Genomic DNA, 144,179 nt, shown 5'->3' on the forward strand with positions numbered 1-144,179 from the left:
GCTATGATGGGGAAAAGGCACAGTAAAGATGTTCAAGTACACACCAGGTGAGAGTACCTATGACAGTACATCTCTAGGTTAGTATTCCCATGATGGGGAAAAGGCACAGTAAAGATGTTCAAGTACACACCAGGTAAGAGTACCTATGACAGTACATCACTAGGTTAGTATTCCCATGCTATGATGGGGAAAAGGCACAGTAAAAATATTCAAGTACACACCTGGTGAGGGTACCTATGACAGTACATGACTAGGTTAGTATTCCCATGATGGGGAAAAGGCATAGTAAAGATATTCAAGTACTCACCAGGTGAGGGTACCTATGACAGTACATCTCTAGGTTAGTATTCCCATGCTATTATGGAGCAAAGGCACAGTAATGATATTCAAGTACTCACCAGGTGAGGGTACCTATGACAGTACATCACTAGGTGAGTATTCCCATGCTATGATGGGGAAAAGGCACAGTAATGATGTTTAAGTACACACCAGGTGAGGGTACCTATGAGAGTACATCATCTAGGTTAGTATTCCCATGCTATGATGGGGAAAGGCACAGTAAAGATGTTTAAGTACACACCAGGTCAGAGTACCTATGACAGTACAACATTACGATAGTATTCCCATGATGGGGAAAAGGCACAGTAAAGATATTCAAGTACACACCAGGTGAGAGGACCTAAGATAGTACATCACTGGGTTAGTATTCCCATGCTATGATGGGGAAAAGGCACAGTAAAGATGTTCAAATACACACCAGGTGAGGGTACCTATGACAGTACATCACTAGGGTAGTATTCCCATGATGGGGAAAAGGCACAGTAAAGATGTTCAAGTACACACCAGGTGAGGGTACCTATGACAGTACATCATCTAGGTTAGTATTCCCATGCTATGATGGGGAAACGGCACAGTAAAGATGTTCAAGTACACACGTGGTGAGGGTACCTATGACAGTACATCACCAGGTTAGTATTCCCATGATGGGGAAAAGGCACAGTAAAGATATTCAAGTACTCACCAGGTGAGGGTAACTATGACAGTACATCACTAGGTTAGTATTCCCATGCTATGATGAGGAAAAGGCACAGTAAAGATGTTCAAGTTCACACCAGGTGAGGGTACCTATGACAGTACATCATTTAGGTTAGTATTCCCATGATGGGGAAAAGGCACAGTAAAGATGTTCAAGTACACACCAGGTGAGAGTACCTATGACAGTACATTACTAGTTAGTATTCCCATGATGAGGAAAAGGCACAGTAAAGATATTCAAGTACTCACTAGGTGAGGGTACCTATTACAATATATCACTAGGTTAGATTTCCAAGGTATGATGGGGAAAAGGAACAGTAAAGATGTTCATGTACACACCAAGTGAGAGTACCTATGACAATACATCATCTAGGTTAGTATTCCCATGCTATGATGGAGAAAGGCACAGTAAAGATGTTCAATTACACACCAGGTGAGGGTACCTATGACAGTACATCACTGGGTTAGTATTCCCATGCTATGATGGGGAAAAGGCACACTAAAGATATTCAAATACACACCACGTGAGAGTACCTCTGACAGTACATCATCTAGGTTAGTATTCCCATGCTATGATGGTAAAGGCACAGTAAAGATGTTCAAGTACACACCAGGTGAGAGTACCTATGACAGTACATCTCTAGGTTAGTATTCCCATGATGGGGAAACGGCACAGTAAAGATGTTCAAGTACACACCAGGTGAGGGTACCTATGACAGTACATCACTAGGTTAGTATTCCCATGATGGGGAAAAGGCACAGTAAAGATGTTCAAGTACACACCAGGTGAGGATACCTATGACAGTACATCATCTAGGTTAGTATTCCCATGATGGGGAAAAGGCACAGTAAAGACGATCTAGTACACACCAGGTGAGGGTACGTATGACAGTACATCACTAGGTTAGTATTCCCATGCTATGATGGGTAAAAGGCACAGTAAAGATGTTCAAGTACTCGCCAGGTGAGAGTACCTATGACAGTACATCACTAGGTTAGTATTCCCATCCTATGATGGGGAAAAGGCACAGTAAAGATGTTCAAGTACACACCGGATGAGGGTACCTATGACAGTACATCATTTAGGTTAGTATTCCCATGCTATGATGGGAAAAGACACAGTAAAGATGTTCAAGTACACACCAGGTGAGAGTACCTATGACAGTACATTACTAGGTTAGTATTCCCATGCTATGATAGGGAAAAGGCACAGTAAAGATGTTCAAGTACACACCACATGAGAGTACCTATGAAGTACATCACTAGGTTAGTATTCTTATGCTATGATGGGGAAAAGGCACAGTAAAGATGTTCAAGTACACACCAGGTGAGGGTACCTATAACAATACATCACTAGGTATGTATTCCCATGATGGGGAAAAGGCACAGTAAAGATATTCAAGTACTAAGTGAGGGTACCTATGACAATACATCACTAGGTTAGTATTCCCATGCTATGATGGGGAAAAGGCACAGTAAAGATGTTCAAGTACACACCAGGTGAGAGTACCTATGACAGTACATCTCTAGGTTAGTATTCCCATGATGGGGAAAAGGCACAGTAAAGATGTTCAAGTACACACCAGGTAAGAGTACCTATGACAGTACATCACTAGGTTAGTATTCCCATGCTATGATGGGGAAAAGGCACAGTAAAAATATTCAAGTACACACCTGGTGAGGGTACCTATGACAGTACATGACTAGGTTAGTATTCCCATGATGGGGAAAAGGCATAGTAAAGATATTCAAGTACTCACCAGGTGAGGGTACCTATGACAGTACATCTCTAGGTTAGTATTCCCATGCTATTATGGAGCAAAGGCACAGTAATGATATTCAAGTACTCACCAGGTGAGGGTACCTATGACAGTACATCACTAGGTGAGTATTCCCATGCTATGATGGGGAAAAGGCACAGTAATGATGTTTAAGTACACACCAGGTGAGGGTACCTATGAGAGTACATCATCTAGGTTAGTATTCCCATGCTATGATGGGGAAAGGCACAGTAAAGATGTTTAAGTACACACCAGGTCAGAGTACCTATGACAGTACAACATTACGATAGTATTCCCATGATGGGGAAAAGGCACAGTAAAGATATTCAAGTACACACCAGGTGAGAGTACCTATGATAGTACATCATCTAGGTTAGTATTCCCATGCTATGATGAGGAAAAGGCACACTAAAGATGTTCAAGTACACACCAGGTGAGGGTACCTATGACAGTACATCATCAAGGTTAGTATTACCATGCTATGATGGGGAAAGGCACAGTAAAGATGTTCAAGTACACACCAGGTGAGAGTACCTATGACAGTACATTACTAGGTTAGTATTCCCATGCTATGATGGGGTAAAGGCACAGTTAAGATGTTCAAGTACACACCAGGTGAGAGTACCTATGAAGTACATCACTAGGTTAGTATTCCTATGCTATGATGGGGAATAGGCACAGTAAAGATGTTCAAGTACACACCAGGTAAGAGTACCTATGACAGTACATCACTAGGTTAGTATTCCCATGCTATGATGGGGAAAAGGCACAGTAAAGATATTCAAGTACACACCTGGTGAGGGTACCTATGACAGTACATCACTAGGTTAGTATTCCCATGATGGGGAAAAGGCACAGTAAAGATATTCAAGTACTCACCAGGTGAGAGTACCTATGAAGTACATCACTAGGTTCGTATTCCCATGCTATGATGGGGAAAAGGCACAGTAAAGATGTTCAAGTCACACCAGGTAAGAGTACCTATGACAGTACATCACTAGGTTAGTATTCCCATGCTATGGTAGGGAAAAGGCACAGTAAAGATATTCAAGTACTCACCAGGTGAGGGTACCTATGACAGTACATCACTAGGTTAGTATTCCCATGCTATGATAAGGAAAAGGCACAGTAAAGATATTCAAGTACTCACCAGGTGAGGGTACCTATGAGAGTACATCACTAGGTTAGTATTCCATGCTATGATGGGGAAAAGGCACAGTAATGATGTTCAAGTACACACCAGTTGAGGGTACGTATGACAGTATATCATCTAGGTTAGTATTCCCATGATGGGGAAAAGGCACAGTAAAGATGTTCAAGTACACACCAGGTGAGAGTACCTATGACAGTACATTACTAGGTTAGTATTCCCATGATGGGGAAAAGGCACTGTAAAGATATTCAAGTACTCACTAGGTGAGGGTACCTATGACAATACATCAATAGCCCTAGCCCTAGCCCTAGCCCTAGCCCTAGCCCTAACCATAACCCTAACCCTAACCCCTAAACCCTAAACCCTAAACCCTAAACTCTAAACCCTAAACCCTAAACCTTAACCCTAAACCCTGAACCCTAAACCCTAATCCTAACCCTAACCCTAAACCTAACCCTAAACCTAATCCTACCCCTAACCCTAACTAATTCTAACCCTAACCCCAACCCTAACCCTAACTAACCCTAACCCTAACCCTAACCCCAACCCTAAACCCTAAACCTAAACTCTACACCTTAACCCTAAACTGTAAATTCTAACTTCTTACTCCTAACCTCTAACCCCTAACCTCTTACTCCTAAATTTTAACCCTAACCTTTACTCTTACCTTAACCCTATTTCCAACCCTTATTCCTGGCCTGCCTGCTCTTAGAGGACCCAGCAAGTTGGAAGCCTGCACTCACCTTGGTGGAGGTGCTCATGATGGTCAGAAGGCAGATCTCGGCATCCTCTTGAGCTAATGTTGTGCACAGGAAGAGCAGATGAAGAATAGCAAGAATAGTGGTGTGGCAGAGGGTGGGGAGCGTCTACTATTGTGCATGTGTGCCCGTCCTCTCACCCCCCCTGAGCCTCAAGGGCAGGGTGTCTTTCCTGGTGGCACTTTGGAGTCCCTCATTCCGAGCTGGGGTTCCCTGGAAAGCACCTCCCGGTCTCTGTTGCTGGCCCAAGTTGTATTAGATATCATACTAAAGATGTTACATGGGGCTGGGGATGTGGCTTAAGAGGTAGTGCGCTCGCCTGGCATGCGTGCGGCCCGAGTTCGATCCTCAGCACCACATACCAACAAAGATGTTGTGTCCGCCGAGAACTAAAAAATAAATATTAAAATTCTCTCTCTCTCTCTCTCTCTCTGTCTCTCTCTCTAAAAAAATAAATTAAAAAATAAATAATAAAAAATTCTCTCTCTCTTTAAAAAATAAAGGCATGTGTGTCCATCTACACCTAAAAAAATAAATATTTAAAAAAAAATTAAAAAAAATAAAGATGTTACATTAGTATAAAAGTCACAAGGCATATATCAGTTTTGCATGCTACTATATGGTATCACATTATTATTAAATGTCACAAGCCACTTATTATATCCGGTTTAGAAACTATGACTATTATATCAAAATGAAAGACCACAGAGCAGCTATTATATTATATTTCAGATGCTGGAATTAAAAGCCAAGGATATTTTGTAATTTCCAATGTTAACATTAAAGACCACAGGGTAGTTAATATATTAGTATCAGAAGCTACACTATCCTAAAGGCCAAAGTGCACCAATTATTATTTAGTTTTATATACTCTAGTAGGATGTCACAGTAATAGTAAAGAAAACACAGTAGCTATTAAATTAATTTTAGATAGCATACAATGAATATCATATTTATATTACTTGCCACAGAGCAAGTAATATTGATTGTAGGGCAAATAGTTAATTGATGATGCCACAGTATTGATATTACATGAGTATTCAAGGCCTCAGTGCAGCTATGTATTAATTTTAGATACTATATTGTGTGTATTATGCAAGCAAGAAATGAATTTATTACATTATTTCTAAAGGCAACACTATGGCTACTATATTAATGTTAAATGACATAGAATAGGAATTAAATTACTTTTTGAGGTCACAGTACAGGTACTATATTAATAAAAAAGGAAACAGGTCAGTTATTAAATTAATTAGTTCCTATAGTATCTATATCATATTAATATTAGAGGCCATGGGGCAACTATCATATGAGCATTAAATGCTATATTAAAGGTGTTAGGTTAATATTAAAAGCTACAGAACATTAATATATCAGTTTCAATGCTGTTGTATTGATATCATGTTAGTACTAATGGTCACAGGTCAGTCATTATATGAATTTTAGATGCTATAGTATGGATATTAAAAGTAAAGTCAAAGAGCACCTGTTACATTAGTTTTAAAATGTATAATACCTATATTGTATAAATTATAATTGCCACCGGAAAGCTATATACTTTAGTATGGATATTATATTAATATAAAAAGCCACATTGTTGCAATTATATTAGTTTTAGATTGTACAGAATAGATATCATATTAGTACAAAGTTCCAGAGGTCAGCAATTGTATTACTTTTGGAATCTATAATACATGTAATATATTTATTATAATCACTATAGGCCAGCTATTTTGTTAGTTTTGAATACTATGTTATAGATATCATATTTGTCCTAGAGGTCACAGGACAGCCATTATATTATAAAATAGGCCACAGTATATGTATTATATTAATATTAGAGACCACAGGGCAGCTAATATCTTAGTTTTAGAGGCCAAATTATGCATATTATGTTAATATTAAAGACCACAGGGCAGTTATTATTTCAGTCTTGTGACCAAAGTATGGATATTATATTAATATTAAAAGCCAAAGGATGTTTATCACATTGGCTTTAGAGGCTGTAATATGTATATTATATAAGCATTAAGGGCCACAAGGAAGATAATATATTAGCTTTAGAAGCTATAGTGTGGATATCATAATAGTCTTTAAGGCTACAGGGAAGCTATTTTATTAGCTTTAGATGCCACATGTGGATAACATGCTACTAATAAGGACAAATGAACAGCTGGTATGCTAGTGTTATATGTTACACTATGGATATCATATTAGTATAAAAGACCACAGAACAGCTCTTACATCCATTTTTGATGCTACAATATGAATATGATGTTAGTATTAAATGCCACAGGGCAGCTACTATATTGATTTTAAATGATATATATCACATTAAATTAAAAGCTAGAGGATAGTTATGGTATCGGTTTTCAATGCAAGAGTATGATTATCACATTAATATGAAAGACCATAGAGCAACTATAATATCAGTTCTGATGCTATAGTATGAATAAAATATTATTAAAAGACAGGACAGCTCCTAAATTTGTTGCAGATGCACTAGTATGAATGTTATATTAATACCAAAGGCAACTGGAAAACTGTTACATCTGTTTTAGATGCTACAGTACACAGTACACAGGGCAGTTTTAGATGCAATAGTATGGATATTATAGTAATACTGAAGTTTCAGGGTAGCTATTTTTCAAGTTTTGATGTAGGAAATATGTTACATTAATACTAAAGGACTTAGGGCTGCTATTACATCAGTTTTAGAAGCCAGATTATGGATATAGTAGTAAAGGCAACAGGATGGCTCTCATAGTAGTTTAAGATACTATAGTATACATATTATGTTAGTATTGAAGCCCAAAAGTCAACTTTTTTTAAACTTTTGATGCTGTAGCATGGATATCATATTAATATTAATGGCCATAGTGCAACTAATATATCAGATGTCAGATGCTGCACTGTGGATATTAGTAATAAGGACTCAGAGAATATATTACATTTGTTTCAGAGACTGAAAAAAAAAATATATATATATATATATATATATATTTCACATTAAAAGGTTAATGTTATATTAACCTTTAATTAATATATAAAATATATTAACATATTAATAAATACATCAATATATTACTATATTATTATATGTTAATATATAATATATACATATATATTTCACAAAAAGTTCATCTATCTTATTAGCCTTAGATTCTGTAATATGGATATTACATTAATATTAAAGGCCACAGAGCAGCTGTTTGAACACTTTGACATGCTAAAGTGTACATGTTTTTACAAGTATTAAAGGCCAGAGACTCACCATTATATTAGTTTAAGAGACTTTAGTATGGACAGCATGGCTATGGCATAATTATTCAACATCACAGGGCATATATTATATCAGCTTTAGTTGCTACAGTATGAATATATAACTATTAAAATCACAGTACACTTAATGTATAATATTTGATTCTATAATATGGGATACCATATTGGTGTTAAAGTACACAGGACAGCAAGTAGTTTTAGGTGCTACAGTTTGCACGTTGTTTTAATCTTAAATTCTTCAGAGCAGCAATTATATTAATTTTAGATACTATAGTATGGAAATCATATTAGTTATAAAGGCCACAAAGCAGCTATTATTTCTTATATCAATTTTACATACTACAGTATGGATTCTGTGTTTGTATTAAAAGAACAAAGGACAGCTATTATTTTAGTTTCATAAGCCAAGTATGGATGTTATATCAATATTAAAGGCCATGGTGCAGCTATTATCGATTTTAGATACTAATATCCTCACATCATATTATTATGAAAGGCTGAAGGGTAGCCATTATTTTATTGGGTATAGCATGAATATTGTATTAGTATTCAAGGCACAAGGCAGTGGTTATGTCGGTTTTAGATGATATGATGTGAATATCATGTTAGTATTGGAAAACACTGAGCAGCTATTACATTACCTTTAAATGATATAGCGTGAATATCATATTAATGCTAAAGGCACAGGGTAGTCATTATATCAGTTTTAGATACTCTGATATGTACATTATATTAGTATTAAAGGCCATAGGGAAACTATTATGTCTGTTTCCAATGCTATATTTTGGATTTTATGTAAGTATTAGAGGTCATAAATATTAGTATATACACACCCACCCAGTCACATTTAATACCAATAGAATAGCTGAACTGTGGCCTTCAATATTAATATAACATACATAATGTGATCTTTAATACCAATGGAAATACAGTATTAGTATTAAAGGTATATTAGTTCTAGATGTTCTGTTATGGATATACTATTAATATTAAATGCCAAAGGGCAACAATTATGTAAGCTTCTAATGATATACTTTGGATATCATCTTAAAGACCACAAAGCAGCTATGATATTAGTTTTATATGCTATAGTAGAGTTTATATATTAATATTGAAGATCACAGGGCAGCTAGTATATTTTTTTTGAGTTCATAATATGGATATTATATTAATATTCAAGGCTACCTATCATATTAGTACTAGAAGCCACAGGATACTTCTTTTATAAATATTAATGGCCACAACAAGCTATTAGTTTAAGGAGTTATAGAATGGAGTTTGAGTTAATAATAAAAGCCACTTTGCAGCTATTACATTGCAGTTATACACTATTTTATAGATATTATATTAGTAGTAATTAGATATTATTATATATTATATTAGTAATAAAGGCCACAAGACAATTATTATATCAGATTTAGATGCTAAAGGACGAGTATTATATTAGTAATAAAGGAGGCAGTGCAGCTATTCATTTCACATACTATAATATGAATATCTTATTATTAAAAGCTTCATGGCATCCATTATCTTAGGTTTTGATCCAATAATATGCATATCATATTAGAATTAAAAAACACAGGCAGTTACTATATTCAATTTTGATGCTATAATATGAATATCATATCAGTATTTAAGGCCACAGGACACTTATAATGTTAATTTTAGGTTCTATTGTATACATATCTTATTAGTATTAAAGATCACAAGGCAGATATTGCATTAGATTTAGATTCTATATAATTAATATTATATTAGTACTAAAATCCACAGGAAACCTATTAAATTAGTTTTAGATGCCATAGTAAGGATAAAATATTAACACTAAATCCACAGGCAGGTGATATATCAATTTTCAAAGCTATCATATGGATAAAGTTAGTAGTAAAGGTCACAGGACAGCTGTTGTATCAGTTTTACATGCCATTATGTGGCTAACATGTTTGTGTTAAAGATTCACAGTGCAGCTATTTTGTCAGTATTCTCTAATAATATAAATCAGATAGTATGTAAGGCCATAAGATAGTAGCTATTCTATTTGTTTTAGATGCTGTAGTACTATATTACATTATTATTAAAGACTCCAGGGAAGCTATTTTGTTATATTTAGATGGTAGTGTATGGATATCATGTTGGTATACTATTAAAAGCTGCAAGAAAACTATTATGCCACTTTTAATAGCTATAGTATGGATGTTTTATTAGTATTAAAGGCCATAGAAGAGCTATTCAGTTTTAGATACTATAGGAAGGATGTTATATTGATATAATAAATAATAATAATATAATGATAATATAATGATTATATTAATATAATACACAGGGAATTTACAATATTAGTTTTATGGGTTATATTATTATTAAAAGTTATGGATGTTATATTATTATTAAAAGTCACAGGGTAGTTGGTCTGGGGTTGTGGCTCATTTGTAGAGAGCCTGCCTAGCACATGTGAGGCACTGAGTTCAATCCTCAGCACCACATTAAGAATCATAAATAAAGTAAACGTATTGTGTCCATCAACAACTAAAACAATATTTTTAAAAATTCACAGGATAGCTATTATATTAGTTTTTTATGTCACAGTATGAATATTATATTAATATTTAAGGCCATAGGCAAGTTCATGTATTGCTTTTGATGGTATATGTGAATATCATATTAGTATTAAAGGTCACAGGCAAATATTTTATTAGTTTTAGATGCTAGTTTATCAATATCATATTAATATTAACGATCCTTGGCAAATGTTATAATTTGGATATCATATTAGTTCTAAAAGCTACAGGGCAGCTATTATATTAGTTTTAGACGCTATAATATGGATATTGTATTAATATGAAAGACCACAGAAAAGGTATGTGATTAGTTTTAGGTCCACAGTATGGATATAATATTAACACTAAATTACACATTTCAGCTACTATGTCAATTTTTGATGCCTTAATACGGATACCATATTAGTTATAAAGTTCACAGGGGAGCTATTATATCCATTACAATTTCATAGTATGGATGACATGTTTGTATTAAAAGGTCACAGGCAGCTCTTCAGTTTTAAAACTAATATTATATCCACATTATAGCATGTAAAACTGATATAACAGCTTTCCTTTGGCCTTAAAGCTTCCCTTTGGCCCACAAGGGTTCTGTGTTTGGGACTGGGGTCTCTGATGGCTTCATAAATGTGGCATGCTTGGTGGCTAGGAAGTTTCTGTGCCAAGTCGAGAAATGCCTGGATGCTAGGAAAACTTCTGTGCAAAGACACGGGATGCCTACCTGCTATAGCAATGTCCTGCATTAGAAGGCTTTGTGCTGGAGTCTTATCAGCTTTGGCCTTGATCTCAGGCACACAGCTCCTGGGAATAAAGAAACACTCTTGTTATACAATAAAAATGTTTCACCAAGCTTCCATGCTCCTGGACCTGTCCACCTAACAGTAACTGTAAACAACAAACTTTATTGATAGCTACACAAAGCTTCTAACATTGCATATTGTAATTGTAGAATGTAATTGAGGAATAAGCTGCATAACGATGCTAACTCTATAACCTTCCAAATGACACAATAAACAATAGTATATTACTGATGCCAATGACCTAATGCAACCTATTGATATAAATAAAGCTGGCAGCTTGACCATTCTGCCATTCTGTCATTCTGACTCTACATCTTCTATGTCTCTTTTTTCCTTACATTTAATATTAATATCCATACAGTGATCTATAAAAGTAATACGATACCTACCCTGTGACCACATTATTGATATTACATTAATATCAGAGGACACAGAGAAGCTATAATATTAGTTTTACTTGCAATATTATGGATATCATAGTAGTATTAAAGGCCATTGCAGGTATTATCTTAGTTTCGGATGCTATAGTATTTATATCATAATGATTAAATGCCACAGGGTAACTATTAATTTTAGATGCTATATTACTGACATAAGAGGACAAAGGGCCACTATTATATTATTTATAGACAGTATAGTATTGTTTTAGTAAGCTTTTTGCCATTGTGCCTAAAATTCCTGACAAGAACAATTTTTAGAGAATTAAAATTTTATTTGATACTTATATTTTCCAGGTCTCAGTCCATAGAAGACCAACTCCACAGCTCTTGCCCAAATGGTATAGAGGTAAAAAGCAAATCAGAACATGGCAAAGAGGAAGCAGATAGAGAGTTCTGCTCACCAGAGACAAATATATACTCCAAAGAAATGCCCCCAGTGACCCACCTTCTCCAGCTACACACTACCTTCCTACAGTTAACATCCAGTTAAACACTATCAGTGGATTAATGCACTCACTAGGTTAAGGCTCTAATAACTAAATAATTTCACCCTTAAATCTTTCTTACCTTTTCTCACACATGAGTTTTAGAGTAATACTTCATATCTAAACCATAATATTCTGCCCTTGGCCCCCAAAAGTTCATGTCCATCTCAGGATGCAAAATACATTGAGTTCATATCCAGGAGTCCACATGTTCTTAACAGTTCCAGTATTCCCCAAAAGTCTAAGTCCAAAACCTCTTCTGAAACTTAAGGAAAAATCAGCATGAGACCCCATAAGAATCAAAGCAAGCTATATAATCCAATATATAATGGCATGGATTAGACATTTCCATTCTACAAGTGATAAATAGGGGCATAGAAAGAAGAGATGGGACCAAAACAAGACCAAAATCCAGCTGGGCAAACAAGATCTGTAGTTCCACATCAAGCATATTGGGCAAATAACATTGTGATGTTCTCTCCAAAGGACTTGTGCATCTCCATTCCTATGGCTTTGTTAATAGCGGTCCACATGGCCTAGCTTGACTTGTGTCTGTTCAATTCATATGGGTTTCCTTGGAAAATGATCCATATTACTAGCATCTCTTAATCTCAGGAGTACCCACTATAGTTTTCTTCATCCTCTCAGGAACTGCCTGCTGGTATTGCAACTCTAATACATTTTTCCTGACCTTCCAGGTTTTCCTTTAAAATCCCAGTGGGAGCGTCCATGAACCCCTAATGCCAATGTCTTGCAAACCTAAAAAAACAGCACCATGTAGTTGATACCAAGATCTGCCGACATCTCGAGCAGTAGACAAACCTCCTAAGACCATGGCTATAGCAACTGCTGAGTGCCTGGGCAGCTAAGCATGGTGAAATAACCTCTTAGACCCCTCTCTTCATTCATGGTGCCTCACTGGTCTCTTCTCAAAGGAATTTTTATTTTTAAAACTTTGAGCAAGGCAAGATGGTGCCTGGATATAATCCCAGCAGCTTAGTAGGCTGAGGCAAGAGGATTGCAAGTTCAAAGTCAGCGTCAGCAATTTAGCAAGGCCCTGAGCAACTCAGTGAGATCCTGTATCTAAATAAAATATTTTAAAAGGCTGAGGATGTGACTCAGTGGTTAAGTACCTCTGTGTTCAATTCCTGGTACAAAAAAAGAAAGAAAAATTAAATCATTGAGCCTGAAACTGGGGTGGTTTTGCCAATTCCTGAGATGCACTCAAGTATTCTTTCCTATTGTCTCTGGGCAAAGTATTTAGCAACTCTTTAGTGGTCATGATGTTTTAACAATCACACCTTCCTAAGCTCCAGTTTGACTCACACATTTGATTTGACTCTGAACAAATTAAAAGGTGTTCTTTTTTTTAAGATGGACACAATATCTTTTTTTTATTTTATTATCTTATGTGGTGCTGAAAATCAAACCCAGTGCCTCACATGTGCAAGGCAAATGCTCTACCACTGAGGTATAAATCCAGCTCCTACAGATATCATATTACTATTAAATGCCATGTGGCAGCTACTACATTTGTAATAGATGCAAAATATGGTTATCACATTAGTATTAAAGGCCATAGGACATATGTTATATATATTAATATGGTATAGTATGAGTACTTCATTTATATTAAAGACCACAGGGCATCTATCATATGAGTTTTAGAATCTATAATATCGACAGTATATTAAGGACAAAATAGCTATTAAATTTGTTTTACATGCTATAGTATGGATATCACATTATTATTAATTTTAATATTTTTAGGTTTTGATGCACAGTAATATTAAAGGCCATGGTATAGCTATTATATTAGCTGTAGATGCTATAGTATGGGTATTATAATAGTATTAAAGACCACAAGGATGCAATTGCTTTAGCTTTAGATTAAATAATGTGAATAATATATTAATTTTAATCAACAATGGACTGCCAGTATATTAGTTTTGAATGCCATAGTATGATATCATATTAGCATCAAAGGCCACAGAATAGATATTACTTCCAGATCAATAGTATGAATATCATAGAAATATTAAAAGTGACAGTGCAGCTATTAAATCAATTTCAGAAGGCATACTATGAATATAATAAGTATTAGAGGCTATAAGGCACCTATTGTTTTAGTAAGGATTCTACACTAGGGATATCATATTAGCATAAAACACCACTGTGTAGTTTTTTAAATTATTTTCAGATGCTACAATACGGATATTATATTCGTATTAAAGGCAATAAGACAGCTCTTGTATCAGTTTTAGATGCCACATGTATATCACGATAGAATTAAAAGACACAGGGCTGCTATTATATCAGTTTTCAATACAATGCTATGGTTACATTAATACAAAAGGCCACAGAGAAGCTATAATATTCATTTTCAATACTATAGTATAGATATAATAATAGTATTAAATACCATTATGCAGCTATTATATTTATTTACTTATTTATTTATTTGTCAGGGATTGAACTCAGGGGCACTTGACCTCTGAGCAACATCATCAGCCCTATTTTTTAGTTTGTTTAGAAACAAGGTCTCACTGAGTTGCTTAAAGACTCACAGTGGCTGAGGCTGGCTTTGAACTCACAATTCTCCTGTCTCAGCCTCCCAAACCACTTGGATTACAGGCATGTGCCACTGCGCCTGACTTATAATGTTTTTAAATGCTTTAGTAAGAATGTCATATTAGCTATGAAATGCACATTGCAGATATTATATCAGCTTTGGACACTATATTATGGATATCATATTAATATTAAAGGCAGCTATCAATTTTAGATGCTGTAATAAGAATGTCATATTACTAATAAAGCCACAGGGAAGCTACTCTATCAGTTTTTAATGATCTAACATGAATATAATATCAGTATTAAAGACCACATGATAGCTATTATATCACTTTTAGATGTAATTGTAAGAATATTACATTAGTATTAAAAGCTACAGAGATGTTATACTACATTTAGATGCTATGGTAAAAATATAGGAATTAAAGGTCATAAGAGAACAATTGTATTAGTTTAGATGCTATAATATGAATATCATAACAGTACAAAGGTAATCTGTTAATAATCTTCTTTTAGATCATTAACAGATGCTATTATATGGATATCATATTAGTACTAAAGGCCATAGGGTAGGAATTATATTCATATAATTGCTATAATGAATATTATGTAATATTAAAAGGCCACAGGAGAATTATTATTTTACTATTAGGGGTCACAGTATTGATACTGAATTAGTATTAAAGGCCATAGGGCATCTATTATATTAGCATTAGATGCTATTGAATGGATATTAATATGAACAGCCACAAAGAGCTATAATATTCCATTAACAGGTCACAGTATGGATAAAATATAAATGGCAAATGCACAGGATGCACAGGGATGCTCTTTCAGTACTTTGAGATGTTGTAGTATACATATTACATTAATATTAAAGCTCCAAAGTTCAGTTATTATATTAGTTTTATATGCTATGCAATGACTATCCTATTAGTAAAAGGAATTATATTAGTTTAGGTACTATACTTTGGATAACAGATTACTATTTTTTTAAAGAGAGAGAGAGAGAGAGAGAGAGAGAGAGAGAGAGAGAGAAAGAGAGAGAGGAGAGAATTTTTTAATATTTATTTTTCAGTTTTCAGTGGACACAACATCATTATTTTATTTTATGTCGTGCTGAGAATCAAGCCCAGCACCCTGTGCATGCCAGGTCAGCGCATTACTGCTTCAGCCACATCCCCAGCCCAACAGATTACTATTAAATGCCAGAGGTCAGCTATTATGTTAACTTTATATGCTATCATATGGATATGCTATATCATAAGGTTTATTGCTATCATATGGATATTTTACTTAAAATGACAAGAGGGCTATTTATTACTTTTAGAGGGCATAATATGGGTACAATATTAATGTTAAATGCCACAATCTGGCTATTATATTGGTTTTAGGAGATATAGTTTGGGTATCATGTTACCTATAAGGGCCGCAGGGCTAATATTTTAACAGTTTTGAATGCTATTATGGGTATCATATAAATATTAAGGCCAAAGAGCAAATATTATATCAAGTTAAGATACTATAATAAGGATGTCTATTGATATTAAAGGATACAGAGCAGCTATTATATCAATTTTAGATGCAATAGTATGTATTACATTAGCTGTAAGGGCCACAGGGAAGATATTATATTAGCTTGAAATGCTCTAATATGGATATTACTTTATTCTAAAAGTCTATAGGGAGGCTATAATGTTAGTTTTGGATGTTATGGAATGAATATTATATTAACATTAAATGTCACAGGGAAACTATTATATATCAGTTTTAGATGTTACACTCTTAATATCATATTAGTATTAAAGGCATCAAGGCAACTATTGTATTTATTTTAGATCTATGACATGTATATTATTATTTCTGTCATCTTTTTCGCTGCTTTGACCAAAGGACCTGACAAGAACAATTTTAAAGGAGGAAAAGTTCATTTAGGGGCTCACAGTTTCAGAGACCTCAGCCAATAGATGGCCAACTCTATTCCTTGGGGCTTAAGGTGGGGCAGAAGAGAGTGGTGAAGGAAAGTGGTGATCAGGAAGCAGAGAACCTAAGCTCAGCTCACCAAATATGTACCCCAAAGGCACAGCCTCAATGACCCACCTCCTCCAGCTACACACTATCAGCCTGCAGTTACCACTCAGTTAATTCCTGTCAGAGGATTACTAATTTGGGTTAAGGCTCTCGTAACCCATCATTTCACCTTTAAACTTCCTTACATTGTCTCACACATGAGCATATCCAAACCGATTATTTGGTATTAAGGCCACAGTGTATCTATTATTTTAAATGCTGCAGTATGGATATTATATTAATATTAAAGGCCACAGGTAGCTAATATATTTTATTAGCTTTGGATCCTATAGGATGGATATCATAGAAATATCAAAGGCCACAGGACAACTATTGCATCAGTTTCAGATGTTCCAATATGAATATCATTTTAGAATTAAACACTCCAGGTCAATAATTATGTACTATTAGATACTCAAGTATGGATATCATGTTAGCATTAAAGTCAACATGGCAGTATATTGATTTTAATACTATCCTGTACATATCATATTAGTTTAAAGGCCACAAAGCGGATATTATATTAGTTTAAGGTGATACAATATCATATTAATATTATAGGACCTATTTACCAGTTTTATATGAAGCACATATTTATCAGTTTTAGATTTATAATATGGATATTAAATGAATATTAAATTTCATAAGAAACTTATTAAATTAGCTTCACAGGTTATAGGAATGATATAACATTAATATTAAAGGCCACAGGACATGTATTACACCAGTTTTGGAGGCTATAATATTAGTATCAAAAGCTACAGGGGAGCTATTAGTTTAACATGCTTTAGCATGAATGTCACTTGGTATTAAATTCTATTGCACAGCTACTTACATGTTTTAGATATTATAGTTTGCATCTATTAGTAATAAAGACCTCTGATATCATTTTTGCTATAATATGAAATCCTATTCATATTAAAGGCCACAGAACAGTTATTTAATCAGGTTTCCATGCTATAGTATGAATAACAAACCAGTAATAAAGGCCACAAGACAGCTATTATATTAAATTTAGAGGTCACAGTATGAATATTATGATATTAAAGTCTAGAGGACAGCTATCATATTAGTTTTGAATGCTATACTATCAATATTAAAGGACACAAGGAAGTTATTACATTAGTTTTTCATGGTATATTATATCAGCATTAAAGGCCACAGAACAGTTACTACTTTAGTTTTAAAGAGCACAATATGTTTATCATATTACATATCATATTAAAGGGCCCAGGCAGCTACTATATTAAGTTTAGGAGCTACAGTATGGATATCATATTAGTATTAAAGTCCACAAGGTATCTATTATACTAGTTTTAAAACAATTAAAGGCAAAAAGGTAGTTGTATTTAGTTTTAGATGCTATACTAGGACATCACAGTAATATTAAAGGCCACAGTAGAGCTATTATATTAGCATTAGATGCTATAATATGGGTATTATAATAGTATTAAAAACCACAGGGCAACAATATGATATGAATATCATAACAGTACAAAGGTAAGTACAATTGCTTTAGCTTCAGATAATACAATGTGAATAATATATTAATTTTAATCAACAATGGACTGCCAGTATATTAGTTTCGAATGCCATAGTGTGATATCATATTAGCATCAAAGGCCACAGAATAGATATTACTTTCAGATCAATAGTATGAATATCATAGAAATATTAAAAGTGACAGTGCAGCTATTAAATCAATTTCTGAAGGCATACTATGAATATAATAATAGTATTAGAGGCTATAAGGCACCTATTGTTTTAGTAAGGATTCTACACTAGGGATATCATATTAGCATAAAACACCACTGTGTAGATTTTTAAATTATTTTCAGATGCTACAATATGGATATTATATTAGTATTAAAGGCAATAAGACAGCTCTTGTATCAGTTTTGGATGCCACATGTATATCACGATAGAATTAAAAGACACAGGGCTGCTATTATATCAGTTTTCAATACAATGCTATGGTTACATTAATACAAAAGGCCACAGAGAAGCTATAATATTCATTTTCAATACTATAGTATAGATATAATAATAGTATTAAATACCATTATGCAGCTATTATATTTTATTTATTTATTTATTTATTTATTTGTCAGGGATTGAACTCAGGGGCACTTGACCTCTGAGCAACATCATCAGCCCTATTTTTTAGTTTGTTTAGAGACAGGGTCTCAGTGAGTTGCTTAAAGACTCACAGTGGCTGAGGCTGGCTTTGTGAGTTGCTTAAAGACTCACAGTGGCTGAGGCTGGCTTTGAACTCACAATTCTCCTGTCTCAGCCTCCCAAACCACTGGGATTAGAGGCATGTGCCACTGTGCCTGGCTTATAATGTTTTTAAATGCTTTAGTAAGAATGTCATATTAGCTATGAAATGCACATTGCAGATATTATATCAGCTTTGGACACTATATTATGGATATCATATTAATATTAAAGGCAGCTATCAATTTTAGATGCTGTAATAAGAATGTCATATTACTAATAAAGCCACAGGGAAGCTACTCTATCAGTTTTTAATGATCTAACATGAATATAACATCAGTATTAAAGACCACATGATAGCTATTATATCACTTTTAGATGTAATTGTAAGAATATTACATTAGTATTAAAAGCTACAGAGATGTTATACTACATTTAGATGCTATGGTAAAAATATAGGAATTAAAGGTCATAAGAGAACAATTGTATTAGTTTAGATGCTATAAAATGAATATCATAACAGTACAAAGGTAAGAGGACTTTTTTTGTTCATTAACAGATGCTATTATATGGATATCATATTAGTACTAAAGGCCATAGGGTAGGAATTATATTCATATAATTGCTATAATGAATATTATGTAATATTAAAAGGCCACAGGAGAATTACTATTTTAGTATTAGGGGTCACAGTATTGATACTGAATTAGTATTAAAGGCCATAGGGCATCTCTTATATTAGCATTAGATGCTATTGAATGGATATTAATATGAACAGCCAAAAAGAGCTATAATATTCCATTAACAGGCCCCAGTATGGATAAAATATTAATGGCAAATGCACAGGATGCACAGAGATGCTCTTTCAGTACTTTGAGATGTTGTAGTATACATATTACATTAATATTAAACCTCCAAAGTTCAGTTATTATATTAGTTGTATATGCTATGCAATGACTAGCCTATTAGTAAAAGGAATTATATTAGTTTAGGTACTATACTTTGGATAACAGATTACTATTTTTTTTAAAGAGAGAGAGAGAGAGAGAGAGAGAGAGAGAGAGAGAGAGAGAGAGAGAGAGAGAAGAGAGAGAGAGAATTTTTTAATATTTATTTTTCAATTTTCAGTGGACACAACATCATTATTTTATTTTATGTCGTGCTGAGAATCAAGCCCAGCACCCTGTACATGCCAGGTCAACACATTACTGCTTGAGCCACATCCCCAGCTCAACAGATTACTATTAAATGCCAGAGGTCAGCTATTATGTTAACTTTATATGCTATCATATGGATATGCTATATCATAAGGTTTATTGCTATCATATGGATATTTTACTTAAAATGACAAGAGGGCTATTTATTACTTTTAGAGGGCATAATATGGGTACAATATTAATGTTAAATGCCACAATCTAGCTATTATATTGGTTTTAGGAGATATAGTTTGGGTATCATATTACCTATAAGGGCCACAGGGCTAATATTTTATCAGTTTTGGATGCTATTATGGGTATCATATAAATATTAAGGCCAAAGAGCAACTATTATATCAAGTTAAGATGCTATAATAAGGATGTCTATTGATATTAAAGGATACAGAGCAGCTATTATATCAATTTTAGATGCAATAGTATGTATTACATTAGCTGTAAGGGCCACAGGGAAGATATTATATTAGCTTGAAATGCTCTAATATGGATATTGCTTTATTCTAAAAGTCTATAGGGAGGCTATAATGTTAGTTTTGGATGTTATGGAATGAATATTATATTAACATTAAATGTCACAGGGAAACTATTATATGTCAGTTTTAGATGTTACACTCTTAATATCATATTAGTATTAAAGGCATCAAGGCAACTATTGTATTTACTTTAGACCTATGACATGTATGTTATTATTTCAGTCATCTTTTTTGCTGCTTTGACCAAAGGACCTGACAAGAACAATTTTAAAGGAGGAAAAGTTCATTTAGGGGCTCACAGTTTCAGAGACCTCAGCCAATAGATGGCCAACTCTATTCCTTGGGGCTTAAGGTGGGGCAGAAGAATGTGATGAAGGAAAGTGGTGATCAGGAGGCAGAGAACCTAAGCTCAGCTCACCAAATATGTACCCCAAAGGCACAGCCTCAATGACCCACCTCCTCCAGCTACACACTATCCGTCTGCAGTTTCCACTCAGTTAATTCCTGTCAGAGGATTACTAATTTGGGTTAAGGCTCTCGTAACCCATCATTTCACCTTTAAACTTCCTTACATTGTCTCACACATGAGCATATCCAAACCAATTATTTGGTATTAAGGCCACAGTGTATCTATTATTTTAAAAGCTGCAGTATGGGTATTATATTAATATTAAAGGCCACAAGGTAGCTAATATATTTCATTAGCTTTGGATACTATAGGATGGATATCATAGAAATATCAAAGGCCACAGGACAACTATTGCATCAGTTTCAGATGTTCCAATATGAATATCATATTAGAATTAAACACTCCAGATCAATAATTATGTACTATTAGATACTCAAGTATGGATATCATGTTAGCATTAAAGTCAACATGGCAGTATATTGATTTTAATACTATCCTGTACATATCATATTAGTTTAATGGCCACAAAGCTGATATTATATTAGTTTAAGGTGATACAATATCATATTAATACTATAGGACCTATTTACCAGTTTTATATGAAGCACATATTTATCACGTATTTATATTTATCAGTTTTAGATTTATAATATGGATATTAAATGAATATTAAATTTCATAAGAAACTTATTAAATTGACTTCACAGGTTATAGGAATGATGTAACATTAATATTAAAGGCCACAGGACATCTATTACATCAGTTTTAGAGGTTATAATATTAGTATGAAAAGCTACAGGGGAGCTATTAGTTTAACATGCTTTAGCATGGATGTCACTTAGTATTAAATTCTATTGCACAGCTACTAACATGTTTTAGATATTATAGTTTGCATCTATTAGTAATAAAGACCTCCGATATCATTTTTTGCTATAATATGGAAATCATATTAATATTAAAGGTCACAGAACAGTTATTTAATCAGTTTTCCATGTTATAGTATGAATAACAAACCAGTAATGAAGGCCACAAGACAGCTATTGTATTAAATTTAGAGGTCACAGTATGAATATTATGATATTAAAGTCTAGAGGACAGCTATCATATTAGTTTTGGATGTTATACTATCAATATTAAAGGACACAAGGAAGTTATTACATTAGTTTTTCATAGTATATTATATTAGCACTAAAGGCCATAGAGCAGTTATTACTTTAGTTTTAAAGAGCAAAATGTGTTTATCATATTACATATCATATTAAAGGGCCCAGGCAGCTACTATATTAAGTTTAGGAGCTAAAGTATGGATAGCATAGTATTAAAGTCCACAAGGTATCTATTATACTAGTTTTAAATCCAACAGTATGGATATAATATTTGTCATAAGGACACAGGACATATGTAATATTAATTTAAGATGCTATATTATAGATATAATATTAATATTTAAAGCCAGAAATCATCTATTATGTAATATATGCTATTATATAGATATTATAGTAAGATTAAAAGACATAAATCATCTATTATGTTAGCTTGAGTTGCAGTAGCATGGATATCATATTGGTATTTAAAGCCACAGTGCCACTATTTTATTAGTATTGGGTATACTGTAGCACAGATATCATATGAATATAAAAGCCACTGGGAAGCTATTATATTAATTTTGATGCTATACTATAAAAATCATAATAGTTTTAAAATTACAGGGCAGCTACTATATTACTTTTAGATGATAAATTAGCTATTATATCAGTTTCAGACGCTACAGTACAAATATCATGTTAGTATTAAAGTGAACAGGTTAGATATTATATTGGCCTATAAATGTCATAGGGAAGCTACTAAATTAGTTCAATATGCTATAATATTGACATTGTATTGATATGGAAGACCATAATTCAGCTATTGTATCAGCTTTAAATACTGTAGTATGAATACCTATTAGCATTAAAGGCCACAGGGCACTATTATTCTAGTTTTAGAAGCTTTGGTGTGGATATTATATGGCTATTATAGATTACAGGCAGCCATTTCATCAGATTTAGATCAACAGTATATTTTATTAATATTAAAGTTTTATATTCTGTTATAATTATTGTATTACTATGAAATTCTACAGGGCTGCTTTATTATCAGTTTTGGTGCTATAGTATGTATGCACTCTCAGTATTAAAACATCACTTGACAACTATTACATTAATTTCAGAGGCCACAGTTTTTATCTCAATATTAAAGGCTACCAGGTAGCTATTATGTTAGTTTTAGATGCTACAGTATGGATATTATGTTTATATTACAGGTCACAGAGCAGCTATTATATTAGTTTTTGGAAGGTATAATATGGACATCTTTAATATTAAACACAACAGGCACCTATTAGTCTTAGGTACTATAGCATGGATATCATTAGTATTAAAGACCACAGGGAAGGTATTATAATATTTTCTAGACACCATAGTGCATATCATATTACTCTTGAAGGCCAAAAGGAAGCTGTTTTATTCATTTTACAGTCTCACCTATGCCCACTGGGCCCAACTGGCCCTTTGACAAAGTGAGCATAGAACAAGCTTGGAGTAATCCAAGAGAAAGTCAGATAGGTGGAAGGGAAGGGGGGCTGGCGGTCAGTATACTGAGAGTAGACACCTTTCCCCATAGGGCTGAGCACAGAAAATAAGGAGGGGCTTCCTGCCTCCATCCAGATGACCTCTGGACACTGAGCAGGTACCCCTTCCCAGGAGGTCCTGTCCTAGTCAAGGGTGAGCTGCAGGGTAGTGCCTGATTCTAATCCCAGCAGCTTAGGACGCTGAGATTGCAAGTTCAAAGTCAGCCTCAGCAATTTAGCAAGGCCCTGAGCAACTCAGTGAGATCCTGTCTCTAAATAAAATATTTTAAAAGGCTGAGGATATGACTCAGTGGTTAAGTACCTCTGGGTTCAATTTCTGGCACAAAAAAGAAAGAAAATTTAAATCTTTGAGCCTGAAACTGGGGTGGTTTTGCCAATTACTGAGATGCATTCAAGTCTTCTTTCCTATTGTCTCTGGGCAAAGTATTTAGCATCTCTTTAGTGGTCATGATGTTTTAACAATCACACCTTCCTAAGCTCCAGTTTGACTCACACATTTGATTTGACTCTGAACAAATTAAAAGGTGTTCTTTTTTTAAGATGGACACAATATCTTTTTTTTATTTTATTATCTTATGTGGTGCTGAGAATCAAACCCAGTGCCTCACATGTGCAAGGCAAATGCTCTACCACTGAGGTATAAATCCAGCTCCTACAGATATCATATTACTATTAAAGGCCATGTGGCAGCTACTACATTTGTAATAGAGGCAAAATATGGTTATCACATTAGTATTAAAGGCCATAGGACATATATTATATATATATATATATACATATATTAATATGGTATAGTATGAATAGTTCATTTATATTAAAGACCACAGGGCATCCATCGTATTAGTTTTAGAATCTATAATACAGAGAGTATATTAAGGACAAGACAGCTATTACATTTGTTTTACATGCTATAGTATGGATATCACATTATTTTTTTTTCGGTGGTGCTGGGAATCGATGGATATCACATTATTATTTTTTTAATATTTTTAGGTTTTAATGAACTTTATTTATTTATTTATTTATTTATTTATATGTGGTGTTGAGGAATGAATCCAGCACCTCACACATGCTAGGCAAACACTCTACTACTGAGCTACAACCCCAGTCCCTGAATATCACATTATTATTAAAGACCATAGGGAAGCTATTATGTCATTTTTACATGGTATAATATCAACATCATATTAATATAAAGGGCACTAGGACATGTATTTGATTAATTTTATTATTTTTAGATGCAATAGTACATATATTAGCATTAAAGGCCTCGGGGAAGCTATTAATTTTTTATGTTAAATATGAATATTACATTAATATAAAAAAACATGATGCTACAATATTAATGTTAAAACAATTAAAGGCAAAAAGGTAGTTGTATTTAGTTTTAGATGCTATACTAGGATATCACAGTAATATTAAAGGCCACAGTAGAGCTATTATATTAGCTGTAGATGCTATAGTATGGGTATTATAATAGTATTAAAGACCACAGAGCAGCAATATGATATGAATATCATAACAGTACAAAGGTAAGTACAATTGCTTTAGCTTCAGATTATATAATGTGAATAATTTATTAATTTTAATCAACAATGGACTGCCAGTATATTAGTTTTGAATGCCATAGTATGATATCATATTAGCATCAAAGGCCACAGAATAGATATTACTTTCAGATCAATAGTATGAATATCATAGAAATATTAAAAGTGACAGTGCAGCTATTAAATCAATTTCAGAAGGCATACTATGAATATAATAATAGTATTAGAGGCTATAAGGCACCTATTGTTTTAGTAAGGATTCTACACTAGGGATATCATATTAGCATAAAACACCACTGTGTAGTTTTTTAAATTATTTTCAGATGCTACAATACGGATATTATATTAGTATTAAAGGCAATAAGACAGCTCTTGTATCAGTTTTAGATGCCACATGTATATCACGAAAGAATTAAAAGACACAGGGCTGCTATTATATCAGTTTTCAATACAATGCTATGGTTACATTAATACAAAAGGCCACAGAGAAGCTATAATGTTTATTTTCAATACTATAGTATAGATATAATAATAGTATTAAATACCATTATGCAGCTATAATGTTTTATTTATTTACTTACTTACTTACTTACTTATTTATTTGTCAGGGATTGAACTCAGGGGCAATTGACCTCTGAGCAACATCATCAGCCCTATTTTTTAGTTTGTTTAGAAACAAGGTCTCACTGAGTTGCTTAAAGACTCACAGTGGCTGAGGCTGGCTTTGAACTCACAATTCTCCTGTCTCAGCCTCCCAAACCGCTGGGACTACAGGCATGTGCCACTGCGCCTGGCTTATAATGTTTTTAAATGCTTTAGTAAGAATGTCATATTAGCTATGAAATGCACATTGCAGATATTATATCAGCTTTGGACACTATATTATGGATATCATATTAATATTAAAGGCAGCTATCAATTTTAGATGCTGTAATAAGAATGTCATATTACTAATAAAGCCACAGGGAAGCTACTCTATCAGTTTTTAATGATCTAACATGAATATAATATCAGTATTAAAGACCACATGATAGCTATTATATCACTTTTAGATGTAATTGTAAGAATATTACATTAGCATGAAAAGCTACAGAGATGTTGTACTAGATTGAGATGCTATGGTAAAAAAATATAGGAATTAAAATTCTTAAGAGAACAATTATATTAGTTCAGATTCTATAATATGAATATCATAACAGTACAAAGGTAAGAGAACTGCTTTTAGATCATTAACAGATGCTATGATATGGATATCATATTAGTACTAAAGGCCATAGGGCAGGAATTATATCCATATAATTGCTATAACTGAATATTATGTAATATTAAAAGGCCACAGGAGAATTACTATTTTAGTATTAGGGGTCACAGTATTGATACTGAATTAGTATTAAAGGCCATAGGGCATCTCTTATATTAGCATTAGATGCTATTGAATGGATATTAATATGAACAGCCACAAAGAGCTATAATATTCCATTAACAGGCCACAGTATGGATAAAATATTAATGGAAAATACACAGGATGCACAGAGATGCTCTTTCATTACTTTGAGATGTTTAGAATACATATGACATTAATATTAAAGCTCCAAAGTTCAGTTATTTTATTAGTTTTATATGGTATGCGATGACTATCCTATTAGTATAAGGAATTATATTAGTTTAGGTACTATACTTTGGATAAGAGATTACTATTTTTTTTTCAGAGAGAGAGAGAGAGAGAGAGAGAGAGAGAGAGAGAGAGAGAAGAGAGAACAGAGAGAGAGAATTTTTTTAATATTTCTTTTTCAGTTTTCAGTGGACACAAGATCTTTATTTTATTTTATGTGGTGCTGAGGATCAAACCCAGTGCATGCCAGCTCAGCGCATTACCACTTGAGCCACATCCCCAGCCAAACAGATTACTATTAAATGCCAGAGGTCAGCTATTATGTTAACTTTCTATGCTATCATATGGATATGCTATATTATAGGGTTTGTTGATATCATATGGATATTTTACTTAAAAATGACGAGAGGGCTATTTCATTAGTTTTAGAGGGCATAATATGGATAAAATAATAATGTTAAATGCCACAGTCTAGCAATTATATTAGTTTTAGGAGATATAGTTTGGGTATATTACCTATAAGGGCCACAGGGCTAATATTTTATCAGTTTTAGATTCTATAATGGGTATCATATAAATATTAAGGCCAAAGAGCAACTATTATATCAAGTTAAGATGCTATAATAAGGATGTCTATTGATATTAAAGGATACAGAGCAGCTATTATATCAATTTTAGATGCAATGGTATGTATTACGTTAGCTTTAAGGGCAACAGGGAATATATTATATTAGCTTGAAATGCTATAATATGGATGTTGCTTTAATATAAAGGGCTATAAGGAGGCTATAATGTTACTTTTGGATATTATGGCATGAATATTATATTAACATTAAATGTCACAGGGAAACTATTATATATCAGTTTTAGATATTAGACTTTTAAAATCATATTAGCATTAAAGGCATCAGGGCAACTATTGTATTTATTTTAGATCTATGACATGTATATTATTATTTCTGTCATCTTTTTTGCTGCTTTGACCAAAGGACCTGACAAGAACAATTTTAAAGGAGGAAAAGTTCATTTAGGGGCTCACAGTTTCAGAGATCTCAGCCAATAGATGGCCAACTCTATTCCTTGGGGCTTAAGGTGGGGCAGAAGAGTGTGGTGAAGGAAAGTGGTGATCAGGAAGCAGAGAACATAAGCTCAGCTCACCAAATATGTACCCCAAAGGCACAGCCTCAATGACCCACCTCCTCCAGCTACACACTATCAGCCTGCAGTTACCACTCAGTTAATTCCTGTCAGAGGATTACTAATTTGGGTTAAGGCTCTCATAACCCATCATTTCACCTTTAAATTTCCTTACATTGTCTCACACATGAGCATATCCAAACCGATTATTTGGTATTAAGGCCACAGTGCATCTATTATTTTAAATGCTGCAGTATGGATATTATATTAATATTAAAGACCACAGGTAGCTAATATATTTTATTAGCTTTGGATTCTATAGGATGGATATCATAGAAATATCAAAGGCCACAGGACAACTATTGCATCAGTTTCAGATGTTCCAATATGAATATCATATTAGAATTAAACACTCCAGGTCAATAATTATGTACTATTAGATACTCAAGTATGGATATCATGTTAACATTAAAGTCAACATGGCAGTATATTGATTTTAATACTATCCTATAAGTATCATATTAGTTTTATGGCCACAAAGCTGATATTATATTAGTTTAAGGTGATACAATATCAAATTAATACTATAGGGCCTCTTTACCATTTTTATATGAAGCACATATTTATCAGTTTTAGATTTATAATATGGATATTAAATGAATATTAAATTTCATAAGAAACTTATTAAATTAGCTTCACAGGTTATAGGAATGATATAACATTAATATTAAAGGCCACAGGACATGTATTACATCAGTGTTGGAGGCTATAATATTAGTATCAAAAGCTACAGGGGAGCTATTAGTTTAACATGCTTTAGCATGGATGTCACTTAGTATTAAATTCTATTGCACAGCTACTTACTTGTTTTATATATTATAGTTTGCATCTATTAGTAATAAAGACCTCTGATATCATTTTTTGCTATGATATGAAATCCTATTAATATTAAAGGCCACAGAACAGTTATTTAATCAGGTTTCCATGCTATAGTATGAATAACAAACCAGTAATAAAGGCCACAAGACAGCTATTATATTAAATTTTGAGGTCACAGTATGAATATTATGATATTAAAGTCTAGAGGACAGCTATCATATTAGTTTTGGATGCTATACTATCAGTATTAAAGGACACAAGGAAGTTATTACATTATTTTTTCATGATATATTATATCAGGACTAAAGGCCACAGAACAGTTATTACTTTAGTTTTAAAGAGCACAATATGTTTATCATATTACATATCATATTAAAGGGCCCAGGCAGCTACTATATTAAGTTAAGGAGCTACAGTATGGATATCATATTAGTATTAAAGTCCACAAGGTATCTATTATACTAGTTTTAAATCCAACACTATGGATATACTATGTGTCCTAAGGACACAGGACATATGTAATATTAATTGAAGATGCTATATTATGGATATAATATTAATATTTAAAGCCAGAAATCATCTATTATGTAATATATGCTATTATAGGGATATTATAGTAAGATTAAAAGACATAAATCATCTATTATGTTAGCTTGAGTTGCAGTACCATGGATGTCATATTGGTATTTAAAGCCACAGTGCCACTATTTTATTAGTATTGGATATACTGTAGCACAGATATCATATTAATATAAAAGCCACTGGCAAGCTATTATATCAATTTTTATGTTATACTATAAAAATTGTAATAGTTTTAAAGTTACAGGACAGCTACTATATTACATTTAGATGATAAATTAGCTATTATATCAGTTTCAGAGGCTACAATACAAATATGTTAGTATTAAAGTGAACAAGTTAGATATTATATTGGCTTATAAATGTCATAGGGAAGCTACTAAATTAGTTCAATATGCTATAATATTGACATTGCATTGATATGGAAGACCACAATTCAGCTATTGTATCAGCTTTAAATACTGTAGTATGAATACCTATTAGCATTAAAGGCAACAGGGCACTATTATTCTAGTTTTAGAAGCTTTGGTGTGGATATTATATGGCTATTGTAGATTACAGGCAGCCATTTCATCAGAATTAGATCAACAGTATAGATATTTTATTAATATTAAAGTTTTATATTCTGTTATAATTATTATATTACTATGAAATTCTACAGGGCTGCTATATTATCAGTTTTTGGTGCTATAGTATGTATGCACTATCAGTATTAAAACATCACTTGAAGCTATTACTTTAATTTCAGAGGGCACAGATTTTATCTCAATATTAAAGGCTACCAGGTAGCTATTATGTCAGTTTTAGATGCTACAGTATGGATATTATGTTAATATTACAGGTCACACTGCAGCTATTATATTAGTTTTTGGAAGGTATAATATGGACATCTTTAATATTAAACACAACAGGCACCTATTAGTCTTAGGTACTATAGCATGGATATTATTAGTATTCAAGACCACAGGAAAGCTATTATAATATTTTCTAGGTACCATAGTGCATATCATATTACTCTTGAAGGCAAAAAGGAAGCTATTTTATTCATTTTAGAGTCTACAGTATGAATATAATATCAGAATAAAAGGCTACATGGAGATTATAATGATGCTACATATGGATAAAATTAGTATTAAAAGGCTACAGGATAGCTATTTTGTTAGTTTCAGAGGACAAAGTTTTGATATTATACTAAAGTCAAAGGCTACAGGGCAGCCATTATATTAGTATTAGATGCTTTGATATGGCTATCATATGACATTTATAGCCCATAGGGCACATATTTTATTACTTTTAGATGCTATAATATAAATATTAGTAGTAAGGACCAAAATTCAGATATTATATTGTATTTATGTGCTATAATATGGACATTATAAAAGTATTAAAGACCACAGGACAGCTGCTATAGTACTTTAGGATGCTATAGTATGCATATTACATTAATATTAAAAACCAAAGTCAGATACTGTTACTTTTAGATTGCATATTATAGATATCATATGATCATGAAAAGACACAAAACAGCTCTTATATTAAGTTTATGTGCTTCTCTGTGGAGATTTTACTATTACTGGAATTCACTGGGCTGATAGTATATTAGTCTTAGATGCTATAATCTGGATATTACATTATAATATCAATAGTATGAGTAAATATTAAAGGTCACAGGGAAGATATTATTATATTAGCATTAGATGCTACAATATGGATATCATGTTGGCATGAAGTTCACGGGACAGCTAATATATTAGTATAAAATACTATAGAATGGATATAAGATCAGTATTAAAAGCTGCAGTAGAGCTATCATATTTATTTTACATAGTGTATTAGGATATTATATTAGTATTAAATTCCACAGGGAATCTATTACACTAGTTTGTCATGTTATAGTACTGATGTTAAATGTCACTTTCCTGCTTTTCTTTAGCTTTAGATTCTAGAATAAGGATATTACATTAGTATGAATTGCCACAGGGAAGCTATTTTATCAATTTTATAATAGTTGGATATCATGTAAGTATTTAAAGTCACAAGGTAGCATTTATATCACTTAAATTTTATAATATTGATTTTATACTAGTATTAAAGTCCACAGGGCAGTTATTATATCACTTTTTGATGCAATAGTATGGATAAATATTAATATTAAAGGCCAAAGGATTAGGGTTAGCACCCATGGATTCAATACCCAGTACCCTCCCCCAAAAAAGATTAAACTACTCTAAAGTAAAACCTTAGGACATGGTTATATTTTCTCAAACACCTACTTGTTTAATTATTCATACAATTATTACTAGTAACTGACACTCTTAGCTAGTTCTGTATTTTATTATGAACATTTATAACACAAAAATCTAATAGTTCAAAGTAATATAAAATTTAAAGTATGTGGGCTGGGGTTGTAGCTCAGTGATAGAGAACTCACCTAGCATGTGTGAGGTGTTAGGTTTGAGCCTCAGCACCACATAAAAATAAATAAATGAAAATGAAGGCATTTTGTCCAACTACAATTAAAAATTTTTTTTAATTCGAAGTATATGCCTCTTTTACATATTTCATGTTGAAGTAATAACATATGTTAACTTATTATATTTTTATGCTATCACTAGGTTCTAGGTTTTCCTTCTTAAAATGTGATCACTACAGAGGAAAAAAAATGACATTTTGGAGATTTTATTTCAACTCATGGTTTAACTTTCCTGAAACAGTGACTTTATATAAAAAATGTTCTAATTGCAAACTGACTCACTGTGACTGAATCACTTATCCCAAAGAATCCTTATCTCTATTTTATTTCTATGCATAGATTTTAGCAGCAATATAATCAAATATTTGTCACTGGGACAAACAGTCAAAGAACATCCATTTCCTCCAAGACCTCTACAGGAAGTGGTGAGCCAAGAGAAGCAGAGGTGTCAGATCAGTCCAGGAGTGATATTAGATGCTGCTGTGTTGTGGGAAACTCTACTTTTTAGAAATCAAAAGGAGCTATGGATGCCCAAACTCTTGCATGAGTCTAAATCTAGTTGAAATTCTAAGTAATTTTATTGTAACTAGCTCATCATGAAGCTAATGACAACTAAGGGATCTATGGGGCTGGGGATGTAGCTCAGTGGTAGAAAGATTTCCTAGCATGCAGGAGTCCCTAGGACCAACCCCCAGAACCACAAAAGGAAAAAAAAAAGAATTTGTATCTTATTTGTGTAATCAAATAGAAAATGAATAATCATTCCTCTTAAGGAAACATGTTGGACTTAAAACACTTGAGACTCTCAGAATCAAAATACTATCCTTATGGTGTATTGCATACCTAGACCATCAAGAACAGTGGTGTCACATCATAAAGCATGTTCACATTAAGCATACCATCAAAACAACAAAAAAGGCTTTATTGACTGTTGATAAGAAAAATGAACATAACCTAGCTTAGGAAATTATTAACACAACATTAGGATAACATTAGGATAAAATGTAATCATGGCATTTCCCACATGTAATAACTCTAAATACTAATAAATACATAATTTCAAAAGAAAGTCAAATTTCTGAAATCAAAAGCAAACTGATACATTTTTAAATAATATTTTGAACAGAGGCAAAACAAAGAGTTCTCTCACAAGAATTCCTGACAACATAAAGTATCATGCTCATTAGAAGGCCCATCACTTTGTATGCAAGGAATAAGAGAACTTTCTGATGAATGTAGAACTTTAATAGGACATATGGAAATGCTTTCTGAATTTTAAAGAAGAAAAAATATCTTTTTTTAAAAAAAAGCTATTTTTAGTAAATGTATCTGAATTGCAAAAAAAAAGCAGCTACTGACTTGTCTCTTACATTTTGTAATGATTTGTATCTCAGGAAATTTCATTTATAGTGGTTTGAAATATCATGAAATATCAATAGTTGACATTAAAAATATCATCCCTCTTCTCTTTTAAAACTGATTTGAAATTTTCTTAGAATAATTTCATATGAATTTGGAAGAGGCACTGTGGCATATGTATGTATGTGGAAATACATGACCTTTTTTAAAAATCTTTATTTTTAGTTGTAGTTGGACACAATACCTTTGTTTTATTTACTTATTTTTATGTGGTGCCCAGGATCAAACCCAGGGCCTCACACATGCTAGTCGAGTACTCTACTGCTAAGCCACAACCCCAGCCCCAATACATGATCTTTGTAAACCATACCTCTCATACTTGAGTCCTGTCAAGGATATCTGTGTGTGTGGTGCTGGGATGCACTCTATGGCCTCTCACATGCCAGGCAAGTGCTCTGCTACTGAGCTACACATCCTGTCTCCAAAGATAACTTAATAAGTGAAAAATAATTAAAATCATTTGATTATGAGCATTTTCAAACAATAAAATTCTCTCAAAAAAGCCAATTCTCACGATCAAAAACAAAGTAAGCTAAAAGTAATTTTTAAAATATTCCTTATAAAAGAAATAGAAGTCCACAGAATTAAAAATTCTATAAAGGTCTACAATGTGGCACAAAGGCAGAGCATTTGCCTGGCATGTGTCAGGCCCTGGGTTCAATCCTCAGCACCACATATAAATAAACAAAATAAGTAAATAAAATAAAAAGATCCACTGACAACTAAAAAAAATATTTTAAAAATTCTGAAGAAAACTGAAAGAATATTAATCAAAAATTGAATTGGAAAAACCTACTGCACAGAACTGGAAACCTGGAGGCCATGGGGAATTATATTACAAAATAACTCTAAAATAAGAAAATGGATCAATTAGCATACAAAACCTTGGACTGGTACTTAGAGTTCCTCCACTGGATGGGATCCTGGGATCATCAGGACTCAAGGCTGACTGTCATCTGCCCTTTAACAAATTCTGATTTTACTTCATGATCTATAGAGAAAATAAAATGAGAGAAGGTGACTTTTCTAAAGTTATTTTATGGTATATCGAATTCTGATACAGTCACGATAATTCATCCAATGCAGGATGACAGTGTTTATACAACGGACATTATTTGTGCACCATGACAAATATACTGCCAATTAGCACAGCAGCCAGGGAGCTGCTCATCCTGGACTAGCAGAGACAGAGTCTGGAGGAGGTGGAGGGAATATCAGGAGGACCAGGGAGCCTGGAAGATGGGTGGGGTCTGGAGAAGAGGCAGGGTCTTAAAGAGGAGGAATGGGCTGGATTTATGGCTCCATGGTAGAGGGCTTGCCTAGAATGTTTGGGGCAATGGGTTCAAACCTTAGCACCACATAAAAATACATAAACAAAATAAAGGCATTGTGTCCACGTGCAATAAAAAAAAAATTAAAAAGAGGAGGGTGAGGTCTGGAGGAGGAGCAGGACAGGAAGAAGGGAAAGATCTGGAGGAGAAACAGGGTCTGAAGGAGAGGTATAATGAGCCACAAGGGTGCAGGGCCTGGCAGATGGGTGAGACCTGAGGGAGGGACAGGCCCTAGAACATGAGTAGGATGTAGAGAGACAGGGTAGGAAGGAGGGGGAAGGTGGTTGAGGAGGACAGGCAGGGCCAAAGAATATGAGTGGGGTCTGGAGAAGAGGCGGGGTCTGGAGGGGGAGGCCTTAGCAAGAGGGTCCTGGAGGGATGGTTTCTTACTAATTAAACTCTTCACCAAAACAAAAATGTGTGGCAGTGGTAGCTCAGTGGTAGGGTGCTTGCCTAGCATGTGTGAGGCACTGCGTTTGATCCTCAGCAACACATAAAAATAAATAAAATAAATGTATTGTGCCCTTCTACAATTAAAAAAAATTGAACAAAACTAAGCAAAGATTAAAGAAAAAATGTGGTTCATTATTAAAAATACAGGGGATGTATTTTTAATAAATTCTGGCTTTGTAAGAAGTAATATATTTAAACCTAAGCGGCTCAGAAGGCTGAGACAGAAGGATCTTGAGTTCAAAACCAGTCTCAACAAAAGCAAGGCAGGAAGCAACTCAGTGAAACCCTATCTATAATACAAATTAGGGTTGCCCCACACCAGGCATCTCCCTCAGGCTGCTCTGAGGAGAATGGAACCCCGGGTGTCCCTAGAGACACAACCCAAAAGGCTCCCCACACCAGGAGTCTTCCTCAGACAACTCTGAAGAGAGGGGAACCCCGGGCGTCACTAGAGACGTGACCCAAGAAAGTCCCCACACTGGCGTCTCCTCCAGACCACTCTGAGGAGAAGGGAACCCCAAGCCTACTTAGAGACATGACCTGTGAGGGTCCCCAACCCTGGCAGGATTGGGGAAATCCTGGAAACCCTAGAAACATGCCACACGAGGGTCCCTAAGACGGGCGTCCCCCTCAGGCTGCGCTGAGGACAAAGAAACCCTAGGCATTCCTAGAGCCATGACTCACGAAGCCTCTAAGCCAAGAGTCCGCTGAGGCTGCTCTGAGGAGAAGATAGCTCCGGGAGTCCCTGGAGGCATGACCCACGAGGGTCCCCAACCTGGGTGTCTCTCTCAATCTGCTCTGAAAATGGAGCTCTGTCCCACTCTGTGGAGTGACCCAACACTCCAGTGAACTGGGGCTATCCCTGGTTGGTCCTGAGTGGGAAGCCAGCTCTCCTCACTCTCAGGGAGGAAGCATTAAAGATGGCGGCGAGGCCCTGCCCCTTCTTAACCACGCCCCTTTGGCCATGTGCACATGCTCCAGGAGGGAGCTGCTCAGGGCTCAGAGGCGGAGCCTCTCCCAACTCCCTGGTAAATGTCAGTGCCTTCTTCCACTGAATAAAATCTATTCCCCCTGCTGTAACTAGGTCTGGCTATGGCACCTTGAGTAGCTGAATCTCAGGAGAGGAAAAATGGAGTCCAGGAGAACCCCTCCCTGCACTCCACCAGGCCAAGGGCTGCAGCAGCCTGAGACAGGTGGCACAGAGGGAGGCTTCCACAGGGAGTCTACACACTCACTCAGGCGCACAAGGGAGGAGACCACCTCAAAGGCTTCTGGGACATGTAGTCTTTGAGACAGAGTGACTTAGCCAGGGTCTGCCCATTTTAGAATCAGGAATTTTAAGAAAAATCTGTTAATTCCCAGCCCAGGGTGAACACTGTAGAAGGGTAGAAGAACCTGAGCTCAGACCAAATTTCCAGTAGCCTCGGAGAGCATTCTAGGTCATTCAGTCTGTCCTGTCTGTCCAGTTGTCACCATAGATGCCTCAAGGAGCTGCAGGCTACACAGATTCAGGGTTCTCAGGGATTCTAGACAGTGTAGTCTGGTGCTCTGCCCACACCGTCTTTGCCCTTCAGGACCATGGAAGCTGTGTGCCATGTGCTGGCCCAGGCACCCTGGAGGTCCCTAGAAGTGGACTCTGGTGTTATACCCATGCAGCCCTCACCACAGAAGCCAGAGGCTACAAGTAGCACATTTACCCTCATACCCCCAGGATTCTGGGTAGTGCAGTCTTGTATTCTACAATGGAGCCCAGCTGCAGAGGTCTCTGTGAGCTGCAGGCTACTCAGGCACCCCTAGTGGATTCTGAACAGTGTAGTCTAGCATTCTGACCATTCAACCCTCACTCCAGAAGTCTATGGGGGCTTCAAGTAGAACATTCACCCTCATACACCCACACAGAATTCTGGGCAGTGTAATCCAGTCTTCTACAATGAAGCCCCCATCCCCTGCAGCAGTCTATAGAAATTTTAGGCTACACAGTCATTCAGGCATCCCTAGGGATTATGGACAGTTTAGTCTGGTGTTCTGCCAATGCAGCCATCACTGCAGTGAATACTGGGAGCTGCAAGCCCCCACGGATCATGGGTATTATAGCCTGGTGCTATGTTCAACTGTACAGTGACTACTTAGAGCTCACAGCCCTCAGGAATTCTGAGTATTGTAGTCATTTCTACTCAGTCATCCCTGATCACAGAGGTCTCTGAGAGCTGTGGGACATTGATTATTCTGGAATGTGCAGTCCATCCTACCTAAGTGGACTTCACCATCAAAGCTCTTAGATCTGTGTAGCACAAGCCTGCCTAGACACCCCTGGAAGTCTGTGTAGTGTAATACAAAGCTTGATCCAGCAGTACTCAAAAGGTAGATGTCTGGGAGCTGCAGGCCCCCAGGGATTCTGGGTAGCATAGTCTTGCCTTCTGCCTCCACAGCCCTCACTGTGGAAGCCTCTGAGAGTTCCAGGCCACATGGACATGGGTATCTCCAAGAATTCTAGGTAGTATAGTTCAGCTCCCTACCCTGCAGTCCTCACTATTGCAGATCCTGGAAAATGTGATCCCCCCTGAGGATTCTGGATAAGGTACTCCAGTGTTTTGCCTACATGCCCCTACTGCAAGGGCCATGAGAACTGAAGGCCACATGCTTGCCTTGGTACTGAAGACCTCACTGTGGAAGCCTCCTGGAATTGCAGGCAGCACACTCACCAGTGTGTCCCCAGGAATTGTAGGTAGTGTAGTCTGACCTGCATAATGCACAGCTCTCACTTGGGAGGACTGTGGGAGTTGCAGGCTGCATACTCACCTGGGCAACACACCTCACCAAGGATTCTGGATATTTTAGTTAAGCTCTCAGTCCAACAGTCCTCACAACAGAGGATCCTGAGAGCCGCTAAACCGAGATTTGTGGGTAATATAGTCCTATGTTTTTCCTACTCACTGCAGAAAATTCTGAAACTCAAATTCCCCCTTAGGATTGTGAGTAATGCAGTTCAATAGTTTGCTCACTCACCACAGAGAATTCTGGGAGCTGTAGTCCCTGACGATTCTGGATAATGCAGCCTAGGGTTTGCCTGCACAGTCCTGCTGAGGGTCACAGGAGCTGAAGACCCCATGCTTTCCCTGGTACCCTGGAGATTCTAAGTAGTGTGCTCTAACAATAAAACTGACACCACAGAAACCTATGGGACTTACAGGCTCAGGGTATATAGGCATCCCCAGAAATTCTGAGCATTGAAGTCTGGTATTCTGCCCTTGCAATTCTCACCCCAGAGGCTCTTGTGCAGAGCAGGCACCCAAAAGTAATTGGTAGCATAGTTTGATATTTTGTCAATTCAGCCTTCTCTGCAGAAGTCTCAGCAAGCTGCAGGTCCCCAAGAATTATGTATAGTACAGGCTGTCATTTGACCTATACTGCCCTCACTTCAGAAGACTCTGGTTACTGCAATGAGGATTCTGTAGTTACCCAGGATTCAGGGTACTGCAATCCATCATAATCTTTACATCTCTCACCCTAGAGGCTCCTGAGAGCTTCTTACTGCATTTTCATGAGCCCTTACCCTCAGGCCCCAGTGAGACTCCAGGCACTGGGCCCTCCCTGCACCACCTTGAGGGAGCATTTGTGTCCTTAGACACTCAAGCCACACAAAATACATTGACATACCATGATAATGAGCAGCCAAAGCCTCAGTAAGAAATACTGTTGTTGTTGTGGGGCTGGGGATGTGGCTCAAGCAGTAGCGCACTCGCCTGGCATGCGCTGGGGTGCTGGGTTTGATCCTCAGCACCACATAAAAATAAATAAACATGTTGTGCCCACCAAAAAGTAAAAAATAAATATTAAAAAAAGAAATACTGTTGTAAAATAAGTTCTGCTAAAATATTACCTGAGAAAGTTAAGAACATGGCAGAACTTACTTCTCAGCACACCAGGCAGTGCACAGGAAGATTCTTCCTCATATTTTCCTCACATGGACCTCAGTCATCCTGAATCCATAGTCTCCATGGGTAGGTGCCAATGATAAGGAAGCTCTGGTCTTCATCATAGATATATCCACCAGGCATCCCCAGGCCATGGTATCTTTCTAGGTGTGTTCCCAGGATTTAAAAAAAATAAAATTGGTCTACGCCTTAGATAGAGCCCCTAGGAGTCCCTAGATGTGGCATCTCTCAGGTGGGTCCCCATGAGAAGAAAGTTTGATTAGAGCACAGAACACAGCCCCCAAAAACAATTGATCAGAGAAAGTGGCCCCCCGCTGGCCACTGTAGACAGTGCAGGATGCTGGGTGTTCACTGTTCAGAGCTGCACCCCCTTGTGCTAGGCACAGTGAAGCTCTAAAATTCATTCTTCTGACTATCCCAGGTCATGATTTTGGAAATCAAAAAGAAATAGAACCTATCATCCTATGACTTGATCAGAATGAATGGAGATAGCAAGCAGCAAAATACACAGCCCATAGACAAAATTTCATTGATTTCAGCAATCATGTAGAGGAAACAGTGAAATTTATAAACTGGAATAAGAAAAATTTTAAAACATTAATATTTCAAATAGAGACCCCAAATTTTAAGTACTTTCATGTAAGTCTTAAAGTACAATCATTCTTTCAGAAAATCTTGAAATGTTTAGAAAGAAATCAAATGAAATATAAATAAATACAGATATACTTTGTTCAGGTCTCAATATAATTAAGATGAAATTATCTCAAACCTGACCTGAACATTCAGTGCATTCCAGAAATTCCCAAAAAGCTGTTTTTAAACCTAGACTAGACAGCACTGACTGCAAAAGGACACACTTCAAGAAGCCACACATATGGATGCCAGAACCTATCAAAATACTCTCTAGACTTGCATTTAAAATGGGAAACTGTAAAACTATAGAAGATGTGCATGACCACATGTTTCATGATGAGGTTCTAAATACAGCCCCCCCAAAAAAAATCCATGAAAGCTGGGGATGTGGCTCAGTGGTTAAGCACCCCGGGGTTCAATCCTTGCTACCAAACAAACAAATAATAACAACAACAAATCCATGAAAGAAAAACCTGATAATGAGGAAAGTATTGAACTGCTCTGTTAAAAAAATCATATTAATGAAATAAAAAGACAAGTCAAATACTGGGGGAAACATTGGAAAGTATATGTCTAAAACAAACTTGTGTACAAAATATGGTAACACACTCAACATTAACACAACATAATGGGTAAATATCTGAACAGACAATGCACAAGAAAGATACAAGATGGCAAAGAAGCATAGAAATGACTCTTAGTATCACCTGTCATGAGGAAAGCACAAACTAAGACCCCAAGGTGCACTGCACAACTACTAAGCTGCTAAGGTCTTTACTAAGTGCAGTATCAACCATGAGGATGATGAGCAGCCACAGGAACTCTTATGCATTGCTGGTACAACACACAACAGCTCACCACTATCAAAAAAAAATGGCCATTTTCCCCAAAGTTAGACATGGTGTCACCACATGGTCCAAAAAAGATAGGCAACTGCCTCAAAAATATATATCTAGATAACAGCAGGCAATTACATTTAGTAGTTCTATTCACAATGTCCCAATACCTTAAGCAATCAGGATATGCTTCAATGGGTGAACAAATAGCATAAGTGCTATGAATTCACACCATGGAGGCCCTGGTGTCTCTGACTTCCCCCAGGTCTCTACTCTGGTCTGGAACCTGGACTGCCCTTACCTTTGCATACCTCACAGAGGGAAAAGTGAATTCTGAATAGAAACACCTATATATGCAACTGATAAACTCAGGCTCAGTATGCAGTTGCTGCCTATGGAAAGAGATTTCAAAGTTATGGATGTGGGTGGTAAACTCAGAAAAATGCAAGCACAACAACCCAGGCCTGCATCTTTGTCCATCCATAGGAGCTTCCAGGGATACAACAGACAAACATGGAGGCAACTCCAGGATCCCCAAAGAACCACATCTAGGGGAGAACCTGGAGGTGGCTGCCATTAGGGTCCCTATGACCCACCTCTGATTAGCTTAGAGGACATTATGCTATAGCTTCATACCCCCATCCCAATTTTTAATTTTATCTCTTTTCCACTGGTAGCAAATGCATCCTGAGCTTGGATTCTGTTGATTGATTAGCTTGTTTAGTATTGTAGAGAGAGCTGTGCCACTACCTAGTCCTGATGCACAACCTCTGAAATTCACTGTTCTGGTTATTCAACATATGTTTGCATATTTTAGCTAAAATAGAGTCCATCATCCCATGTTTTGATCTAAAAGGATGGTGCTATGGTTTGAATATTTTCCACCCATATTTTATGTCCCCAAAGCCCTGGATCCCAGAAAGTCCAGGGCTGAACAAACCACCCCTCATATTCTCTTTCAGCTCCCCTCTTGCCATCCACACCTTGGAACAGCCAAAATATCTCTTTTAATCTCAGCAGGGAGAGTCCCTCAGGAATGTACAGAAGATGATACTCCACTTGGTCATGGTGTCTCACCTATGCCCACTGGGCCTGGCTAGCCCTTTGAGAGAGTGAGCATAGAACAAGCTTGGGGTAATCCAAGACAAAGTCAGATAGGTGGAAAGGAAGGGGGCTGGTGGTCAGTATACTGAGAGTAGACACCTTTTCCCATAGGGGCTGAGCACAGAAAATAAGGAGGGGCTTCCTGCCTCCATCCAGATGACCTCTGGATACTGCACAGGTACCCCTTCCCAGGAGGTCCTGTCCTAGTCAAGGGTCAGCTGCAGGGTGGTGCCTGACTCTAATCCCATCAGTTTAGGAGACTGAGGCAAGAAGATTGCAAGTTCAAAGTCAGCCTCAGCAATTTAGCAAGGCCCTAAACAACTCTGTGACATCATGTCTCTAAATAAAATATTTTAAAAGGCTGAGGACGTGACTCAGTGGTTAAGTACCTCTGGGTTCAATTCCTGGTCCAAAAAAAAGATAGCCTGAAACTGGGGTGGTTTTGCCAATTCCTGAGATGGGCTTATTTCCTATTGTCTCTGGGCAAAGTATTTAGCATCTCTTCAGTGGTCAGAATGTTTTAACAATTACAACTTCCTAAGCTCCAGTTTGACTCACACATTTAGTTTAACTCTGACCAAATTAAAAGGTTTCTTTCTTTCTGCTCTGCTTTATGATCTTTGATTATTACACCAAATTTGGCTAAAAGCTGCCAGCAATATTCATGTCACTGCCTGAATTCTGTGTTGCCTTGAAATTTCTTCTGCCAGATTAATTACTCCATCATCTTTAAATCTAGCCTCACAGAACATCTCAGAACATAGGCAAACTGTAGACAACTTTTTAGAATATAACAAGAATGGCCTCTCATCCAATTTCCAACAGAGGCCTTTTCCTCTGAAACCTCATGGGCTCAGTCTTTACTATCTACAGCTATTTTATTAGTTTAATGTGTTATAGTAAGGATAAAACATTAAGAGCCAGGTGGCAGCTATTTTATTAATTTTTTTGTTTTTTGGAGAGGGTGTAAGAAAGTCCATCATACAGCTATTATATTAGTGTTGGATGCTATACTACAGAAATTATTTTAATGTTAGAAGCCACAGTGCAGCTAATATATCTGTTGTAGATGCTACAGTGTGTATATTGATTTTAGATGCTATAGTATACTATAGAATATTATATTATTATAATATATAGTATAATATAGTATAATATATAATATTATATTATTATAATATTCTATATTATACTATATAGTATAATATAGAATATTATATTATTATTATTGATATAATATTAATATTAAACCCTACAGGGAAGCTATCATAATAGTTTTAGATGCTACTTTATGGGTATCATATTAATATTAAAGGCCACAGAGGAACCACCTTGTCAGTTTTAGAAGCTATAGTTTGTATGTGTGTGTGTGTGTGTGTGTATAGTATTCATTTTAGATGCTGTGAAATAGACAGCATTTTAATATTAAAAGCCACATGGTACCTATATATTAATTTTTAATGCCATAGTATGCATATCATATTAATATTAAGGCTGCAAGGTAAGATATTATTTTAGTTTTTAATGCTATTGTATGAATATCTTATTAACAATAAAGCCACAGGGAAGCTATTATGTCACTTTTGGATGCTACAAATAGATGTCATATTGGTGTTTAAGGCCACAGAGCAGCTACTCTATTAATTTTAGATTCTATACTATGGATCTCTTATAAGTATTAGGGACAAAAAATGCAGCTATTTTATTAGTTTTAGATGCTATATGTGGATATCATATTAATACCTTAGGCACATTGCCAGCTATTATATTAGTATTAAATGCTATAATATGAATATTGTATTAATATTAAAAGCCACAGGAGAATGATTATATAAGGCCATAGGGAAGCTATTACATTATTTAGAGATGCTACATTGAGGCTATAATATTAAATCCCAGGGCAACTAATATCAATTTTTGACGCTATTATATGGATAATATGTAAGAATTAAAGGTCATGGGAAACTATTAGTTTTATACACATTGTATACCTATTATGTTAAAGGCAACAGGCAGCTATTCTATCAATTTTACATGCTATAATATGGACATTATATTTGTATTAAAGGCCACAGTATGGGCTGGGGTTGTAGCTTCGTGGTAGAGCACTTGGCTAGCATGTGAGAGGCACTAGGTTCAAATCTCAGCATTGTATATAAATAAATGAAATTTTAAAAGGTCCATCAAAACTAAAAAAAAAAAGATGTAAAAAATGCCATTATGTACAGTCATTTTGTCAGTGTTAAATATATTAATATGGATAAGTTATCAAGATTAAAGGGAATAGGAAAGATATGATATCAGCTTTAAAATACTATCATCATTAAACACCACATAGGACAGCTCTTATATCAGTTTTAAAAGCTCTTATAGATATCATATTAATATTATAGGCCACAAAGCAAATATTATGTCACTTTTAAGTGTTATAGAATGTATATTAGTGTTAAAGGACACAGGGCAGCTGTGCTATCAGTTTCAGTTGCTATAGTAAGGAGATTATATTAATATTAAAAGTCACAGGGAGGTAATTTATCAATTTTTGATGCTACATTAAAAGTATTAAAGCCACAGGACAGGGCTGCAGTTGTAGCTCAGTGGTACAGTGCTTGCCTAGCACATGTGAGGCACTGGGTTCGATCCTCAACACCACATAAAAATAAACAGATAAAATAAAGGTATTGTGTCCATCTACAAAAGTAAATAAAAACAACTAACACAAAATTTTTTTTAAAGTCACAGGGCAGCTATTATATTGGGTTTATAGGTCACTATATGAATATTATACTAATATTAAAGACCAAGGGCAGCTACTATGTTAGTTATAAATATCATAGCATGAATAGTATATTAATATTTAAGGCCACATGAAAGATAGTATATTGCTTTTAGATGCTATATATGGATATCATATTATTATTAAAAGCTGCAAGAGGGGCTGTTGTTGTGACTCGGTAGTAGAACACTTGCCTATGTGAGGCACTGGGTTTGAACCTCAGCATCACATAAAAAAACAAACAAATAAAATGAAGGCATTGGGTCCATCTATAACTAAAAAAAATTTTTTAAAGCCACAAGATATATTACATCAGTTTTTTAGATGTTATTTAATGAATATCATATTAGTACTAAGAGCACTGGGCACATATATTAGTTTTAGATGTTATAATATAGATATACTATTAATTCTAAGAGCCACAGGGTAGCTATTATATTAGTTTTAGATGCTATAATATGAATATTGTATTAATATTAAAGGCTACAGGGCTGTTATTATATTATTTTTAGGTTTACAGGATGGATATAATATTAACATTAAATTCCACATTTCAGCTAATATATCAGTTTTAGATGCCATAATATGGATATCATATTAGTTATAAAGTTCACAGAGAAGCTATTATATAAGTTACAATTCCATCGTATAGATGACATATTAGTATTAAAAGGGCACAAGGCAGCTCTTATTTCAGTTTTAACACTAATATTACATGCACACTATGGCATACCAAACTGATATGATCACTGCCTTTTGGCCTTTAATATTAATATCCATTCAGTGGCCTATAAAACTAATATAAAAGCTGCCCTGTGACCACATTATGATATTATATTAATATTAAAGGCAACATGACAGCTACTATATTAGTTTTAGTTGCTGTACTATGGATATTATAGTAGTATTATTACAGTGGTCCACTTTATACTTTGAATATAGCCCTTTATGCTCTGCCACTATAAGGTCCTTGCTTAGCATCTGGATGGATATCTTAAATGACAGCTGCCATTTTAAGGAAAAAGTTTCACTTTCCCACGCAAGGCCCTTTCTGAGAAAGGCTCATCACTCCCCCATACCAACCCCAACCTTAACCTTTAGTATTAGAATCCTCCGGGCTCTGAATCCTGTACCTGCCCTATAAAAATCCCAGAATTCAAGCCTGTTTTGCCTCTCTTTCCTACAGACATATGGCCATTATTTGTCAGCTCTGACAAACTCTGGGGTGTATCTCTGCCTGGTCTCCATCTTTCATTTCTCGATTACCCATCTCTTGTTCCTTGCTTTCCCTTCATCCACTGTAACTATCTTTTAATATAGTAGAATATTTTTATTGATTTTTTTAAATAAATGACTAATATAGTAGAATATTGACATTGAAAGCAGTTGTCTTTTTTTTAAATTCTTTTGGTTTGGGTTGTAGATGGATACAATACCTATTATCTTATTTATTTTATGTGTTAGGAAAGTATTCTACCACTGAGCCAAAACTACCACCTCCCCTACCAACTTATTTTTTAAAAGGACATATTTCTTGGGGCTGAGGTTGTGGCTCAATGGTAGAGCACTTGATATATATATATTTCTTTATTTCTATCTCTGCTCCTCCCTAATCTCTCCCCTCCCTAATCTCAGGGGAAACAGGATTACCTTTCCCATTTAGGAAGATTTCTCTGTCCTTAAGTACACACACATCCACCTCAGGAATTAAGTCATACAGAATTTGGGGATGGTACAAGAAGACCTCAGAAATTACTATCTCTGAAATTAACAAGTAAATTACAATTCCAGACAGAGAACACATGCAATGTAGCTTTTGAATAATCTCTCTAAAAGGCCTCTGTTCCTGATGGGCAGAATCATAGACTTTGGGACAGGAGTCCCCTGTGTTTCTCCTTTGCTATCAAAGCAATAAATCTTCTTTTTCCTTTTTCTCAAAACTGTGCACTCATTATAGGATTGACATTGAGGATAAGAACTGAGTTGTGGAAACAGTATTAAAGGCCAGAGTGCAGGCTTATATTAGTTTTGGATACTATAGTATTGATATAATAATACCATTAAAGGTTATATGGTAGCTATTAAATTAATTCTAGATGCTATTTATGAATATTACATTAGCATAAAAAGTCAAAGGGCCACTATTATATTATTTCTAGGCAGTATTGTTTTAGTAAGCTTTTTTTTGTCACTGTGTCTAAAATTTGTGACAAGAACAATTTTAGAGAATAAAAATTTTGATTTGGCACTCACAGTTTCCAAAGTCTCCATTCACAGAAAGTGGATTCATGTCTCTGGGCCTGAAGTGAGACAGAACACCATCACCTCACCCAAAGGTATGGAGGAGGAGAGTGGGTCAGGACATGCCAAACAGGAAACAGGAAAGAGAGACCAGGGAAAAAATATATTCCCAAAGGAATGCCTCCAGTGCTCCTCCAACCACACTTTACCTACCTATAATTATTAAGTTTTCCTTATGGGTCAATTAACATGTTGATCAGTTTAAGGCTGTCACTATCCAATCATTTCACCTGAAAACTTTCTTGCATATTCTCCCACATGAGTTTTCATATCTAAACCATAGTATTCTGACCCTGGCCCAGAAAAGCTCAGGTCCACTCACAATGCAAAATATTTGAGTCCATTTCCAAGAAACAATATTTTCTCATAGTCTCATTCTCTCCCTCCCCTCCCCTCCCCTCCTCTCCTCTCCTCCTCTCCTCTCCTCTCCTCCTCTCCTCTCCTCTCCTCTCCTCTCCTCTCCTCTCTCTCTCTCTCTCTCTCTCTCTCTCTCTCTCTCTCTCTCTCACTCCCTCTCTCCTTTTATTACCAGGGGTCAAACCCAGGGCTTTGTGGATGCAAGGCAGATGCTTCGCCACTGAGCTACATCCCAGCCCAAGAGTCCAGCATACTCAAAAGGCCAAGTCCAAAGTCTCTTCTGAGATTCAAGGCAAATTCTCTGCAATGAGCTCCCATAAAAAGCAAAAGCAAGTTACATAAAAATCAACAAATAACAGCACAGGGTCTTTTAAAGAAGGGGTGATGTCAAGGAGAGATAGATGAGGATGGTGGAAACATAAGGTTAAGAGAATAATTATATAAAATAAGCCCACTGTACTGACTCCCCACATGCTTTCTTTGCCAAAAAAGCAATCTGCGTACAACCCTGCCTAGCCTGGGGGGACCAGATAGGTCACATTCCTGCTTCTTCCTGCCCTTAGGCACATATGTAGGGGGTCTGGGGTATATAAAAGAGCAAGACACACCCATCCCCACAGACATTCAATTCTGAGCTCCCTTCTCTTTGGAGAAGTCTATCTTCATTTCTTTCTTAAATAAAACTTGGTTTCTATGCTTACCTAAGCATTTCATGGGTGTTTAATCTTCAACATCAGGGAAACAAGGACCTGTTCTTGATATCCAAGACTGGTACCAGTGGGACCAAACAAACACTAACACTCAGTTGGGCACACAAAACCTATAGTTCCACAACCAGCATCTGAGGCACATGGCATGGTGATGTTCTCTCCAAAAGGACTTGTGCAGCTCTGCCCTATGGCTTTGCTGGTTGAAACCCACAAGACTCTCTCAGCTTATACATCTGTTTGATTCCCACAGCTTTCCTTGGCAGACTCTCCATGGTACTGGAATCTCTTAATCTTGGGGGTCTCCACTACAGTTCCAGCTGCCTTCTCACTTTATATATCACACTCTCAGAGGCTACCCACAGCAACTAACCATTTTTCTGGCCTCCTAGGTTTTCCTTTGAAATCTCAGTGAAAGCCTCCATAACTCCCTAACTCCAATGTCCCTCAATCAAAAAAAAAAAAAAGAAGATAATAGAAAAAGCAACTTGGTTGATGCCAAGTTCTTTTACCATCTCAACCAGTAGGCAAGATTTCTATGACTATGGCTATAGTATCCTCTGAGTGCTTGGCATGGTGAAACAACTTCCCAACCCCCTTATTCAAGCAGGTGCACAAATGGTCTCAAAGAATTGTTACTTTTATAACCTTGAGCCAGAGATAGGTGAGATCTTTTCAATTCCTAAGATGCCCACAAGCCATCTTTTATATTGTCTCTGGGTAAAGTAATTTAGCATCTCTGCAGTGGTAATGTCCTGAACAATAACAACTTCCTTCACCCCAGTTTTACATTTTTCTGGGCAAAGTGGAAATTGTTAAAATCTTTCTGCTCTGCTTTCTGATCTGATCCATAGTAAATTTGACTAAAGGTCACCAGCAATATCCATCTCACTACCTGAATGCTGTGTTGCCTTGAAATTTCCTTTGCCAGATTAATTAGCTCATCACCTCATAGAATGTCTCAGGACATGGGCAAAATGTAGACAACTTCCTAGCAAGAGTGTAATATGAATGCCCTCTAGTCGTATTTCAATAGAGTCCTCTTCCTCTGAAACCTTACAACTCCATTCTTTGTTTTTTACAATCCTATTGGCATTTTAGACTTCTGAGAACCCACCAGAATCCCTCATTAAGCTCCACCTGCAACTTACTAAACTTTTTCCAGCTTTATCTCTAAATATTTCAAACTTCCTCTCCCAACAAACCATCTCCAAAGACTACTGAATCGTATAGATTATTCATAGCAAAAACCCATTCACTGATTTAGTCAGCTTTTTCACCACTGTGACCAAAAGATCTGACAAGAAAAATTTTAAAAAGGAAAAGCTTATTTGCTGCTCATGGTTTCAGAGGTCTCACTCCAAAGACACACAACTCAATTGCTCATTTAAAAAAATTTTAGTAATCAATGGACTTTTATTTATTTATATGCAGTGCTGAGAACTGAGGAAACAGTAGTGCACCAACAACTGCAGGATGTGAGATACCAGCAGTCTCAGGCATCACTAGGAGAACATGTGGCATGGCCATTTTGGAAGATGATGTGCCAGTTCTTCCCAAAGCAAAAAGTCCAATCTATAACCCAACAGTGTCCCTATAAGTCATCTTCTTTTAGAGAAATTCTTTGAAAAAGTATGTCAAAACAAAACTAGTATGTAATTATGAATAGCAGCTCTATGATGCTGATCAAATCATAAATAAGAATGTCCTCCCAGGGTTGGGGATATGGCTCAAGCGGTAGCATTCGATCCTCAGCACCACATACAAACGGCCCGGGTTCGATCCTCAGCACCACATACAAACAAAGATATTGTGTCTGCCGAAAACTAAAAAATAAATATTAAAATTTAAAAAAAATGTCCTCCCATACCTACATGCATAACCAACACAGAATATAAAGGAATGAACCTACAAATAAATAGATAAATTCTACCTGGTACACTGAGTGAAATAAGCCAGGCTGAAGAGGCTACATACTGTATGGTTTACCTTTCATGACATTCTAGAAAAGACAAAATTACAGAGGAAGAGTTGTGCAGGATTAGGCCCAGGTGCCTAATAATTCCAATGCAACCATTTAAATATGATCAAAAGTGCATGTACTTTTCTAATGAATCCAACAAATATGAGAGAAATACTCAACTGCATTCTGAAAGCCACTTTATAAGCACATAGGGGCACCAACATTAGGATAAAATGTAATCATGGCATTTACTACATGAAATAACCCTAAATACTAATAAATACATAATTTCAAAAGAAAGACAAATTTCTGAAATCAAAAGCAAATTGATACATTTTTAAATCATATTTTAAACAGAGGCAAACACTTAAAAGAGGTCTCCCACAAGAATTTTTGACAACATAAAGTATCGTGCTCATTAGAAGGCCCATCCCTTTGTATGCAAGGAATAAGATAACTTTCTAATGAATATAGAACTTTAATAGGACATATGGAAATGCTTTCTAAATTTGAAATGTCATCATCCCTCTTCTCTTTTAAAACTGATTTGAAATTTTCTTAGAATAATTTCATATGAATTTGGAAGAGGCACTTTGGTATATGTGTATATGTGTAAATGCATGATCTTTTTTTAAATTTTTTCTTTATTTTTAGTTGTAGTTCAACACAATACCTTTATTTTATTTACTTATTTTTATGTGGTGCCGAGGATCAAACCCATGGCCTCACACGTGCCAGTCGAGTGCTCTACTGCTGAGTCACAAACCCAGCCCCAATACATGATCTTTTGAAACTATATCTCTCATGCTTGAGTCCTGTCAAAGACATCTTCTGTGTGTGTGTGGTGCTGGGATGGACTCCATGGCCTCTCACATGCCAGGCAAGTGCTCTGCCACTGAGCTGCACACCCAGTCTCAAACATGTCTTAATAAATGGAAATTAATTAAAATCATTTGATTATGAGCCTTTCCAAACAAGACAATTCTCTCAAACAAAACAATTCTCTCAATCAAAAACAAAGTAAGCTAAAAGAAATTTTTAAAATATTCCTTATTGGTGTAATCAAATAGAAAATAAATAAAAAATAGAAGTTCACAGAATTAAAAATCCTATACAGGGCTAGAGTTGTGGCGCAAAGGCAGAACATTTGCCTGGCATGTGTTAGGCCCTGGGTTCAATCCTCAGCACCACATATAAATAAACAAAATAAATAAATAGAATAAAAAGATCCACTGACAACTAAAAAAATATTTTAAAAATTCTGTAGAAAACTGAAAGAATATTAATTAAAAATTGAACAGCAAAAACCTATTACACAGAACCAAAGGCCATGGGGAATTACAAAGCAAAATAACTCTAAAATAAGAAAAATAAATAAATCAATTAGCATAGAAAAGCTTGGACTGATACTTAGAGTTCTCCCACTGGATGGGATCCTGGGATCATCAGGGCTCAAGGCTGGCTGTCATCTGCCCTTTAACAAATTCTGATTTTATTTCAAATGTTCATGATCTATAGAGAATAAAAGAGAGAGAAAGGTGAATTTTCTAAATTTTTTTTATGGTATGTCAAATTTTGATACTAGTCAAGATAATTCATCCAATGCAGGATGTCAGTGTTTATACAAAAGATGTTATTTGTGCACCATTACAAATATACTGCCAATTAGCACAGCAGCCAGGGAGCTGCTCATCCTAGACTAGCAGGGGCAGAGTCTGGAGGAGGGGGATGGAAGGTCAGGAGGAGGGGGGGCCTGGAAGATAAGTGGAGTCTGGAGAAGAGTCAAGGTCTTAAAGAGAAGAAAGGTTGGGCTGGGGTTATGGCTCAGTGGTAGAGCACTTGCCTAGCATGTGTGAGGCACTGGGTTCAAACCTAAGCACCACATAAAAATAAATAAACAAAATAAAGGGATTGTTTCCATGTGCAACAGAAAAATATTTTTTTAAGAGGAGGGGTGAGGTCTGCAGGAGGGGTAGGACAGGAAGAAGGGAAAGATCTGGAGGAGAGAAAGGGTCTGAAGAAGGGGGAGAATGAGTCACAAGGGGGCAGGGCTTCACAGAGGGGTGGGACCTGAGGAAGGGACAGGCCCTGGAACATGAGTAGGACCTAGAGGATAGGCAGGGTAGGAAGGAGGGGAAAGGGTGGTTCAGGAGGACAAGCAGGGCCATAGAATATAGGTGGGGTCTAGAGGAGAGGCAGGGTCTGGAGGGGAAGGCCTTAGCAAGAGGGTCCTGGAGGGGTGGCTTCTTGCTAATTAAACTCTCCACCAAAAGAAAAACGTGTGGCTGTGGTAGCTCAATGGTAGAGCACTTGCCTAGCATGTGTGAGGCACTGTTTTTGATCCTCACCACTACATAAAAATAAATATATTGTGCCCGTCTACAACTAAAAAAAATTGAAAAAAAAACTAAGCAGAGATTAAAGAAAAAGAAAAATGTGGTTCATGAGTTCAGTTCCACAAAAAACATGAGATTTTTTTAAATAAATTCTGGCTTTGTTAGAAGTAATATATTTAAACTAAAGCGGCTCAAAAGGCTAAGGCGGAAGGATCTCAACTTCAAAACCAGCCTCAGCAAAAGCAAGGCATGAAGCACCTCAGTAAAACCCTGTCTCTATAATACAAAATAGGGCTGGAGATATGGCTCAGCAACAACAACAACAACAACAACAAAAAGATAAGTATTGAGTTAAATCCCCAGTACACAAAAATAAAAATTAAAAATTTTTTAAGAGAGAGATGAGATGAGAGAGAGAGAGAGAGAGAGAGAGAGAGAGAGAGAGAGAGAGAGAATTTTTTAATATTTATTTTGTAGTTCTCAGCGGACACAACATCTTTGTTTGTATGTGGTGCTGAGGATCGAACACAGGCCGCACGCATGCCAGGCAAGCGCACTACCGCTTGAGCTACATCCCCAGCCGCTAAAAAATTTTTTAAAAATAATATAGTGGGCTGTTAAGATATGTACTTTTCAATTTTTTTCTACTATTTTAACACTGCAAGAAAAAGCAAACCATTTAAACACTAAGGAAAACAAGGAAGTGGACTGGGGTCTCCTTCACTTAGGCTGTACATTCCTCCCTCCCTACACATTCCCCCTTCCTCCCTGCTAGGTTCCCTAGAAACCACCCTGGGTCACTATATTAAGATGATGAGGGTCATAGCCTAAGGAAGGGTCACTGCTGCACAGGGAGCCAGGATGAAATTGTGAAGGACAGAGTGGGGCTGACAGCCAAGGCTGCCCTCAGCTCTCAGGTTCAGGACAGGGTTTGCTCCTCATGCTTCCCACCATCCCCTCACTGGCTGCCAGAGCTGCCAGAAGCTTCTGAGCCATCTCTCTGAGGCTGTTCTGAGGAAAAAGGAATCACAGGTGTCCCTAGAGACATGACCCATGAGGGTCCCCATGCTACGCATCTCCTCAAGCTGCTCTGAGCAAAAAACACCTGGCTTCCCTAAAAATATAACCCATGAGGGTCCCCAAGCCAGGCATCTCCCCAAGGCTACTCAGAGGTGAAGGGAACCCCAGGCATCCAAAGAGACATAAACCACAACCATGAGGGTTCACACACCAGGCATCTCCCTCAGGCCACTCTGAAGAGAAAACGCAGGGCCTACATAGAGCTGCGACCCACAAGGCTCCCCACATCTGCCATCTCCCTCAGGCCAATGTGAGGAGAAGGGAGCCCCAGGCATCCCTAAGACATGACTCACAAAAGTCCCTAAGCCAAGAGTCCCGGCTAAGGCTGCTCTGAGAAGAAGGGAGCTCCGTGAGCCCCTGGAGGCATGACCCACGAGAGTCCCCAACATGGGTCTCTCTCAATCTGCTCTGAGAAGGGAGGTCTGCCCTTCCATGTGGAGTGACCCAACACTCCCAGGAATGGGGCTCTCCCAGGTTGGTCCTGAGGGGGAAGCAGGCTCCTCACTTTCAAAAAGGCGGCATTAAAGATGGCGGTGAGGCCCCACCCCTGATTGACCACGCCCCCTGTGGCCAAGCACAGCAACCCTGGCAACCGCCCCAGGCAGCTCTGAGGAGAAGGGAACCCAGGGCTACTAAGAGACGTGACCCACAAGGCTCCCCAGGCCTGGCATATCCCTCAGGCTGCAGTAAGGATGAGGCTGCCCCGCAGTGTCCCTAGAATGTGACCCATGAGGGTCCCCAAACCAGGCGTCTCCCTCAGACTGCTCTGAGGAGAATGGAGCCCCAGGCATCCCTAGAGACATGACTCACAAAAGTCCCTAAGCCAAGAGTCCACTGAGACTACTCAGAGGAGAAGGGAGTTCCATGAGTCCCTGGAGGCATGCCCAATGAGAGTCCCCAACCTGGGGACTCAATCTGCTCTGAGAAGTGAGCTCTGTCCCTCCCTATGGAGTGACCCAACACTCCGAGGACTGGGGCTCTCCTGGATTGGTCCTGAGGGGGAAGCCAGCTCCTCACTCTCAAGTAGGCAGCCTTAAAGATGGCGGTGAGGCCCCGCCCCTGGTTGGCCATGCCCCCTTCGGCCACACGCAGCAACCCTGGCAACGCCCCAGGCAGCTCTGAGGAGAAGGGAACCCAGGGCAACTTAGAGACCTGACTCACGAGGCTCCCCAGGCCTGGCATCTCCCTCAGGCTGCTGTAAGGATGAGGGAGCCCACCAGTGTCCCTAGAATGTGACCCAAAATGGTCCCCACACCAGGCATCTACCTCAGGCTGCTCTGAGGAGAACAGAACCCTAGGCATCCCTAGAGACATGACCCAAGAGGGTGCCAGCACCAGGCATCTCCCTCAGGCCACTCTGAGTTGAAGGGAGCCTCAGGCACCCCTAGAGATGTGGCCTACGAGGGTCCCCACACCCAGTGTCTCTCTCAGGCTGCTGAGGAGAAGGAAACCCCAGGCATCCCTAGAGACACAACTCACAAAAGTCCCTAAGCCAAGAATCAATGCTGAGGCTGCTCTGAGGAGAAGGGAGCTCCGTGAGTCCCTGGAGGCATGACCCACGAGAGTCCACAACCCGGGTGTCTCTCTCAATCTGCTCTGAGAAGGGAGCTCTCCGAGGACTGGGGCTCACCCGGGTTGGTCCTGAGGGGGAAGTCAGCTCCTCACTCTCAAGGAGGCAGCATTAAAGATGGTGGCAAGGCCCTGCCCCTTTTGACCACGCCCCTTTGGCCATGCGCTGTGCAGGAGCTCCTCCCAGCTCAGAGGCGGGGCCTTTCCTGGCTCCCTGGTGAATGTCAGCACCTTCTTCCACCCTCAGCAGTTACTGAATAAAATATGTTCCCACTGCTCTAACTAGGTCGGGCTGTGGACCTGAGGAGTGGAATCTCAGAAAAGGAGAAATGGAGTCCAGGAGACATTCTCACTGCATTCCACCAGGCAAAATGTTACAGCAGCCTGAGAAAGGCAGGCAGAGGCACAGAGGGAGGTAGCTACAGGGAGTTTAGACCCTCAGCACAAGGGCAGAGGCCAGAAACAGACCACCTCAGAGTCTTCTGGGACATGTAGTCTTTGAGACAGAGTGACTTAGCCAGGGACTGCTCCAATTCAGAATCAGGGGTTTTAAGAAAATCTGTAATTCCCAGCCCAGGGTGATCACTGTAGGAGGGTAGAAGAGCCTGAGCTCAGACCAAATTCCCAGTAGCCTATGATTGCATTCTAGATCATTCAGTCTGTCCTGCCTGTCCAGCTCTCACCATGAATGCCTCTGGGAGCTGCAAGCTACACAGATTCAGGGTTCTCGGGGTTTCTGTAGCATAAGCCTACCAAGACACCCCTGAGGAGTCTGCGTAGTGCAATACAAAGTTTGCCCCAGCGGTATTCAAAAGGAAGGTGTCTGGGAGTTGCAGGCCCCCAGGGATTCTGGGTAGTATAGTCTTGCCCTCTACCTCCATAGCCCTCACTGTGGAAGCCTTTGAGAGTTCCAGGCCACATGGACACGGGGCACCTCCAAGAATTCTAGGTAGTATATAGTTCAGCTCCCTACCCTGAAGCCCTCATTATTGCAGGTCCTGGGAACTGCAATTCCCCCTGAGGATTCTGGATAAGGTAGTCCAGTGTTTTGCCTACATGCCCCTACTGCAAGGGCCATGAGAACTGAAGGCCACATGCTTGCCTTGGTACTGAAGACCTCACTGTGGAAGCCTCCTGGAATTGCAGGCAGCACACTCACCAGTGTGTCCCCAGGAATTGTAAGTAGTGTAGTCTGACCTGCATAATGCAGAACTCTAACTTGGGAGGCCTCTGGAAGTTGCAGGCTGCATACTCACCTGGGCAACACACCCCACCAAGGATTATGGATACTGTAGTTAAGTTCTCAGTCCAACAGTCCTCACAACAGAGGATCCTGAGAGCTGCTGGCACCGAGATTTGTGTGTAATTTAGTCCTGTGTTTTTCCTACTCACTGCAGAAAATTCTGAAATTAAAGTTCCCCCTTAGGATTGTGGGTAATCCTAAGGGGGTTCAGTGGTTTGCCCACTCACCACAGAGGATTCTTCTAGAAGCTGCAGTCTCTAATCCCTGCACATTCCTGCTAAGGATCACAGGAGCTGAAGACCCCATGCTTTCCCTGGGACCCTGGAGATTCTAGGAAGTGAGCTCTACCAACAAAACCATCATCACCAAATCATCTGGGACTTACAGGGTTACAGGATATGTAGGCATCCCCAGAGATTCTGAGCATTGAAGTCTGGTATTCTGCCCTTACAATTCTCACCCCCAGAGGCACCTGGGAAGAGCAGGCACCCAAAAGTAATTGGCAGCATAGTTTGATTTTTTGTCAGTACAGCCCTCTCTGCAGAGGTCTCAGCAAGCTGCAAGTCCCCAAGAATTATGGGTAGTACAGTTTGTCATTTGACCCATGCTGCCCTCACTTCAAAAGACTCTGGTAACTGCAATAAGGATTCTGTAGTTACCCAGGATTCAGGGTACTGCAATCCATCATAATCTTTCATCTCTCACCCTAGAGGCTCCTGAGAGCTACTTACTGCATTTTCATGAGCTCTTATTCTCAGGCCCCAGTGAGACTCCAGGCACTGGTCCCTCCCTACACCACCTTGAGGGGGCATTTGTGTCCTTAGACACTCAAGCCACACAAAATGCATTGACATACCATGATAATGAGCAGCCAAACCTCAGTAAGAAATACTGTTGTTGTTGTGAGGCTGAGGATGTGGCTCAAGCCTTAGCACACTCGCTTGGCATGCGCTGGGGTGCTGGGTTTGATCTTCAGCACCACATAAAAATAAATAAACATGTTGTGCCCACCAAAAAGTAAAAAATAAATATTAAAAAAAAAGAAATACTGTTGTAAAATAAGTTCTGCTAACCCTAACCCTAACCTGAGAAAGTAAAGAACATGGCAGAACTTACTTCTCAGCACACCAGGCAGTGCACAGGAAGATTCTTCCTCATGTTTTCCTCACATGGACCTCAGTCATCCTGAATCCACAGTGGAGTCTCCATGGGTAGGTGCCAAGGAGAAGGAAGCTCTGGTCCTCACCATAGATATATCCACCAGGCATTCCCAGGCCATGGTATCTTTCTAGGTGTGTCCCCAGGTTTAAAAAAAAAAAAAAAAAACCCCCACTGGTCTACAACTTAGATAGAGCCCCTAGGAGTCCCTAGATGTGGCATCTCTCAGGTGAGTCCCCAGGAGAAGGAAGTTCGATTAGAGCACAGAACACAGCCCCCAAAAGCAATTGATCAGAGAAAGTGGCCCCCTGCTAGCCACTGTAGACAGTGCAGGATGCTGGGTGTTCACTGTTCAGAGCTGCACCCCCTTGTGCTAGGCACAGTGAAGCTCTAAAATTCATTCTTCTGACTATCCCAGGTCATGATTTTGGAAATCAAAAAGAAAATGAGCCTACCATCCTATGTCTTGATCAGAATGAATGGAGATAGCAAGCAGCAAAATACATGGCCCATAGACAAAATTTCATTGATTTCAGCAATCATGTAGAGGAAACAATGAAATTTGTAAACTGGAATAAGAAAAATTTTAAAACATTAATATTTCAAATAGAGACCCCAAATTTGAAGTACTTTCATGTAAGTCTTAAAGTATAATCATTCTTTCAGAAATTCTTGAAATGTTTAGAAAGAAATCAAATGAAATATAAATAAATGCAGATATACTTTTTCAGGTCTCAATATAATTAAGATGAAATTATCTCAAACCTGATCTGAAGATTCAGTGCATTCCATAAATTCCCAAAAAACTGTTTTTAAACCTAAACTAGACAGCGGTGACTGCAAAAGGACCCACTTCAAGAAGCCACACATATGCATGCCGGAACCTATCAAAATACTCTCTAGACTTGCATTTAAAATGGGAAACTGTAAAACCATATAAGATGTGCATGACCACATGTTTCATGATGAGGTTCTAAATACAGCCCCCCCAAAAAAAATCCATGAAAGCTGAGGATGTTGCTCAGTGGTTAAGCACCCCTGGGTTCAATCCCTGCTACCAAACAAACAAACAATAACAACAACAAAACCTTGAAAGAAAAACCTGATAATGTGGACTGTATTAAACTGTTCTGTTAAAAAAAATCATATTAAGTAAATAAAAAGACAAGTCAAAGACTGGGGGAAATGTTGGAAAGTATATGTCTAAAACAAACTTGTGTACAAAATATAGTAACACACTCAACAATAACACAACATAATGGGTAAAGATCTAAACAGACAATGCACAAGAAAGATACAAGATGGCAAAGAAGCATAGAAATGACTCCTAGTATCACCTGTCATGAGGAAAGCACAAACTAAGACCCCAAGGTGCACCGCACAACTACTAAGCTGCTAAGGTCTTTACTAAGCGCAGTATCAACCATGAGGATGATGAGCAGCCACAGGAACTCTTATGCATTGCTGGTACAGCACACAACAGCTCACCACTATCAAAAAAAATGGCCATTTTCCCCAAAGTTAGACATGGTGTCACCATATGGTCCTAAAAATATAGAAAACTGCCTCAAAAATGTATATCTAGATAACAGCAGGCAATTACATATAGCAGTTCTATTCACAATGCCCCAAATACCTTAAGCAATCAGGATGTGCTTCAATGGGTGAACAAATAGCATAACTGCTATGAATCCATTCCACAGAGGCCCTGGTGTCTCTGAGCTCCCCCAGGTCTCTACTCTGGTCTGGACCCTGGACTGCCTTTAACTTTGCACACCTCACAGGGGGAAAAGTGAATTCTGAATAGAAATACCTGTAAATGCAGCTGATAAACTCAGGCTCAGAATGCAATTGCTGCCTATGGAAAGAGATTAAAAAGTTCTGGATGTGGGTGGTAAACTCAGAAAAATGCAAGCACAACAACCCAGGCCTGCATCTTTGTTCATAGGAGGTTCCTGGGGAACAACAGACAAACATGGAGGCAACTCCAGGATCCCCAAAGAACCACATCTAGGGGAGAACCTGGAGGTGGCTGCCATTAGGGCCCCTATGTCTCACCTCTGATTAGCTTAGAGGACATTATGCTACAGCTTCATACCCCCGTCCCAATTTTAATTTCCTGTCTTTCCTCAGGTTGCAAATGCATCCTGAGCTTGGATTCTATTGATTGATTAGCTTGTTTAGTGTTGCAGAGAGCTGTGCCACTAACTAGTCCTGATGCACAACCTCAGAAATTCACTGTTCTGGTTATTCAACATATGTTTGCATATTTTAGCTAAAATAGAGCAGAATGCTTCAATTCAGTGGTGTATGGGCACCCCCTGACATTCCTGAGAAATGGATGAAATTCAGTACTGTATCTACATTACTCAAGGCCATGATTTTGGAAATTCAAACTAAAATGAAACCCAGTATCTTTGTTTTTTTAAGAAATGGTGATTGAACAAGTTATTCAAACCATGTTGAGTGAAATGAATGTAGACAAAAACAGAAACTCCTACAAAAATTAATTCATAATAGTCCATACCTAAAATGTGGTAAAACTAAAAGAAATCTGGAAAAAAAATAAGAAAATCTATGTGATCTTAGATTTAGTGATGGTAGTGTATATTTGTTTCTGGTATGAGGGGTTGAATGCAGGGCCTCACACATGCTATACAAACTTTCTAATGCTGAGCTACTTCCCCAGTCCTTGATGATGAGTTTTAACTCACAATACCAAATACCAACTGACTGAAAAAAAATACCAATAACATGAACTTTATAAAGTTAAATTTTTACAAAGTGCACTGTTGCAGGCCAACAATCCCAATTACTCAAAAGGCTGGGGCAGGAAGATTGCAAACTTGAGTGCAGCCTAGGAAATTTTTTAGAGGATGGGCTATAGCTCAGTGGTAGAGCACTTGCCTAGTTTATGTGAGGCCTGAGATTCAATCCCCAGCACTACACACACACACACACACACACACACACACACACAATTTTTTCCTACTCTGTAAAACATGGCAAATAGTTATACAAAATTATGTTCAGCATCCCATATCATCAGGGAATCATAAATTAAAACAATAGTGAGGTAGTATGACACAGCTATTAGAACTGCTGAACTCTAAGAAACAGCAGTGCACCAACAGCTGCAGGATGTGAGATACCAGCAGTCTCAGGCATTACTAGGAGAACATGTGGCATGGACACTTTGGAAGATGATGTGCCAGTTCTTCCCAAAGCAAAAAAGTCCAATCTATGACCCAACAGTGTCCCTATAAATTATCCTCATTTAGAGAAATTCTTTGAAAAGGTATTTCAAAACAAAACTAGCATGTAATTATGCATGGCAGCTCTATGAGGCTGATCAGATCATAAATAAGAACGTCCTCCCATAGCTGAATGCATAACCAACACAGAATATAAAGGAATGAACTGCCAGCCTACACAGAGACATAGATAAATCCTACCTGGTTACACTACTAAGTAAAATTAGCCAGGCTGAAGAGGCTACATGCTGTATGCTTTACCTTTTATGACATTCTAGAAAAGACCAAATTACAGAGGAAAAGTTGTGCAGGATGAGGCCCAGGAGCCTCCCAGCACAGGAGTCTCCATGTTCATGGAGTTGGGGTGCACCACCCTTGCTGTGGTTTTTCTCATGACCATCCTCCATCCTGAAGCTGCCCCAGAGTTCACCAAAAGTCCCTCAGGAGATTCTACAGGATTTAGGAGCTCTGTGCAAATAACCAAGGTAAAAGAATCAATATTAAAACAAAAACTGCTACTAATACCTCTGTCACTCAGAAAATATGAAGATTTTAGGAGTGCTGTACCAGGAACTAGGTGCAGAGGCTGAATGTGTATATCTTTTTTTTTTTTTTTAGTTTTCGGCGGACACAACATCTTTGTTTGAATGTGGTGGTGAGGATCGAACCCGGGCAGCACGTATGCCAGGAGAGCGCGCTACCGCTTCAGCCACATCCCCAGCCCTGAATGTGTATTTCTTATTATTTCAAAGCCCATAATCTGGAGCAATAATAAATTCATTGCTCATAATAAAACAATGAATTATTTATATGGCAGAAACTGGGAGCTAGATGGGGTGTTATGATAAACAAGGGGTGAAGGCAGAAGGATATATGTCATAAGGGGTCAGAATCCACAGACTGCAGATCAGTATAAACTCACATTTTGCTTAAAACATTTACAGATAGTTCCACATAAACATAGTTATAACTAGGGGATATGAAAAGATTAGAATACATATACACTTCTTTGCATTGTCAGTTGTGTGGATTAAGATGCAAGGTGAAATATGGTTTATAGACTTTTTTTAAAGATCTTTATTTTATTTGTTATTTTTATGTGGTGCTGAGGATCAAACCCAGTGCCTCACACATGCCAGATGAGTGCACTACCACTGAGCCACAGCCCCTGCCAGATGAAAGATTTTATTATCACCCTCTAATCAAAGGAGCCAGGACTCTTTGAAGAAATGGCTGATACTAAGAGTAAGACAGTAAATATATAAGTCAGGGCAATTTAAATATCAGAAAGAAAAAAATTGGAGACAAAACCAGAAAATATGTTAAAGGACAACAGGAGATAATGGAAAGATCTCCAATGGAAAGAATTCCCAATGGTTAAAGTAGGGATGAATTGAGCAGCAAAGTAGTATTTTAAAAGGGCAGGGGAGAACAAAAAACAGCTTAAGGAAACTATCCAGATGACTGATATATATAAATGACTGAATACACAAACAAATGAGGTTGAATAGAAACCTCTTGTGCAGAAGAATTTCATATAATTTAGAGAGACACAGTCATCAAGGAGGTAGAGCTAACTCTCTGATCCCTAAGCATGAGCTCTGCATTATGACTTCCTCCAGAAGAACAGACAATGTGGACAGGCAAAAAAAGAGTAACATCACAGTAAGAAACCTGAAAGGCCCTTCCTCAAGCAGGTGAGCACAATCAATACTACCATTTCACCTTGAGGGCATCAGATGATAGAGCTGCTTTTCATCTCAGTGACCAGCTTTCCCCAATCCAATAGCCCCAGGCTAAATATGACAAACACAAGGAAACCTGAAAGGCACTGCCTCAGCCAGGTGAGCACAGTCAATACTAATATGACAATAAGGACAAAAGATGACAAAGCAGCTCTTCACCTCTGTGACCTGCCTCCCCCAGACCCACAGCCCTAGTTTAAATATGAAAAAAGGAAAATTCAAAAAAAAATTTTAAAAATACCTGACAAGTCGTCCTCAATGCTCTCAAGGTCATCAGAACAAGATAGAAACTGTCACCCCAAGAGAAGTCTATGGAGACATGATGACTGGATGTCATGTTGGCTCCTAGATGGGATCCTAGAACAGGAAGACACAGAACTGAGAATCCAAAGGATATGTGACTTCAGTTAATGTTAACATACCATTATTTTTTCTTCATGACAAATGGTCTAAGATGTTAACATTTTAGAGACAGCTCACCCAAGTCATAACAAGGGAAGAAACCAGATTGAGGCTACCTGGGAAATATCTGCACTTTCTTTTCAATCTCTGTATAAAGATAAAACTAAGCCTGGCATGGTGGCACATGCCTGTAATCTCAGCATCTTGGGAGGCTGAGGCAGGAGGATTTTGAGTTCAAAGCCAGCCTCAGCAACTTACTGAGGCCTTAAGTAACTCTGTGAGAACATGCCTCTAAATAAAATATAAAAAAGGGCTGGGGATGTGGCTCAATGATTAAGTGCCCCTAGATTCAATCCCCAGTACCTACACACACAAAAAAAAAAAAAAAAAAAAAAAAAAAAAAAAACATTAAACTACTCTAAAGTAAAACCTTAGGACATGGTTATATTTTCTCAAACACTTACTTGTTTAATTATTCATACAGTTAATTACTGGTAACTGACACTCTTAGCTAGTTCTGTATTTTATTATGAACATTCATAACACAAAAATCAAATAGTTCAAACTAACATAAAATTCAAAGTATGTGCTTCTTTTACATATTTCATGTTGAAGTAATAACATAAGTAAACTCCTTATATTTTTATGCTGCCACTAGGTTCTAGATTTGCCTTCTTAAAACTTGATCAATAGAGGAGGAAAAAAAATGACATTTTAGAGATTCTATGTCAACTCCTGGTTTAACTTTCCTGAAAGAGTGACTTTATATTTAAAAAGTCCTAATGCAAATTGACTCACTGTGTCTGAATCATTTATCCCAAAGAATACTTGTCTCTATTTTATTTCTATGCATACCTTTTTAGCAGCAATATAATCAAATATTTGTGACTGGGACAAATAGTCAAAGAAATAGTCATCTCCTCCAAGAACTCTGCAGGAAGTGGTGAGCCAAGAGAAGCAGAGGTGTCAGCTTGGTCCAAAAATTATATTAGATGCTGCTGTGTTGTGAGAAAACACTTTACCTTTTAGAAATCACAAGGAGCTAGGGATGCCCACACTCTTGTATGAGTCTAACTCTAGTTGAACTTCTAAGTAATTTTATTGTCACTAGCACATCATGAAGTTAATGACAACTAAAGGATCTATGGAGCTGGGGATGTAGAAAGATTTCCTAGCATGCAGGAGTCCCTAGGACCAACCCCCAGAACAACAAAAAAAAATGAATTTGTCTTATTTTTGTAATCAAATAGAAAATGAATAATCACTCCTCTTGAGGAAACATGTTGGACCTAAAACACTTGAGACTCTCAGAATCAAAATACTCTTCTTACAGTGTATTGCATAGCTAGATCACCATAAACAGTGGTGTCACATCATAAACCATGTTCACATTAAGCATACCATCAAAAACCAACAAAAAGGCTTTATTGACTATTGATAAGAAACATATGATATGAACATAATCTAGCTTAGGAAATTATTAACACATTGGAAACATGATACTGATATCAAAATCCTCCAGGACAAGCCAGGCACTTTGACTCATGCCTGTCATCTCAGCTATTTGGGAGGATAAAGCAGAAGGATCACAAATTTGAGGCTGACATTAGCAATTCAGCTAGACCCTGTCTCAGAATGAAATTGTAACAAAGACTGGGGACATATGTAGTTCAGGGCTTGCATAGCACAAGCAAGGCTCTGGGTTTAATCCCTAGTGCCAAAAAAAAAAAAAATTCTCCAGGTGAGATATCTGACAACTATGGCAGGTACAGAACAAGGCAGAAGCCATTATGTCAACCTCCTCAAAATGATTAAAGTAAACCTGCACTTTGTTCACCTCACAATACTAACATGTCTGATTTCTGCTTCTAATAATTCAAATGCAACCATTTAAATATGATCAAAAGTGAACATACTTTTCTAATGAATCCAACAAATATGAGAGAGATACTCAACTGCATTCTGAAAGCCACCTTATAAGCACATAGGGGCACCAACATTAGGATAAAATGTAATCATGGCACTTACTACATGAAATAACCCTAAATACTAATAAATACATAATTTCAAAAGAAAGACAAATTTCTGAAATCAAAAGCAAATTGATACATTTTTAAATGATATTTTGAACAGAGGCAAAACACTTAAAAGAGGTCTCCCACAAGAATTTCAGACAACATAAAGTATCATGTTCATTAGAAGGCCCATCCCTTTGTATGCAAGGAATAAGATAACTTTCTGATGAATATAGAACTTTAATAGGACATATGGAAATACTTTCTAAATTTGAAAAAAATATATATATTTTTTTTAAAAAGCTTACTTTTAGTAAATGTATCTGAATTACAAAAAAGCAACTACTGACTTGTCTCTTACATTTTGTAATGATTTGCATCTCAGGAGATTTCATCTATAGTGGTTTTAAATATCATGAAATATCAATAGTTAACATTAAAAATATCATCATCCCTCTTCTCTTTTAAAACTGATTTGAAATTTTCTTAGAATAATTTCATATGAATTTGGAAGAGGCACTTTGGTATATGTGTATATGTGTAAATACATGATCTTTTTTAAAAATTTTTTCTTTTAGTTGTAGTTCAACACAATGCCTTTGTTTTATTTACTTATTTTTATGTGGTGCCGAGGATCAAACCCATGGCCTCGCACGAGCCAGTCGAGTGCTCTACTGCTGAGTCACAACCCCAGCCCCAATACATGATCTTTTGAAACTATATATCTCATGCTTGAGTCCTGTCAAAGACATCTTCTGTGTATGTGTGGTGCTGGGATGGACTCCATGGCCTCTCACATGCCAGGCAAGTGCTCTGCCACTGAGCTGCACACCCAGTCTAAAACATGTCTTAATAAATGGAAATTAATTAAAATCATTTGATTATGAGCCTTTCCAAACAAGACAATTCTCTCAAACAAAACAATTCTCTCAATCAAAAACAAAGTAAGCTAAAAGAAATTTTTAAAATATTCCTTATTGGTGTAATTAAATAGAAAATGAATAAAAAATAGAAGTTCACAGAAATAAAAATCTTATACAGGGCTAGAGTTGTGGCACAAAGGCAGAGCATTTGCCTGGCATGTGTTAGGCCCTGGGTTCAATCCTCAGCATCATATATAAATAAACAAAATAAATAAATAGAATAAAAAGATCCACTGACAACTAAAAAAATATTTTAAAAATTCTCTAGAAAATTGAAAAAATATTAATTAAAAATTGAATAGCAAAAACCTATTACACAGAACCAAAGGCCATGGGGAATTACATAGCAAAATAACTCTAAAATAAGAAAAATAAATAAATCAATTAGCATAGAAAAGCTTGGACTGATACTTAGAGTTCTCCCACTGGATGGGATCCTGGGATCATCAGGGCTCAAGGCTGGCTGTCATCTGCCCTATTACAAATTCTAATTTTATTTCAAATGTTCATGATCTATAGAGAATAAAAGAGAGAGAAATGTGACTTTTCTAAATTTTTTTTATGGTATGTCAAATTTTGATACTAGTCAAGATAATTCATCCAATGCAGGATGTCAGTGTTTATACAAAAGATGTTATTTGTGCACCATTACAAATATACTGCCAATTAGCACAGCAGCCAGGGAGCTGCTCATCCTAGACTAGCAGTGGCAGAGTCTGGAGGAGGGGGATGGAAGGTCAGGAGGAGGGGGGGCCTGGAAGATAAGTGGGGTCTGGAGAAGAGTCAAGGTCTTAAAGAGAAGGAAGGTTGGGCTGGGGTTATGGCTCAGTGGTAGAGCACTTGCCTAGCATGTGTGAGGCACTGGGTTCAAACCTAAGCACCACATAAAAATAAATAAACAAAATAAAGGGATTGTTTCCATGTGCAACAGAAAAATATTTTTTTAAGAGGAGGGGTGAGGTCTGCAGGAGGGGCAGGACAGGAAGAAGGGAAAGATCTGGAGGAGAGACAGGGTCTGAAGGAAGGGGAGAATGAGTCACAAGGGGGCAGGGCTTCACAGAGAGGTGGGACCTGAGGAAGGGACAAGCCCTGGAACATGAGTAAGACCTAGAGGATAGGCAGGGTAGGAAGGAGGGGAAAGGGTGGTTCAGGAGGACAAGCAGGGCCATAGAATATAGGTGGGGTCTAGAGGAGAGGCAGGGTCTAGAGGGGAAGGCCTTAGCAAGAGGGTCCTGGAGGGGTGGCTTCTTGCTAATTAAACTCTCCACCAAAAGAAAAACATGTGGCTGTGGTAGCTCAGTGGTAGAGTGCTTGCCTAGCATGTGTGAGGCACTAGTTTTGATCCTCACCACCACATAAAAATAAATAAATAAAATAAATATATTGTGCCCTTCTACAACTAAAAAAATTTTTTAAAAAACTAAGCAGAGATTAAAGAAAAAGAAAAATGTGGTTCATGAGTTCAGTTCCACAAAAAACATGAGTTGTATTTTTAATAAATTCTGGCTTTGTTAGAAGTAATATATTTAAACTCAAGCGGCTCAAAAGGCTGAGGCGGAAGGATCTCAACTTCAAAACCAGCCTCAGCAAAAGCAAGGCATGAAGCCTGTCTCTATAATACAAAATAGGGCTGGAGATATGGCTCAGTGGTCACATGCAACAACAACAAAAAAAAAAAAAAAAAAAAGATAAGTACTGATTTCAATCCCCAGTACCCAAAAATAAAAATTAAAAAAAATTTTTTAAATAACATAGTGTTAACATATGTACTTTTTAATTTTTTTTTTACTATGTAACACATCAAGAAAAAGCAAACCATTTAAACACTAAGGAAAACAAGGAAGTGGACTGGGGTGCCCTTCCCTTAGGCTGTACATTCCTCCCTCCCTACACATTCCTCCTTCCTCCCTGCCAGGTTCCCTGGAAACCACCCTGAGTCACTATGTTAAGATGATGAGGGTCATAGCCTAAGGAAGGGTCACTGCTGCACAGGGAGCCAGGATGAAATTGTGAAGGACAGATTGGGGCTGACAGCCAAGGCTGTCCTCAGCTCTCAGGTCTAGGACAGGGTTTGCTCCTCATGCTTCCCACCATCCCCTCACTGGCTGCCAGGGCTGCCAGAAGCTTCTAAGCCACCTCTCTGAGGCTGCTCTGAGGAAAAGAGAATCACAGGTGTCCCTAGAGACATGACCCATGAGGGTCCCCATGTTTCGCATCTCCTCAGGCTTCTCTGAGCAGAAAACCCCAGGCTTCCCTAAAAATATAACCCATGAGGGTCCCCAAGCCAGGCCTCTCCCCCAGGCTACTCAGAGGAGAAGGAAACCCAGGGTCTACATAGAGTTGCAATTCACAAGGCTCCCCACATCTGGCGTCTCCCTCAGGCCAATGTGAGGAGAAGGGAGCCCCAGGCATCACTAAGACATGACTCACAAAAACCCCTAAGCCAAGAGTCCCAGCTGAGGAGAAGGGAGCTCTGTGAGCCCCTGGAGGCATGACCCACGAGAGTCCCCAACATGGGTCTCTTTTAATCTGCTCTGAGAAGGGAGCTCTGTCCCTCCATGTGGAGTGACCCAACACTCCCAGGAATGGGGCTCTCCCAGGTTGGTCCTGAGAGGGAAGCAGGCTCCTCACTTTCAATAAGGCGGCATTAAAGATGGCGGTGAGGCCCCACCCCTGATTGACCACTCCCCCTTTGGCCAAGCACTGCAACCCTGGCAACCGCCCCAGGCAGCTCTGAGGAGAAGGGAACCCAGGGCTACTTAGAGACGTGACCCACAAGGTTCTCCAGGCCTGACATATCCCTCAGGCTGCAGTAAGGATGAGGCTTCCCCGCATTGTCCCTACAATGTGACCCACAAGGGTCCCCAAACCAGGCTTCTCCCTCAGACTGCTCTGAGGAGAATGGAACCCCAGGCATCCCTAGAGACATGACTCACAAAAGTCCCTAAGCCAAGAGTCCACTGAGACTGCTCTGAGGAGAAGGGAGTTCTGTGAGTCCCTGGAAGCATGACCCATGAGAGTCCCCAACCTGGGTGTCTCTCTCAATCTGCTCTGAGAAGGGAGCTCTGCTCCTCCCTGTGGAGTGACCCAACACTCCGAGGACTGGGGCTCCCCTAGATTGGTCCTGAGGGGGAAGCCAGCTCCTCACTCTCAAGGAGGCGGCCTTAAAGATGGCGCTGAGGTCCCGCCCCTGGTTGGCCATGCCCCCTTCGGCCACGCACAGCAACCCTGGCGTCTGGCCCAGGCCACTCTGAGGAGAAGGGAACCCCAGGCTAATTAGAGACGTGACCCACGAGGCTCCCCAGGCCTGACATCTCCCTCAGGCTGCTGTAAGGATGAGGGAGCCCACCAGTGTCCCTAGAATGTGACCCAAAATGGTCCCCACACCAGGCATCTACCTCAGGCTGGAGAAGGGAGCTCTGTGAGCCCCTGGAGGCATGACCCACGAGAGTCCGCAACTTGGATGTCTCTCTCAATCTGCTCTGAGAAGGGAGCTCTGCCACTCCCTGTGGAGTGACCCAACACTCTGAGGACTGGGGATCTCCCAGGTTGGTCCTGAGGGGGAAGTCAGCTCCTCACTCTCAAGGAGGCAGCATTAAAGATGGTGGCAAGGCCCTGCCCCTTATTGACCACACCCCTTTGGCCATGCTCTGTGCAGGAGCTCCTCCCAGCTCAGAGGCGGGGCCTCTCCTGGCTCCCTGGTGAATGTCAGCACCTTCTTCCACCCTCAGCAGTTACTGAATAAAATATGTTCCCACTGCTCTAACTAGGTCTGGCTGTGGCACCTGAGGAGTGGAATCTCAGAAGAGGAGAAATGGAGTCCAGGAGACCCCCTAGCTGCACTCCACCAGGCCAAGTGCTGCAGCAGCCTGAGACAGGCAGGCAGAGGCACAAAGGGAGGCAGCTACAGGGAGTCTAGACCCTCAGCTCAAGGGCAGAGGCCAGAAACAGACCACCTCAGAGGCTTCTGGGACGTGTAGTCTTTGAGACAGAGTGACTTAGCTAGGGACTGCTCCAATTCAGAATCAGGGATTCTAAGAAAATCTGTTAATTCCTAGCCAAGGGTGACCACTGTAGGAGCATAGAAGAACCTGAGCTCAGACCAAATTCCCAGTAGCCTCTGAGCAGTCTAGATCATTCAGTGTGTCTTGCCTGTCCAGCTCTCACCATGGATGCCTCTGGGAGCTGCAGGCTACACAGATTCAGGGTTCTCAGGGTTTCTGGACAGTGTAGTCTGGTGCTCTGCTCACACAGTCTTTGCCCTTTGGGACCATAGAAGCTGTGTGCCATGTCCTGGCCCAGACACCCTGGAGAACCCTGGCAGTGGACTCTGGTGTTCTACCCATGCAGCCCTCACCCCAGAAGCCTAGGGGTTGCAAGAAGCACATTCACCCTCATACCATCAGGATTCTGAGCAGTGCAGTCTTGTATTCCACATTGCAGCCCAGCTGCAGAGGTCTCTGTGAGCTGCAGGCTACTCAGGCATCCCTAGTGGATTCTGAACAGTGTAGCCTGGCATTCTGCCTACTCAGCCCTCACTTCAGAGGTCTATGGGGGCTTCAAGTACCACACTCAACCTCATACCCCCACCCAGGATTCTGGGTAGTGTAATCCAGTCTTCTACAATGCAGCCCCCATTACAGAGGTCTCTAGAAATTGTAGGCTACACAGTCACTCAGGCATCCCTAGGGATTCTAGACAGTGTATTCTGGTGTTCTGCCCATGCAGCATCACTACAGTGGATTCTGGGAGCTGCAAGCCCCCAAGGATCCTGGGTATTATAGCCTGGTGCTATGTTCAACTGTACAGTGACTACTTAGAGCTCGGAGCCTCCAGAAATTCTGAGTATTGTAGTCAGTTTTACTCAGTCAGCTCTGACCGCAGAGGTCACTGAGAGCTGTGGGCCATGATTATTCTGAGTAGTGCAATCCATCCTACCTAAGTGGACTTCACCGCCATCACAGCTCTGGGATCTGTGTAGCACAAGCCTACCTAGACACCCCTGAGGAGTCTGTGTAGTGCAATACAAAGTTTGCCCCTGCGGTACTCAAAAGGATGGTGTCTGGGAGTTGCAGGCCCCCAGAGATTCTGGGTAGTATAGTATTGCCCTCTACCTCCATAGCCCTCACTGTGGAAGCCTCTGAGAGTTCCAGGCCACATGGACACGGGGCATCTCCAAGAATTCTAGGTAGTGTAGTTCAGCTCCCTACCCTGCAGTCCTCACTATTGCAGATCCTGGGAACTGTGATCCCCCCTGAGGATTCTGGATAAGGTACTCCAGTGTTTTGCATACATGCCCCTACTGCAAGGGCCATGAGAGCTGAAGGCCACATGCTTGTCTTGGTACTGAAGACCTCACTGTGGAAGCCTCCTGGAATTATAGGAAGCACATTCACCAGTGTGTCCCCAGGAATTGTAGGTAGTGTAGTCTGACCTGCATAATGCACAGCTCTCACTTGGGAGGCCTCAGGGAGTTGCAGGCTCCATACTATCAGGCAATACACCCCACCAAGTGTAGTTAAGCTCTCAGCCCAACAGTCCTCACAACAGAGGATCCTGAGAGCTACTGGCACCGAGATTTGTGGGTAATTTAGTCCTGTGTTTTTCTTACTTACTGCAGAAAATTCTGAAACTAAAGTTCCCCCTTAGGATTGTGGGTAATGCAGTTCAGTGGTTTGCCCACTCACCACAGAGGATTCTGGAAGCTGCAGTCCCTACTTACTGCAGAAAATTCTCAAACTAAAGTTCCCCCTTAGAATTGTGGGTAATGCAGTTCAGTGGTTTGCCCACTCACCACAGAGGATTCTGGAAGCTGCAACCCTCAGGGGTTGTGAATAATGCAGTCTAGTGTTTGCCCTGCACAGTCCTGCTGAGGATCCCAGGAGCTGAAGACCCCATGCTTTACCTGGGACCCTGGAGATTCTAGGAAGTGTGCTCTACCAACAAAACCATCACCACCAAATCCTCTGGGACTTACAGGGTTAAAGAATATGTAGGCATCCCCAGAGATTCTGAGCATTGAAGTCTGGTATTATGCCCTTACAATTCTCACCCCCAGAGGCTCCTGGGCAGAGAAGGCACCCAAAAGTAATTGGCAGCATAGTTTGATTTTTTGTCAGTACAGCCCTCTCTGCAGAGGTCTCTGCAAGTTGCAGGTCCCCAAGAATTATGGGTAGCACAGTCTGTCATTTGACCATGTTGCCTTCACTGCAGAAGGCTCTGGTAACTGCAATGAGGATTCTGCAGTCATCCAGGATTCTGGGTAGTGCGATCTATCATAATTTTTGCATCTCTCACCCTAGAGGCTCCTGAGAGCTTCTCACTGCATTTTCATGAGCCCTTACCCTCAGGCCCAAATTAGACTCCAGGCACTGGGCCCTCCCTGCACCATCTTGAGGCATTTAATCCTCAGACACTCAAGCCACACAAAATACATTGACATACCATGATAATGAGCAGCCAAAGCCTCAGTAAGAAATACTGTTGTAAAATAAGTTCTCCTAAAATATTACCTGAGAAAATAAAGAACATGGCAGAACTTACTTCTCAGCATATCAGGCAGTACACAAGAAGCTTCTTCCTTATAAGGACAAGAGATGACAGAGCAGCTCTTCACCTCTGTGACCTGCCTCCCCCAGACCCACAGCCCTAGTTTAAATATGAAAAAAGGAAAATTCAAAAAAAAAATTATAAAAATACCTGACAAGTCGTCCTCAATGCTCTCAAGGTCATCAGAACAAGGAAGTACATAGAAATTGTCACCCCAAGAGAAGTCTATGGAGACATGATGACTGGATGTCATGTTGGCTCCTAGATGGGATCCTAGAACAGGAAGACACAGAACTGAGAATCCAAAGGATATGTGACTTCAGTTAATGTTAACATACCATTATTTTTCTTCATGACAAATGATCTAAGATGTTAACACTTTAGAGACAGCTCACCCAAGTCATAACAAGGGAAGAAACCAGATTGAGGCTACCTGGGAAATATCTGCACTTTCTTTTCAATCTCTATATAAAGATAAAACTAAGCCTGGCATGGTGGCACATGCCTGTAATCTCAGCATCTTGGGAGGCTGAGGCAGGAGGATTTTGAGTTCAAAGCCAGCCTCAGCAACTTACTGAGGCCTTAAGTAACTCTGTGAGAACATGCCTCTAAATAAAATATAAAAAAGGGCTGGGGATGTGGCTCAATGATTAAGTGCCCCTAGATTCAATCCCCAGTACCTACACACACACACAAACAAAAAAAAAAAAAAAAAAAACATTAAACTACTCTAAAGTAAAACCTTAGGACATGGTTATATTTTCTCAAACACTTACTTGTTTAATTATTCATACAGTTAATTACTGGTAACTGACACTCTTAGCTAGTTCTGTATTTTATTATGAACATTCATAACACAAAAATCAAATAGTTCAAACTAACATAAAATTCAAAGTATGTGCTTCTTTTACATATTTCATGTTGAAGTAATAACATAAGTAAACTCCTTATATTTTTATGCTGCCACTAGGTTCTAGGTTTGCCTTCTTAAAACTTGATCAATAGAGGAGAAAAAAATGACATTTTAGAGATTCTATGTCAACTCCTGGTTTAACTTTCCTGAAAGAGTGACTTTATATTTAAAAAGTCCTAATGCAAATTGACTCACTGTGTCTGAATCATTTATCCCAAAGAATACTTGTCTCTATTTTATTTCTATGCATACCTTTTTAGCAGCAATATAATCAAATATTTGTGACTGGGACAAATAGTCAAAGAAATAGTCATCTCCTCCAAGAACTCTGCAGGAAGTGGTGAGCCAAGAGAAGCAGAGGTGTCAGCTTGGTCCAGAAATTATATTAGATGCTGCTGTGTTGTGAGAAAACACTTTACCTTTTAGAAATCACAAGGAGCTAGGGATGCCCACACTCTTGTATGAGTCTAACTCTAGTTGAACTTCTAAGTAATTTTATTGTCACTAGCTCATCATGAAGTTAATGACAACTAAAGGATCTATGGAGCTGGGGATGTAGAAAGATTTCCTAGCATGCAGGAGTCCCTAGGACCAACCCCCAGAACAACAAAAAAAATGAATTTGTCTTATTTTTGTAATCAAATAGAAAATGAATAATCACTCCTCTTAAGGAAACATGCTGGACCTAAAACACTTGAGACTCTCAGAATCAAAATACTCTCCTTACAGTGTATTGCATAGCTAGATCATCATAAACAGTGGTGTCACATCATGTTCACATTAAGCATACCATCAAAAACCAACAAAAAGGCTTTATTGACTATTGATAAGAAACATATGATATGAACATAGTCTAGCTTAGGAAATTATTAACACATTGGAAACATGATACTGACATCAAAATCCTCCAGGACAAGCCAGGCACTTTGACTCATGCCTGTCATCTCAGCTATTTGGGAGGATAAAGCAGAAGGATCACAAATTTGAGGCTGACATTAGCAATTCAGCTAGACCCTGTCTCAGAATGAAATTATAACAAAGACTGGGGACATATGTAGTTCAGGGCTTGCATAGCACAAGTAAGGCCCTGGGTTTAATCCCCAGTGCCAAAAAAAAAAATTCTCCAGGTGAGATATCTGACAACTATGGCAGGTACAGAACAAGGCAGAAGCCATTATGTCAACCTCCTCAAAATGATTAAAGTAAACCTGCACTTTGTTCAGCTCACAATACTAACATGTCTGATTTCTGCTTCTAATAATTCAAATGCAACCATTTAAATATGATCAAAAGTACACGTACTTTTCTAATGAATCCAACAAATATGAGAGAGATACTCAACTGCATTCTGAAAGCCACCTTATAAGCACATAGGGGCACCAACATTAGGATAAAATTTTTTAATGATATTTTGAACAGAGGCAAAACACTTAAAAGAGGTCTCCCACAAGAATTTCTGACAACATAAAGTATCATGTTCATTAGAAGGCCCATCCCTTTGTATGAAAGGAATAAGATAACTTTCTGATGAATATAGAACTTTAATAGGACATATGGAAATTCTTTCTAAATTTGAAAAAAAGAAAATATCTGTTTTTTAAAAAGCTTACTTTTAGTAAATGTATCTGAATTACAAAAAAGCAAGTACTGACTTGTCTCTTACATTTTGTAATGATTTGCATCTCAGGAGAATTCATCTATAGTGGTTTTAAATATCATGAAATATCAATAGTTAACATTAAAAATATCATCAACCCTCTTCTCTTTTAAAACTGATTTGAAATTTTCTTAGAATAATTTCATATGAATTTGGAAGAGGCACTTTGGTATATGTGTATATGTGTAAATACATGATCTTTTTTTAAAATTTTTTCTTTGTTTTTAGTTGTAGTTCAACACAATACCTTTATTTTATTTACTTATTTTTATGTGGTGCCGAGGATCAAACCCATGGCCTCACACGTGCCAGTCGAGTGCTCTACTGCTGAGCCACAACCCCAGCCCCAATACATGATCTTTTGAAACTATATATCTCATGCTTGAGTCCTGTCAAAGACATCTTCTGTGTGTGTGGTGCTGGGATGGACTCCATGGCCTCTCACATGCCAGGCAAATGCTCTGCCACTGAGCTGCACACCCAGTCTCAAACATGTCTTAATAAATGGAAATTAATTAAAATCATTTGATTATAAGCCTTTCCAAACAAGACAATTCTCTCAAACAAAACAATTCTCTCAATCAAAAACAAAGTAAGCTAAAAGAAATTTTTAAAATATTCCTTATTGGTGTAATCAAATAGAAAATGAATAAAAAATAGAAGTTCACAGAATTAAAAATCCTATACAGGGCTAGAGTTGTGGCGCAAAGGCAGAACATTTGCCTGGCATGTGTTACGCCCTGGGTTCAATCCTCAGCACCACATATAAATAAACAAAATAAATAAATAGAATAAAAAGATCCACTGACAACTAAAAAAATATTTTAAAAATTCTGTAGAAAACTGAAAGAATATTAATTAAAAATTGAATAGCAAAAACCTATTACACAGAACCAAAGGCCATGGGGAATTACATAGCAAAATAACTCTAAAATAAGAAAAATAAATAAATCAATTAGCATAGAAAAGCTTGGACTGATACTTAGAGTTCTCCCACTGGATGGGATCCTGGGATCATCAGGGCTCAAGGCTGGCTGTCATCTGCCCTTTAACAAATTCTAATTTTATTTCAAATGTTCATGATCTATAGAGAATAAAAGAGAGAGAAATGTGACTTTTCTAAATTTATTTTATGGTATGTCAAATTTTGATACTAATCAAGATAATTCATCCAATTCAGGATGTCAGTGTTTATACAAAAGATGTTATTTGTGCACCATTACAAATATACTGCCAATTAGCACAGCAGCCAGGGAGCTGCTCATCCTAGACTAGCAGGGGCAGAGTCTGGAGGAGGGGGATGGAAGGTCAGGAGGAGGGGGGGCCTGGAAGATAAGTGGGGTCTGGAGAAGAGTCAAGGTCTTAAAGAGAAGGAAGGTTGGGCTGGGGTTATGGCTCAGTGGTAGAGCACTTGCCTAGCATGTGTGAGGCACTGGGTTCAAACCTAAGCACCACATAAAAATAAATAAACAAAATAAAGGCATTGTGTCCATGTGCAACAGAAAAAATTTTTTTAAAGAGGAGGGGTGAGGTCTGCAGGAGGGGCAGGACAGGAAGAAGGGAAAGATCTGGAGGAGAGACAGGGTCTGAAGGAAGGGGAGAATGAGTCACAAGGGGGCAGGGCTTCACAGAGAGGTGGGACCTGAGGAAGGGACAGGCCCTGGAACAAGAGTAGGACCTAGAGGAGAGGCAAGGTAGGAAGGAGGGGAAAGGGTGGTTCAGGAGGACAAGCAGGGCCGTAGAATATAGGTGAGGTCTAGAGGAGAGGCAGGGTCTGGAGGGGAAAGCCTTAGCAAGAGGGTCCTGGAGGGGTGGCTTCTTGCTAATTAAACTCTCCACCAAAAGAAAAACGTGTGGCTGTGGTAGCTCAATGGTAGAGAGCTTGCCTAGCATGTGTGAGGCACTAGTTTTGATCCTCACCACCACATAAAAATAAATAAAATAAAATAAATATATTGTGCCCTTCTACAACAAAAAAAATTTTTTTAAAAAACTAAGCAGAGATTAAAGAAAAAGAAAAATGTGGTTCATGAGTTCTGTTCCACAAAATACATGAGATGTATTTTTAATAAATTCTGGCTTTGTTAGAAGTAATATATTTAAACTCAATCGGCTCAAAAGGCTGAGGCGGAAGGATCTCAACTTCAATACCAGCCTCCGCAAAAGCAAGGCATGAAGCACCTCAGTAAAACCCTGTCTCTATAATACAAAATAGGACTGGAGATATGGGTCAGTGGTCACATGCAACAACAACAAAAAAAAAAAAAAAGATAAGTACTGATTTCAATCCCCAGTACCCAAAAATAAAAATTAAAAAAAAATTTTAAAATAACATAGTTTTAACATACGTACTTTTTTAAATTTTTTTTTTTTACTATGTAACACATCAAGAAAAAGCAAACCATTTAAACACTAAGGAAAACAAGGAAGTGGACTGATGTCCCCTTCCCTTAGGCTGTACATTCCTCCCTCCCTATACATTCCTCCTTCCTCCCTGCCAGGTTCCCTAGAAACCACCCTGAGTCACTATGTTAAGATGATGAGGGTCATAGCCTAAGGAACAGTCACTGCTGCACAGGGAGCCAGGATGAAATTGTGAAGGACAGAGTGGGGCTGACAGCCAAGGCTGCCCTCAGCTCTCAGGTCCAGGACAGGGTTTGCTCCTCAGGCTGCTCTGAGCAGAAAACCCCAGGCTTCCCTAAAAATATAACCCATGAGGGTCCCCAAGCCAGGCATCACCCCAAGGCTACTCAGAGGAGAAGGGAACCCCAGGCATCCAAAAAGACATAAACCACGAGGGTCCACACACCAGGCATCTCCCTCAGACCACTCTGAGGAGAAGAAAACCCAGGACCTACATAGAGTTGCGACCCCCAAGGCTCCCCACATCTGGCGTCTCCCTCAGGCCAATGTGAGGAGAAGGGAGCCCCAGGCATCACTAAGACATGACTCACAAAAGTCCCTAAGCCAAGAGTCCGTGCTGAGGCTGCTCTGAGGAGAAGGGAGCTCCGTGAGCCCCTGGAGGCATGACCCACGAGAGTCTCCAACATGGGTCTCTCTCAATCTGCTCTGAGAAGGGAGCTCTGTCCTTCCATGTGGAGTGACCCAACACTCCCAGGAATGGGGCTCTCCCAGGTTGGTCCTGAGGGGGAAGCAGGCTCCTCACTTTCAAAAAGGCGGCATTAAAGATGGCGGTGAGGCCCCACCCCTGATTGACCACGCCCCCTGTGGCCAAGCACAGCAACCCTGGCAACCGCCCCAGGCAGCTCTGAGGAGAAGGGAACCCAGGGCTACTTAGAGACATGACCCACAAGGCTCCCCAGGCCTGGCATATCCCTCAGGCTGCAGAAAGGATGAGGCTTCCCCGCAGTGTCCCTACAATGTGACCCACAAGGGTCCCCAAACCACGCAACTCCCTCAGGCTGCTCTGAGGAGAATGGAACCCCAGGCATCCCTAGAGACATGACTCACAAAAGTCTCTAAGCCAAGAATCCACTGAGACTGCTCTGAGGAGAAGGGAGTTCCGTGAGTCCCTGGAGGCATGACCCATGAGAGTCCCCAACCTGGGTGTCTCTCTCAATCTGCTCTGAGAAGGGAGCTCTGCTCCTCCCTGTGGAGTGACCCAACACTCTGAGGACTGGGGCTCTCCTGGATTGGTCCTGAGGGGGAAGCCAGATCCTCACTCTCAAGGAGGCGGCCTTAAAGATGGTGCTGAGGTCCCGCCCCTGGTTGGCCACACCCCCTTCGGCCACGCACAGCAACCCTGGCATCTGGCCCAGGCCACTCTGAGGAGAAGGGAACCCAGGGCTACTTAGAGACCTGACTCACGAGGCTCCCCAGGCCTGACATCTCCCTCAGGCTGCTGTAAGGATGAGGGAGCCCACCAGTGTCCCTAGAATGTGACCCAAAATGGTCCCCACACCAGGCATCTACCTCAGGATGCTCTGAGGAGAACAGAACCCCGGGCGTCCCTAGACACATGACCCAAGAGGGTGCCCACACCAGGAATCTCCCTCAGGCCACTCTGAGTTGAAGGGAGCCTCAGGCACCCCTAGAGATGTGGCCCACGAGAGTTCCCACACCAAGTGTCTCTCTCAGGCTGCTGAGGAGAAGGAAACCCCAGGCATCCCTAGAGACAGGACTCACAAAAGTCCCTAAGGCAAGAATCAACACTGAGGCTGCTCTGAGGAGAAGGGAGCTCTGTGAGCCCCTGGAGGCATGACCCACGAGAGTCCGCAACTTGGATGTCTCTCTCAATCTGCTCTGAGAAGGGAGCTCTGCCACTCCCTGTGGAGTGACCCAACACTCCGAGGACTGGGGCTCTCCTAGGTTGGGCCTGCGGCAGAAGCCAGCTCCTCACTCTCAAGGAGACATCATTAAAGATGGTGGCAAGGCCCTGCCCCTTATTGACCACGCCCCTTTGGCCATGCGCTGTGCAGGAGCTCCTCCCAGCTCAGAGGCGGGGCCTCTCCTGGCTCCCTGGTGAATGTCAGCACCTTCTTCCACCCTCAGCAGTTAATGAATAAAATATGTTTCCACTGCTCTAACTAGGTCGGGCTGTGGCACCTGAGGAGTGGAATCTCAGAAGAGGAGAAATGGAGTCCAGGAGACCCCCTAGCTGCACTCCACCAGGCCAAGTGCTGCAGCAGCCTGAGACAGGCAGGCAGAGGCACAGAGGGAGGTAGCTACAGGGAGTCTAGACCCTCAGCCCAAGGACAGAGGCCAGAAACAGACCACCTCAGAGTCTTCTAGGACACATAGTCTTTGAGACAGAGTGACTTAGCCAGGAACTGCTCCAATTCAGAATCAGGGGTTCTAAGAAAATCTGTTAATTCCCAGCCCAGGGTGATCACTGTAGAAGGGTAGAAGAACCTGAGCTCAGACCAAAATCCCAGTAGCCTATGAGAGCATTCTAGATCATTCAGTCTGTCCTGCCTGTCCAGCTCTCACCATGGATGCCTCTGGGAGCTACAGGTTACACAGATTCAGGGTTCTCAAGGTTTCTGGACAGTGTAGTCTGGTGCTCTGCCCACACCGTCTTTGCCCTTCAGGACCATGGAAGCTGTGTGCCATGTCCTGGCCCAGACACCCTGGAGAACCCTGGCAGTGAACTCTGGTGTTCTACCCATGCAGTCCTCACCCCAGAAGCTTAGGGGTTGCAAGTAGCACATTCACCCTCATACCACCAGGATTCTGGGTAGTGCAGTCTTGTATTCCACATTGCAGCCCAGCTGCAGAGGTCTCTGTGAGCTGTAGGCTACTCAGGCACCCCTAGTGATTCTGAACAGTGTAGCCTGGAATTCTGCACACTCAGCCCTCACTCCAGAAGTCTATGGGGGCTTCAAGTAGCACATTCAACCTCATATCCCCACCCAGGATTCTGGGTACTGTAATCCAGTCTTCTATAATGCAGCTCCCACTGCAGAGGTCTCCAGAAATTGCAGGCTACACAGTCACTCAGGCATCCCTAGGGATTCTAGACGGTGTATTCTGGTGCTCTGCCCATGCAGCATCACTACAGTGGATTTTGGGAGCTGCAAGCCCCCAAGGATCATGTGTATTATAGCCTGGTGCTATGTTCAATTGTACAGTGACTACTTAGAGCTCAGAGCCTCAGGGAATTCTGAGTATTATACTCAGTTCTACTCAGTCAGCTCTGACTGCAGAGGTCACTGAGAGCTGTGGGCCATTGATTATTCTGGGTGGTGCAATCCATCCTACCTAAGGGGACTTCACCCCCAACATGGCTCTGGGATCTGTGTAGCATAAGCCTACCTAGACACCCCTGAGGAGTCTGTGTAGTGTAATACAAAGTTTGCCCCGGCGGTATTCAAAAGGAAGGTGTCTGGGAGTTGCAGGCCCCCAGGGATTCCGGGTAGTATAGTCTTGCCCTCTACCTCCATAGCCCTCACTGTGGAAGCCTCTGAGAGTTCTAGGCCACATGGACATGGGGCACCTCCAAGAATTCTAGGTAGTATAGTTCAGCTCCCTACCCTGAAGCCCTCACTATTGCAGATCCTGGGAACTGCAATTCCCCCTGAGGATTCTGGATAAGGTACTCCAGTGTTTTGCCTACATGCCCCTCCTGCAAGGGCAATGAGAACTGAAGGCCACATGCTTACCCTGGTACTGAAGACCTCACTGTGGAAGCCTCCTGGAATTGCAGGCAGCACACTCACCACTATGTCCCCAGGAATTGTAGGTAGTGTAATCTGACCTGCATAATGCACAGCTCTCACTTGGGAGGCCTGTGGGAGTTGCAGGCTGCATACTCACCTGGGAAACACACCCCACCAAGGATTATGGATACTGTAGTTAAGCTCTCAGTCCAAGAGTCCTCACAACAGAGAATCCTGAGAGTTACTGGCACCGAGATTTGTGGGTAATTTAGACCTGTGTTTTTCCTACTCACTGCAGAAAATTCTGAAACTAAATTTCCCCCTTAGGATTGTGGGTAATGCAGTTCAGTGGTTTGCCCACTCACCACAGAGGATTCTGGAAGCTGCAGTTCCTGAGGGTTCTGGATAATGCAGTCTAATTTTTGGCCTGCACATTCCCGCTGAGGATCACAGGAGCTGAAGACCCCATGCTTTCCCTGGGACCCTGGAGATTCTAGGAAGTGAGCTCTACCAACAAAACCATCACCACCAAATCCTCTGGGACTTACAGGGTTACAGGGCATATAGGCATCCCCAGAGATTCTGAGCATTGAAGTCTGGTATTCTGCCCTTAAAATTCTCACCCCCAGAGGCTCCTGGGCAGAGCAGGCACCCAAAAGTAATTGGCAGCATAGTTTGATTTTTTGTCAGTACAGCCCTCTCTGCAGAGGTCTCTGCAAATTGCAGGTCCCCAAGAATTATGGGTAGCACAGTCTGTCATTTGACCCATGCTGCCTTCACTGCAGAAGGCTCTGGTAACTGCAATGAGGATTCTGCAGTTATCCAGGGTTCTGGGTAGTGCGATCCATCATAATTTTTGCATCTCTCACCCTAGAGGCTCCTGAGAGCTACTTACTGCATTTTCATGAGCCCTTACCCTCAGGCCCCAATGAGACTCCAGGCACTAGGCCCTCCCTGCACATTTGTGTCCTCAGACACTCAAGCCACACAAAATATATTGACATACCATGATAATGAGCAGCCAAAGCCTCAGTAAGAAATACTGTTGTAAAATAAGTTCTCCTAAAATATTACCTGAGAAAGTAAAGAACATAGCAGAAACTCCTTCTCAGCCCACCAGGCAGTGCACAGGAAGCTTCTTCCTCATGTTTTCTTCACATGGACCTCAGTCATCCTGAATCCACAGTGGAGCCTCCATGGGTAGGTTCCAAAGGGAAGAAAGCTCTGGTCCTCACCGTAGACATATCCACCAGGCATCCCCAGTCCATGCTATCTTTCTAGGTGTCTCCCAGGATTAAAAAAAAAAAAAGAAAAAAACCTCTGGTCTACACCTTAGATAGAGCCTCTAGGAGTCCCTAGATGTGGCATCTCTCAGGTGGGTCCCCAGGAGAAGGAAGTTTGATTAGGGCACAGAACACAGCCCCCAAAAGCAGTTGATCAGAGAAAGTTGTTCTGAGTGCCCCATGCTGGCCACTGTGGGCAGTGAAGGATGCTGGGTGTTCACTGTTCAGAGCTGCACCCCCTTGTGCTAGGTACAATGAAGCTCTTAAATTCATAGTTCTGACTATTTCAGGTCATGATTTTGGAAATCGAAAAGGAATAAAGCCTACCATCCTATGTCTTGATCAGAATGGATGGAGATAGAAAGCAGCAAAGTACATGGCCCATAGACAAAATTTCATTGATTTCCTATATTTCAGCCATCATGTTGGGGAAACAGTGAAATTTATAAACTAGAATAAGAAAAGTTTTAAAGCATTTATATTATATTTAAAATAGAGACCCCAAATTTGAAGTACTTACATGTAAGTAATAAAGTATAATCATATTTCAGAAATCTTGAAATGTTTATAAAGAAATCAAATAAAATATAAATACAGAGATAGTCTTTGTTAAGGTCTCAATATAATTAAGATGAAACTACCTCAAACCTGATCTGAAGATTCAGTGCATTCCAGAAATTCCCAACACGCTCTTTTTAAACCTAAACTAGACATCACTGACTTCAAAAGGACACAAACTTCAAGAAGCCACACATATGAATGCCAGAACCTATCAAAATACTCTCTAGATTTGCATTTAAAATGGGAAACTGTAAAACTCTAGAAGATGTGCATGACCACATGTTTCATGATGAGGTTCTAAATACAACCCACCCCCAAAATCCATGAAAGCTATGGATGTGGCTCAGTGGTTAAGCACTCTGGGTTCAATCCCTGCTATCAAACAAACAAACAATAACAACAAGAAATCCATGAAAGAAAAACCTGATAATGTGGAATGTATTAAATTCCTCTGTAAAAAAAATCATATTAAGGAAATAAAAAGACAAATCAGAGACTGGGGAAATCTTTGGAAAGTATATGTCTAAAACAAACTTGTGTAAAAAATATAGTAAGACTCAAAAATAAGACAACATAATGGGTAAAGATATGAACAGACAACTCACAAGAAAGATACGAGATGGTAAAGAAGCATAGAAATGATTCTTAGTATCACCTGTCATGAGGAAAGCATAAACTAAGACCCCAAGTGCACTGCACACCTACTGAGCTGCTAAGGTCTTTAGTAAGTGTAGTATCAACCATGAGGATGATAAACAGCCACAGGCACTCTTGTGCATTGCTGGAAGAGCACACAACAGTTCAACACTATCAAAACACTGACCATTTTCCCCAAAGTTAGACATGGTCTCACCACATGGTCCTAAAAATATAGACAACTGCCTCAAAAATGTATATCAAGATAACACCACTCCAAAAAAAAAAAAAAAGAGATAACACCACTCCATTACATATAGTAGTTCTATTCACAATGCCCTAATACCTTAAGCAATCAGGATGTGCTTCAATGGGTAATAAAATAGCATAACTGCTATGAATCTATGCCATGGAGGCCCTGGTGTCTCTGAGCTCCCCCAGGTCTCTACTATGAACTGCCTTTACCTTTGCACACCTCACAGAGGGAAAAGTGAATTCTGAATAGAAACACCTGTACATGCAGCTGATAAACTCAGGCTCAATATGCAGTTGCTGCCTATGGATAGAGATTAAAAAGTTCTGGATGTGGGTGGTAAACTTAGAAAAATGCAAGCACAACAACCCAGGCCTGCATCTTTGTTCACAGGAGCTTCCTGGGGAACAACAGACAAACCTGGAGGCAACTCCAGGATCCCCACAGAACCACATCTAGGGGAGAACCCAGAGGTGGCTGTCATTAGGGCCCCTGTGTCTCACCTCTGATTAGCTTAGAGGACATTATGCTACAGCTTCATACCTTCATCCCAACTTTTAATTTTATCTCTGTTTAATGTTGCAAAGAGAACTATTCCACTACCTAGTCCTGATGCACAACCTCTAAAATTCAATGTTCTAGTTATTCAACATACATTTGCATATTTTTGGCTAAAATAGATCTAAAAGGATGGTTAGCAGTTGTTGGGGTTTGCACACTCTGCCATCTGAGCAACTTTCTCTGTGTCCAGAGGCTGCAGAGGTGTTATCTGTTGTTCCAATTAACTTTTCCCTTCATTTTCATTGAGCCATAGTGGCCCTGAGGTTAGCAACTGTAGCTCCAACCCACCGAAATTCTGCAGGTCTCCTCCGGTGAGCAGAGTGTCCCTCTCTCCCTGGGACTGGTGGCAGCTCTGTTGGAGTGGAGCAGAACAGGTGAGCGCCTCCTAGGGATGGGGAGCCTGGAGGAGAAAGGGCAGAGCCAAGGTGAGCAGATGCCAGACCCACAGTTTCCACTGCAGGATAAACCAAGCACCTTTCAGAAACTACAACCTGACTTATGTCCACCAGGTACCTCCTATGGGCGGCACAAACAGGGGACCTTTTTGGCAGCAGAGCATGGAGACCAGGAACACCTGAAGCCACCCCTGAGAAGGGCAAGTGCCCTCCAGGCTCCATAAAGTCAATCCAGGGTGCTGGAGTGTGAGAAAGGGCTGCGTTACAGGTCGTGATTTCTGAGTTCTAATTTCTGCACCCTGGCCCAAGCCTGAGTGGTTTGGCTATGTGACTTAACAACTCTGAGCTGTAGTTTCCCAGCTGTGCCAGGCGGTGGCAGTGCTGTCCTGGTTCCCGCCAGATGGGCAGCAAGGAGCTGGTGCTTTCAGGGTTGGAAAGCTCTCTGGGGCTCTGTAGCATTGCCACCCTCTGTGCATGGATCCTGCTCCCCTCTCCATAGCTCTGTATTCAGCTTGTACTCACGCTTCAAGTCACTGCAGCCATAACGTAATTCCTCATAGGTACTCACCCATTCTTCAATATACCCCACATTGTTTGGAGAACCATGCAGTAAATGCCCTCATTTGCAGGGCTGGGATGTGGCTCAGTGACTGAACGCTTGCCTCATACATGTGAGGCCCTGGGTTCAATCCTCAGCACCACATAAAAAGATAATAAAAATTAAAAATAAAAACTAAATGCCCTCATTTGCTATTCCCCCTTTCAAGACTTAAACCTTTCTTTCAAGCTTTGGATCTGAGATTTCTAGGTGTCTGATGCAGGTGGGTTTGGTTTTTCCTTCGTCTAAGACTGGGCCCTGCAATATGGTGGGGCCAGAAGCTGATAGGCATGATGTTGTGTTTACACCATGATATTGAGGCTGGGACAAAGTTATGTCTAGGAATAGTGACTGAGCCTATGTAAGGAGTTTTGAGAACTGTTGAGTAAACACCCAGGCCTTGCCTCTCTGATCTTGAGTCTGAATTACACCAATTAACAGGTGGAATGGGAGCTACTTCTACATAGCATACATGAAAGCAATTCAGAGGAGAAAGGCAGAAAGGAAGACTGCAGAAGGAATCTTACACTTGGCTGGGCTCTGACCTGTGGCCCTTCCCCATGGGGCACTAAGCCCCGCCTCCTTACTGCCAGGAGGTTCCCTGTCCTACAGACACCAGGTTGTCCTCATCTTGGACACAAGAGTTTTCCACCAAGGCCTTCTGGATTTCAGCAGAAGTTCAGTGTCTAGGGCTGGGGATGTGGCTCAAGCGGTAGCGCGCTCGCTTAGCGTGCGTGCGGCCCAGGTTCGATCCTCAGCACCACATACAAACGAAGATGTTGTGTCCGCCAAGAACTAAGAAAAAATAAATAAATGTTAAAATTCTCTCTCTCTCTGTCCCCCTCTCTCTCTCACTCTCTCTTAAAAAAAAAAAAAAAAAAAAAAAAGAAGTTCAGTGTCTAAGCCCAATGGATGCTACTGCAAAGAGCAGGCAGCTGCAAAAGGGGAATGTGAAAGGCTGGCCAAGGGGAAGAAAATGTAGGTTTGCCCTTGCACAGAAATGGGCTTTCAGTGAAATAGGTTTCAGTGGACACACTTTCTGCAATAAAGTGGCTAACTCTGAGATAAACAAGATTGATAAGAATTTAGCCAAACTAACCAAAATGAAAAGAGAGAAGACTTACATAAATAAAATTAGAGATAAAAGGGGGAAATCACAGACATTACAGAAATTCAGCAGAACATTAGGGACTATATTGAAAACTTATATCCAGTAAATTGGAAAACCTAGAAGAAATAGACACATACAACCTGCTAAAACTGAATCAAGAGGACATAGAAAACCTAAACAGACCAATAACTAGGAATAATGTATAGAAACCATAAAAAAATGCCTTCCAAAAAATAAAACCCTGGGACCAGAAGGATTCTCAGCTGAAGTCTATTAGACCTTTAAAGAAGAACTAAAGCCAATACTCCTCAAATTAATCCATGAAATAGAAAAGAATGGAGCACTTCCAAATTCAATCTATGAAGCTAGTATCACTCTCATATCAAAACCAGATAAGGACACATCAAGTAAAGAACACTGCACACCACTATCATTGATGAACTTAGATTTTTTAAAAATATACCTAATAAAATATTAGCAAATCATGTTCAACAACATACTAAGAAGATTGTACATCATGATCAACTTGGTTTTATACCAGAGATGCAAGGATGGTTTAATATACACAGATCAATAAATGTAATTCATCACATAAGTAGAATTAAGGGCAAATATCATTTAGTCATCTTGATAGGTACAGAGAAAGCCTTTGATAAAATTCAGCACAAAATTTGACAAAATAAAAGCAATGAAGAAACTAGGGATAGAAGGAACCTACCTCAATACCCTAAAGGGTATATATGAAAAAATCTAAAGCCAACCCCACAGTAAACAGGAGAAAACTGAAAGCATTTCCTTTAAAATCAATAACAAGACAAAGATGTCCACTCTCACCACTCCTGTTTTAATATAATTCCAGGCAGAACAATTAGGCAAGAGAAGGAAATAAAGGGATTAAAAGTAGGAAAGAAAGGAGTCAAATTATCACTGTTGGCAGATGATTTGGTCCCATACTTAGAATATCAAAAAAACACCACCAAAAGACTATCAGGGCTAATAAGCAAGTTTGCCAAAGTAGCACGTTACAGAATCAACATAAAAAATCAGTAGCTTTCCTATGCATCAATAATTAATCTGCAGAGAAAGTAATCAAGAAAACTATTCCATTCTCAATAGTCTCAAAGAAAATAAAATACCTGGGAATAAATCTAACCAAGGAGGTGAAAGATCTCTACAATGAAATCTAAAGAAGATAGAATAAAGAAATTGAAGATGACTCAAGCACTTCAAGTCTTATCAACAGAACGTCAGCTTCCTTGTTCGCCATATAAAAAAGCAGCAGCTCTGGGAGTCCAGACATCATTGACACTATTCCACTGCTTACCACTCAAAGCCATCAATTCTGAACATCCTGCCATCACAGGCTGCAGATCCCTTTGCTACACAATGAGTCCCTCTAGCTAATTACAGCCCTGACCTCTACGACGCAGGCTCCAGAGCAGCGCAGACCCCTCTGCATTAAGGATGCGACCACCGCCTGCCCGCTCAGAGGGAGCTGTCGCTCTTCACCTGACCTTCACCTTAGGACCTTGGCGCCCAGTCAGAGTTCCGAAGGCGGCCATGGACGGCGCTTTCCAGGGGCCCCTCTCCCCCGGCGCCACTATATCCCAGCGCCATATAGCAGCGGGCAGGAGCCTCAGCGCCCCGGTCCCCCAGCACGCTCCCATCCGCCTGCCGCGCCCGCCCTCTCGCTCTCCGACGCCACCGCAAATTGGGAGCCTGCGCTCACCTGCGCGTAGGCAATCACGACGGACAGCAGACCCACAGTAGCGTCCAGGTGAGCTAATGGTGTGCACGGGAGGACCAGCGGAAGAGAGAAGGAAGCGCGCCGCACTGGGCTGCCTGCCATTGCGCTTGGGTTCCGTCTAGCCCCCTGAGCCTCAAGGGCGGGGTCTCTTTCCAGGTCGCGATCTGCGCAGTCGCACAGCTGGAGCTGGGGTTCCCGGTGAGCGACCCCAGACCTCTGTTGCTCACTCAAGTGGACTCCCAGGAAAGCTAAAGCCAAGGCTGCCCGGTGTCCTTGCAGCGGGAGATTCCATAGAAAGGAATCGACTTGAGTGGGTCGGTAGACCATGGAGTCGGCTCCTTTGGGTTGTGCTGCTTGCTGCAGACGGTGCCCTCCTGTGAGCCCAAGCAGAGACACACTAGAAACCACTCACGGAGCTTAAGCAAAGTCCAACCCATTGACTGTTGAGCATGAGTTAAGGCTCCAGTGTAACAGTATCGCATCTCAGTGTCACAGGAACTTAATAACCTGTGTTTGCCAAGTGCAAGTCCTCCCTAGTAACTTATTACCATTTGGTATTTTATAGAAGTTGACTGTGCTACTATTCTCGTTGTTAAAACAGAGAAATGAGTTTTTAAATTATTTAGAAGTGAGATAATTATGGAGGTCTGTGTTCTGTGTTAGTAATGATATGATACTTGGTTTCACATATCATCCCCTAAAGGCCTCCAGAGCAGCCTCCTGTTTTGTTTGGTAATTTTAGCAGGCCCCCTGTCTTGCAGAGTGATGCCAGTGTGGTGAGTTTTCTAACACTCATCCTTGAACCTCTCCATGCCAAAGAGCACTTATCTGGTCCTATAGCCCTGTGCAGTCACAGCCACACCTTCCACCTGAACATCTTTAGCAACCTCTTCAGCTTCAAGAGCTCAACCCTGAACTATTACTTTCTTAATTCCTCATTATGACAAATTTTTTACTCTCACCCTCCATGTGAAAATTATGTGGTTTTTCTTTTTTGCCACAAAATGTTACCAGGATTCTACTAAAGTAACTTGAAAGTTTAAATCATATCTTTCTCCATTTAAAAACATGTGGTGAAGGGCTGGGGTTGTGGCTCAGTGGTAGAGTGCTTGCCTAGCACGCATGAGGCACTGGGTTCGATCCTCAGCACCACCTTAAAATAAATATGTGGGACTACATGACCCACAATTCTATGGCACAGGAAGTTCCCAGAATTCTTTGAATGGAGAGGGCAAATTATGGGACTACATTATCCAAAATCCTCAGGGAGGAGGCTCCCAGAATATCCAGCAGTGGGCAGGAAATTTGGACTACATTACCCATAATCCTTGTTTGAGACCCTACTGCTATCAGGAAAAAACCTGAGACATTAACAATAATACTAAAATGCAGGAAGTGGGATACTGGGAACTTCCTCCATTTTAGGATTATGAGTAATAGTGTCCCCCTCCCCCTCCAAAGTGGTTATGTCTAGAACTATAATACCCATAATTATATGGGCTCAAAGCACCCAGGATTCCCCAAAGTGAGCAGTAAATCTGAAATTACATTACTAATAATTCTTAGGGGAAGAGTCTCACAGGACAGCCATTAGTGAGCAAGCAAATAATGGAACTTTAATTTCCAGAATTCTATGAAGATGCATTTTCCAGGATCTCTTACAATAAGCAGGCAAAACTTGGGATTACATATCCCATAAAACTAAGGGGTAAAATGGCTTCCAGAATATCCTGCAGTGAGCAAACAAATGTTGGAACTACACTACCCATAATCCTTAGCAGAGGAAGTTCTCAGGATTTCTCCATGAAGAATACAAATTATGAGACTACATTACCCACAATTCAAATAGGAAGAAAGCTCCCACAATTCCTCAATAGTATAAATTATGTGACTACATTACCCACAATTCTGAGGGAAGGAAATTCCCAGAATTCCCCAAAGTGAGTGGCATGCTCCTGACTACTTCACCCATCATCCTCAGGGAAGGAGGAACCCAAAATACCAAGTGGTGAGTGGAGAAATACTGGGACTATGTTACCCATAATACTAAAGGGGAGGAAGTTTCCAAGATCCTTTGCACAAAGAGGACAAATCATGGGACTACACTACCCACAATTCTATTGGGTGGAATTCCCAGAGCTGCCCAAAGTAAGTGGTATGTTCTTTACTACTTCACCCACAGTCCTTATGGAAAAAGGCTCACAGAATACCCAGTGGTGAACAGCAAATGTTGATACTATGTCATTCATGATTCTATGGAGGGGAAGTTCCCAGAATTCTTTGCTCAGAGAGGCTAAATCATGAGACTACAATACCCACAAGTCCACAGGAAAGGAAGCTTCCGCAAGTCACCGCAAGCTTCCGCAAGACTGTGTAATACATGACCCACAATTCTATGGCTCAGGAAATTCCCAGAATTCTTTATGTGGAGAGGGCAAATCATGGGACTACATTACCCAAAATCCTCAGGGAGGAGACTCCCAGAATACCCAGCAATGGGCAGGCAATTTGTACTACATTACCCATAATCCTAGGAGGGAGAAATTTCCCAAGATCCTCTGCACAGAGCCAATAAATCATGAAACTACATTACCCACAACTAACAGGGGAGGAATCTTCCACAAATCTCCACAGTTTGAATAAAATATGGGATTATATTAGCCACAATTCCATGTGAATTGGTAGGAGGAATTACCCAGAATTCCTCAACCTGAGCCATACACCTGTTAATACTTCACCCACAATATTTGGGGAGAGCCTCCCACAATACCAAGCTAAGAGCAGGAAATATTGGGACTACATTATCCATAATCCTAAAGGGATTTAGGCCTGGCATGCATGCGGCCCGGGTTCAATCCTCAGCACCACATACCAACAAAGATGTTGTGTCCGCCGAGAACTAAAAAATAAATATTAAAAAAATTCTCTCTCACTCTCTCCTCTCTCACTCTCTCTTTAAAAAAAAATTGTTGAGTTTCATAATCTATAAGCCTTAGGGAAGTTGTTCTTTGGATTCTCTCAGCTAGGTGGCATTTTTGAATATTGCATTGTTCACAATCCTATGGTCCTTGAAGCTTTCAGGTGTTCCTGAAATGAGTGATGAAATTGCTAGACTGCATTACCCACCATCCCACAGAGACATGTTTCCCAGAATCTCTGGACTAATTTGACTGCTCACTCATTGATGGCCACTTTTTTTAATACACAAGTGTCCTAGTAATTTATACAGTCATCTGGCAAATTACAAGATAACATTTACCATAAAACTTAGTGAGGTAGTGTTGGGGTGCAGCGAAGCGTCGGAGGGGAGAGACCACACAAGAGACTCACTTCATGCAATCGCAGGGGGAAGTTTATTGAGGATCCTGTTCCAGCGCGCTGGGACTCTGTGCTCACTCAAGAAGGGAGAGCAGCCCAGAGCCCAGAGCGGAGGGCAGGTGGAGCTTAAGTACACTTTTTGGAGAGGGTGGGGGGCTTTGCATGCATCAGAACAAATCATCATAAGGCGCGGGAAAATTGAACAACAATTCTGAAACATGATTAGTACATACATTGGCGGGAACAATTTAGGCAGAGATGATTGGTCATTTCTAAGTGGGGTACACATTTAAACTGATTGGTTCTGGGGCCTAGATGCGTACGTGCCATGCTACCTAGAGCCCTTAGCTATTAATCAACCAGGGAATCAATGGAGACATTTACTAGGCAGTTCCCTCATTGTTCTAACAACTACAGGGATTACAGGTTTTGGGGGTAGCAGAGGGACTCTAACAATACTAGTCTTTTACTTTTTAACCCAATCCCTGCACTTTGGAAACTTTAGGATGCCTGGTCTTTTACACTTTAACTCAGGCTCTGCGGCTTAGATTCAGCTTGGAAATTTTACCTTTACAGTAGTTCCTAGATCCTCCACAGTAAGAGAACAATCCAAGGACTACAAAACCCACAATGCTATGACACTGTGTGCTCCCAAATTTTCCTGCTATGTGATAAATTACAAATATTTATTACCCACAATCCTACATGGACAAATTTCCCAGAATTCTCTGCAGTAAGCAGGTAAATTTTGTGATTATATTACCCACAGTTCTTAGGAAGTTTCCAGAATCCTCTACAGCAAAAGGGAAATTCTAATGACTAATTGCCAACAATTCTAGGAGGCAGAAACCACAATGGTTGCCCATCAGTGATCAGTCAAATTGAATTACAGAGCCCATGATTCTTTGTGAGTAAGTTTTTCAGGAATCACTGCAGGACTACAGTGCCCACAATAATTTTTAACAAGTTTCCCAGGAATCCCTGAAGCAAGCAAATAAATTTTGGAAATGTATTATCTCCAATTCTAAAGAGGTAGGAAGGTCCCAGAATCCCCCACATTGAGTGGTTAAACCCAGGACTAAGTTAACCATAATTTAATTATCTATAATTTTCTAAAATGAAAGAGCCCAAAATTCCTCATTGTGAGACCATTTTACCCACAATCCTAATATGGGTAGAAATTCCCAAGATTCCCTAAGTGATCAGGTAAAAACTTGGGACTACATTACCTACAATCCTAAAGGGAGCAATATCCCATGGTACCCAGCGCCAAGCAAAAAAAAATTGTGGGAGTACATTGTCCACAATCCTAATGGGAGGAAGTTTCCAAAATCCTCTGTCATGAGTGGTAAACCCAGGAATGTATCACATACAGACTAAGATTTAGGAACTCCTAATTCCCTACTGTGAGCTGGCTAAACCAGGGACTACACTACCCACAATTCCAAGAAAAAGGGAAGCTCCCAGCATTGCCAATGGTTACCAAGGAAAAATGGGGGCATGTTTTCATAAATTTTGGAACTGTATTACCTAAGGCAAACATGTTCCAGGAATCCCTGGGCCTGTGGTAAACCTGAGACTGTATTTTTTAAATCTTTATGGGGGAGGAATCTCCCAAATCCCCCAGTAAGTGATAAACCCAAGACTGCATTACCCACAATCCTCATTGAGGAGAGTAAGAAATCCACAGAAAAGAAAACTTCCCAAGTTCACCAATGTGTAATACGTGGACTACATGACCCACAATACTATGGCACAGGAAGTTCCCAGAATTCTTTGAATGGAGAGGCAAATCATGGGACTACATTACCCAAAATTCTCAGGGAGGAGGCTCCCAGAATATCCAGCAGTAGGCAGGCAATTTAGACTACATTACTCATAATCCACCCTTGAGATCCTACTGCTATCAGGGAAAAACCTGGGACATTAAGGGTAATACTAAAATGGAGGAAGTGGGATACTGGGAACTTCCTCAATTTTAGGATTATGGGTAATGGTATCCCCCCCCCCAAATGGTTATGTCTAGAACTACAATACCCAAAATTATATGGGCTTGAAGCACCTAGGAATCCCCAAAGTGAGTAGTAAATCTGAAATTACATTACCAATAATTCTTAGGGGAAGAGTCTCCCAGGACAGCTGTCAGTGAGCAAGCAAATAATGGAACTTTAATTTCCAGAATTCTGTGAAGATATATTTCCCAGGATCTCATGCAGTGAGCAGGCAAAATTTGGGATTACATACCCCACCAAACTAAGGGATAAAATGGTTCCCAGAATACTCAATGGTGAGCAAGCAAATGTTGGGACTACATTACCCATAATCCTTAGGAGAGGAGGTTCCCAGGATCTTCTGCAGAAAGAAGACAAATTTTGAGACTACATTACCCACAATTCAAATAGGAAGAAAGCTCCCACAATTCCCCACAGATAGTATAAATTATGTGACTACATTACCCACAATTCTGAGGGGTGGAATTTCCTGGAATTCCCCAAAGTGAGTGGTATGCTCCTGACTACTTCACCCATCATCCTCAGGGAAGGAGGCACCCAAAGTAACAAGTGGTGAGCGGAGAAATACTGGGACTATGTTACCCATAATACTAAAGGGGAGGAAGTTTCCAAGACCCTTTGCACAAAGAGGACAAATCATGGGACTACACTACCCACAATTCTATTGGGTGGAATTCCCAGAGCTGCCCAAAGTAAGTGGTATGCTCTTTATTATTTCACCCACCGTCCTTATGGGAAAAGGCTCACAGAATACCCAGTGGTGAATGGCAAATGTTGACACTATGTTATTCATGATTCTAAGGAGAGGAAGTTCCCAGAATTCTTTGCTCAGAGAGGCTAAATCGTGGGACTACAATACCCACAAGTTCAAGGGAAAAGAAGCTTCCACAAATCCCCCATTGTGTAATACGTGGGACTACAAGACGCACAATTCTATGGCACAGGAAGTTCCCAGAATTCTTTACATGGAGAAGGCAAATCATGGGACTACATTGCCCAAAATCCTCAGGGAGGAGGCTCCCAGAATACCCACCAGTGGGCAGGCAATTTGGACTACCTTACCCATAATCCTAGGAGGAAGGAAGTTCCCAAGGTCCTCTGCATAGAGCCAATAAATCATGAAACTACATTACCCACAACTCTATCTCCCACAAGTCTCCACAGTTGAATAAAATGTGGGATTATATTACCCACAATTCCATGTGAGTTGGTAGGAGGAATTACCCAGAATTCCTCAACCTGAGCCATAAACCTCTTAATACTTCACCCACAATATTTAGGGAGGGCCTCCCACAATATCAAGCTAAGAGCAGGAAATATTGGGACTACATTATCCATAATCCTAAGGGGAGGAAGTTCCCAGGAATTCCAGTATCAGTGGTTAAACCTAGGAATATACTACCCATGGTCTTTAGTGGCAGAAATTCAAGAGTACCTCTTGGTTTTGTAAATCTCACTAACCTTTGCTCTGTGGCTAATTTTTGCCTAGCCCTACCCCTACCCCTAAATTTACTCAGAATCCTCAGAGTATAAGGGTAAGCATGTGCATTCAGCTTTCATGGGTCTCCTGGCAGAGGTGTGTGGGTAAGATCAAGGACTACATCACCCATAATTCTTACGGTTAGGAAGCGCTCAGAATCCCCCAAGGAGAGCCAGAAAAACCCAAACCCTAACTCTATTCTTGTTGTAATGTAGTTCATCATTTTGCTGGGGGATCCTGGGGCTTCATCTTCTTTAGGATTGTAGGTCATTTAGTCCAGATATTTTCCCACTCATGGAAAGAGGTGGAAATAATTCTAAAAGTTTCTGACTGTGAGGGCTGTGGGTAATGTAGTCCAGCATTTTGTCAGTTTATTGGGGGCAGTGCTCCCATGAGGTGACCCCCCCCATAGATTGTGGGTAATGTAATCCAGTATTTTGTTGTTTCTCTCTGCAGAATCCAGGAAACTTCTGCCCCATTAGGATTGTAATGAAGTCCCTGTATTTTCTGGCTCAGAGGAGTTAATTCTGTGCACTCTGCCTCCCCCTCCTTGAATTACAGATAATCCAAGTTCAGCATTTTGCCTGCTCATAAGGTGTGGATGGGGGGAGAAAGGAGGCTCTTGAGAACTTCTGCCCCTGAGGGCTGAAAGCACTGTAGTGCAGCATTTTGCTGGCTCCTGTGGGGGAATCTGGGAGCCTCTGCCACCTCAGAATTGTGAACAATTTAGTTGCATGTTTTGCCAGCTCACAGGAGGCAGGGGAATCCTGTGATTTCTGTCCCCCAGGATTGTGGGTAATGTAGTCCCAGGTTACAGCTCATGGTGAAGGAATTCCTATGAACCTTCCCACCCTCACCCAAACATTGTGGGTAATATAGTCCAGTGTTATGCTGGTTCTCTGTGGGGGATCCTGAAAGCTTCTTCCCCCTTAGGATTGTGGGTAATGTAGTCTCATATTTTGCTGGCTTACAGTGGGGAGCACTCCTGTAAGCTTCTGCTGCCCCCCCCCGATAATTGTGGGTAATGTAGTCCAGTGTTTTCCCACATACACCTCTGTCAGATGTCTATGTAAGCTGCAGGCTGAATGCTTGCTCAGGCACCCTGAAGACTCAATGACCTACCCATGCAGCTCTCACCACAGAGGTCTATCAGAGGTGCATATTTCCCTCAGACATTCCCAGTGCAGTGTTCTACCTGTACAGCCCTCATTGTGGAGGGCCATGTGAGTTCCATGGTGCACATTCACATGGGCAAACTCAGGAATTCTAGGCAGTGAAATCCAGTCCTCATTGCAGAGACCTCTTGGAGCTGCAGGCACCCAGTGTTCATGTAGTGTAGTCAATTGTTCTGCCAATGCATCTTTCACCCCAAAGGCTGGGAGCTGCCTGTCACATAGATACCAAGAGAACCCTGAGAATTGTGCCACTGCAGTCTGGTATTCTACTGTTCAGCCCCCACATTGGAAGCCTTTGAAGCTTTGGGCCATGTGTTTGCCTTGGTATCCCAAGGAATCTTGGTAGTGTAGCTCAGTGATTGCCTGAGGGGGCTGGCCCCCTCCACAAAAGACTGTGGGAGCTGTAGCAATGTTTGCCCAGGCACCCCAGGGATTCTGGGCAGTGTAGTCTGGCACACTTATCACCACAGTGGCTTCTGGGAATTTCAGGCAGGCCACTCAACTGTATGCAGACTTATCTAGAAAGCACTGATATTGTCTACAATATCTTATAGTCACATAGTAGGAATATCTCTTCAATACATCCATAATATCATTATTACACTGATTCATCAACTTCTCAATATTTTTCAAGTACTGTAACACTAAAAAAATGTTACATAAAGATAAATATAAACAATGAGGCAATATTAGCCCTTCCTCTCAGGCACTAGTAAGATGCCACATGCTGGGAACCCCAGGCCTCCCCTGCACTATCCTGGGTTCATGTCTCAGTTTCTCCTTTCAGTGTCCTGGGACACTGAAAATGTATTTTAGAATACATACATGTATTTTACAATACTATGACAATGAGTAGCCGAAGCCTCACAAGGGATACTTTCATAAAATTTAGTCCCACTAAAATATGACTTACAAAAGTAAAACACAGCAGAGCTTCTTCCTCAGCACATGGGAGAGTAGGCAAGAGGCTTTTCCTCAGTCTTCCCTACAATTTCATCAGTAGACTTCAGTTATTCCAAAACCACAGTGGCATCCATGTGTAGAGGCCAAGGGGGAAGAAATCTCATGGTACACATGGTCCCTAGGTGTCCCCAGCCAAGGCATCTCCCTGTGAGGGTAACAAGGAGGCTCTGCCACAACAGTCATTGCTCCAAGGTGCCTTTAGCCTGCACCTGTGGCCTTTTTCTGGGTGAGGTCCCAAGTTTAGGTTTGAGTGACCTCACTGTGAACATGGCCTCCAGGTGTCCTCAGCCACAGCATCTCCCTGTGTGGGTCCCAAGGAAAAGGAAGCTTTGTCACCAGTCATAGCCCCACATGTCTACAGCCATGGTCTCCCCTATTGGACCACAAGGTGAGCGTTATGGAAGGTCTTGAAGGTTAGGTTTACCTCACTGTGGACATAGACCCCAGGTATCCCCAGCCATGGAATTTCCCCAGGTGAGTCCTGAGAAGAAAGTTTGCTGTGGGCACAGGACACCCATCCATGGCAGACAGATGATACAAGGGGTTCAGAAAAAGTCACTCTGAGCACCCCCTGCTGGCCACTATGGACAGTTGATGATGCTCAGTGCTCGCTGTTCAGCAATGGCCCTGCGCCCCCTTGTGGCAGTCCTGGTGAAGCTCTGAAATTCATAGTTCTGACTTTACCAGGCCATAACTTTGGAAATCAAACAGCAATAGAATCCACCATTCCATGTTTGCTTGTATAGGATAAACAGCAAAAGGCAAAATACACAGTCAATAAGCAAAAGTCAATTGATTTCTTATAAATCATCAAAACTATATAGAAAAATTGGAATTTAAAAACTAAAATAAGAAAATAATTTAAATAATTCCATTTAAAATAGCACCCCCAAAGTTGAAAATTTAAAATATAAGTTTTTAATTATAACTGTGCTTTCAGAAAACTTTGGCAAATTGAAAGAAATCGAACAAAATATAAATAATAGAGATATTTCTTATTGAGGTCGCTACATAGTCAAGATGAAATTCTCTCACATCTCGGGGTGGGGATGTGGCTCAATCGCCTGGCATGCGTGCAGTCCCGGTTCGATCCTCAGCACCACATACAAACAAAGATGTTGTGTCCGCCAAAAACTAAAAAATAAATATTAAAAAATTTCTCTCTCTCTCTCTCTCTCTCTCTCTCTCTCTCTCAAAAAAAAATGATCAGAGGTTCAAAAAAAGGAGGTGTGTTTAGGGTAGGAATATGCACTGGCATTCATAGTTCAACCCATAGAAGGTGTAGTATGGGTTTGCAGGTGGAGTCAAGAGAAAGCCAGCTAACTAAGGGCAATATGGAAAAGTATAGGTACAGAGGCTAGCAATTTTTTTAAAAAAAAGAAATTCTCTCTCATCTGCAAATTCAGTGCAATCACACTCAAATTTCCAGCAAACTGTTTCTTAACCAAGAATAGATTCAGACTACAGAAGGACAAGAACTCACACATCTATATCTCAACACCTGTTAGAAAGCTGAAGTAGTGAGGAAATGTGATGCTGTGAAGGAATAGACAGGTAGATAAATGGAGATGAGTGGAGAGCCCAAAACTCACCCATATCTACAGGCAGCTGATTTTGTCAAAGGAAAAAGACCTTCAATGAAGAAAAGAGCATCTGCTGCACAGATGGTGATGGAGTGTTTGGAAAACTTATAGAAGAAATGGACAGGTAAAGCCTTTATCAGATTAACAAAACTCACTCCAAATAGTCCATGGCTTACATTGAAAATGTGAAACTATAAAAATTGAAGTAGAAAATACTTATGACCATGTTTCATATTGAGCTTTTTAAATGCAGCTCCAAAATAAATCCATGAAAGAAAGAATTGATAATGTGGGCTTAATTAAAATTGGAATTGTCATTAAGCATGGTATGCATGCCTCTAATCCCAGCTATTAGGTAGCCTAAGACAACTTAGCAAGGCCCTGTCTCAAAGTAAAAAAAAAAAAATTAAGCAGGGCTGTGAGTATAGCTCAGTGGTAGAACACCCCTGGGTTCTATGCTCAATACAAAAAAAAAATTTAAATGAAAATATCTATTCTGAAAAATTTATATTAAGGGAACAAAAAATAAGCCACAGACTGGTGAAAATATTTGGAAAATACATATCTAAAGTGGGCTTGTATCCTAAATATTGTAAGAAACCAACAATCCAATTAAAAATAGGTGGAGATCTGAACTCACAACTCACCAAAGAAGATACGAAAATGGCAAAGAAGGATAGAAATGCTGCTCAGCATCCCCTGACATGAGAAGAAATGACCCACACTGCCATATTGGCACTACATGTGTATTAAATGGCCACAATCTTCTTTGATGCAATATCCATTGGAAGATGTAGAGCCAGAACACTCATTTATCACTGGTGGAATACATAATAGTTCATCATTTTTAAAAGTTTAATTTTTTCCCATGAGCACACCATATGATTCAATATGAACCTAAGAATTTTCAACTGCTTAGAAAATATGTCTTGAAAACATGTCTAAATACAGCATACAATTACACAAGAAGTTCTTGTGTAGAATGTCCAAATAAATTAAGGAATTAGAATGTGCCTCAAAGACAGAAAAGAAGTACATTCATGCCATGGAGGCCTGGGGTCTCTGAGCTTCCCCAGGCCTCTGGCCTGATTCACCTGGGCTTTCCTTACTCTTATACCCCACACTGAGGCATAGTGCGTTCTGTATGGAAACACCTGATAAACAGGCTCAGGATGCAGTTGTTGCCTATGGGAAGAGATTTTTTTAGGTTGTAAATGCATTCATTAATCTCAGGAAAATGCAGGCAAAACAACCCAAGTCTGCATCTTTGCCCAGAGAACACCTGGAAAAGGACAGACAGATCTGGAGGTAACTCCAGGAGCCCCCACAGGGCCACACTGGCCAGAGAAAGCCTGGAGGTGGCTGTCATTAGGGCTCTTGCCTCTGAGTATCTTGGAGCACTTTATACTGAAGCTTTATACCCTCATTCCAAATTTTAATTTCATCTCTTTCCATAGGTTGCAAGTCAACTGTATTCTGAGCTTGAATTTTTTTAATTTTTCTTTTTTTGGGGTACTGGAGATTGAACTCAGGGATACTTGACCATTGAGCCATATCCCCAGCCCTATTTTGTTATTTATTTATTTATTTATTTATTTATTTTGGTATTGGGGATTGAATCCAGGGCCTGTGCATTCGAGGCAAGACCTCTACCAACTGAGCTATATTCCCAGCCCTGATCTTAGATTCTTTTGATTAGCCTCTTCGGTGTTGCAGAGAGAGCTATGCCACTGCCTAGCCCTGATGTAAAACCCCTGAAATTTAGTGTTCTGTTTATTTCACAACATAAGTTAGCACATTTAAGCTGAAATGGAACCCACTATTCCATGCCTTGATCTGAAAAGATTGTGCTATAGTCTCAATGTTTGCATTCCACATTTCATGTGTTAGAAACTCAATCCCCAAAGTCCCAGAGTCCAGAAAGCCCAGGGCTGGAAAACCACCTCTCATACCTCCTCCAGCTTCCCCTCTAGCTATCCACAATTTGGGAAAGCCAAGGTGTCCCTTTTAATCTCAGAAGAAAAGGTACCTCAGAAAGGCACAGAAGAGGATACTCCACATGGTCACCTGTGTCCATTGGGCCCAGCTGGCCCTTTAAGGGAGTGAGGGTAGAATAGGATGGAGGCCCCAACTCTCTTCTCAAACATGATGAATTACAATTTCATGGGAAATCCACCCTTGTCTACTCTCCCTGCGCCTTTCTCAGCCATGTTTCCTTCTCAATACTCAAGGGAGATGCCCCACAGACACAAGCATGTCAGCCCACACCCCACTCAGAAAGACTAATGGGGTACAGGAGTGTGACCTTGTGCACAGGTGGTGGGAAGGTGGAACACTCCCCTCTCTAGGGAAGAATTCATTGCACAGAAGTCCCAGGGAGCTCAATTCTGATCTGTGACTGCTGAGCTAAAAAGACCCATCTTCAAGTCCTGAATAATTCTCAAATGCTCCCTCTAAAACAGGAAGCTGCCAACCACACTACTGAAGGATGGCAGTGGTTTCATCTCAGCAGAAAACTTAAGAAAATTCTGGAGAATTCTGTTTTTTAATCAAAATGAAGCTCTATAACTTCTGTTGAAAGGTGACAATCTGTACCTGTTCCTCATGGGGTTCTGGCCTGGCTCCCAAGGTACATTTCTGCCCAGATGCCCCTGAAAGTTCAAGTAGCATCCTTTCTCCCCATAAGACATCAAAGGAGGCCTGGCTTTCAAGCCACTGCACTCAGAAAACCAACACAGCACTACATGTAGAGGCACCTCTGCCAGATTCCAAGGCCTGTCTTCCCCATGGCACTTCCTGGCCCTGTGCAGGCCATACTATGAACTCTGGAGGGGATGCTGCCCTGCAACAACCCCACCCCAGCTCTAAGTCCACCAACGTTCGTCTGTGAGTTGCCTATTCCTGGTTAACCTCTTCTATTCATATCAACAACATCAGCTGACCCCTCCTCAGCCATGAGCTCTGGATCAGGCAGGAAGAGGGAAACATTTGGTGCTTATAGGAAAGCCACACCTTGCTGGAGGGCAGGAGCTGGCTCAGCAATGTGGGAGACATGGAGCCTGGGATGACAAATGGTGCTGGCAGCTGCTCTGGAGTCCTGACAGAGTGACAGTGTTGAGATGGGCTCCACCTCAAGGGGCGTTAGGTGACAGGATATTGCAATTCTTTCTACACATCAGGATGGGCTCTGTCTCCCTGACAAGATCACCCCACCAAATGTCTCCACATTAGGAGTCATCCTAGTTGCTTGATGCTGATCCTGAACACTCTCTTTTGTCAGTGCCCAACCCCGAAAAGGGTGTCTGTTAAGAGGGAAATGTGACACACTGTGAGTAGGGTTGACCTATAAGGCAAATAACAGAGTGTCAGAGCAACTTCATGGATGTGAGGATGGCCTTAGGCCCGAGTCTAAGCAATTCTATTTTTAAAATTCCAGTTTTAAACCTGCAGTCTCACCAGGCACACCCATGGAATCCTCCATTATGGCCTCAAACAAGTTACTTCGGGCTGGGGATGTAGCTCGAGCAGTAGCCAGCTCGCCTGGCATGCGTGCGGCCTGGGTTCGATCCTCAGCACCACGTACAAAGATGTTGTGTGTGCCAATAACTGAAAAATAAATGTTAAAGTTCTCTCTCGTTCTCTCTCTCTCTCTCTCTCTCTCTCTCTCTCTCTCTCTCTCTCTTTAAAAAAAAAAAAACAAGTTACTCCCCCTCACCCTGATAAACAGAGTGAAGCCCCTGGCAGGCTGTCCTCACCTGATCAGAGGGAAAGGCAAGAAGATCAGGGTGGAGACCACCAGACCAAAGTTTCTGACCCCAGGGTAAATGATGTCACTGAGAAATACAGTGGTAGCTGATATTGAAGGGGGCCAAAAGCCTCCAAATTTAGTGTAAATAATAGAGCAAATGAGCAGGGATTCAGCCAGCTGAAACAAGGATGCGCTCGAGCTGGAGAGCCTGATGAGGACCTGATATCCCATCATTTGTCATCATTCCTGATCCTCTGCATGATCCTCACTGCTCTCAAACTCTACCACATTGTCTGGACCTTGGTGAGAGCCTTAACTTCTCCCTGTGACCCTCTCCTCAACCAGTCATCCACTCCACACTAGGAAAAGCCTGCCTTGGTTCTGGACCTGATCACCACAGTCTGAGTGAGTGTGCATCTGCTGGACATAAAGCCTAAGGCTTAAGACTTTTTAACTTAGCATGCAGAGGGAATGTCTATCACGATTAAGTGTGTTTTGCAGTGCTTAGAATTGATTGCTGTGGATTGATTATGTCTAATGCAGTGCCTAGCATTAAGGATTGTCATTTTCTTGATTAAGAACCTATAGAGTAAAATTGTATTGAGTAATTTGAGTGAATACAGCACTGAAAGGGGAAGAAGCATGTGGACATTCTCTAACTTTGACTGCATACGTCACAATTTTGCTTCCTCAGGATGGTGGAAATAGATTCAATGAGCACATATGAAGGAGGAGATGGTGAAGAATGAGAATGAGGTATGAAGGAGATGAGAGGCCATTAGGACCAATTTAGGGAGCAGGAGGAGGGAAAGAAGAGACTGAGCAGACACAGTCACTCAGGAAAACAGTCAGTGATTCCTAAACATGCCAACACATGCCTCCATGTTGCCAGCCATTGCATACCTGATGTAAACCAGGGAAATTGAAGGTGAGTTTGCAAAGACCACATGTACAGGAATGTCCACAAGCATTCTTTGTAATGCCCTAACATGCAAATGCTATCCACAGAAAGACAGGTAAACAACTGTCATCCATCCACAGGGACACAGGTGGCTTTGAGGCATCTGTCCTACCCTGGCAATAGTGAGTTCATCTGTGTTCTAATAATTGGACTGTTTTAGCAAGCAGAGCACATGATATGGGGCTGCTTCCCCTTCCTCACCTGTTCCCTGATTCTGCCCTCACTGAGCACCTGCTTTGTGTTCCCAGATCTTCAGCTCTAGGATTAGGAAGACCCCTCTATCCCAGGGATCTAGTCCTGGTGGCTCCTAAAGGAGATAGTGATACTGCTGGTTATTGGTGATGAGTCCTGCTTCTCCACATGTTGAAGTTTGAACATTAGAGAAGCATGCCAAGGCAAGCATATGAAGCATGGTTTATTTAAAAAGCGGTAGCATAGACTTCCCCTGGGAAGGGAGAAGGGGGCCATAGCTGGTATCCTGGTATCCCAAGAGGCGAGGTGTTCTGCCCTTTTTATATGTCCTAGGCTTCCTTTATTCTCCTGCCTTTTCCTCCTTATCTTTCTCCTTCCTGTGTACATGACTAGGCCCAGGAATGCTTGGTGGGATTGCCCAAAGGTGGGAACCAAGTCGACTGAAGGAGGAAGGGCATGATGAGTAACCAAGGACACATTAATTAACCCATTTCCTGGGACTGGTTACCTTAGCAACAGGTTGGAGCAGGGGCAGTTATTGATAAGGGTGGAGGAAGGGCTCTGAAGGAATTAACACTTCAATCCTTCAGGGGACAGTCTCTAACTTCCCAGACTCAAAATTGGTCTCCTATACTGACTGCCTGTCTGATTCTGGCTTCCATAGGACAAGTGTGGTGATCCCATGTCCATGAGAGAACCCCAGAGCATCCCATCACATTCCTTCACCCCATGCCCTGTCTCTGTAGTTCACAGCATGTTTTCCCAGGCTGGAGGCCTTGGTCATAATTTCTCCACTGAGGACCCCAGATCACTTCACCACAGGGTCCACCCTGTCTCTGTGGTCTTCTAGTGTCAGAACCGGCTGACAATCTGTAATTCCTGGTACAGCAAAGATGCTTAAAGAAAGACACACGCACACACACTCATCCAGTAAAAATAAGCACCATCTTTACTTTTTCTCTCCTTCTTTTATACAGCATTGTTAATTAAAACAAGGGAAAAGAAAAAACATCCTTTTGGCTTAATCCTTACAGGCATGGATAAACATTCTCAGGAAAACTTTGTTTATGGCCACAGTGCTCCGTATTTCTTATCAATTAACTGTGGTTAGTTATTCCCAGGCAAACACACACACACACACACACACACACACACACATATATAAATTTTACACTTGGCAGAACATTCTTTTATCTTCTTAAGACAGCAACAAGGACACAGTTCAAAGAGTTCATATTTTCTCACAGAACTCCTTGTTTTGCTAAGCACAGCAAAACTTAACTGTTTGTGTGTGTGAGCACACATTCTAGGTGTTCACCCATCTTTGAAGTCTTGGTATATCTCTCCAAAGAGGACCTCAGGTGACACTTTCACACTGTTTACCCCATCTCTACAGTCCCCAGAGACCTTGGTCATCTCTGCTCCATCTCCAATAGGCTAAAAGCTTTGATGTCATCAACAGCAGATTCTCACCCAGGCTGTTCAAGACCTTCCCAAGCCTGTTCAAATCTACAGTTTAGAATATAAAGTCAGCATCTTCTCAGAAATGCATCAGACTATCTGAGAAATTAAATGCCAGGAAGAGGCTGCTGGGGCCAGGGTGATCTCAGGAGGGAGTAAACCCTGCACACCATTGGAAAGATGGAATGCCCACAGCTGTTCTGATATTTGGGGGTGTTTTTTCATTTGAAGGCAAAACTGCTTTTTTTGAAAGATGTAGGCAGGAACTATTAGAGTTTTCAGAAATACCTAAAGAAAGACTTTATCTGTATATTCTGAGATGGCAAGTCTATAAATCAGGCAATATACAACCTCATGTCCTGCAGAAATGCTTATCTAGGCCTATATCTCTCAGGGCCTACCTCTGGGCACCATAAATCAGGAGACTGTGGTGGGATCTCTGTCATTAGGAAGGAGCCCACCTCTGCCAGCTCATCACTTGGGCCTGGACCCTTCCTTCTCCAGGAATATTCTGGTGATTGCTGCTACATGGAAGGGTAAATTCTGTAAGCAGAGATTTCACAACCCACTGGAGGGAGGAAGGAGCACAGCCCACATGCAGTATAACACAACCTCAAGCAGGGAGGCAGACACAGCATCCAGCCCAGCCAGCCCAGGTCACCTAAGCCAAGTTCATCACTGCTGTGCCCCAGCCTTCCTCTGTACACCATGGTCTCCAACTAAGGAAAAAGGGGAACTGAGCAGGAGAGATGGCCCCACTGCCTGAGGGATGATAGCACCTGGCAGCAAATAGCCTTGAAATTGTCTTTTTCTGTATATCTGAGTTGGAAATGCTATAGGCCTGGGGATTGTGGCTCTGTAGAGTATGATTTGGGGTCATCTGGCATTAGTGGTTGTGGTTGAGTGGGACATGTTTTGTTGGCTCTAATGGCTCACAATGGGTGGGTTTGGGGACAATGACCAAACCTGAGGGCAACAGCAGACATTCTTGTCTTGTTCTAATCCTGCAGAAATGAGGCTTTATCTCATTCACCCAAATACCCTCCAGTGGGAAAGAGGGTACTCGGTCAGTTGTTCCCTGTGAAGAGACTGGCTGAGGTGCAGCTGGCACCATCGCCTCTCATTCACTACATGGTAAGAGCCTCCAGGATCTGCTTCTCCTCAGGTGAGTGACCTCCTTTCTGTCACACTGGCTTAGCTCCTCTGTCCTCTCTTGGCCACTAGAACTGAACTTGCTTAAAAGAAACATTTTCTGGGGTCCATCCTGACCCTGATTATCAGTGCTTCACTCTCCTTGTACCTCAGTGTCACCCTCAATCTTTCCTAGCAGCATACAAGCACCTGCCCCCAGCTTCCCTCAGTCCCTCTTCAGCCTTCACTCTCCTTGCACTCCAATGCTAGGGAACACCCAATGCTCCAAGGATCCCCATAATAAGCAGATACATCACAGACTACATTACCCACAATCTGAAGTGGCAGAGGCTGCCAGAATCCTATGTAGAAGTCATAAAGGGCAAATATTAACCCAAACCCTAGCCCTTGCACTAATCCTAGCCCTAACAGTAACTGATCAGAATCCTCAGGGTACCAGGACAAGCATGAAACCTTCAGATTCATGTGACTTCTAGCAGAGAGGTGTGGACAAAACTCATAACTATGTTAACCACAATGATAAGGGGCATAAGTTACCAGGGCCTTCCCCTTGCAGTGAATAGGTAAAATACAGCACTAGGGTAGGCACAGGCCCTCTCTGGAACTGGGCAGGTCCAGCGCGTGATCTTCTTGAGGACCTGGCCTCCAGACAGGTCGCCCAGGTAGCGGGTGTAGGTGTGGGCCACCAGCAGCTCAGGCTTCCTGCGCCCCTCATGCTGGAGCCGATCCACGCAGCGGTGTGTGGCTGCGTGTAGGGGACGGCTCCTGCCAGCTCACTGGTACCAGAAGGCCATGTCCTGCTCCAGTGCGGCCCTGCGGTGCAGTTCCTCCGGGAGGCAGACGGGGTTGTCCTTGTTGTGATTCGTCTCCTCCCCCAGGGCCACGTAGACGTGGTACAGAGACCCCATCACCAGCTTGAAGCCCTTTCGGGTCACCTGACCCTCTGGAAGTTCCTCCTGAACTCGGCATCTCTGCCTGGGCGTGCACCTACTTGGTGGCCTCCTTCAAGGCCTCGGACAGATCTTGGGGCAAGCTGTCGCTCTGCAGGCGGTCTGTGGGGTCTGTCGCCGGGGCTGGCTGGGGCAAGCTGTCGCTCTGCAGGGTCCATGGCTGGGGCTGGCTGGCCGGTGGCTCTGGCTGGCGCGGCGGCTCTGCGGCAGCGGCCGAGCAGGCAGCGGCTGTGTCAATTTCAGTTTTCAAGGGCAGATGTCATAGTAGCATTCATGTCACAGGGCAGTTATTATATGAGAATTGAAGCTCTATGTGGATATTATATTTTTACTAAAGGTCTTGGGGACTGATTATATTAGGAATAAATGCTATTATAAGGTTTTTCATATGAGTATTAAAGACCACATTGTATATATCATGTGATTTTTGTGATGCTGTACAAATAAATATGACATTACTATCTAAAGACCACAGAGAACGTCACATTGACTTGCTTTTTAGTATAAAAGAACCCAAGGCAGGTGCATTATCAGTTTTTGAAGCTATAATATGGATAGTGTATCAATATTGAGGGCTACAAGCCAGATATTTTATCAGTTTTTAATGCTATAACATGAATATTGTATGAATATTGAAGTCCACAGGGCAGCTATTATATAATTTTTACATTTCATAGTATGGGTAATATCTCAATATGAAAGTTCACAAGTCAGAAATTTTATCAAGTTTTGATGCTATAATATGGATATTATGTTAGTATTAATATCAAAAAGAAACTAATTTTTTTTTTAAAGAGAGAGTGAGAGAGGGGGACAGAGAGAGAGAGAGAGAGAATTTTTTAACATTTATTTATATTTTTCTTAGTTCTCGGCGGACACAACATCTTTGTTGGTATGTGGTGCTGCTGAGGATCGAACCCGGGCCGCACGCATGCTAGGCGAGCGCGCTACCGCTTGAGCCACATCCCCAGCCCCTCAAAAAGAAACTAATTTATCAGGTTTTCATGCAGCTGTTTTATTGGTTTTGAATGCTATACTATGGATATAACTTTAATAATAAAAACAAGAGGCCTGTAAAATGGATTATCATTTTAGAACAAATTCTTTGAGGCAGCCTTTATAATAGATTTGGATGATATAACATGAATATTACATTAACCAACGCTATGATATTAATTTTACATGCTACAATATAATACCCAATTGAGGGCTGAGGCTGTAGCTCAATGACAGAGTGCTTGCCTATCGTGTGTGAAGCACTAGGTTTGATCCTTAGCACAACATAAAAAAAAAAAATGAGGGCTGTGGATATAGCTCAGTTGGTAGAGTACTTGCCTTGCATGCACAAGGGGTGCATGCTGGGGTTCAATCCCCAGCACCAAATAAATAAATAAATAAATAAACAAATAAATAAAGGCATGCTGTCCATCTACAACTACAAAATTTTTTTAATATGATATTCAATTGAATCAAAACAAGGGAAATTTATATATTAATGTAACTCATGTAGCATGGATATCACATCAATATTAGGGCCACAGGGCAGCTATCATTTAGTTTACACTCCATAATATGGGTATTTTATTAATGTTAAGGTGACAGGAGAGTTGAAATATTGCATCCTAAGGCCACAGTATGGACATGGTATTGATATTCAGTGCCAATCTTATGTTAGATTTCAATGCTAGAATATAGATATCCTTTTAGTCATAAGGGCCAAGTTCATCTCTTATATTAACTTTAGATGCTCCAATATGGATTTCATGAGTATGAAAGGTCAAAGTGCAAGAATTATTGTAGTTTGAAATATGCTATAATATGAATATTATATTAATGTTGAACACCACAAGGAAACCACTATGTGACTTTTAAAAGGTATTTTAGTGATATACTATCAGACATAAAGGCATAAGGAAGCCATTAATCAATTTTAGGTGCTGATCATATAAATATAAAGGCCACATTGCACCCTCATATATGTTTTCCTTGATAAAATGAGTATGTCTGTTTAGTGTTAGGGGAGATAAGGCAAGTACATGTCAATTAATGATGTGCCCCATAATATGGATATCTGATCAGAATTAAACACCAGAAGGTAGCCAATTGATCAGTTTTTCTTGCTGTCATAAGGATTACCTATCACCAATGAAGGCCAAAAGTAGTACTTTGTCATGTCCTTGTGTTATATTATGGATGACTTTAACTATCAAAGGCTCAATGGCAGCTACTCTACCACTTTTTCATGCTCCATTATGGATGTCATGTCATATTAGAGGCCACAAAGCACCTGTTTCATAAATTGTTCATAGTTCATAGGAATAGAATAATAGTACTCAAGGGCTCAGGGAAGCTATTTTATCAGTTAGTATGGATTTACATTAATAATAAAGGCCACAAGACAGCTATTACACTACTTTTATACATGTTATTTTAATATTAAAATCCAAAGGGCAGCTATTATATTAATATTGGATGCTATAATATGGATGTCATATTAGTATAAAATGCCATAGGGCATATATTATATATAAGATATTTTAGTAAAAATATTACATTAAATAAAAACAAAGTCACATTTTGTATTAGGGTTAGAGGTTATTGTATGGATATTACATTAATATTAGAGGCTGAGGACACACATTGTATTAGTTTAAGATGCTGTAATATAGATAGTAAATGGGCACAGGGCAACTATTTTATTAGTTTTGGATTATATAGCATGGAGATTATATTAACAACTACAGGGCAGCTATTATATTAATTTTAGATGCTGTATTATGGATACTACATTAATATCAAAGTCACAGGAAAAGTTTTGTTTAGTTTTAAAGGACACAATATGTTTATCATATCAATATTAAAGGCCATAGGCAGCTATTACTTTATGTTTAGAGGCTATAGGAGGGACAGCATATTAATATTAAAGGCCACAAGGCATCTGTTTTACTAGTTTTAGATCCTCTAGTATGGATATAATATTAGCACTAAGGATATAGGACAAATATAGTATTAATTTAAGATGCTATATTATAGGTATATATTAATATTTAAGGCCACAGAGCACCTATTATATTAATTAGACATGCTATCATATGGATATTACATTAATATTAAAAAACAAAGGGCATCTATTATGTTAGCTTGAGATACTGTAGTATAGGTATGCTATTAGTATAAAAGGTCTCAGGCAGCTAATACATTAGTAAGATTCTGTAGTATGGCTATTACATCAATATTAAAGGCCACTGGTTAGCTATTATATAAGTTTAGTTTTAGAGGCTACATTATATACCACATAAGTATTAAAGGCCTCTGGGTAGCTATTATATTCACATTAGATGCTACAGTATGAACATCATATTAGTATTAGAGGCAAAGGACACATATTGGTTTAAGATGCTATATATGGGATTTTACTTTAATAATAAAGGACACAGGGCATCTACTATATTAGATTAGATGAGACAGTATGTATATTATATTAATGTTAAAGTCCACAGGGCAGTTATCATGTTAGATTGAAATGGTATATTATGTATATAATAGTACAATAAAAGACCACAAGGCAGTTAATATATTAGTATTGGATGCTATAGTATGGATATTTTGTTAATATAAAAGCCACAAGGCAGCTATTATATTAATTTTAGATACTATGAAATAGATATTATAATGCTTTTAAAACCATAATACAACTATTATATTACTTTAGATGGCATAGGATGGAGATCTTTAGTATCAGAAACCAGAGAACTTCTATTGTGTTAATTTTAGATTTTACAGAATGGATATCATTAGTATTAAAAACTACAGGGCATCTATTATAATACTTTAGGTATCATAGTACATCTCATATTAGTATTGAAGGTCACAGGGATGCTATTATATTAGTTTTAGAGGTCACAATATGCATATTGTATTAGTGTGAAAGGCCACAGGGCAGCTATAATATCCATTTTTGATGCTATATTAGGGACAAAATATTAGTATTAAAAGGCCACAGGGAAGCTATTATATTCATTTTAGAGGACACAGTATTAATATTATGTTAATGTAGACTGGGGCTGGGATCATTAGAGAGCCTTTGCCTGACACGTGTGAGGCACAGGTTCTATCCTCAGCACCACATAGAAATATATAAAATAAAGGTATTGTGTGCATCTACAACTAAAAATATTTTAAAATATATATTATGTTAATGTTAAAGACAGCAAGGAAGCTATTATACTAGTTTTAGATGCTATGGAATATATATCATATGCCTACATGGCAGCTATTTTATTAGTTTCAGATGCTACACTATTGGATATTATATTAACATTAAAGACCAAAGTGAGGTATTATATTGAATTTAGATGCTTTAGTATGGATATTACATTAGTATTAAAGGTCACAGAGCAGTTGTTAGGGTAGTTTAAGATGCTACAATATGCATATCATATCATTACTAAAGACTAAAGATCAGCTATTACATTAGTTTTAGATTGTATATTTTAGATTTCATATTACTATGAAAGGCCATAGGGTAATTATTATATCAGGTTTAGATGCTCTACTATGGAGGATATATTATTACTAATGTCCACTGGGCAAATATTATATTAACATTAGATGCTATAATATGGATAGCATATTAGTGTGAAAGATCACAGAGCAGGTATTATATTAGTTGTTGATGCCATATAATGGATATCATATCTGTATGAAAGGCTGTGGGACAGATAATATATTAGTATAATATGCTATAATGTGGATATTACATCAATATTAAAGGCCACAGGACAGCTGTTATATTAGTTTAACATAGAATAGTACTGATATTACATTAATTTTAAAGGCCACAGAGATGCCATAATATTAGCTTTGGATACTGAAGTATGGGTATTATATTAGTATTAAAGGCATCAGGACATCTGTTATATCAATTTAGATGCTACAGTGTAGATATCATATTAATATTAAAGGTCACAGGGTAGCATTTATATCACTTTTATATTTTATAGTATGAGTATCATATTAATATTAAAATCCACACAGCAGCTGTTAAATCAATTTTCCATGCTATAATATGGATATCATATCAGTTAAAAAAAAAAGGCCACAGGGAAGCTATTATATTAGATTTAGAGTCAACAGTGTAGACATCAAATTAGTATTAAAAGCCACATGGCAATAATTATATTAATGTAGAGACCACAGTATGGATACTATATTAGTGCTAAAGGTCCCAGGACACCTATTTTATTAGTTTTAGAGTGTATAATATAGACATCTTTAGTATTAAAGACAATAGGGCACCTTTTGTATTAGTTTTAGATACTATAATATGGATATCATTAATATAAAAGGTCAAAGGGCAGCTATTGTGTTGTGATTTTAGATACTAGAGTATGGATAATATGTTAATATTAAAGGCCACAGGGGGGCTGGGGATGTGGCTCAGGCGGTAGCACGCTCGCCTGGCATGCGTGCGGCCCGGGTTCGATCCCCAGCACCACATACCAACAAAGATGTTGTGTCTGCCGAGAACTAAAAAATAAAATATTAAAAAATTTCTCTCTCTCTCCCCTCTCTCACTCTCTCTTTAAAAAAAAAATAAAAAATAAAAAAATAAAGGCCACAGGGAAGCTATTTTATTAGTTTTAGGTGCTATGGATATAATATTACTATGAAAAAACCTAAGGGCATCTATTTTATTACTTTCAGATGCCACAGCATGGATACAATATGGACATGAAAGTCCAAAGGGCAGCTCTTACATTAGTTTTAGATGCTGGAGTATGAATATCATATTAGTATGAAATGTCACAGAACAGCTATTGTATTAGTTTTACAGGCCACAATGTGGTTATTATATTTTCTTTAAAGTCACAAAGCAGTTATAATGTTAGTACTAGAGTCCACATTATTGATATTATTTTATTATTACAGATAAGAGTATAATGTTAGATGACATACTGTGAATATTACCTTAGTATTATTAGAGGCCACAGTGTGGACATTACATTAGTAACTTCCAAAATTCAGATACTATATTAGGGTTAAAGGCTATAGGTTGGATTCAATTAACCTTAGAAATCATGATGTGGCTCATATTTGTGTTGGATGCAACCATATGGATATTATATTAATATTAATAGTGACAGTATGGATAATATATTAATATTAAATGCCACAAGGCAGGTATTAATTCAGTACTAGATGCCACTGTATAGATATTACAGTATTCCAAATCACAGTGTAGACATTGTATTAACATTAAAGAACACATGGCATGTATTATATTCTCATAAGACAGAGTGGATATCATATTAACTTTAAAGGACACAGAGAAGCTATTTTCTTATTAGAGCTCACAGTGTGGACACTATATTAATAGAAAAGGTCACAGAGTACCTATATGTTAGTGTTAGATGCCACTGCACGGATATTATATAAGTATTAGAGGCCACCATGTGGTTATTATGTTAGTATTAGTGACCAAAGTGTGGACATTATATTAATATCAAAGTCCACAAGTATTAGAAGCTTCAGTATGGCTATTGTGTTAGTATTAGAGACCACAGTGTGAAAATTATATTAGTGTTAGAGGACACAATATAGTGTTAGGATATTACATTAATGTTAGAGGCCACTGTGTGGTCATTATATTAACATTAAAGACCATATGGCAGGGCTGGGGCTGGGGCTCAAGTGTAGAGTGTGCACCTAGCACATGCAAGGTCCTGGGTTCAATCCGCAGCACCACATAAAAATAAATAAAACAAAGGTATTTGTCCAACTACAACTAAAAATATAAATATTAAAAAAGATCATATGGCAGCTATTGTTTTAGTGTTTGAGGTCACTATGGACACTGTACCAGAGGCCACATGTGGACTAGCATCAAAGGTCACTAGAGAATGTATTAGCACTAGAGGCTACATATGGATGATTGACACATTGGCATTATCTCACCACCATCTCTGTATTATTATACAGCCAGTTCTGGTAAGGTGCTGTGCAACCTCTGGTAGCCATTGAAGCTCAGCATAGGATACTGCAGTTCAGCAGTACACACACACACATCCTCCTAGAATTCCTAAGAAATGAGTGATATTCAGCACTGTATTTAGTTTATTCAAAGCCATAATTTTGGAAACTCAAACAGAAATGAAACACATTCTCCACAATTTTTCAAATGGTTGTGATTAAACAAGTTTTTGAAAACTATATTAAATCAAATCAATGTACCCACAAACTGAAATTCCTATAAAAATTGACTCATAATAGTCCATAAGCAAACTTTGAGAAAACTAAAAATTTTCTAGAAGGAAACAGAAGAAAATCTATGTAATCTTAGACTTAGTGGTGAGGTATAACTGTGTGTTCTGGTACTGGGGATCAAATGCAGGCCCACAGACATGCCAGACAAGTTTATAATACTGAGCTATATCCCCAGTACTTAGTGGTGCATTTTAACTTACAATAACAAAAGTCAATGGACAGAAGAAAAATACTGATTAATGTGGACTTTACAAAATTAAATTTTTACCAGTGTTGCATGCCTATAATCCCAATTGCTCAAAAGACTGAGGCAGGAGGATTATAAATTGGAGGCCAGACTGGGATATTTAAAAAGAACACTTGCCTAGCAGGAAGACCTGGGTTCAATCCCCAGCACCACACCAAAAAAAAATTAAATTATATACTCAATGAGAAAATGAACAAAAAGACAAGTCACAGACAGATGAATTATCTACAAAACACATTCCTGAAAAAAATTCATTCAAAATACACAAAGGATTGTCAAAAGCCAATAACTAAAAACCCAAATAAAACTGGTAAATATCTGAACAGATACATAACCAAAGAAAATACAAACATGGCAAATAGTTATATAAAATGATGCTCAGCATTACATATTATTAGGGAATCATGAATTAAAACAATAGTGAGGTAGCACAGCACAACTATTAAAACTGCTACACTCAAAGAAATAGCAGTGCATCAACAGCTGCAGGATGTGGGACATCAGCACTCTCAAGCATTGCTAGGAAAACATGTGGCATGGCCACTTTGGAGGACAGTGTGCCAGTTCTTTTCAAAACAAAAGAAGTCTAATCTATGACCTAACAGTGTGCCTATCAATTATCTGCAGTTAATAAATATTTTGAAAAATCATATCCAAAAATCCAGTATGTAATTACATGCAGCAGTTCTGCTGATGTTGGTCAGATGAAAAATCAGAATGTCCAATGTCCTTCCATAGCTGAATCAACATACAACATAAAGGAATAAACCACCAACCTATACAGAGACACAGATGAATCCTACCTGACTAAGCAAAGTTAGCCAATCCCTAAAAAACAAATGCCAAATGTCTTCTCTGATATAAGGGAGGTGACTCAAAACAGAGTAGGGAGGAAAAGCATGAGAAGATTACCACAAAACAAGGAAAAGAGGTGGGAAGGAATGGAAGGGAGAAGGGGAATTGCACAGAAGATGGAAGGAGGCCCTCATGGTTTCACAAAATACATATATGATGGTGTAAGGGGGAAGGGAAGAAAAAAGAGAGAGAGAGAGAGAAGTGTCACAGTAGAATGGGTAGAGAGAGATGATGGGAGGGGAGGGGAGGGGGGATAGGGAGGGGAGCAGAGTACAACTGACACTAGGATTGCTGTATGCATACACATGGAGGTATAATCAATGTGATCCTGCAATCTGTACATGTGGAAAAATGAGAATTCATATCCTATTTGAATCGAATGTATGATATGTCAAGATCATTGTATTGAGCAACTAATAAAAAAATCCTACCTGATATGCTGCTAAGTAAAATAAGCCAGACTGAAGAGACTACACACTGTATGGCCCATCTTTTATGACATTCTAGAAAAGACAAAATTGCAGTCAGATGAGATGCACAGGATGAAGCCCAGGAGGGTCCCTAGTGCAACAGCCTTTGTCCACTTAGAGTTGGGGCACACTACCCTCTCTGTGCATGGAGGTATTCAGCAACTCAAAAACTCCCTAATTCACCTTTGTTTTTAGAGACTTTGGTAAAGAAATGGAAAAGGTCATGTAAGTATCATGGGTTATTAACTCAATCTCTAGCTTTTTTTCCTCCAGAGGATAGAGTAGGGGACTGAAAGTTCCAAGCTTTTGCTTGGTCTTTCTCCTGACCATCCTACAACCTGAAGCTTCCCTAGAGCCTGTCAATAATCTTATGAGAGCAAAAGATCTTCCTTTCACCCAGGAGATTCTGGAGGATTTAGGAGCTCTGTTTAAGGAACCAAGGTCAAAGAACAAATAGGACAAAAGATGATTCTAATACCCTATTACTTGGAGAATATGAGAGTTTTAAGATCTTTGAACCGGAAACTGAGGACTGAAATCAAGTGTGTGCTTCTTATGTCACAACCTATAATCTAAAACAATAATGAATTAATTGATCATAACCAAACAATAAATTAATTACATGACAGAATCTAGCACTCCGGTTTCTCACTGCTGAGGTGAGAAGTTACAGATAAGTAAGGAGTGAAGGCAGAGTGATCTATATCATAATGGATCTGAACCCTCTCACTGCAGATCAATATAAACTCATGTTTAGCTTAGTACAAACACTGATGGTTCCACATAAACATAATTATAATGGGAGGGTGTGTATTAGAATGCACATACACTTCTTTGCACTGTCAGTTGTGAGGATGCAATGAGCACATTCAGCTGCCAAATGAAAGCTTTTAATATCACTTTCTAATAAAAGGAGCCAGGGTTCTTTGAAGAAGTGGCTGATGCTAGGACTGAGACAGTAAATTCATGAGTCAGGTTAATCATCAAGTATCAGAAAGAAAAAACTTTGGGGAAAAAACAGAAATTATGCTAAAAGACAATAGGAGAAAATAGAAAGAACCCCCATTGGAAAGAACTCCCAATGGCTAAAGCAGAAATGAACTGGGCAACAAAATACTAGAGAATTACATAACACAGCTTAAAGTACCTATCCAGATGTCCACACTGGACTGAACATATAAACAAATGGGGTTGCCAAGAAACCTCTTGTGTAGAACAATTGCAGATAATCGAAGCAGACATACCCAAGGGTTGCAATGTGGGTCACCTTGCACTGAAGCCACATGGGTAGAGACATCTGATGTCTGAGAATGACCAGTGGACGTTTTCTCTGGTCAACTGCCCAGGGACAATGTGAATCTCTATCCCGTTCTGCCATGGCCCACATAGCACCTGAGATGGGTGTGACCTACCAAGATGTCAATCAACCTGCTGACTGTAAGACATCATGAAGTAAGATTCCATGCTTGAAACCTTATCCCTGCCTTTGAGGTACTCCCTTAAATAACCACCAGAGCCATTTTTTTCTTTGTCTAGTTCCAGAATCCATAAGGACTAGAGCTATAAGGAGCTTCACCTTTTGTAAACATATTTCTGAGTATTTGTGTTTTGTTATCCACTAATTATTTGGGATTTTAAGTTTTAGGGTTGTTTACCCCCTCCTAGGCAGAAAGAAGAACCCCCAATGAGATGCTGGCCATTGACTCTGATAAGTACCAACATGACATTCACCTTGAGGATATGACAGAATAGCTCTCTACCTCTGTGACCTGCTTTCTCCAGACCTATAACCCCAGTCTTAACATGAGAAAAACTAAAAAACCCAATGGAGAACAATCTAAAAAAATTACCTAACAAGTCCTTCTTTTTTTTAAGAGAGAGAGAGAGAGAGAGAGAGAGAGAGAGAGAGGATTTTTTTAATATCTATTTTTTAGTTTTCAGCAGACACAACATCTTTGTTCGTATGTGGTGCTGAGGATTGAACCCAGGCTGCACGCATGCCAGGTGAGTGCACTACCACTTGAGCCACATCCCCAGCCCTAACAAGTCCTTCTTAACACTGTCATGGTCATCAGCACAAGGAAGGTCATAGACACTGTTACCTCCAGAGGAGTCTATGGAGATATGATAACTGGATGTCACATGGGGTCCTGGATTGGGCCTTGGAACAGGAAGAGGCAGAACTGAGAATCCAAAGGAAACACAACTTCAGTAATCAGTAGCATACCAGTATTTGTTCTTCATACATATGGTCTAAGATGTTAACACATCTGAGATACCGCACGTAAGACATCACAAGGGAAAAATTGGGTTAAGGCTACCTGGGCAATCTCTGAACTTTCTTTGCAATTTCTGTATAAAGATAAAACTACTCTAAAATAAAACCTTAAGACATGGTTATATTTTTCAAACATCTACTTGTTTAATTAGTGATAGTTAATTACTGTTAGCTGACACTCAGCCAGTTCTTATAAACATTTATGACAAAAAATTAAATAATTCAAATATTTAATTTAAGATATGTGCCTTTTCGGGCTGGGGGTGTGGCTCAAGAGGTAGCACGCTAGCCTGGCATGCGTGCGGTCCGGATTCGATCCTCAGCACCACATACAAACAAAGATGTTGTGTCCGGCAAAAACTAAAAAATAAATATTAAAACACTCTCTCTCTCTCTCTCAAAAAAAGTTAAAAAAAAAGATATGTGCTTTTTACTTACATGCTTTATGTTGATGTAATAACACATGTAAACTTATTATACTTTTATGCTGTCTCTAGGTCCTGGGTGTGCCTTCTAAAAACCCAGTCTCTTTAGAGAAAAAAAAAAACATTTCAGTGATTATTTTAATATATGGCTAAACTTTCTCAAAAGAATGTCTTTGTTTAAAAAAAAAAGTTCCAATGATAAATTGGCTCATTGTGACTTTCAATCCCTTCCCAAAGATCCCTGACTTTGTTTCTATGGATACCCTTTAGCAGAAATAGAATCAAATATTTGCTACTGGAACAAAGAGTTAAAGAAAAGAAAAAGGTAAGTGGAAATTGCAACCACCACAAGTAATACCTCCCAAGTAGAAGAATTTAAAAAGACACCAGCATCCATCTCTTCTATGATGTTCTGCAGAAATTAGTGCACCAAAAAGGGAGCATGGGTGGCAGCTCAGTTCAGGAGTGACCTTAGATGCTGCTGTGTTGTAGGAAAACACTATACCTTCTAGAAACCACAAAACAGTGGATGCTCAAACTGTTGACTCATTTTAAATTTAGCTGAATTTCTAAGTTATTTTATTATCACTATAGATTATCATGAAGCTAATGATAATTAAAGGATCTATGATGCTAAATGAAAAGTGCTTGCCCAGCATGCAGAAGACCCTGGGTTCAACCCCCAGAACCACACAAAAAAAGTATTTTTGCTTTATTTGTGTAATCAAATAGAAAATGAAAAATCACTACTCCTAAGAAACATGTTGACCTGAAACACAGTTCAGACTACCAGAATCAAAATACTCTTCTTGCTATCATGAACCAGCACAGCTAGCACAGCTAAACTATCATGAACAGCAGTGTCACATTGTCAAGTCTGTTTGTATTAAGCAAACCATCAAAACAACAAAAAAGCTTTATCAATTATTGAGAAGAAGAAAATGACTGTAATTTATCTTAGGAAATTATTCATACATTGGAAACGTATGATACTAACATTAAAATCCTCCAGGACAAGCCAGTCACTTTGACACACACCTGCAAACCCAGGTATTTGGGACACTAAGGCAGGAGGATCACAAATTTGAGGCCCTACTGGGCAATTTTGCAAGACTCTGACCAAAATAAAATTTTAAAATTCTCCAGGACAGATATCCAATCATAGACAACCATGGCAGGTGTAGAACAGGGCAGAAACCATTATGTCAACCTCCCCAAGACGATGACTAAACCTGTACTTTGTTAGCTCACAATATTAATATGTGTAATCTCTGCTTCTTCTAATTTAAATATGATAATCCTTTGAAATATGGTAAAAAGTATACATACTTTTCTAATAAATCCAACAGATACAAGATATACTCAACTCTATTCTAGAAACAACCTTATAAACACATAGAAGTACCAATGTTAGGATAAGATGTAATCATGGCACTTCCAAGTGCTAATAAATACATAATCTCAAAAGAAGAAATTTAAATTTCTGATATCAAATAAATTGGTACACTTTTAAATGATATTTTGAACAAAGACAAAACACTTAATAGAGTTCTCCAACAATTCCTGACAATATATAAAGCGTCATGCTCATCAGAAGGCCCACTCCCCTTGCTTGCAAGTAACAAGATAAACTCTCTGATGAATGTACAACTTTAATAAGACACATGAATATATTTCCTAAATTTAAAAATTAGAAAATTTCTGTTAAAAGTTTATTTTTAGTAAATGTCTTGAATTACAAAATGCAGCTATGACTTGCCTCTTACATACTATAATGATTTGAATCCTGAGGAAATTTCATCTGTAATGGTTTTAAGTATGCAATATCAATAGTTGCCATTAAAATATCACAACTCTGTTTATATCTTCCAAAATTGATTTAAACATTTTGCTCAGAATTATTTTATCCAAATTTGGAAGACATATATTGTGATGTATATGCATATGTGTAAATACATAATCTTTTAAAATGATACCTCTGGATACTTCTGATGCTTAGGTCCTGTCAAAGACATCTTCTATTTGTGAGGAGAAAGGGAGAGTAGGTGTTGGGATCCAACCAGGGCCTCTTATGTGCTAGACAAGTGCTCTGCCACCAAACTGCACATCCAGCCCTCAATGATATCTTAATAAGTAGAAATTAATTAAAATCATTTATGATTATTATGAGAAATTTCAAACCAGACAATTCTCTCAATTAAAAACAAAGTAAGATAAAAGTATTTTTTTAAATATTTATTTGTTTTTAGTTTTCGGCGAACACAACATCTTTCTTTGTATGTGGTGCTGAGGATCGAACCCGGGCTGCACGCATGCCAGGCGAGCGCGCTACCGCTTGAACCACGTCCCCAGCCCCTAAAAGTATTTTTTTTAAATAGTGCTGATGAAAAAGTAGCCAAAACACTTGATAACAAAAAATTAATAACTCAATAAGTGGGCAAAATAACTAAACAGACACTTCTCAAAAGAAGAAATAGAAATAGCCAATTAATATATGAAAAAAATCCCTGGCGAACAGGGAAATGCAAACCAAAACTATACTGAGATTTCATCTCATTCCAGTTAGAATGCAAACATTAAGAATACAAATAATAACAAGAATTGGTGAGGATGTAGAGGGAAAGTACATTCACATGTTGTTCATGGGACTGCAGACTAGTCCAATCACTCTGGAAAGCAGGGTGGAGATTCCTCAAAACATTAGGATGAAACCACCATGTGACCCAACTATCCCACACCTCAGTATTTATCTAAAAGAACTAAAATCAGGATACTATGGTGATATGGGCACATCATTGTTTACAGCAGCACAATTCACAATAGGCACAATATGGAACCAACCCAGGTGTTCATCAACACAGGAATGGATAAAGAAAATATGATTGGGGCTGGGGATGTGGCTCAAGCGGTAGCGCGCTCGCCTAGCATGCGTGCGTCCCGGGTTCGATCCTCAGCAGCACCACATACCAACAAAAATGTTGTGTCCGCCGAGAACTAAGAAAAAATAAATAAATGTTAAAATTCTCTCTCTCTCTGTCCCCCTCTCTCACTCTCTCTTTAAAAAAAAAAAAGAAAATATGATTGTGTATACACAATGACAGTTACTTAGCCATAAAGAACGAAATTACAGCATTTGATGGTAAATGAATGGATCTGGAGAACACCATGCCAAATGAATTAAGTCAGACTCAGAAAGTCAAATGAGAGCTCCTGGTGTCCCTAGAGACATGACCCAAGAGGGTCCCCAAGCCAGACATCTCCTTCAGGGTCAAATATTTTATCTCATATGTAGAAACTAGAGGGAAATAAGGAAATATAAAAAGAGTATGATCCTATTCCATCAGTGGAATAAAGGGGATGGAGGAGGAGGAGAATGAGAAGGAAGGAGGGATAGAAAGGGAGGAACTGAGGAATAAAACTGATCAAATGATGGTATGTACATATATAAAGAGACCACAGTGAATTCCACCTTCATGTGTATCTATTAAGCACCAATTTAATAAAACAATAAATATATAGAATGAAGACCAGTAGAGGAGGGGGAAAGGAGAGGGAGAAAGGAAGAAAGTAGAAGTACTGGGGATGAAATGGAGTAAATTATATTCCATCAAAATGAACAACACTATTATGTATAACTAAAATCTTCTAATAAAAACATTTTTACATGTACTGCCAATTAAACACTGACTTTATCAACCAAAGAAAATATGCTATTTAATTCCATGAAAGTCTTGAAATAAGATTTAATAAATTCTGACTGTGTTAGAAATAATTCATCTACTTAAATAACTTTGTGGGCTGAAATATCTACTTTTAAATTTTTCAATATTTTAAAACATTAAGAAATGTTTTAAGTAATGTGGTTCGCTGGAGCCTCTTCTCAAGCTCAGGACCCCCTCAGTGTTCTCCCTTCCTGCCTGTCGGGATCCTGAGACCACCCTGGTCACTGTGTTAACATGGTGAGGCTCACAGTTGGGGAAGGAGCGCTTCAGTGAAGTGAGCTGGATGAAATAGGGAAGGAGAAAGCAGAATTCACACACAGGGGTGCCCTCAGCCTTCAAGCCCAACACAGAGCTCTCTCCACAGTCTCCCCACCTTTTAGTCACCTGCCGCCTGCTCATCCAGGAACTTCTAGAACGTGTCCCTGAGGCTAGTCTGAAGAGAAGGAAGCTCCCTGAGGAGGAGGGACCCCTAGAGATGTGACCCATGAGGATCCCCAAACCAGGCCTCTCCCTTCGACTGCTCTGAGGAGAATGAGACCCTGGGCGTCCCCAGAGACATGACCTGGGGAGTCCCCAAGCCACACATCCCCCTCAGGCTGCTCTGAGGAGAAGGGAGCTCCTGGCGTCCCTAGAGACATGACCCAAGAGGGTCCCCAAGCCACACATCCCCCTCAGGCTGCTCTGAGGAGAAGGGGTCCTGGCGTCCCTAGAGACATGACCCAAGAGGGTCCCCAAGCCATGCATCCCCCTCAGGCTGCTCTGAGAAGAAGGGGTCCTGGCGTCCCTAGAGACATGACCCAAGAGGGTCCCCAAGCCATGCATCCCCCTCAGGCTGCTCTGAGGAGAAGGGAGCTCCTGGCGTCCCTAGAGACAGGACCCAAGAGGGTCCCCAAGCCATGCATCCCCCTCAGGCTGCTCTGAGGAGAAGGGGTCCTGGCATCCTTAGAGATGTGACCCACAGGGGTCCCCAAGCCAGGTGCCACCTTCAGGCTGCTATGAGGAGAATAAAACCCTGGTTGTCCCTAAAGACATGACCTAGGAGGGTTCCCAAGCCACACGTTCCCCTCAGGCTGCTCTGAGGAGAATGAAACCTTGGGCATCCCTAGAGACATGACCTGGGGAGTCCCCAAGCCACACATCCCCCCTCAGGCTGCCCTGATGAGAAGGAAACTCTGGGTGTCCTTAGAGACATGACCCAGGAGAGTCCCCAAACCATACCCCCCCCTCAGCCTGCTCTGAGGAGAAGGAAGCTCTGGGTGTCCCTAGGGACATGACCCACGAGGGTCCCCAAGTCAGGCATCCCTCTCAGGCTGCTCTGAGGAGAAGAGGGTTCCTGGTGTCCCTAGAGACATGACTCACAAGGGTCCCCAACCCTGGTGTCTCCCTCAGGCTGCTCTGAGGAGAAGGGAGTCCCTGGCACCTCTAGACACAAGACCTTTGAGGGTCCCCAAGCCATGCATCCCCCTCAGGCTTCTCTGAGGAGAAGGAAGCTCTGGGTGTCCCTAGAAATGTGACACCCGAGGGTCCCCAAGACAGGCATCCCCCTCAGGCTGCTCTAGGGACTCACTACGTCCCTAAGCCAAGAATCAACACTGAGGCTGCTCTGAGGAGAGGGGAGCTCCGCGAGTCCCTGGAGGCATGACTCACCAGGGTCCCCAACCTGGTGTCTCTCTCAATCTGCTCTGAGAAGGGAGCTCTGCCCCTCTCTGTGGAGTGACCCAACACTCCCGTGGGCTGGGGCTCTCCTGGGTGGGTCCTGAGGGGGAAGCCAGCTCCTCACTCTCAGGGAGGCGGCCTTAAAGATGGCGGCGAGGCCCCGCCCCTGGTTGGCCACACCCCTCTGGACACGCCCAGCGCAGGAGCTGGTCTTAGCTCAGAGGCGGGGCCTCTCCTGGCTCCCTGGTGAATGTCAGCGCCTTCCTCCACCCTCAGCAGTTACTGAATAAAATATGTTCCCACTGCTCTAACTAGGTCTGGCTGTGGCGCCATGAGGAGTGGAATCTCAGGAGAAATGGAGTCCAGGAGACCCCCTCCCTGCACTCCAGCCCTACACTCCACCAGGCCAAGTGCCTCAGCAGCCTGAGCCAGGGGGCAGATGCACAGAGGGAGGCAGCCACAGGGAGTCCAAACACTCAGGCGCCCAAGGGCAGAGGCCAGAAACAGACCACCACAGAGGCTTCTGGGACGTGTAGTCTTCCAGACAGAGTGACTTAGCAGGGACTGTCCCGTTTTAGAATCAGGGGTTTTAAGAAAATCTGTTAAGTCCCAGCCCAGGATGGCCACTGTCAAGACGAGGAGAACCTGAGCTCAGAAGCAAACTCCCAGAACCCCAGGGCGATTCTAGACAGTTCACTCCATCTTACCAATCCTCCTCTAGTAGCAGAGGCTTCTGGGAGCTGCCAACCACATTGCACACCCTTAACTCAGGGCAAACTAGATAATTCAGTCTGTCCTACCTAACCATCTCTCACCATAGAGTCCCCTGGAAGCAATGGGCTGCACATTCACTCAGCATTCCCAGGGATTTGGGTCAGCATATCAGGTGTCCTGTCCACACAAGCCTTGCCATAGAGGACCATGGGAGCTAAGTGCCACGACTACTCTGCCATAGAGGACCTGGACAGAGCAGTCGTGCTCTGACATGCAGCCCAACCCCAGAAGACCTCTGGGAGATATGGACCAGAAGTGTACTTTGGCACTCTGCCACCCAGCCCTCAATGTGAAGGCTTTGGAAGACACAGGCCCAAGTTTTCTGGGCAGTGCAGTCTGGTGTTCTGCAGGTGCAACACTCACTCTGGAAGCTGCAAGCCAAGTGTTTGCCTGGCAGCCCCAGGATAGTGTAATCCATTATTCTACAATGCAGCCCTTGCTCTGAGGGCTGCAGATCCCCCAAAGATCATGGAAAGTATAGTCTGGTATTATGTTGGTATAGCCTCACCAGGTGGCTCCTGTGGCTGTAAGTCCCCAAGAATTCTGGACACTGTAGTCAGTTCTTCAGCCCTGACTTCAGAGGCCTCTGGGAGCTGTGGGCCACTTGGTGTTCTAGGTAGTGCAGTCTACCCTACCTAAGTGGACCTCTTCATCAATGCTCTTGATAGCTGCCTGCCACATTCCTGCCCAGGTACTCCTGAGGACTCTGGGTAGCACAACCCAAAGCTCTGCCCATACAGCCCTCACAGGAAGATGTCTGGGAGCTTCCATTCCCCCAAGAATTCTGGGTAGTGTAGTCTGACCTGCATTCATAGCCCATGCCATGGAGGTCTTTGGGAGTTGCAGGCTGCACACTGGCCTGGATGTCTCCTACCAAAGATTCTGGGTAGTATAGTTCAGCTCTCTCCAGTTCTCATCAGGGAGGATCCTGGGAGTTGCAGCCCCTGAGAATTGAGTGTACAATTCTCAGGGGCTGCTGATACAACCCTGCCAGGAGGACTATAGAAACTGCAAGCCACAAGCTTCCCTGGTACTCTGAGGATTCTAGCTAGTATAATCTGGTGCTCCTCCAATGCAGCCCTCCCCATGCAGGTCTCTGGGAACTGCAGCTGCATGTTCACCTGGGGATTCTGAGCAGTACTGCAGTCTGGCCTTCGGCCTGCACAGTTCTCACAGTGGACATCTCAGGGAGTTGTAGGCTGCACATTCTCCTTGACACTCCCCTGCCCCAGAGGATTCTAGGTAGTGGAATTCATTTCTCTCCTCTAACAGTCCTGACCATAGAGGATTCTGGAAGCTACAGCTCCCTAAAAATTATGGGAAATGTAGTCCAGTGTTTTGCCTGAACACCACAGAGGATCCTGGGAGTTGCCACACCTGAGGATTCTGGGTAATGTAGTGCAGTGTTTTTCCTGCACACCCCTACCAACAGGACATGAAAGCTGCAGGCCACATGCTTGTTCCGGTAATCTGAGGATTCTAGGTAGTGTCATCCAATGATCTATCAATGCAGCCCTCAACAGAGAAAGCTCTCGAATTACAGGTTGCCCATTCATCCAGGAATCCTCAGGGATTCTGGGTAGTGTAGCCCAGAGTTCTTCCCACACAGTCATGACTATGTAGGGCCATGGGAGCTGCAGGCTATGCATTCACAAAGGCATGCCCAGGAATTCTGGGCAATGTAGTCTGCCTTTCTGATCTTGCAGTCTTCATCACAGAGGCCTCTGGGAGCTGCAGGCACGGAGAATTATGTACAATGTACTCTGTTGTTTGGCCCATTTTTCAATAACCCCTCCCCCATTGAGCTAGAACTCCATCCATTAGATTATTCTTTTTTTTTTTTAAGAGAGAGTGAGAGAGGAGAGAGAGAGAGAGAATTTTTAATATTTATTTTTTAGTTCTCGGCGGACACAACATCTTTGTTGGTATGTGGTGCTGAGGATCGAACCCGGGCCGCACACATGCCAGGCGAGCGCGCTACCGCTTGAGCCACATTCCCAGCCCTTAGATTATTCTTTTAACAGACACAAATACAATATTGACACTTAAAGTAATTTTGAGTTTTAATGCATCCTCTTTTCAATCAGTATTTTTCAAGTACTTTAACACTATAACAAACGTGAGCCATAACCAGGCACAGTGGTGCATGCCTGTAATCACAAAGGCTCAGGAGGCTGAGACAAGAGGATCTCAAGTTCAAAGCCAGCCTCAGCAAAAGTGAGGTGCTAAGCAACTCAGTGAGACCCTGTCTCTGAATAAAATACAAAACAGGGTTGAAGATGTGGCTCAGTGGTTGAGTGCCCCTGAGTTTAATCCCTGGTACCAAAAGAAAAAAAAATGAGCCATTATAACATGAATAAAAGCAAGAAATGAGGCATGCATTAGCTCTTCCCTCAGGCCCAGTGTGGCTTCAGATGCTGGGGCCCTCCTTGCCCTCTTTGCACCATCCTGAGGTTGTAGTTGTATTTTCCCTTTCTGTCCTAGGATTTCTCCCCCGAAATACCCCCAATCCCAGCAAAACATTTTGACATGCAATGATGGCAAGTGGCCAAAGCCTCAATAAAGGATACTTTTGTAAAAATAAGTCCGACTAAAATGTTACCAGGGAAAGTAAAGAATATAGCAGGGCTGCTTCCTCAGCACACTGGGCAGCAGCGAAGGAAGCTCTGGTCCTCACCATGGACACTGCCACCGGGCATCCCAGGCCACGGTGTCTTCCTAGGAGGGTCACAAGGAGAAGGAAGCTGTGGCCCTCTGGATCCTCATGCTTTTCAGGTGTCCCCAGGCCGTGGCCTATCCCAGGTGAGTCACTAGGATAAGGGAGCTCTGATCCTCACTGTAGCCATGGCCCCCAAGTGTCCCCAGCAGGTGCATCTCTTCAGGTGGATCCTGAGGATTAGGAATCTCTGGTTCTCACTGTAGACACAACCTCTCAGTGTCCCCAGCAGCAGCATCTCCCAGAGTGGGTCCAGAGGAGAAGAAACACTCCCCCCACAAGCATCCCCAGGCTTCCCCAACTGTGGGGTCTTCCCAGGTGGTCCCAGGGAGAAGGAAGCTCGTTGTAAACACAAATGAGCATGTGAAGGAGGGATCTTCACAGGAATGGGAGAGAGTGACTCTGTGCGTCCCCTGCTGGTGGATGTGGACAGCATAGGACCCTGGGGCGCCCCTTGTTTAACTATGGCTAAGCGCCCCCTCATGGCAACACTGGTGAAACTCTGAATTTGTTCTAATTACTCCAGGACATCAAACAGAAATACAGTATACCATCCCACGTCTTGATCTAAATGGGTGGAAATAACAAAAAGCAAAGTAAATAGCCACTAGGGAAAAGTCCTTTGATTTCCTATATATTATAAATAATGTGTAGCAGTTTTTGAAGTTTGAAAACTAAAATAAGAAAAAAAAATTGGGGAGAGTGGGTACCGTGGATTGAACTCAGGGGCACTCTACCACTGAGCCACATTGCCAGCCCTATTTTGTATTTTATTTAGAGACAGGGCTCACTGAGTTGCTTGGTGCCTCGCCGTTGCTGAGTCTGGCTTTGAATTCACAATTCTCCCATCTCAGCCTCTCAAGCTGCTGGGATTATAAGCATGTGCCACTGTGCCCAGATAAGGCGTTGCCATTTACAATAGCACCCCCCAAAATTAAAGTCCTTAATTAAAATCTTAAAATACAAACATACTTTCAGAAAACCTTGAACACAATTGAAAGAAAACAAATTTAATATAAATGAATGCAGACATTCCTTGTTCAGGATTGGCAGACTAATATAGTTAAGATGAAGTTCTCTCAAACTTCTTCTGAGCTTTTTTTTTTTTTTTTAGAAAGGTCTATTTAGTTCTACTGCACATTTATGATCTGTTTACTTAGTTTTTTGCTAATGAACTTTTGGAGTATCTTATATATGCTGGATATCAAACCCATGCCAGATCTATACATTATGAATTTTCTTCTTCCATTCCATTATGAAATTTCTTCTTCCACTCTCTGAGGAGTGTTCCTTGCTATGGAATCAGTCTGATCTTTGCATCTGTATAGCACATAGGGGAAGCTGAGAAAACAAATCTGACACAGTTTCTTGGACTTTTTAATTTTGCAGTAGTGTGTTCACATGGGTGCCCATCCACAAGAAGTCACCAGATCACAGTATGCACCCTGGCCTGAGTAAAGGGGTATGTGGAGGAAATGAGCATCCTGGTCCCCGGCAAAGCTGACTCCACATGGGTGGCATTCGTACCACATCAGTTGCCTCATCTGGGGAGTTCCACTTAGTACTCAAAGGACGGAGATGTAAACTTACTTTCTCAGTGCAAATGCACTTTACAGCAGCTGTTCTCCAATCCTTCTGGCTAGCTGTCCTCTCTGGAACAGGCTGCTGAGTGCTTGGATCATGCACAACCATCTCTGATTGTTCCTTAGGACGCTGGGGGCCTCACATCAACCTACACATGCTTTTCTACTCTGCATCATTCAAAATCAAGAAGATAGTTCCCAAGTCTGTCAATTCACACCCGTGTTAAATTCCTAGGAAGATGGTGATGTTGGCCTAGAAAATGAGGTCGCTCCTTTACATATTGCTCTGATTTTAGCAGTTGTTGGGGTTTGCACACTCTGCCATCTGAGCGACTTTCTCGGTGTCCAGAGGCTGCAGAGGTGTTATCTGTTGTTCCAACTTAACTTTTCCCTTCATTTTTCATTGAGACATAGTGGCCCTGAGGTTAGCAACTGTAGCTCCAACCCACCGAAATCCTGCAGGTGTCCTCCGGGTGAGCAGACTGCCCCTGCCTCCCGGGGACTGGTGGCTGCGCTGTGGGAGTGGAGCAGAACAGGTGAGCGCCTCCTCGGGCTGGGGAGCCTGCAGGAGAAAGAGCAGAGCCGTGGTGCGCGGATGCCAGGCCACAGTTTCCACTGCAGGATAAACCAAGCACCTTTCAGAAACCCACAACCTGGCTTCTGTCTGCCAGGTATCTCCTATGGACGACACAAACAGGGGGCCTTTCTGGCAGCAGAGCGTGGAGACCTGGGACCCCCGAAGCCGCACCTGGGAAAGGCGAGTGGCCTCCCAGGTTGCATAAAGTCAATCCAGGGCGCTGGAGTGGGAGAAAGGGCTGCGTTCCAGGTCGCGATTTCTGAGTTCTAAATCCGCTGCACCCTGGCCCAAGCCTGCGCGGCTAGGCCATGTGACTTAACACCTCTGAGCTGTAGTTCCCCACCTGCGCCAGGCGGTGGCAGTGCAGTCCTGCTTTCCGCCAGACTGGCGGCTAGGAGCTGGTGCTTTCAGGGTTGGAAAGCACTCTGGGGCGCTGCAGCACTGCCACCCTCTGGGCATGGATCCTGCTCCCCTCTCCATAGCTCTGTATTCAGCTTGTACTCACGCTTCAAGCCACTGCAGCCATGACGTAATTCCACATAGGTACTCACCCATTCTTCAATATACCCCACATTGTTTGGAGAACCATGCAGTAAATGCCCTCATTTGCGGGGCTGGGATGTGGCTCAGTGACTGAACGCTTGCCTCATACATGTGAGGCCCTGGGTTCAATCCTCAGCACCACATAAAAAGAAAATAAAAATAAAAAATAAAAAATAAATGCCCTCATTTGCTATTAAACCTTTCTTTCAAGCTTTGGATCTGAGATTTCTCAGCGTCCCATGCAGGTGAGTTTGGTTTTTCCCTCATCTAAGACTGGGCCTTGCAATATGGTGGGGCTGGAAGCTGATAAGCAGGACGTGGTGTTTACACATGATGTTGAGGCTGGGACTGCAGCAAAGTTATGTCTAGGAATAGTGACTGAGCCTGGACCAAAATGTAAGGAGTTTTGAGAGCTGTTGAGTAAACAGCCAGGCCCTGCTTCTCTCATCTTGAGTCTGAATTATACCAATTAACAGGTGGGATGGGAGCTCCTTCTACACAGCATACATGAAAGCAATTCACAGGAGAAAGGCAGAAAGGAAGACTGCAGAAGGCATCCTACACTTGGCTGGGCTCTGGGCACTGCTCTGACCTGTGGCCCTTCCCCATGGGGCACTAAGCCCCGCCTCCTTACTGCCAGGAGGTTCCCTGTCCTACAGACAACAGGTGGTCCTCATCTTGGACACAAGAGTTTTCCACCAAGGCCTTCTGGGTTTCAGCAGAAGTTCAGTGTCTAAGCCCAATGGATGCTACTGGAAAGAGGGGGCAGCTGCAAAAGGGGGATGTGAAAGGCTGGCCAAGGGGAAGTAAATGCAGGTTTGCCCTTGCACAGAAATGGGCTTTCACTGAAATGGGCTTTCAGTGGACACACTTTGTGCAATAAAGTGGCTAACTCTGAGATAAACAAGATTGATAAGCATTTAGCCAAACTAACCAAAATGAAAAGAGAGAAGACTTACATAAATAAAATTAGAGATGAAAATGGAGAAATCACAGACATTACAGAAATTCAGCAGAACATTAGGGACTATATTGAAAACTTATATTCCAATAAATTGGAAAAACTAGAAGAAACAGACACATACAACCTGCTAAAACTGAATCAAGAGGACATAGAAAACCTAAACAGACCAATAACTAGGAATGATATATAGAAACCATAAAAAATGCCTTCCCCTAGAAGTATGGCACTTGCATAAAAACAGACACATAGGGCTGGGATATAACCCAGTTGGTAGAGTGCTTGCCTTGCATGCACAAAGCCCTGGGTTCAATCCCCAGCAACCCTGCCACCCCACACACACACATGACACATATAGTACAGAGTAGAAGACACAGAGACAAACCCACACCTACACTCATCTGATCCTTCACAAAGGTGTCAAAAACATACATGGGAAAAAAGAGCCTTTAAATAAATAGTGCTGGAAAACTGGCTATCTGTATGTACAAGAATGAAACTAGACCCTTATCTCTCACCCTGCACAAAAACCAACTGAAAGATTAAAGAAATTAGACCATAAACCATCTCCTAGAAGAAAGTATAGGGTCAACACTCCAGCATATAGGCACAAGCATCAACTTTCTCAATAAATCCCTAAAGATCAAAAAGTAATGCCAAGTGTTGATAAATGGGATGTATCAAATTAAAAACCTGCTCAGCAAGAAAAAAAAATGTGAAGAGAGAATATACAGAATAGAAGAAAATCTTTGCTAGCTACTCTTCAGACAGAGGATTAATATCTAGACTATATAAAGACATTAAAAAACACCAAAAAAACATAACCAATAAATAAATGGGTAAATGAATTAAACAGTCACTTCTTAAAAGAAGAAATAAAAATAGCCAACAAATACATAAGAAAGTGTTCAACTTCATTAGTAATTAGAGAAATTCAAATCAAAATCACACTGAGATTTCATCTCACCCCAGTCAGAATGGCAGTTATGAAGAATACAAATAACAATAAATGCTGAAGAGGATGGGAGAAGCAAAAGCACTTTTACACTGCTGGTGAACTAAATTAGTACGACCACTGTGGGAATCAGTGTGGGGCTCCTCAAAGGAGTAGGTGTGAATCCAGCACGTGACCCAGCTGGACCACGCCTCGGTATTTAGCCTAAAGAATTAAAGTCAGCGTACTAGAGCAGTATTTGCACACCCATGTTTACAGTGGAGTTTTATTCAGCCATAAAGAAAAATGAAATTATGCCATTTTCAGGAAAATGGATAGAACTTGAGACCAGTATGTCAAGCAAAATAAAGCCAAACTCAGAAAATTAAAGGTTTATCTGGTATGTGAAAGCTAATGATGAAAAAGGAAAAGAGAGGTGGGAGAGCTCATGAAAATAAAAGGGAGATCAGTAGAATAGAAAAAGGGACAGGGGTAAGGAGGAAGGGAGGGAAAGGGGAAATACTGGGAATGATGTTGGCCAATAGTGATATTGTGCACATGTGCAAATATATAACAACAAATACCACCATTATGTACAACTATAATGCACTAATAAAAAATATGGCAGAAAAAAAGAATGGCCAACTCTGTGTATGTTCTTATAAATATTTTAGACTTAAACTGTGCAGTAAACTGTGTTGCAAGAAGCACTGGCCTAAAGAAAGCCGTGTGGCAGTGATGTCCTTCAGGTGGGTGGCCGAGAACCCATGTTCGCCTTCTTGGTTTCACTTAGCATTTCCAGTTTGAGGCTCAGCCCTCCTCTCAGGCCTTTTAAATAGGAGTTTAGGGTTAGACAGCAGGAGGATTTGGGTCTGGAAGTGAGAAGTTTTTCCTAGAACCATGGGGCTGGGGCTACAACAAGCATGAGGCAAAGTTTGAGCAGGGAGGTGGAAGGCTGGCCTGTAGTCCTTAGGTGCTGGGTCAAGAGACTTGGGCTTATCTAGAAGCAGCAAGAAGCCACAGAGCACATAAGAAGAGGGTGACCAGACCAGGCTGATGGCCTGTGAGGGAGGAGCAGGAGGATGGGCAGAAAGCAGGGCCAGTCACTGGGGACCTGAGTAAGCCAGCCAGGTGACAGCCAGTGAGAGCTTCCTGAGAGGAAATGGGGTGGAACCAGACCTGAGAGCCATCTAGGAGGAAGATCAGGGGCCTGGAGGGGAGGCTGGGTGGGGAAAGAGAGCAGGAGCGGTGACCCTGTGTCCTCTGCAGAGGCAGGCTAGGGCAGCAGGTTTATGTGGAAAGTGAGGCCTGACCTCAGGCCTTGACAAGGTAAAGTACTGACCCTGTTTGATCATGGAGCTCCTGGGATCTCAGAGAAGAGGCCTGGGAGGAGGTGAAGTTCCCATGTTTGAACCCTTGGTGACCAGGTGGCCAAAAGGCAGGGTAAGGAGCAGGAAGGGTGTGGTGCATTGATGGAATTCCAGGCCACATCCAACTCCAGGAGGTGGGAGCACCTGGAGCCAGGAGATAGAGCAGGCTAGGAGGGGGGGGGAGGTGGCAGGCGGCTGGGCCAGAGAAAACAAGGAGGCCTGGAGGAGCCTCCTGGGTGCCCCTAGGAGACCCCACCTTAGGGGGTCCATTGGGCAGGAGTCACTGACCAAAGCCCTGGCTCTAGCTGGAGGCCTTTTGGTAATGTGGGAGCAGAAGCCATTGGCTCTGCTTAGGAGAAATGGGGAGTGGAAAGGGAACCAGGAGCCCTTCTGTGAGACATGCATGGGAAGGACAGAGAGTTTAGGCCATGGGGAACACAGAGCACAAGACCAGGAAAGGGGCCTTTGGGGTGAGGAGCAGCTGTCTGCACTGCTCACTTCTCAGGCATGTTATACCTAGAGCGAGAAACCAGAGAAGTGGAGGGAGAATCTTTGGAGGAGGAGGATGTCCCAGATGCTTTTGCTTATATTCTGAATGTGTGCTATGGGATTGTAGACCAAAACCAGAGATACCTGGGTGATGCTTGCCTGACTGTCAGCTCCCCACCTGGCCACAGCCTTGCAGCTCCCACTGACCAGCAAGCAGGCTCTGCACTGCAACCATGGAGCCTCACACTAGTCCAGAGGCATCCAGGAGAGCCCCACTGTTGGAAATGCACAGATGCAAACAATGGTTTCCACATGGCTCTGGAATGTGGAGAATGCAGTCTGCTGTGGCTGAGAGAGCATCTGCAAGGGAGATGCTGCAGAGTCCTTGGTTGGGAAGTTTCCTGAGGCTCCAACATGGCTTCACCAAAAAGACAGAAAGACCACTTTGAGCAGGTGCAGAGGAAAACCTGGAGAGAAAAAATGTGACTTTGAATGAGACTCGTGGTAGTGGGATGAGAAAGCCTCACTGTGCCAATTTCAACTTAAGTAGTGTCATTTGGTATAAATTCCTGGACCAGAGGGTAGACTCCAGGGCCCCAAAAGCCATGCTGAAGACCAGGGAAGGAAACTTCAATGTGGCTGTGTTGGGAAGGCACCGTGAAGGCAGGGGCCTCAGCCATGTCTCTGGGGTGCTGAGGCGAGCCTTAGGTTTCCATGGAGGAAGAACTGAGCCTTGGTAACACTGTGGTCTTGTGGATAGTTCTCTAGTGCTGGGTCCAGAGAATTCTTTCTCTTTGAGGGTTCAATTCAGTTCCTATGAGATGATTGCTCCGGCTGAGGGTAGAATGCAACCTCATTATGGGGTGACTTTCTGGAGGTATAAGACGAGGACTGAAGATGTCACTCCTGTCTGAAACAGGAGGCTGCAAGTCTCTGTTCTGTTCTGGGGGGGATGAGAGAGGTTGGTAAACTTTTGTGCTGCTCATTTTTAGAGGAATGGCTCTTACATGGTGAACATGTCTCCCTGCAGAGCCAAGTAGGGACCTGAGGACAGATGCAGACTGAGGCAGACTTCTGCACACCTGCTGCCCAGTGAAGACCGTGCTCTTGGTAAAGGCAGTCTTTCCAGGTGGCTGATCCAGTGTCTCCTGCCCCACCCAGGGACCACTCAGCATGGGCTCAGGGTTCCTGATGCTCTCCTAGTATCCCATACCTGTGCCCTGGAGGTATGATCACGGAGCTCCTGTGATCTCAGAGGAGAGGCCTGGGAGCAGGTGAAGTTCCCATGTTTGAACCCTTGGTGGAAATACAGTCAGCAACAGATTTTCAACCTGAGAGTCTTGGTGACCATGTATTTAATCAGTGGTTGGCAGAGGTGGCTCTTTGAAACATTCCTGTCACTGAAGATACAACCCACCCACGAATAGACTGTATCTACTTGGGGCCGATCAAGAGGCTCTGGAATGCACTATACACTTTCCACAGTGGCAGGAGGTTTTCAGAGAGACAGCTCAGTCCCTTGCCTCTACCCTGGAGCAGGAGCTGGGAGGGACGTGGCTCAGGGCAGGCACCACCCAGCTCATGTCCCATGTTGCCCTCCTGAGATGACCTCACTGTGTCTGCTCCTTGCCTTTGATTTTAAATGATCACCATTAGGACCAGCTTGTGGCTAAAAAGGAGAAATGATTCTTTCCTGGGAATTAGCCACTAATTTTGTTGCCTAGACCTTTGACCCATATGACACCCACTTAACCTGGTTAGGTAGTAATGTCAGACAGTACCACTTCCACAGAACAATCTCCATAAGAAAACACCCCTGAATCCTAGAATCCCTCACTCCAGGTCATGTCCTTCACTGAGGCTGGGGGGCACAAGCAGAGACACACCACCTGCCCTTCAGCTCTGCATGGATCCTGAGCCCACTGTTCTAGGACAACTCAGAATCCACATGCACCTACCAGCAGAGCAGGCTGTGAGCCTAGTGTGAGGTCAGAGACAGACAACAAATGAGCACAGTGTGACCAGTGGAGCTGTGGGGATAACTTAGGTCCAGGACACCTGCTGCCCAGTGAACTCTAACAGGTTCAGTGGGGTCAGCCAGACGGTGGGAGGCAGGAAGCCCTTTGGACAGGGGGCTGAGCATGGGAAGAGAATGGCCATGTAGGGACAGTGACAGGATGAGACATGATGGGGGTCAGGGAGCACATCGGCACCTAGGGCTCGTGAAGGCCACTCCTGACCTTGCATCCTCCCTGTGTGAGGGACCAGAGCTGAGACCCACTTGGGGCACAACTGTGGGGCACACACATAGTCTTTGCCACCTGCCACCCCACCCTCTGTGCTCTTGCCCACCTCAAGCCTTGCCAGTGCCAGAGCATAAGGGATGACAGCATCCTTCCAGCTGTGACCCCCAGGGTGTGCCCAGCTCACTCTGATGGAGACAAGGTGCAGCCGCAAGGGGATCTGAACTGAATTCTCTGGGCACTCCACCTTAAACCATAGGGTAAAAGGACTCTACCCCTGAAATGGATACTTTATGTTCATAATTTCAGCTCACTTTTGTTGCTTTAAAGAATACATTTTCTTAGGAGACTTTTATACCAAAGTATCATCTTCAAAGAGAAAGCTCAATATGAAATTTCTGTAAGCACAATTTCATTTTAAATACATAGATATGTCTTGTGTTGTTTATATTTCTTTGAAGTGTGGAAGATCCCCAGGGCACAGCAGAGCCTGCGATTATTAATTGTTGGTTTCACAGCACTTTGACTTTTCCTGCATAGGGTCTCCAGGGTCAAGGACCAAAAATGAAGGCAGTGCAGGTCTGCACACTTTAGATGTCTATAAAAGTCTTCAAGCTCAGGTCCTTACAGGAAGCTAAAGGCCAGGGTGACTAATGGATGGCAGGAGGGGGAAGTGGGAAGCAAACAGCCAGAAAGAAAGTACATGTCAACACTTGGAAAGGTTCCCTGAAGCACCACATCTGAGATGCCCTTCCAAGAGCAGGAGTTCTGTGCAAAGCAGGAGCATTGCAGCCAGGGATGCACCTGCCGAGCACCTGTGGAACCAGCTCCCATCCTGAGCTCCCGGTTACACATCAGCACCATGTTAATTTGCATGTTCCCTGTGAGTCGGGCAGTGGGTTAAGGACTTGAGTGGCTACCCTGGCTCCTATTTAGGGGTGAAAATGTGGGATTCAGAGGAGCAGCTGGGTATAGCAGAGACCTGGTGCCTCCCGCTCTGTCCATGCTCACAAGCTGGAACCACTGGACCTGAAACCTCCTGCTCCTGGTCCTGCCAGGCCTGTCTCGCCTTCTCCTGTGTTAACTCCATATCCTGACCTCCTCAGCATACTCAACAGTCCTGGAGACCTTTGCCCGAAGTGCTTGAGAGTGTGGCACTGATAAGTGAAAGGTGACGTCTGATCCTATGGTGCAGTAGCAGCAGAAACATGGGCACCTCTAAGCTTGCACATCCATCCCCCTAGGAGGAGGCACCAGCATTTCACAGGTGAGGACACCAAGGCAGAGCATGAGTAGAGCCAGGACCCAGCCCAGGGTCACATGTGCATGCTGCACACTGACCCCAAAAGTCAGCTGAAGCCCCTCCAGTTCCTGGGGGGGAAATGCCGTATCCACAGAGACACCACACAGCAAACAGACTCTGCACTAATCCACCCAGGCAAATTACTCCAAATTAACCAAAAAGGACTCCTGACAGGTGTCTTCCAGGCTGGCAATCCATGAAAATCTGCAGCCAGGAGAGGTCTGAGGAGAAGAGGAGGCTGCCATTAGTGGAGAGGCGGAGATGGGAAGGGCTTCAGGGAGGGGAAGGTGCCTGAAATAGTTTGAGGTTTAAACAGAACTCTCTCTGGCTGTGTCGATTCGCTGTTGCTGGCTTCTACCCCTTCACATTCACAAATCCTGCCTGTGGCCCTCCAAGTCAAGGTGATAGCCAGGGCTGGAAGGCATGCTAAGACCCTGGTGCTATAACCTCCGGTGGCATGCCTTGAGTTGACCTCCCAAAGCCTGTTTCCCTGGTAAAATTGGGCGGTAACTGTAGGCTGGCAGTAGGTACATACAATAGAGTACTAGCTGACTACTCCATACCAGGCTTTCAATAAACAAAATCTTGGGAATTCTGTGTCTTTATAGCTTCAATTGCGATTTTTATTTCAGGATTGGTCCCTGTTGGGCCTCAGATGTAAAGCCTACTCTCAAAACACACAGGCAGGCCAAGCACAGTGGCCAGGCACCAGTGTTACGCCTGTCCACAGACAGCCTCCTTAAGATGCTTCTGTATTTCCTCTGCATTGAGTCACTGAGGTTAAGCTGTGGAAATCAAATGCCTGCATCACCCTCTCTGGCACATGCCACACCCACAATGACTTTGCTGAAGGGGTCATTTTGGACTTGAGCAGATGAGGCCCCTAGAAGCATGGCATCGTCCTCCCAGCAGGTGTGTTCCAGGGTAGCAGCCTCTAGTTATGTAGACAGGGTGGGTCTTATAGCCACACACCTCCATCATGGCACTGCAGTTTCGGGTGGCTTGATTTTAGGCATACACACTCAGCAGACTTTTTTAAATACGGAGGACATAGGAAAGGTGTGGAAATCCCTTGTATCCTACCCAAGAGGTAACTATGTTAGCCTAGGTGGATTTCCTCAATTTGGCATTGAGGTTGCTCCAGGTGGGTGACATGCAGATGCCACTCCACTGCTAGCAGAGTGCAGAAGGCCCTTACACCTGACTGAGCTGGCAGACAGCCCACCTCCTGGGGCAGGAAGGGATGGGCAGGGACCAGACTTCTGGCAGTAGCAACACACACGATGATGGCTGACCCCTCTTTGTGGAGCTGTCCTGGGCATTATCACCTCTTCAGCAGCAGCACTGGCCTCCACCAGCCAGCAGCACACCCTCTTTGACTATGGATGTCCCCCTGGGGGCACATCCTGTTAAGATGCCCCCCTGTTAAGATGCAGCATGCCCATGAAGTTTCCACCACTGCTGCACCTCACAGGGCCGCCTCCTGCTCAGACCTCCTGACCTGACACCCATCCTTCACCATAAGTAGTCCACTGAACTCTGCTGCCTAGTGGGCCCAACCCTTAGGCTGGTAATTCTGTTACCAGGGATCTTAAACACAATTTCTCTCTGTGTTTTGTTATCTGAAAAGTGAAAAGCATAGTGAATTGCCAACCTCCTTTCTTTCTGACCTATGTGTTTGGGATTTTGAAGTCTCCTACAAATTTCATTGTGGATACTAACAACCCAAAGCATGCATTCTGCAGGTCTGTGCTCAGTTGGCAGCACTTTTGTTTTGTTTTGTTTGGGTACCAGGGATTGAACCCAGGGGCACTCAACCACTGAGCTACATCCCCAGCCCTATTTTGTATTTTATTTAGAGACAGGGTCTCACTGAGTTGCTTAGTACCTTGCTTTTGCTGAGGTTGGCTTTGAACTCACCATCCTCCTGCCTCATCCTCCCTAGCCACTGGGATTATAGGCATATGCCACTGCACCTGACTCAGCAGTTTGTTTTTGAGTTGGGGTCTCACTGTGTTGCCCAGGCTGGCCTCAAACTCCTGGGCTCAAGCCACCCTCCTGACTCAGCCTCCCTGATGGCTGGGACTACAAGAATATACTGTTCCAAAGGCATGAGAAATATGTGTATTTAATGGCCTAATAATTCAACACACCTGACTTTGGTCACTTCCAAAGACTGATTCTTTGAAACAATGGCTTGAGGAAGAGTAAGCCTGACTTGTCCCTATTTTCTTCCCCACTTTCTGACTGAGACCAGCCCACCAACAATTCCTCCTGAGGCTTCCATGACCCCACAGCTGTGCAGAAGGACAGGCCAGGACCCATGGGACATTTGCCTTTATCTCTGAGGCCAGAATGTGAAAACGTTTCCTGCTGAAGGCTCTGAGAGTTGTGCCCGTCCACACCCAACCCGATGTCAGACTTGAGGCCCAGCTAGAAATCCAGTGGCTTCCTCGTCCTCTTGCTGTTTCTTATGCCAACCAAGTCCTGAGGGCAGCAGTGGTTAAGAGCTGGGTACAGCCCCTCTAGAACGTCCTTGTGCTCATAGGCCTAGGACCTCCTTCACAGAGCTCTGATTCAGCAGGTCTGGGTGGTGCCCTGCTGCGGAGCCCTAGGAGAGTGTTAGCCTGGGGCCACACTCTGAGCCTGAGCCGTAGGGTTCCCACAGGATTCCAGAGAATGCTGCACCCCATCTGGTGCTCAAGGCCAGCCTGAGGGCACTTACACCCCACCTTCTCATGGGAGGGCTGCTTGTTACCCAGAGCCCAAACCTGCAATTTCCCTCCTTCCCTCCCCACTCTCAGAAGGCTGTCCATGGCTCCACTTGGGAAGTGTCCGGGTTGGAGCTCCTCCCTCACGATGCTCCTCCGCCTCTGCCACCCATAAACAAGGTTTCCCTAGATAGGGCAGCATGTGATCATGGAAGGCCCGACTCTTCAGAAGTCCAAAGACTGCATTCAGTTTTCAGAAGTTCCCTTTCAAAGAAAGCCACTCCTCTGCCCAGGCTGCTGTGGAGTGTGGCTCCCTGGCACTGTTCTCAGCTTGCTCACCCCACATGTGTCTATTTGGCAGTCCATCTGCAAATCTGACCCTCTGGCGAGTCTGGTGCCTCTCTCATGGGTAGGCATTGTGACTCTGAGCCTTTATGGCCTAGCATTAGCCCCTGGCCTGTAACAAGATAAATATGTAACAAAAGTAGATGAAAATTAAATTTGGGGGAATGAAGTTTGGCGATTTGTTCCAAAGGCATGAGAAATACGTGTATTTAATGGCCTAATAATTCAATATTTAGGTGTTGATTTTCAATAAATGATACAAAACTAAGCAAATTTGGGAAACAGGACATTATATAAAAACTAAGCATTGGAAAAATCTTAAATATTCAGCAAAAATAGAATGATCATAAATCAAGCCTATGACATGAAGTTTTTTTTAAATTTTTTTTTAAAGAGAGAGTGAGAGAGAGAGAGAGAATTTTTTTTTAATATTTATTTTTCAGTTATCAGCGGACACAACATCTTTGTTTGAATGTGGTGCTGAGGATCGAACCCGGGCCGCTGACATGAAGTTTTAAATTGTGTTTTTTTGTTTGATTTGGTTTGGTTTGGTACCAGGGATTGAATTCAGGGGCACTCTACCACTTAGCCACATCCTCAGCCCTATTTTGTATTTTATTTAGAGACAGGGTCTCACTGAGTTGTTTAGCACCTTGATATTGCTGAGGGTAGCTTTGAACTCGCAATCCTCCTGTCTCAGCTTCCGGACCGGCTGGGATTACAAGTTAAAATGTGTTTTCTAAAAACACAATGAAAATGTTAATCATGCAACAAGCAGTGACAAAAGCAGGTTGCAAAACTGGACAAACAGCATGGTCACATTTCACGACATATGAATACACATGCAGAGAGGTGGAGGGCACCTACAGCACCCAGGTTTCAGGTGAGTGGAGTCCCACCACATCAGGGATCTCTACTTTCGCCTCCTTGGATACACCATGTTTCTCGTGCAATGAGGTTATGGCAACATTATAATTATGTAACTTGCAAATTACAAAAACTGGGAGAACACAACAGTCTTTTTGTTTGTTTGTTTGTTTGTTTTGTTTGCTTGGCTTTATGGCTGAGCCACATCCCCAGCCCTTTTTCTTATTTTGACGTAGGGTCTGCTAAATTGTCCAGGCTGGCCTGGAACTTGCGGTCCCGCCTGAGGTCTCTGGGTAGCTGGGAGTACAGGCCTGCACCGTCGAGTCCGGTTTACAACAGTGTTTTTAAAACCCCGTTACTTATCTTTCTGACTTCTTCACGAAGTCAAGAGTCAGGCTATATCTTGGTTTCTTTCACTCTTTCCGATGCTTATTAACAAGTCCTTAGGGACGGCGCTAATAATCGGTGCCACCTTTCTCCACATTTCTTCCTTTTTTATATTAGCTGCCTTCAAGTCTCCCTCTCATCAGAGGGGCGTTCTTACCTGTTCCTGTCCCTTTTCATTTGGCCTGAGCTTGACTGCGCCTTTGGAGTTCGCCCCGCTGAAGGACCTTCTCCCACCTGCAGCCTGGCAGTTAGTGCGGGCAGGTGATGCCCAATGAGATCAGGTCTCCGCAGGTTCTCCCCAGCACCCTTATGAATAATTACCCTAGACGACGGCAAGTGAGCTCCTTTCCCAGGCCTCCTTTGGAGGCAAACCAAACGAGTTCCTCCACCCGCCTCCCGCCCCGCAGGTCGGTGGTGCTTCTATTCCCAGGCTCCGGGAACGCAAAGAAACTTGACGTTACTGCGAACAGCAGTCGGGTGGGGGCGTAGCCGGGTCCTCCCGGGCTAGGGAAGGCGGGGAGGTAGGGAGGCAGGGTGCAACCAGGGCTTGGGGAGACAGGGAGGTAGAGAGGTGGGGCGTGGGAAGACGAAGAGGCGGGGCGTGAGGAGGCGGGGCGTGGGGAGGCGGAGCGGCGCGCACCAGCGTCCCCGCGCTCCTCCCGCGCGCGGCCCCTGGAGTCCCGGAGGCGCGCGGCCAGGCCAGCTCCGGCCCGCGGCACACCAGGCAACCCGTCGCCCCAGCGAGCGCGGGCCGGGGCCGGAGCCGGGGCCGACGGCTGGGGGCGTCGCCCCCAAGAGTCTTTCTGCGGCCCCTGAGCTTTGAGGGCGAAACGAGACTGATCGGGGCCGAAACCATGAACCGGAGTTTTCACAAGTCTCAGACCCTGCGCTTCTACGACTGCAGCGCGGTGGAAGTCAAGAGCAAGGTAAGCCCAGGAGGGCTGCCCGACGATCTGCACCCCTCCCCTGGCAAAGGATCGGGCTCCCCGCGGAGGGGGACCGGAGCGGAGGGGGAGGCGACCGGCGCCAACTTTCGAGCTCCGGCACCGCGCGCCACTGTGCGCTGGGTTCGTGGGATGTGCATGGGGGACCCCGGCCCTTCTTCCCGCCCCCTGCACAGACACAAAGCCTGGCAGCCTCAGGAGGGTCTTGTTGGGACCGAGGGCTGTCGGACAGTCAGTGCACGCCCCAGACCCTCTCCGCGAGAGCTGCTCTTTTGTTACACGGTAAGAGGCGACCCGGGCGCGCCACACGTTAAGGGAGGGCGGCGTTTCCGGGGCGAACTGGGGGACGGGACTGTGCGGATTCCGGGCTGTGGAGGGCCCGGGGAGGGACCCTGCTGTGCCGCCTCCTTGACTACGAAGAAGCCTCGTTACTAGCGAGGAGGCTACAGGGGCAGGGCCCGCCCGCCACCCAACCTGGCTCCGTGTACCAGATTCCCTGGCCCTGGTCGTGCCCCTCGCCCCCACCCCTGGGGCACGCCCCTGGCCGAGATCCAGCCACCCCCACCCCCAAACGTGGCCCCCACTCAGACACCTCGCCCGGGAGTGCCCCCAACTCAGTTCACACCCCAAGTCTGAGGCGGGCCCCTGGCCCATACATCCTCACCTCCGTGGCGCTCAGACCTTGACCCGCTACAGAACGCGCCTCCCCGGGCCAGACCCAGACCCCCACCCTGGGCGCGCCCCAGCTCCTGATGCCTGCGCCAGGCTGAGCGTGCCCTAACTTGCGGGCGCAGTGTGCGTGTCTGGGTAATTGGTTGATAGGATCTGGCGCTTCTGCCCTTTGCGGGGGCGGCTTCTTCTCAGCAGACTCTTTTGTCTGGGAGGGTCTCTGTGGTGGACGCAGGGGGCAGAGGAGGAGCTGCAGTTACTCATGGCCCTGTGGGAGAGGGGCCCTTAATCCTTTTGCTGACTGCTGCCTGAGAACTGAGTGGCCCGCTCACCCTTTCTGGCTGCCTACCCTTTCTCGGTAAAGTGAGGTGGAAGCTGCCAGAGTGGTGGGAAAGGGGCCGGGCCACTAGCTCTGTGTTCATCTTGGGCACAGGACCAGTGTTTTCTCGCCTGGGCTCTGGGGAGGCGAGTCCCACCCTAGACTACAGGTGGCCTAAAGGATCCATCGGTGTAGGATTTCCAGGGCCCTCACAGGGGTTCGTGGGGGACCTAGCCAGGGGCATGGCCACATCCCGGAGCCTCTTGGGAAGACACAATCATTTTTGGAATTCCTGCCCTTTCCCCAAATGCTAATTCGGTAATCCCTGTCCATGCCCATCTTCTCTGGTCCAAACCCATAGATCCCGTGTGCTATCCATGGGTTGTGAAGGAAGGACCCGCAGTAGCAGAGGGAGTTTGAAGAATCTGCCCTATTGAGCTCTGAACAGTAGCCACTAAGCCCCTAGTGTTTGGGGTTTCTTGTTTTGAGATCATTGTAGTTC

At 41.3% G+C, this 144,179-nt stretch overlaps 1 protein-coding gene, 1 long non-coding RNA gene and 1 pseudogene across 3 annotated transcripts in view; 1 reads left to right on the top strand and 2 right to left on the bottom strand.

Annotated features, from left to right (window-relative positions):
• Nucleotides 1-51,343: 51,343 nt before the first annotated feature.
• On the bottom strand, nucleotides 51,344-88,427 carry LOC144369736 (uncharacterized). The gene is made up of 5 exons (XR_013429441.1): nucleotides 88,011-88,427; nucleotides 84,466-84,577; nucleotides 72,345-72,467; nucleotides 62,547-62,662; nucleotides 51,344-51,432 (listed from the first exon to the last, which is right to left on the bottom strand). It is a non-coding gene; the product is annotated as an uncharacterized LOC144369736 (long non-coding RNA).
• A 16,008-nt stretch (nucleotides 88,428-104,435) lies between these two features.
• On the bottom strand, nucleotides 104,436-107,282 carry LOC120886446 (heme oxygenase 1 pseudogene; annotated as a pseudogene).
• Nucleotides 107,283-142,367: 35,085 nt separating this feature from the next.
• The window catches only part of Pard6g (par-6 family cell polarity regulator gamma), a 62,685-nt gene continuing 60,873 nt past the window's right edge, over nucleotides 142,368-144,179 (top strand). Inside the window, exon 1 of one of the 2 annotated variants that reach the window (XM_005334359.5) lies at nucleotides 142,368-142,671. In XM_005334359.5, the coding sequence (XP_005334416.1) occupies nucleotides 142,600-142,671 (72 nt within the window). In that variant the 5' untranslated portion in view covers nucleotides 142,368-142,599. Of the gene's footprint in view, nucleotides 142,672-142,722; nucleotides 142,972-144,179 lie in introns of those variants that run through there. The other variant, XM_040271641.2, reaches the window with a different exon arrangement.

This window comes from Ictidomys tridecemlineatus, chromosome 13 (assembly GCF_052094955.1).
Source record: "Ictidomys tridecemlineatus isolate mIctTri1 chromosome 13, mIctTri1.hap1, whole genome shotgun sequence".
Taxonomy (NCBI): domain Eukaryota; kingdom Metazoa; phylum Chordata; class Mammalia; order Rodentia; family Sciuridae; genus Ictidomys; species Ictidomys tridecemlineatus.